The 144179-nt window shown below is 34.9% G+C and overlaps 4 protein-coding genes across 6 annotated transcripts; 2 read left to right on the forward strand and 2 right to left on the reverse strand.

Moving 5' to 3' along the window:
* Window positions 1-4812: 4812 nt before the first annotated feature.
* Window positions 4813-13572, forward strand: LOC121418798. Its single transcript, XM_041612941.1, has 7 exons — window positions 4813-5167; window positions 5591-5795; window positions 6762-7094; window positions 7332-7685; window positions 8926-9104; window positions 9574-9733; window positions 11363-13572. The coding sequence occupies exons 3-7, from the start codon at window positions 6800-6802 to the stop codon at window positions 11374-11376; spliced, it is 1002 nt and encodes a 333-aa protein (XP_041468875.1). The 5' UTR covers window positions 4813-5167; window positions 5591-5795; window positions 6762-6799; the 3' UTR covers window positions 11377-13572.
* A 948-nt stretch (window positions 13573-14520) lies between these two features.
* Window positions 14521-36142, reverse strand: LOC121418799. 3 transcript variants are annotated; one of them, XM_041612942.1, is made up of 3 exons: window positions 36021-36142; window positions 21378-21786; window positions 14521-19949 (listed from the first exon to the last, which is right to left on the reverse strand). In XM_041612942.1, the coding sequence occupies exons 2-3, from the start codon at window positions 21736-21738 to the stop codon at window positions 18823-18825; spliced, it is 1488 nt and encodes a 495-aa protein (XP_041468876.1). In that variant the 5' UTR covers window positions 21739-21786; window positions 36021-36142; the 3' UTR covers window positions 14521-18822. The 3 variants fall into 3 exon arrangements, with proteins under 3 accessions (XP_041468876.1, XP_041468878.1, XP_041468877.1); XM_041612944.1 differs by lacking the exon at window positions 36021-36142 and adding an exon at window positions 26732-27077; XM_041612943.1 differs by lacking the exon at window positions 36021-36142 and adding an exon at window positions 26620-26723.
* Window positions 36143-39335: 3193 nt separating this feature from the next.
* LOC121418800 (echinoderm microtubule-associated protein-like 6) lies at window positions 39336-83303 on the forward strand. Its single transcript, XM_041612945.1, has 35 exons — window positions 39336-39653; window positions 47657-47816; window positions 49517-49615; window positions 50117-50374; window positions 51163-51298; window positions 52076-52277; window positions 53375-53512; window positions 54180-54436; window positions 54900-55112; window positions 55801-55974; window positions 56361-56577; window positions 57314-57500; window positions 58259-58364; window positions 58998-59192; window positions 59694-59896; window positions 60216-60455; window positions 60821-61022; window positions 61380-61472; window positions 62079-62210; window positions 62808-63073; window positions 63498-63693; window positions 64226-64346; window positions 64652-64742; window positions 65068-65197; window positions 65849-66121; window positions 66403-66623; window positions 67163-67320; window positions 67590-67704; window positions 68791-68979; window positions 70413-70585; window positions 71831-71993; window positions 76829-76932; window positions 77223-77376; window positions 77770-77870; window positions 78846-83303. Exons 1-35 carry the CDS (start codon window positions 39457-39459, stop codon window positions 78868-78870), a joined length of 5889 nt encoding a protein of 1962 aa, XP_041468879.1. The 5' UTR covers window positions 39336-39456; the 3' UTR covers window positions 78871-83303.
* Window positions 83304-87079: 3776 nt separating this feature from the next.
* Window positions 87080-90931, reverse strand: LOC121418801 (testis-specific expressed protein 55-like). Its single transcript, XM_041612946.1, has 2 exons — window positions 90345-90931; window positions 87080-89573 (listed from the first exon to the last, which is right to left on the reverse strand). Exons 1-2 carry the CDS (start codon window positions 90816-90818, stop codon window positions 89430-89432), a joined length of 618 nt encoding a protein of 205 aa, XP_041468880.1. The 5' UTR covers window positions 90819-90931; the 3' UTR covers window positions 87080-89429.
* Between the last annotated feature and the right edge of the window lie 53248 nt (window positions 90932-144179).

The following is a 144179-nucleotide window of genomic DNA, read 5'->3' on the forward strand; positions in this document are numbered from 1 at the left end:
TATCTCATGTGGTCTTGATATATAATGCGAGCGCAAAGCGCGAGCTAAAATTCTTTGATATTTTATGTCCTTAGAACTGAAGATTCTGAGCATTTTTTATAATCATGAACAAAGGTAAGTGCGAAGTGCGAGTCAAAATGTTATTAGAGTAACGTGAAAAGGGACTCAATTAGGACTGTTTTTAGTGATTAATGAAGAGGATACAAGTATCCCCAATTAAATAATGAGAGTGCGAAGTGAAGCTCAAAATTTTTTACATTCCGACCTAAGAACTAGACAGTCTAAGCGCGTTATTCAAATAAAGAACGAGCCGTGTGTCTCAAACAATTAAATGCGAGCGCGAAGCACGAGCTCAATATTTTTTATATACAGACATGATAAAGGAACATTTTGACAAAATTTGGAAAGAATTTCCAGAGAGGATAGGTATCTCATAAATCAAACAATGCGAGCGCGCAGTGCGAGCTGAAAATTTTGATATAACAATTCGTGTAAATCAAACAAAATAATTGACGCTTGATGTGCGAGCTAAAATACTGTGTGCGAATTGATTTCAGAACTGGATATATTAAGTGTCATTTAATCCTCTTGAATGCGATTCATTACACAGGCAATGCGAGCGTGAAGCGCGAGCGCAAATTTTTATATAAGTCTATTTTCCAATTCTTAATTTCCCTCACCTTTTTCTTGTTTCCTTTCGGGATCGGGCCGGCCGTTACGAGTCTGTAAATGACACATCATGGGCATAATACACCTCTTTCTTACTTTTCCGTCTGTTTTTCGTATCAAGTTAAAGAATACACTTTTTTTCTGCAGGTTGTCAAAAAATAGGGGGGGGCCGGCTCGGCCCCCTCCTGGATCCGCGCCTGCCTTTAATTCTCTCCTTTATTTTGTCTTTCATAAATTTATTCATCTTCCCTTCCTTTCCTTCTCTTTCTGTTTCTATATTCATTTCAAAGAATGACGGAAGCCCTTTTTTCTTTTATGCTTTCGTTACTCCTTCTTCTCTTCTATCTGTTATTTTATATTTTTCCTTAATTTTCTTTCCTTCTCAATTCATCTCTTTTCTTTCTCTTCTTCATTCTTTCGTTCACCCTCCCTTCCAATTCTTTATATTTTTCACAAGTCTAACACTGAGCGTGGGCTTCTTTGTTGATATTTATTTGTTAATTGTCCCATATTTCATTTTGTAAAATCTGGTCACCCTGAGTATATGACTTTCACTGTCCAGCCCCAGACGCCTCCAGGCTAATCTACTAGACCCCCTAGCCTACACTAACAATACATTCATTGCAATATGCGGGACTAAATATTAAATTTATAATACTGCTAAAATTAAGCAGATAAGAACTGTTACTAATAATCTAGATCCCCATCATTTCGGCTAATAATAACATTGTCAAAGCGAAAGATCAATAGAAAGAACCGGTTTAACAAAGTAACTCATACATACCACGATTCCCATTGAAGTTTAACTCACTCTTTCTGCATGTTCAACATTCACAGCTCGCTCTTTCAGCATATTTTATCAACATTCACGTATCTTGCTTTGACAGATAGACTGTCTATTTTTGATAACATGATGGCGCGGCGCGCACCGCATTAATTGGGTGTGGCTGAGCTGTGGTCTTCTTTGATCTTTGATTTTATTTTTTTTTCCAATTTACTTTACCTGCACTGTTACAGCTATGAGTGTTTTACATCTTGGATATTCATGATCCCGTTCATGATAGCAAATGATTTTATCCCTTTCAAGATAGTTGTCAGATCCGACAACCAACGCTCCCTGCCTTGCATATGTAAGATCATTTTTTGGTGGGACTACTTTTTTTTTTAATTGATCCGCTCATTTTGCTCATTATTTCCAGGCTGATTCTCTATCTATTTGGGTTTTGGTTTCCTTTTCAGCCCCACAGCTTTTTATGAGGCGGTGGAACTACCACCTATTTTCATATGTATGTTGTGTATTTTTTTTTTATTTATGTTTTGAGGGGGCCGGGGCGGGTCATAAGTTCTTTCTTTCAAAAGCAGATTTTGAATTCTCTCTTTTTTGGCCACATCATGGGCACTTTAGTGGGCAATTATTATCAAATTGAGCAAATTACCCAATTTGGACGGATTTTAACCACTTGGGAGGGGGTCATTTTTCTTTCTTTCAGAAGCTGATTTTGAATTCTCTCTTTTTTGGTCACATCATGGGAACTTTACCTTTCATTTCATTTCATACATATATATATATATATATATATATATATAGGCATATACTTTTCAAAGCCTTGGCCTTGAGGATTTGAGTCTTGAAATTTCAAGGCATGCATTTGCAAGGCTTTTTCAAGGCATTTTATATTTTGTACTTTCATTTGTTTATATAAATAGTTACAAATGTTTTAATTGTTCTCATCTAATGACACGAATGGTCAATACTACAAGTCAGCAGTAGTGCCATCAATTTTAATTCAAGAATTATCATCACATAACTAAGTAACAAAGAAAACAGAAGTGATGAAAAATAACATCATTTATTGGTAATATGTTGTTTAAAAATGATGACATTGGCAAAATCAATAAAAATGATAATGATGAAGATTATAGTGATTTTATGACAGGAATAATTCTGACAGATCTTACTGCAATTTTGACAACAATTTTCATACTTAAAGAATAGCTACATGTAACTCTAAAGAATGATAACAAGGTTGATTTCTATTCCATTAGGATTCTGAAAAGATTTGGTAAACTTGAACACAACAGGCAAGACAGAGGAATGGGAAGAGAGATAGAGAGGAGAAGGGGGAGGCTGGTTTGGAAGAATATACTGCTAAATCAGTTAATATATTGATAGGCAGTACATCTAAGTTTTTTTTTTTTTTGGGGGGGGGGAGTGTATAGTGTCTCAGATTGACAAAACAGAGTAAAAAAAAGGTTACTTATTTTTAATCATATGGTTCGACAGTGAATTTCATTTCACTACAAAAACAAATATTTTGTTTGTTTCCTTGAAACTGCGGTTTCAAGGAAACAAACAAAATATTTGTTTTTGTGTCAGTGTGGTTTCATAGAAAACTCTATTTTATTGTTTTAAGAAATAATTAAGATTTAACCTCACCCAACTAATGGTGTGGGGTGTGCCCCGTTTATTTTATATCCTTTTGAATATAACTTTATTTTTTAGCATTCTTTATTCCGGCTTTTGAGGTAAAATTAATACAAGATACAAGAAAAGTGAATTGAAATTTAATATTGGTTGTAAGCAGAAAAAAAACATGAACACTGACAAGAGTCCTAAAAATGACTCATTTTCAGGTCAGCATTTGAAAATTTCAACTTGCGCTTTTCGCTCTATTGCCCCCCCCCCCGAAAAACTTCCTGTAGGAAAAAATGCACATTTTCCAAAATCGAAAATGCCATTTTTTTCCAAATCAAATGTGCCTTTTTTCAAAAATAAATACCTTTTTTATAGTAAAACATTTTAGATTAAAAAGATCACAAAATTTTGGATCATGCTCACATAAATTATTAAGTAAGGTACTCATTCTGTTCCAATTTTCCAAAAAAAAAATGCGTAGAATGTCCAGTTTTCAGGTTAGAATATCACAAATTTTTGAGCTCGCGCTTTGCGCTCGCATTATTTGATTTGTGAGTTTAATGTATCCTATTTATGAGTCACTAAATGCAGTCCAGAACAGCTTCCTTTTCTGGTCAGTAAAATTTCAGCTCGCGCTTCGCGTTCGCGTTAATTCTTTAGTAAAATGCACTTCTTTTTCATGATTACAAAAACAGCTTGGAATATTTGATTTTCATTTCTCATTACGCGAAATGTCCAGAAGCTTGAGCTCGTGATTCGTGCTGGCAACATCTCGCAAGGATACCCTTTTAACAGTGATTAGCGCCATAATTGACCGAAAATCGATTTTTTTCAACTTCAGCCTAAATCAAAATATCTGTCTATCAATAAATCACTTTAAAAAGGCTTTCATTTTGACTTATAGTATTTTTAGGCTTTGACATCCCCCCAAAAAAGTTCTGCCTCCCCTGTCCCAGGGGTAGTGGAGAAAGACATACGTTGATAATGGGCATGCCAGGATCAGATGACTGTGGTAATGATAATTGCAATGTAAATTGCCTAGAAAAATAATGTATTAAATGTACAAAGGTAACTATATTATTATTTTAATGTCTAAATCTATCGTGAAATTATTTTTGTTTTACATGTACAAGGGTCAAAATTTTCACTCGCTCCACCTTTAATACATTTTGCCCTGTGTGTCATGTCTGCTGCCTAAGCATTGTTGTCTCATTGTTCCATATACATGTACTGAAAGTTTGAAATGCCTAATTGGCCTTGAGGTTTTCAAGCCTTGGCCTTGGCCTTGGGTTTGCATGCCTTGGCCTCGGTCTTGGGTATTGAAGCCTTGGCCTTGGAGGTTTGAGAATATATATATAGTGGGCAATTATTATCAAGTTGAGCAAATTTGTTACCCAATTTGGACGGATTTTAAGCAACAGTGTGAACAGTATGTTGCCTAGTGATGGTTAATTAAAATTTGGCCTTTTTGCCCAACATTTTAAGAGTGTATTATTACTATTATTATCTTTATCATTTAGAATTAAGTAATCATGTCTCATCAATCTGTCAACTGGGAAGTCAGAGTGAGAATTGGGAGAGACCGAGAGAGACAGAGAGGGTGAAATTTACATTTTAAACTTCCTTTTGTATGACAACGGAGTTGCGCAAGGGAGTTGCTGCCCCATTGCTGCTAAGACATCCACCTGAACCAACTCTATTTTGATAGCACCTACTCTTAAACGCAATGAAATATGACCCTTGCTTTGAGCAAACAACGACGATGGTTGAGTGTGTTTCCATGTGAACTTGAACAGTTATACTTTGTAGACCGTTGGGAAAACCCAAACGCAGGTTGAGAAGTAATCGTAATGGTGGCTCGTGTACAAAAGAGACACTCATTGTGAAATATTAATATTCACGAATGATTGCAGCGCCAAAAATAAATCGAATTCCCTGCATGTACACGCACGCTGACGGTATATAAGGAACTTATGGGGGATACGCTCATCCTACATAAATAAATTTAGTATTTTGTTGTAATTTTATAACGGATGCTGACTTGAACAACCGATCACTTCAAAGGAACATTAATATTAACCGGTGAGTAAAAGAATGGCACGATGTGTGTACTTTGGTCACGGATTTCGTATGAGTAATTAACGGGCTGCAATGGCGCCGAATTGACCATATCATTATTGTGGACACAAAGTCAAAGTATCCTTCGGTGAATTTAATTTTTGATAAATTACTACTACACTTGACCTCTACGCGAGATGAAACTGCAAATGGCGACTTTTCGAACGAGAAAGACCTTGACCGATTTGCATAAAATAATTATGATATGAACAGATAGGCCTACACGAACATCAAAATGCTATGAATACAGTGATCAGGCATAAGATAATTCAGTATTTGCACAAACGTTCAATAGGATCTGACTAGTATTGTAGGCCTTATGTCAGTTATGTGCATTTTCATCTTTTATCTTATCACGTGATCTCATTCATGCTCTCATGTCTCTAGTCTCCAGCATCTCAGCAATATCGTCTTGTACACAAATCTCTGGATGAGTAATATTACGTGCCTGTGGGTATAGGATTCTGGATGAGAGTGGCGCCATTTTGTGATGGGCGTGCATGCACACAGTCGGCCGACAGAACATTCATCTGACAAGTGGTTTTCACGTGAAGTATCATACCTCCGGTCTCACACCAAGATCCCTTCATCGGTGGGCATAATTTGTTCTTGATTATTTCATTGCGAATTATATAATAATTGTCATTTACAATTCTTCACAACCTCACAGTGCATAAGAAAAGCAACTGGTTTACACTTGCAGAAAAGGGCATTATAAGTGTCTTGTCATCCGTCCTCTGGATATTGTTTGCTTGTCGATTTTTTTTCCTGGTATGGTGTATGGTGGTATACAGTATAGTAATCGATATGCCTATTTCACTTAAGTTAGCTTCAAAATGTTAACAGTTCCTTCAAACCGAGAGCTCAGGACCCAAACCCTCCTCTCGCCCCTGCACGCCCCCCCCCCGTGTTTCTCCGTCCAATCGATAGCTGCTTCCTACACTTTTCTCACAATTCATATTCAACCCCCTCCGCAAAAGTGCTCTTTTACACCCCAAATCACCTCCCGAGTGTATGCACCGTCTTTTGTTTTCTCCATGCATGGGCCCTTTCACACTCGAGATCGACCTATCTCTACTTTTTTAATACCGCAAATTTATTGCAGAAACCTATTTCCGTTTTGTCTTTGGGCCTATACTGATTCACATTCGAATTCGCGCTGGCAAGAAGAAGGGGGATGGGGTTCTTTTGAATGTCCTATATGACACTGTCTTTACAAAATCAGTATTTATAGGAGAGACTGACATGAATAAGGCTTGTATCAGAACTGATAATGAAGCTGAATCTGAATCCTCAAAATGTAATGGAGATAAGGTCGATCGAGCGCCAAGTGGACCTATTGATTAAAACTTTGCTGTGAAGACTGTAGCTTTATAATACATCAATGTAGAAATTCCGTGATCCTTTTGAGGGAAGGGACAGCACCTGAATAACCCCCCCGGCAACACTACACATGTAATTAGTAAAGTGGCTGGAAATGATTGGTTATACTATCGAGCATAATGTTTTGACCATGTTCAGTCTATCTCTTCAAACGTGATTTCTATCCGAAATGTAGGCTTCTATGTAGACTTACTGCACTTCAGAGTACATGAAATGCCAGCCAAGCCATCACCCGAAGACACCAAACTATTGTTCGATGTGGCCAAGAAGATAGAAGCTACCAACGATGGGCTCAGTGACTTCAGGAACGTTTGCCGCGATCAGAAACACATCAGGGCTTTTGACTACCAAAAGAAAAGGGCATTCGACATCATCCAAGAGCTCAAGAGGAAGATGATTGTACAACCGGGCAAGTTTGAGAAGTTTGTGGAGATACTTGAAATAATCGGAAGGGCAGATGTCATCAAGATGCTTCCAGGTTATGAAGACTATGAATCAATGAAAGGAGGTATGTTGGTGTTATAATAATTGATGTAGGTCTACTTGTCCCCTTTGCAATGAAAGGGTACTCTTTACATTATTATGTGTAAATTTTATCTATATCAGTTTTGCCGAAATATATATGTATACTTTAATAAGTTCTGTTTGATGAAGTGTTTGATATACATGTATAGCCCTACTCGAGTCGAACCCGAAATGAAAAACTGTACATCATCCTATCCTACCATGTTTTTTTAATTTGTAGTAAATAATAACCAAGATAATAAGGACACCATGATGTCTACACCGCAGAGGAATGAAACCAGCTTAGACGGCTCTTCACCATCTTCTGATTCTTCAAGTGGTACTGGTAGGGTGACAGATATAGAACTCTCCAACCTCTCGGATAACATCTCACCAGATCGTGTTCTTCGCCTTGGTATTTTCCTTGGTATACGTTTTCCAAAGATTGAAACGATAATGAAACAAGGAGGAACTCTTGATTTGCTAATCAATTGGAGAAAAAATGTACCAGAACGAGATCAACGGCAAGAACTTCACCAAGCATTGAAAGAGGCAAGCCTGGGTCATCTGGTGACTGCCTGTGTACATGGTCTAGGTGAGTACATTCTGGTGGACTGGAAGGATTATCTATTAGGGACCGGTACTCCTCTAATTTTATCAAAATTGTATAGTAATCCTGTTTGAAACATCATGATTTTGAATGGATTTATATTCTGGACGATTTAATGAAGTAATATGTACATACATGCCAACATTTCCTGTGTCATGATAATGCAAAAAAAAAGTGGAATTTTTTGCAAAAAAAATGTGGAATTTTTTCCTTTGCTTGACACCTGACCTTCGACTTAATTGCCAGTGGGGCTTTCTGATTCAGCAATGATATCTCTACTCTGTCTACTCTCCTTTAATATTCCACGTATCCAAACTAAGCCTATGTTCAATCAATACCGCCTCAATCGACAAAATGATACATCTGATCATATTATTTATGACTGAGGGGGTGTTTATTTTGATCATGAGAAAGAGACGCATATCTCACCAACAAAACGCGAGATGAAATTAATTTTTTAGTATACTGACCTGAAAACAGGAAAAAGGTACCCGTTTAGCATGTTTAGGACTGTTTGTAGTGACTCATGAGGAGGATATATATCTCACTAAACAGATAATGCGAGTGCAGAGAGCGAGCTGAAATTTATTTATATTCTGACCTGAAAGCTTGATATTCTAAGCATTTTTGGTACCAATGATTAAGATGGGTATCTAAAAGAACAATTGACGCGAGCTGAAGTTTTTATATTTCGATCTGAAAAAATGGACAGTTTAATGTACGTTTTTAATAAAGAACAAGATATATGTCCAATAAGCGATTATTGCAAATAATTCTATTCACCTATTTAATCATGAAAAGTATGGGTTTTTACTAAAGAAATTATGCGAGCGCGAAGCGCGTGCTGAAAATTTGTATATTCTAATAATTGGTGGGGCGAATTTGTATATTCTAATCATTGGTGGGGCGATCGACCCCTGCCCCCGCCCCCCGGGATCGAAGCCTCTGGCGGATGGTATATTTGTTTTATCAGTTATTATCTCAAGGTTGTTCGTGCCACGCAGGCGCCACTACAAAGGGGGGGGGGGGGGTATAAGAGCAATAAAATGGTTACTGTTGTTATATTTTTGGAAGATACATGATCTTGTGATTATAGGGTGCAATGAAAAGGAGAGCACTTTCTTCAAGGTCCTAGCTGCCATTTTTCTCTTTTTTCACCTTTATATTGTAAATATTGGTTATGTACCTATTGTTCTTGATTTTCCTTTAACAATTTACCTTAAAGGAGACGGAAACAATTCATCACCTGAAGATGAAGGTCCTCTCAGCAGATCTTCCATTATTTCAGAAAAGATGCTCAGTGGGTTAGCCGGAAGGATGGGGGAAGGATGGTCCCACTTCGGCATTCAACATCTAGGCATGTCAAAGATCGACATTGATCATTTTAAAAGCAAAGGATCATGCGTAAGTACTTTATAGTGTACGACAGGCTGAAAATAATATAATTTCAATAATTGGTTTAAACAAGCAAAAGAACTTAATGTTTCATCGAAATTGGATGAAGACTAAAGAATCTATGGAATTTTCAAATTTTGTATTATCAGTAATATCATGTTTTTGTCAAGTTTTTATTTTTCTAAAATATAAAGATATTAGGGGAAAAATGACACCTAGATATTTTCCAGCTTCTGATGACAAAGCAATGTGATGAAGGGGCATGATATACTCATTTGTTTGACATATAATTCGTCATGATAGCACAAGTATTTTTAAGATATAGTAAATTTTATGATGTTTGGCCAGTGTCAACTTTTCTTTCAATTTCCTGGGTGTATATAAACTTCTGACCTCAACTCTATGCTGTAGGTGATCATAATGATCTTCATCCGAACATTTCATATTTCATATATTTTTTTTCAAATTAAATATACAGATGGAGGACGAAATATTCTTCATGTTATATGAGTGGCGTCAACGTAATGGTAAAGATGCAACGATCGGGAAACTACTTGATTTAATCGAATCGAGTCCTTACTTCTCACCGGACACCAGTGACTTTATTCTAAAACAACTATCAATCGATGTACCCGAGGGTATGTAGTTGTTTTTCTTTTGCAGATCGAGGTATTTATTCACAATATCATAAATTTTAAATATAATCAATAAAAAATCAAAAGTCAATTTAAAATTTGTTTTCCAAATAATGTCCAAATTTGATTTTTTACGTCTTCGTAAACTTTCCAAATAAGCAAATCTACCAATGAAGACTTTGCATTATATTAAAGGTCAAGTCCACCTCAGAAAAATGTTGATTAGAATCAATAAAGAAAAATCAGACAAGCACAATGCTGAAGATTTCATCAAAATTGGATGTAAAATAAGAAAGTTATGACATTTCAAAGTTTCACTTATTTTTAACAAAATAGTTATATGAACGAGCCAGTTACATCCAAATGAGAGAGTTGACGATGTCACTCACTCACTATTTCTTTTGTTTTTTATTGTTTGAATTATACAATATTTCAATTTTTACGAATTTGACGATTAGGACCTCCTTGCCTGAAGCACAAAATGTTAAAATAATGGAATTCCACGTGTTCAGGGAGGAATGAAACTTCATTTCACATGACAATGACGAGACAATCAAAATATTTTATATTTCAAACAATAAAAAACAAAAGAAATAGTGAGTGAATGACATCATCCACTCTCTCATTTGGATGTAGCTGGCTCGTTCATATAACTTTTTTGGTGAAATGAAGCGAAACTTTGAACTGTCATAACTTTCTTATTTTACATCCGATTTTGATGAAATTTTCAGTGTTATGCTTGTTGAATTTTTCTCTTTTTATTCAAATCAAGTTTTTGTTGGGGTGGACTTCTCCTTTAAAGATTAAAACACATCAGAAATTGAATTTTTCAAATCATACCCTACACTATATATAAAAACGCTGTTTAAAATCTTAAGTGCATTGTTGAAGCCCATCAGTTTAACAACTACTGTTAAACTTTTAAAACAAGTTGTTTAAAAAGTCTAAACAGTTACTGAAAAGTTTAAACAACTTGTTGTTTTAGAGTGACAAGCTTAAACTTTTTTTTACTGTGTACAATTTAACATTATTCCATCTATAGAAATAATAATCTTGAAATACCAATTTCTATCTTCCAAAATAATCGAACATGTTTACAATGGAGTATGAAATGAAAAGATGTAAACTTCCTGACACATTTAAAACACGCCACTTACATAGATTTTAGATCAATTTTTAGAGGGTCAAATCTCATTCAAAAATTTTAAACTAAAATTTATAATCCTGTAATCAACTATGGAATACATCTTAAAAATAAAATTCTCATTAAAGGAAACTGACAGTGAAAAAAACCTCAGACCAAAACTATTCGTATCTTTTTGGTCATAATGCTGTGTAATTATCGTATGCCATTTTCAAAGTGCTTATTTTTTCTTCAAATATCAATAGCATCATAATTATTGTCATATTATAGAATACCGATTGAGCAATTAGAACATTGACAGTCAACCATCTCTGGTCAGGGAATTTCATCACATTTGAAATAAGTTTTGTTTAGCTTTTATTGGGCTGAGATGTAAAATAGACAACTGAACAAAATCTGTTCTGATTTCCCTAGTTGAAGAAAAGTCGATAAACAAAGAGAGGAAAAAAATTCATAAACTAAAATGTTTTATTCTTGATATCTAATAGATCTTCCTCAGTGAGGATTGCAAAGGATAGCGACCTACAGACAATGTTGGACCGACCAGAGACAAATATACCATGATGATCAATGAATGTTCAATAATTACAGGATTATTTATTGTGAAACCTTATCTGAACGTGACAGTGACTATTATTATTCGTAATTTGTTTTCAGATGTGCTGTATTTAATTGCAAAGTGAAACCAACATTCCATTTGTGATCAAATATATTATTTTGGAGAATGAAATCGTCTAGTTCATTCATCGGAAATCCATAATTCGGAATGATATAGGCCTATATTATTTTGCGTGTATTCAATTCCATTTTCAGTGAAAAATACCGGTACCACGCATTATCGAACATTGGAACGGGAACTTTTTAGTGCGTTCTCATTCTCTGTCCAATCTTGCCAATATGATTATGTATTTCATGTTTTATTAATTTAATTTCTATTTATATACAATTGTATAGGTGGATTTGTATTCATTATTGAGAAATATAATGCAGTTATTTAGTTGAATGTGAGAGTCATAATTGAAGTTGAACACCGGGTGTGAAGAGAAAGTTTTGACATATAAACTTGTCAATATTTAGTAAATTATGTAAGAGCATGCTTGGCTAGGGGGGGGGGGTAGAATTTTGAATTTCGTACAGCAATCTATGCTGACAGATGGTTGTCTCGCACACCGATCCCCATCCCAGAACCCCCCCCCCCCGAAATCGCCACGAGCGTTTTGTTCTGAACAAGTTTGGGATAATATTTTTGTGTAATAATTATATTTAAAAACATGACAAAGAAGTCGTTGCAAAAATCAACTGACGCATCTGTCGTGAATTCTGACGAAAATATATTTTTGTAGTCACCCACCGATGTAATAACACTTTCTATGAAATCACAAATTACCCCTCAGCCAAAATCAAACTGGGATATAGGTATAAACTGATCGAGTCATTTGAGGAGATTCCGTCGGGATGCTTATGTACCAAATGTTAATTTCAATTTGATACTCATTATTTTCAACTTTGTTTCCACATTGGTCTGGATTTTCGAGCAACTTAAAATTCCTTGAATAAACCGTTTTGTATAGGGAAGTATATTTAGGTGGCAATGTATATGTATTGCATGCATGCATGAATATGGTATAAATTTAACAAAAAGTGTTTGGTGGTTTTGAAAACTTTTATATTAGTCGAGTGTCGTGTAAAGCTATAGCATGACTATTCTCGAGTGCCCCATTTTCATTTGAAATGTGACTGTGCGATGTATATTTTAACTTTGTATATACATTTAAAAAAAAAACATATCAAATTGTAAAACTTTGACTTCTATATTTAATGCCATTTTAATGATTCGATATAATGATGCCAATAAAGTATATGTCTGTTAAAGTATTGTTAAACGTCCCAATCTATAAACTCGATCTACGTACATATTTGACATACTTTTTTTATTCTAATTGAGCTATATTGATCGATTTGGTAAATGTAAATCATATAGTGATGAATTTTTTAAAGTGTATCAATCAATCTGTGTTGTTTTGTGTTCCGTAGATCTCAGAATGTGATAAATTTGATCGAAAAGTCACAACGTGCGTTTATATGAACGAAATAAACTTGCGTTTTATATCTTCAAGAAAATTGTGAATGCACTATCGCGCCAAAATGTATTGGCACCCAGGTGAGGTTAGTGAATAAAAAGCTATAACGAGTGGGGTTAAGAAATCGAGAGACGATCATTTCACCGGCAATAAAAAAATGTTTCTCAAGCTCTGATTCAAGTCAGGATCGCTGGCGGTCAGTTTGTTTCGGATTTGATATTTTCATATATATTGCAAAGACAGAGAGGTGACCTATAATACATCATAATAGTCCAGCATCAAATATTATTTTAATGTGTTAAAATAATGGTGTTAGTACACGTTCCTTCTGTACTTAACACTATTGATTTTACTGTTTAAATATAAAGTCATATGTAATTAGCCAAGTATAATATATTTATGCTTATGTGTATCGTAGTAATTTGTCTCCGTTGATATGGACAATGAAATTATTTGCATGACTCCGAAATCGGTCAATAAATATAAAGTAAGTCGTCATTAGTCCATGCAAGTTGTATGTGTTATATTCACAAATGAAATCATTAAATGTTAGTCAATGTTCTGAAATTATTCTTACACAGAGTACTAACATTAAATATATACAGTACTAAACTAAACTGCCTTCTGTTGTTTTTTAATTAAAGTCTTTTAAACTACCTAATTTAGTCTCAAGCACAAGAGACATGGTGATATTTTTTATATAACCCGTTTAACAGAGAAGAGTAAAGGGGAATAAATTACATTCGACTGAGATGGTGGAAGAGAAAGTGTGTGTGTGTGTGTGTGAGAGGGGAGGGGGATAATTGGGGGAAATCATTGTTATGAAGCCTACAATGCTATTGATAATCAAACACCTGCTATACTAAAAAAGAAATGTACTGTAAGGATATGTTAGAAAGTTGACTTTTTAATATCAGGAAGAAAAGGGACAAACATAATTATTATATCAGAATACAAGGTGAATAAAACAAACGTAGGGACAAATTTTCGCCCATATGACATCAATTTGTCTCTCTACAGTTGTTTTGTTACATTTACCTTGTATTTTGCTTTATACTACCGCAATTGACACAATTTCTCACATTTATGAATATATACATTTACATACACTTTCCTTTTTGTTATGTTATTGCATGAAATCATATTTATTTCAAATTTTCATAAATGTAAGATGTGTATCCCTTATGTAAGTTGCATCAATGAATATCTAATGCATTAAATCAGTAGTAAATCCAATAACTTTTTCTTTGAGGAAAAAAATGAATAAACATAACTTCATGTAATAAATTACAGTGTGTGACTTCATTTGTTTGCTCATTTAACATTCACAATTACATGTACAGAAATAATGCAAATCTTTAAAATGTCGTAACCTTGTTATTCCTTCTCTGATTTTGATGAAATTTTCAGTGTTTTGTCTAATTCTTCTTTATCTGATCAAATAATATTTTCCGCCTGAAAGTACCCTATAAACCATGTCTTTTGTTACACAGATCTATTACTCAACACTAAAACGAATGTTTGCAATGAAATAAGGAAACAGTACAACGCTTCTTTCAGCAAAGGAAGGATGCAAAATAGTTTAATTTACCAAATTCATGATACATATGTATACAAGCTAAAGGGCGAGTCTCATAAAATTAAATGTTGAAATCACTGGAATAAAATGAATTGAATTCACATCAATACAGACATTTTGAGAAGGAAACTTTTCACTAGTAACAAGATTTAAAAAAAAAAGATTCTCAGAAACTTCAATAAAAGTTATTGATTATATACTTTGATTCATTAACATGCTACCTTTTAATGCTACATTTAAGAGCCTTAATTCCAATACAGAATCAGACAAATGGAAATACAAAATATCACAATTTATGTCTCAAGTATCGTCTCAGCCCCACATGGCCTGCAATTCTATAAAGACAAGATCATAAATAAACTGCACGCAGCATGGTGGTGTGAACAATCGTGGAAATGGTTTACGGCACACCATGTGTAAAATCTTGGAAAGGACTGAGATAAAGGTGAAAAGAGGTAGAAGTGAAATAAAGAGGTTAGAAAATAGAATATCTCAGAAAAAATGGGTGTAGTCCTTAAAATGAATGTAAACCAGGGGCCTGTTTCATGAAGGACTTACAACTGTAGTAGCTTTGCCATTATGGCAACTACCATGGTAACAGGGCTCATTAGCCAATCAGAATAAATGTTACCATGGTAGTTGCCATAATGGCAAAGTTACAACAGTTGTAATTCCTGTATGTAACAAGACCCAGGAGTGGAGAGCTTGGGTAGAAGGCTGGTTGAGATGGAGAGTCAGTGAGAGGAGTTGTAGAGCAGGAGGGAAGAATCAATTTTCGGGCAGGTTGACTGTCTATCCTCAAAAGAGCAAAGCATTGCATTGCTGGCCACCAAGATCAGATGCAGTGTGCAGCACATCCACGTTCTAGTCATGATAAAATGTCACAAAACCTTGAAAAGGTACTAGTACAAAGCTACAGGCCAAAAGGTGGTCGAGACTTGACAAAATGAATTGTGTTATTTCCCCCCCACAAAAAACCCCACAAAACATAAATGGTGCTGTCCATGCCATAATCATAATGAATGTCTTACAAATCCCTTATGTTATTGTTAAAGGAAAAGGATGTAAGAACTTCAACAAGGTGTATAAAATGTGCTTGTTTTAGTTTAAGGAACTTACAGCACTTTGTAAATCAATTGTATTTATTTACTAATAAAAGGTTGTAGTCTGATGTCATAGAGTTGACGAAATGTCTTCTTTACAAAGCAATATCAATCATGTATCTCACCCGATTCATTTGACCTTAGTTGACTTTTAACCTACATTAACCTTCAGGTCCCTATATTTGTATCATATTTTTGTTACAAAATTACATTGTTAGAAATCATCAATATCTAAAACTAATTTCTTACAGTAGCTTGCTTTTTTCCTCTAGTAAACAAGGTCAAAGACCAAAAGTTAAGTAAAACTAAGACGCTGCAGTGTCCTCATCAATATTTATAAGAAACAAATGAGAGGTGAAATAGGGTCAACAGTATCTTTCCTTTTTGCCAAGGGTGGATTCCTTGCTGGGAATTCTCATAACCAATGGAGTAAATTAAAATAGATGAGAGTTCTGTTTACCCAAGAAAAAGCATGAATCACTGTAATTTTCATGGGGGGGGGGAGCCTTGGTTAAAAGTAACAATTATAAATAGCACTTAATTTAAGAAATACACTGAAATTCATTGTATCAGATGATCTCAAGGTCTATTTTATCTTCATAAACAACACAGATAATTTGATTTTTTTTTTATCAGTTTCATATCAAGCTCATTTTCTGCCACCAAAAATGGATGTGAGCTACATAAACAGTGCAATTGGTAGCTTCCCCTGTCCTAACCCCCCCCAAAAAAAAAATTATTTAGAACATCTCTGATTATTTCATCACCTTGAATTCCATCACAACAAACATTAACAATATTTCACCTGTGCATTACCCTAAGTATTGTTCTCTAAAAAGACATATTGAAAATATAATTTAACAACACAATATTTCACCCAATCCAATGAAAGTATGACTTGAAAAATAATTCCATACCAGATCTGTTGTTTAATCAAATGACAGCTGCCAAGTAAGCTTCAATATTCTGTTCTCCATTTCGTAATTCTAGTGATCTCATTTTATCCTGTACATGACAAAAAGATAGCAATATATTCAGTGGACAGAATCTATTATTCTCTGGTTTTAATGGTGAGTCAAAGAATTGTGACTGGTAGTGTACATGATTATAACAGAACATACACAACAGGCTTGTCATTAACATCATTGTTTAACTCACAGCTTTACAAAGGTTACATGTATGGTATAGAAAAAGCAGTGAGTTGAATCCCTGGTAATAAAGAGTATAAAAATAACAATTGTACTGGTTTCATACTTTTCATGGAAAAGCCTCATGTTTCAAGGCATTTAAGATTTGTATGACATGGCATACACTTTAACCCAATGACCTGAATTTTGTACTCAGATTACTCAAACCATGGCCTAAATCTGCAGTTAACAAGATGGGTAGCAATAGTGGCATTAATCTGTAACAGCAGACATTTCATAATATCAGCACATTTGGCAATCAGGCTGTCAAAGCTGTCTTGAGCTGCTTACTACAATGGTTTTCTTCATATTTAAAGACATGACAAAAGGGTCAAAACGGAAAACAAGTAACGTGCTGTCAGTTCGATATTGATAATGTGGCATGGTGTTATTAATAGCCATCTTTGTCTTATGTAGCTTAAAAAGTAGGTTACGACAAGAGTTCTCTAGTAGTAGCCAACCAAGGATCAGTGAAACAAGAATTTAAAATACAGGCCAATCTCATAAAATTTTTGTAAAAAAAGAAAGAAAAAAACAACTCAAAAGCCAATAAAAGATAAATAGCACCAGAAGTCACTGACAAAAAAGTATTTAAAAAAATGTTTAAAAGCATCTCGATACCTTTTTTGTCTACTATAATACAGTTTTATATACATTTCTACATGAATACAACATGTAATATCTTCTTGCATTCTGCAAATGAGCCAGTGTACATTATGTGCCTAGTACATTTCTTCATAAATCTCATCTTCAATCTCCCATACATAATTCATATAATTCTGTTTGCATGATAACCAGGATATGAAGTTGCTCAATGAATATATCTCAATTAAATGCTTTTACAGCAAATTGTACATGGTTTGGATTGATTTTCTTAAATTCTGACTGAGAGAAGAGATATCAGTAATATGTCCGAGATCAATTTAGAACCGGCTGCAAAGGTGTCATATTCCAATCAGGGGGTAAGTCTCTGCTTTCAAACTGAAAAGTATGGGATTCAAATCCTGCCACGGAACCAATGTCTTGTAGCAATACATTTGAAGTTATTCATTCCTGACCTGCAAAGGGTAGGTGCATGAGAACATGTAAATCTGCATGACAATATAAAATTCTTTGATATGGGCAGGCTATGCAAAGTGAAAATCAGAGTAATACTTATGGGAGAACCAGGAATGTCTTTATAGCTGATACTATGTGAGTGCCATTCAAAAACCCATTATTCTTTTCAAGTTTTTAAATTAGGAGAGAAAGAGAAATTCACTAATATTTTGCTGCCTTACCATACAAAAATAATAATCAGTCAGTGACTGACATATGTAAACAATAGTTGTTACCATATTTCTAAATTTTGGTCCATCTAGGAACATGACAGAAATGCCAACATAAAACCATCCAAACAACCCTATCCTTTTTTATAATTCACTTGCAAGATGTACTTATGGCAACATTCTAATCACACAGAATCAAAGAAAACTGAGCCATGATAAATGTCTATGAAGCATCCACAAAGTCACTGGACTTGGATAGTCCTAGAAACAATCAATGGAGAACAAAAGCAATGGGAAGAATTCTTATAATTTGAATGTAGTAATAGATTATGCAAGGCAAGTAATCAAACACTAATTGAAAGCAATATATTTCATAACAGCCTACAAGAATGTTGTACCTATGTCCTTTCCAAGTGTAGTCATACTATGGATAGTACATATAGCATATATCCTAATAATAAAGAAGATTATGATTCTTAAAATATCAAAGTGAATGCATTTTTTACAGGTAAAATGTACATATACATCTAGGGTAAGAACAAGTGATTTCAAAATCTAGTGATTTCACTGATGCAACATTCCTGCATAATACTTGTATAATAAATTTACATTTTGCCATGTAATGATAAAGCTCATACATTACACAAGGCTGGTTACAATTGAGTACAACATACACTATGTCAAAACACTTGGCAATGTGGTTTATCTTAAGTTACTTTAAAATTGTGTTTTACTTCGCTAACTGAGTGTTCAGATTGACAGTTGGCACTGATTGTTGTGTGACAGCAGAGTTTACTGTTGAAACCATAGCTGTAGAGGCAATGCCAGTGACAGGAGGCAGTATGGAATTTAGCTCTGAAGCAGGTGCTGTAACTTTGTTGATTGCCAGGGAGTTGATACCAACCTGGGTTGCCTGTTGGTGAGCTTCAGTCTTAATGCCACACTCAAGTTTTTGGATTTTTTGAGAGACCATCTCCATTGCACCAGGTGTCATATAACCCTTGCTGAGTAGGTGCATAAGAGGCCTTACTTCGGATTTAGATTTTATCCCATTCAACATGTCTGTGTTAACCTCGCTGGGTCCAATACGAGGCATCTCCGGGTGAGAACGTACCCGGTCATATGCTGCTCGGGACGTAATGTGAAAGAGAAGCTCACAGGATCGCTGCTCGATTTTCTCAAGTTGTTTCTCCATGCGCTTCCGTCTCTTGCGGTTGTTTTCCTTCCTCCTCCTCCATAGACGCCTGCGATCAGCCAATTCTGCAGCCTCTGCTGTGAAGCTTGTTTGAAGGTGGGAGAAGGTCTGGTTGACACTTGCCAGGGTGGATAAAACCTCATTGTACATCTGATCAGTCCTGTCAAACAGCTGTTCTATGTAGGCGAGCTCATTCTGCCACACTACAACGCTGTTATCACTGGATGTCAGCAAGGTGCCCTTTTTGTGTAGCAGCTGCTGCCGTACACTGGCAATGCGGGTTGCCATGTTCTCCAGCTCTTTGGATGTGGCCTCGCATCGCTTCACATCTTCACTTTTACATTTGATTGGGACACTGCGGTAGCGTGCAACGTTCTGCGCAACTCCACTGTTTGGATTAATGAGCAAGTTGTGAACTCTGGTCTCCAGGTTTCCTATGTAGCTGTGGGTATCCCATCTCCACTTCTGTTGCTCTAACAGGTAGCCATGAAATTCCTTCTTGGAAGAAAATTTGTTGAAGTCACTGTTATAAAGTTGCATGGCTACATCATTGTAAAAAAGCTGGCGTTCACTCTGTGGATTCTGATGTAAAAACTCATTGGGGCACTTCTTCATCTGTGCCATTCTTTGGGAATTAGTATTATTAAGTTGTGTTGTGTTACCTACAGGGAGAGAGAAAAAGAAAGACTGGTTGTCAATATTAAATTGAAATGCTTACAATATTGTTCATAACAAAATAAATAAGAATATTAACCACACACAAAATAAAACAAAAGCTTAAATTTCACAATTGTTTTATTCAGTCATTCTTTGATGCATGGAATATCTTGATGGGAGTTTTTTTTTCATAATTCTGCTCAATAAAAATCACATCCTGCAATGAACTTCTTGCAGCATATGAATAATCACTATTTTCTTAGAGCTTTTTTTTGAAGGGTTTATTTACTAGGGCTGCTTGATATCATTTATTTGGGTATTTGATCTCCAGGTGTAATGCTAATCTGCTATCATCCTTAAAAACAAGAATGTTAAACCTATTTAGCTCAGGCATATTGGTGAATGGAATGTGACACATTAATGACCCTTTCCCTTGCATGCTCCCCTTTTTTTGATGGACATTAGCATTTCTGAGAGTTAATTTTCCTAAACATATTCAAATAACCATTAAAAAAAAACAATAACATGAGAGACATTTTACCACAATCATGCATCCAATATCACCTGCAAATTGAAGCTTCCATGTTTGGTAATAATTCAATTGTTTTCATAATATGTCAAATGATAATCTAGACATTTTGCATAAAACTGATTATTTTTCAATGTTGATCATAAGAATAACAGGTATTGTTCTCAGAATTGTGAAAATTATTTTACATTCCGTACTGTATGTATTCAATTCATGCACCATACCCCTGTATTAAAGAACTTTCTAGCGAAGCAAAGGGTGTACCGGGTAATCAATATCGATTTTCAAATTCAACATGATTCATGATTTCATCTTTCTATTTACATATGAAAATCAACATGAACACACCTCAATTTCAAATATATTGATGATACTTCAGTTCAGTATGAATTCAAATTTGGAATCCTTGCACTAAACATGCTGATGTGTACTGAATCACCTTGGTCCCTTGAAATGAGTGAACACGGAAGTTCAACAACTTCCATTGACTCTAATAAAGATGTACATTTGCTCCAGGGTTACCAATAATTCACACATGTTACCAGATGTTCTAAAACTCTCTAGTTCATCCAAAGTTCTTAACTGAATTTAATCAAATCTTCTGGTGAACCTTTGACCTTAGCAACATTCATGTGTCTTCAATGTTACACTTAATGGGTATACCAACATCACAGAATCGGACTTGTCTCCCATTTCAAGGTCTGGTTATCAATAAACCCTTTGCCATTTTTATCTACAGTATTGCAATGGTTGCTCTATGTAATCATCTTTCACTGACTGTATATTATTTTAGAAACTAAGAATTGTTTATTTTAAATCAAATAATGAATAAAACCTCTGAGGCCCCAATGCCACCCTTATACCACCAGAAAAATCAGCATTTCTTTTTCAACTATTAACATACCTTGCTGGTTGTGATGGGAAACACTCGGCATGGACGCACTGGGCATGGATACACTCGGCATAGACACACTAGGCATGGTAACACTGGGCATGGATGCATTGGGCATGGAGACGTTGGGCATGGAGACGTTGGGCACGGAGACACTGGGCAGTGATACGTTGGGCATGGTGGGTAGGCTAGGCACGTTCAGTGGAGGATAGGGCAAGCCGGTAGATATGATGTTTGGTTTGACCTCCTGCGTGGGAGGTTTATTACTGATCATGGGCTTGATGTCTGTCACTAGCCCTGTCTGGGGCAGGTTGATGGCAGGGTGTACCTGGTTGAGCAGGCAGTGGGAGAGGGGCTGGGGCAGCGTGGACATACCTCACTCCTCACACACCTTCTTCTAGTGGATCCTTGTCAAGTTACTCTGCAGTAAATTAAAAGATACAAACAAATGACATTTTACACATTTTTTGCAAGGCACTACAACTGATATTGAGACAGTTTATTAACTTCTCTGAGGGCTGAGATTTAAAATAGAAATAACCAGGGGGTGTTAAATAAATCAGATTATATGTAACACACAGCTGCTGTCCCTTCTTCTTGCTATCTCATTTTCAATCACTTTGAATGATTTTCAAAGTTGAAATCCAATTTGAAGATTAAACTTACAGGTATGTTAACAAATAATGCAAAGTTTATTTCCTGTCAAAAATGTATTAAGTTAGAATAAGTTCAGTCTGTGTAAAAACACCAGTTACATGTAAATGCAGTCATTTATGAATTGCAAGACGAAATGTTTTTGTAAATAACCTAAAAGCTTCAAGAAACACTGCAACTGATAGCTTAAAGCCCTGAAATTTGAAGCAAGTTTCTGAATTTAACAATAAACTGCAAGGAACCCCGGTGAGATGGGAGCAGTTTCAGAACAGATAAATAAGAAGAACAGGAACTTGTCCAGGCTGTACAATTCCAAATAATTATTTTTTTCCGCATGAACACTTACCCGAAGCACATACTTTCGGCAAAACTTAAGGGTAAAATCTTTGTTACAAACGGTCTGATTAGCAGACGAGGACTGTTTACTGGGTTGAGAAAGTTCCTGTTATTTTCTTTCACACTGCAAAAATACCCAACACCTTGGAAAAATCCAACTGAATGTTCTCGTAAGTTTGGCAAGTACTCACTAAGCAGCAGGTATTTTCTTTCAAGAACATCACAAATATTTTGCTTCCATTGGTAAAAAAAAATACCTGGTGTTTTCTGATCAACGCAGATTAGGGTGAATTCCCGGAGAGAGTACCTGGTGGGTGTTTTATAAAGCTGTTCATAAAGTTACGAATGACTTCACACATGACTGGAACCCGTTCTTACATGTAGGTCATAACTCAATTACATAGGGATATCACATAACACAAAAAAGGATCACCAGTTGTGCGTACAGCATTCGAATCTTACGAACAGCTTTATAAGACACCCACCTGGTATTCTCTAGCTTCTAGGCGATCTGAATATACCTTAAGACTCTTGAAACCATCCACAAAAGGATACAGTACAAAGCAGAGAAGGAAGGCAATGCGGTGAGTGGCAATGATTGGAACAATGACATTAGGAGGTATCAAAGGGATTAACATACTTTCAGTTGATCTTCTGCAGATTGATCATATATATATATATATATATTTTTCTTAAATCAATGGCCCACGTTAAAACAGGTGTTCATTGCACACATGCTGAATGCTATTATTTTTGACAATAATCATGTAGGTATTCAATTCAATTACTTGATGATAATCAGGATAACAAAATAAAATATTTCTTTAAAACCACACATTTCATGAGCATTGCATACATGTGTAAAATATTGCTTCTATTCATAATCACTAATCAGCCCTTAAATTTTGATGTTTTACGTCAACATCACTTTCTGTAGTGCACATTTCTTCATTAAAGCATATGTATAGTAACATATCAAAAAAATTAAAAGGGCACAACAGAGGCCACCAATGAGAGGGGCGTTGAGGCTAATCAAAAGAGCATCCATTGTCATGACCTTCAATAGCTTTGGATTAATTTTAAGGACCTGCTCTCATCATCAACATCATCAACATTTTTTTTGGCTATTTTTACGTAAGTTCCTTCCGTGTGGTACGGTTATTATTGGGATAGACCTCGTTAGACCAATGGCTTTCTGTCTTTCCCCTCACATCAGCTGTACAGTGGTGATTATTGTTCCTTACTAGCTGTATAGGATTATTTATCCTATATATTCTGGTTCTCTGTTCCAGTATGAGCATTTTATTTGTATTTTTATGTATTTTAAAAGAGATGTGAAATAAAGGACACTGAAACTATGATTGTCATCATCAAATGAATTTTTCTTTACCAACATGTGCATGTATACTGAATGCATAATAATAATATAAAAAGCGATTAAGCCTAATAAGCTCTAAATTGGTGATTTAAAAAAAAAATTATTCAATCTGTAGAAGTTCCAATGTTTAACATTTGAGATGTACAGGTACATTCTACATGTAACCTACATGTACATGTACCCAGTCGCCTCATTTTGAATGTTTGTGCGACTAGACAACTTACATGTCGTTTTCACCTATTAATCCTATTTCAATTTTAAAAATTTGTACAAAGAGGAAAAATTCCTTTTGTTCTTAAGTATCTACTCTTGAAGTGATGATGCACCTACATGTACATGTACAATGTAGTGCACATATACTGGTATCTGCAATGGAAGCACATCAGACGTAAATTTCCTATTATGGATCTGTTTTAACTTAAAGGTCAAGTCCACCTCAGAAAAATGTTGATTTGAATCAATAGAGAATAATCAGACAAGCACAATGCTGAAGATTTCATCAAAATCGGATGTAAAATAAGAAAGTTATGACATTTCAAAGTTTCGCTTATTTTTAACAAAATAGTTATATGAACAAGCCAGTTACATCCAAATGAGAGAGTTGATGATGTCACTCACAATTTCTTTTGTTTTTTATTGTTTGAATTATACAATATTTCAATTGTTACGAATTTGACGATTGGGACCTCCTTGCCTGAAGCACAAACTGTTAAAATAATGGAATTCCACGTTTTCAGGGAGGAATGAAACTTCATTTCACATGACAATGATGAGAAAATCAAAATATTTCATATTTCAAACAATAAAAAACAAAAGAAATAGTGAGTGAATGACATCATCGACTCTCTCATTTGGATGTAGCTGGCTCGTTCATATAACTGTTTTTGTGAAATGAAGCGAAACTTTGAAATGTCATAACTTTCTTATTTTACATCCGATTTTGATGAAATTTTCAGTGTTATGCTTGTTGAATTTTTCTCTTTTTATTCAAATCAAGTTTTTGTTGGGGTGGACTTGTCCTTTAAAAGTGTAACAGCAAACCAATTTACATATATATTTCCTCTTTTCAAACAAAGAGACTTACATGTACATGTATTGACTTGCAGTAAATTTAGAAATGATTACAAGAATATTGATTGATTTTATTTGTATAACTTGCAATATGCTGTAATTTTCATAAAATACTCCAAAATATGATGTGGTTTGTACAGTGGTACTACATGTCCAATACAGATCTGAACAATATTCACTGATAAAGAGAACTGTTGTGCTTGTTAATCTTTTCTATTTCCAACATTCTATTCAATCTTGTCAAAATGTGAAGTCTCTGACTTTTCTACGTAAAACATTGAATTAAAAAAAATCCCTATGGAATTCTACATTATCCCAGACATAATGCATGCAGCACCTACATTAATTATGAATAGCTGTGAACAGACTTACACGTACTACAAGACTAAAATGAAATCACAGCGGTGATTTTGTCCAGAGGATATACAGAGGCTTCTATTTTCAGCATTGCGTGGGGGGCTTGATAGGGGGTAGGGTCAAATTCTACTCCCAGACTCTGGCAAAAATGGCAGGGGTGCTATGTGCGAGGATTAAATTTCAAATGAATTCAAGCATACTGCTGTTTGAGTAGGAACATATCGGTTTGAATGAATTGCATTTGGGGAAAATGTTGCAGCACTTTGCACACATGCTATTTCCTGAGTGAGGTGCACGATTTAACAAGGGATGGATCTATAAATAGTGCAACTCGGTTCATGTAACGATTCAAAACTACAAACATGGACATGAATGTCAAACTGTACATTAATACCTAAAATTGCAGCAAGTATTGGCAATGAGTGTCAAACTTAAAATAAACATTTTAATACAGGTAGATTTTACATGCATATTTGAAATTGGGGTGTCCCTGTAAAACCTACCTTTGTTCAACTGCATACAGAATCACATAATTAGGAAAATTGAAATGATTGCAATTTACTACCTAATATCACTATCAAGTTTACATCACATACATATATGCCTATTCATTATAAAAACAAACTTAAATTTGAATTTTCTAATAGGAGTACAATCATATTTTACATTATAAAAAAGGAAAAAACAATATAATCAAAATCTCAAGCATAATGGTGTATCCTAGAAAATAAAGCAAAATTTCAAATTTTAATGGAATACAATCACAGCAATTGTATGTAAGTTTATGCCTTTCTCTTTCATTTGATCCAATTTTATAGGCCTTATGCATGTACTTGTATTGAGTTAAGATAATTTCAAGGTTATCAAACAGTAATGAGGCCTGTAGCATCTGAATGAACATCTAATCGTAAATAATTTTTTGCCCAATTAGTAACAACTCCAATATATCCAAGGAAATGAATAACAATTACATGTACATGTATATCAGGGGAAAATTACATGGGGATCAAGGGGATTTTGCCCCAGAAATACATGTATGCTCAAAGGAGCCTTGGAATATGGGGGGAAAAAAAAGGAAAATCCCATTCACTGCAAGTCAGCAATGTTACAGAATTAATAGTAATAGGCAGTAGCTACCCCCCCATAAAGTATTTTTAACCGGCAATTACTGTTCTGTATTTCTACGACCATGGTGTTGTGAAACACAGAGGTACACGTATTCATGGACTGCCAACCATATCAACATGATGCTAACAATCATTCATACATAAATTTACCCTAAAATAGCCTGGGGTAGAATCCACTAGATACATGTAGGACGAAGTGTGGATTTGGAGTTGAAAGTTGGTTGACAATCAATTACACAAGTCATTTAATCATATGTAGCTATCACAGCAATATCTAATGTACCACCAATGGAAAAAGTCCTTAGGAAAAACCATATACAAAAATACTCACGAAAAGCTTTAACACTGCATTATCCACAAAGCAAAGCTATGTTCCAAACTGAATTTATCTTCCTTTTTTCCCACAGCGTCCAAGCTGTAAGCTACAAACAATGCAGACTTACTTGCTGCTTGTTCTTGGCTGACAACAGACTTTGAATAAAGAGCTGTCTACTCAATCTGCTGCATATAAAATCCTGGTAGGGGTCTTTTTGTTGCCAGAGCCCAATCCCCCAGCAAGCAAAGGGCGAGTCACTGCATACTCATGAGGGCAAGAGGGCATTCTGTGGGGGGTAAGCTGGGGGGCCTTGAGTTTCCATTAGTTCCAAACAGGGAGGGGTCAAAGAGCAGCGTTGCTGAGGCAGCTTTAAAAAGGCTGTATGAAAGATTCAATCCATGTTTTCCCTTGGTGGGGAAGCATTCATAAACATCTATGAAAATATGTGATGCATGTTGCGTGGGAAGGAAGCAGAAATATATTTCATTATTTTTAGCTGGTCTTAAAAGGGATGGTCTGGGCTGAAAATATTTATATCTTAATACATAGGGTAGAATTCACTGAGCAAAATGCCAAAAATTTCATCAAAATCGGAAAACAAATAATAAAGTTATTGAAGTTTAAACTTTCGCAATATTTTGTGAAAACAGTCGTCATGAATATTCATTAGATGGGCTGATGATGTCACATCTCCACTTTCCGTTTTCTTATGTTATTACATAAAATCATAATTTTTCATTATTTCATACTTGTGTGAATATTATGTCTCCCAAATATCTAATGCACTAAATCAGTTGTCAATCCAATTTTTCTAGTTCTTGGAGGAAAAATTTGGATAAACCTAATTTCATATAGTACAATACAAAAGAACAAGTGGAGATGTGACATCATCAGCCCACCTAATGAATTCATGACGTCTGTTTTTACAAAATATCGCTAAACTTTAAAATTCAGTAACTTTGTTATTTGTTATCCTATTTTTATGACACTTTCAGCATTTTGCTCAAGGAATTCTACTCTATTTAATTTTAATTAACTATAAATACTTTCAGCCCGGACCATCCCTTTAAAGTAAATGCAGTTTAAAGAAAAGATGCAAAATGCAGATCTATGACACATGTACTTATATTTTAAGTGCAAAGTTGACTTATTAATCAGATCGACTACATGTATGTTCTCTCAATTAATGGTAAATTAATTTCATTGAAATTTGTTTAACACTGGAAAAAATGGTGAAAGGAAAAAAAATTGCATTTTTAAAGGGGAGGTTCACCCTGATGAAAAGTTCATTGTAAAAAAAAAGAAAATACCCTTTTTCTTTCTGTAGCAGGTGCAAAATGATATACTGTGAAAGTACAATAAAAAAAAAACATTGATTTTTTTTACCACAGAATATATACGAAAGCTGCTCACAGGCAAATTTCATCAGATTTTCTTCTTTAGTTCAGAAATATTTGGGGAAAGTTTTTAGACTGGGGGCCCATGTTCTCCTCCTCATGTGAGGGCTTTCATGTATGAAAACTGATGCAAAGTAATTAAAAAAACATACTGCTAAATTTTGAACCCCCCCAAAAAAAGTATGGTAGGGGGTCCTAAAGCTAAGCACCACTCATCGGGCATGCAGTTTTCATGTACATGTACATGTATGTGAAACTGTGACTGCAGAGTAACAAACGATTCATATTCAATTTTTTATACAGAGGCTGCAGTTAATCTCTAAATGTAGAGAAAATCCACATCTCTTTGGAATTTCGGAGTTGCATTCACTTTAATTTCATTTTTTCCTATAATACTAAAAAAAAACTATGAACTTATTCTAGTATTTGAGGCACAGGAAATACAATTTTTTGCATGACAAATCGAGTGCGTAGCTTTAGGACCCCTTCTACATCAGGCGGCAAAATTAAGTGGTGTTCGGAAAACACAGCAGGATTTTCGTATTTGTGAGTTTTGTGATATCTTCTTCTTGGTTTATGATCTTTAGAATGTTTGCCACAAATTAGTGAAAGACAATTTGTTCAAATATTAAAATTGGCACAGTGACTCAGTGACATACAAATATGAAATGGTCCATGATGTCCCTCACTCGCTATTCCTTTTGTTTTTTATTGTTTGAATTTTAATTACACAATATTTCATTTTTTACAGATTTTACAATAAGGGCCAACTTGACTGAACCATAATCTATTAGAATAATCAAATTCCACATATTCAGGGGGAATTAATCTTTGTTTCAATTGACAATGAGGAGAAAATTAGAATATTTGACATTTCATATAATAAAATACTAAAGAAATAGTGAGGGGATGATATCATCAGTCTCCTCATTTGCATACTGACTAGGATGTGCATATAACTGTTTTGTGAAAATAAGCGAAACTTTAAATTGTCATAACTTTCTTATTTTACATGCGATTTTGATGAATTTAGGCTTGTTTGATTTTTTCTATTTATTCAAATCAACATTTCAGTGGGTGGACTTTAATATCAAAACTTTCAAATGGCTTTTAAATGACTATTTATCAGGGGAAATAAAATGGTCACAGGCTAAATAATTGAATTACATTTAACACTGCTAGAGCATCATTTGATTTATAGGACAAGAAAGTTGTAAATACATTCTAGGAATCTAGAAGTAAATGGATATAGCAAATGTCTTCACCTAAATAAGAACTACATGTAAATACACAAGTATAGCAATCCTTACCCAGTATCCACACAAGAGCAGTAGGGTTAATAATACAGAAACCACAAGGTTGCAAACAGAAAAGAGGTATTCGAACCCGAAAATACTGTAATATGAACAGCAAATTTAAAAATAGCTTACCAATATAAATGCTGGAATTTTTATTATTGTCTATATTTTATCAGAAATCAAAATGTATAGCAGTGAGAAGGAAATGACTCGAGAATTAGCTCTATAGGCCCTACTATTTCTAAGGAAAAAAAAATCAAACTTTTTAATTATTCATACATGTACATGTTCTTGCAAAATAACAAAATTTCTTTTGATCCCATGCAGTGGGTACAAACTTAAAAAAATCTAATAACTACTGATATAGCTTTTTTCAAATGAAGACAACTAGCCAAGAGAATTGCAGACTAAATTCATAATTTTGCATGAATAAACATTGCATTATATCAATGCTGTGACTAAGTAAGAAATCTCAGGCTAATACGTTGAAAATAATTGTCATTGGTGGTGTAAAGAAAAGAAAGAAGAAAAAAGGTAAGGAGAGGAGAACAAAAAAGTAAAAATAAGTGCTAGAGAGGGTTCCTTTCATGTTACTTTGTTAGTATATAAAAATTTCTGCTTGTGCTTGCATTGATGGTTAATTAGATTACTCAAGAGTGTTCTTTATACAAAAATTGCTAATAAAATGTCATTTTTCAGATTAGTAATGTCATATCAAAATATTTGCATCATTTATTAAAGAAGATACCATCCTTTCAATAAAGTATATGTGTAAAATAAAATGTCCCATTTCAGAAATAACTGCTACTTGTACTAAACAAATCTTGCAGAACAGTGCAAGTCCCTAATATCACTGGTTGAAAATCAAGTTGCCTTTGATGGAGTTGCACTTGAGTAGTAACTTTTTTCGATATCCTCAATTCGATATCAATCCTGTTCATTATTCGGAGTGTCCGGTTTTCAGTTTGGAAGAAACATATTCATTTCATCAGGGAAAAAATACATGGGGGCGGCGGGTGAATTCACCCTGGAAATGCCTCTAGTGATTAAGTCGCCCTCAAAATCACCCAAAATCATGTTTTCGGGGGCGACATAAATAAAATCTGGAAGTCGCCCCTGAAATTATTGCTGAGCGATAACAAATCAGCAGCCCCATAGCGCAATATGCTCAAGCTCCAATTGCTCCAACTAAAAATCATCCGAACTCCATACTCAAAATCATGAACAAGCCTTGAAAATAGCTAGGATTCTACATGTAGGACAGTTTCGAATTGCCAAGTTGCGTCTTTTTTTCTGTACCATGCTTTTCCATACATGTATTATGAAAAAAAAATCCACGGTCAGGGAAACAGTTGCATGTACATGCATAGGGGACCATTTTGACTACCACCATGTGCAATATCTCCCCTACAGATATCACAATTCTGTGATAAAATCATTTGAAATACACAGGAGACAAATCCCAGAGTCTTGTAACCACATATTGGTGAGTTGTCATCCGTCTTTGCTTGTCAAAACGGAGCCCATTAACATCCAAAATAACTTGCCTTATTTGTGAATCACAAACTAAAAAATAATTTGTTTTATTTTCTAGGGGGTGAGGTAAATATCAGACATTATTACCTGAATGAGGCATTTTGGATACATGATATAAACACGTATTTTGTCTGTCTAACTAAACTCAACATAAACTACGTCACAATGGCTCGGTCAGGGATCAGCTGAATGACGAGTGACCATAATATTCGTACACCCCTCCTCCCCGAAAAGAGTAATTTTCCTACTGCACCTACGTACAATAATTAGCAGTCCATAATATCCCTATTCCGAGCTCATCAATACCCAGTGCATTTGTGGGTGCGTATAAAGAGATACGCTTCATAAGAATCCGCGCACCAAAAATATACGTCATAATAAAGACAACGCTGGATCCGAGCGCTTGTAAGTACGTCATAATGGTAAAGTGCAGAATTGACACTAGAGGCTTGACCAAGGTAAGTCCAACAATTTACATGTAGTTATATAATCTATCAATATGTTAATTTAATGTACCAGAAAGAGGTAACAGGTAATACATGTAATATTGACTGGCGTTACTTTCGGGAGATACCAAACATATTTCCCTCACTAGACCCATATTGCCCTCGTCTTCGACTCAGGGCAATTTTTCTTTTTTTTTTCATTTCATTTATTTGACCATTTAAAAACAAAGTCCATGAACATCATAAAATAAGTATAATTATACAAATCAATCATTGACAATTACCATTTAGAAAGAAGCTCACAGACTACATTGATAGTATTATTCATGAAACAACAGTCTATCCTGATATCAGTTTCATTTTTGGTTTTGATATTGGTGGCAAACATGATATGTGTATTAATTTCCTATTTTTATGTCTTAAATTCTATATTATGAGATGCAAGTTTCAAGAAATTGATTTAAACTTTCAGGCTTTCATAACCTTTGTCAAAGTAAAACAGAAAACAGAATACTATATAGCTGAAAAGAATGATAAGTTGGCACTGCATTTCAAGAAGTGGTCCTTTAATGTAGATTAATGCTTATCCCTCACAAAATTATTGTTTTCACCATATTCTGGAATCTGGATGCCTTTATGTATTTTTTATTTATTGATTAATTTATTTACCTATTTATTTATTCTTTATCTTTTTGCTACTGAGAGAATCGTGTTTGTCCTGTGTATGTGTCGTCTTGTCATCAGTTGTGTAGATATTTTGTGTAGATATCTTAAGTACAGTAGCTATGAAGTTTTGTTCTTATTGTATACATGTATATTATTTTGTTTTACAATAAAAACATAAATACAAAAAAAAAGATACAATTTAAAAATGGCCAGGATCCAAAAGAAGCAAAACTACTTATAAAGCTGGGCCCTTTAAAATACACGTAAAATATTATGAGTATAGTTTGTACACATACACACACACCCATACACAACCATCCTAATGTACATCCACGCATCAATCCATACACAGCAAACACACAGCTCGAGATCGTAGAGAAAATAGGAAAGGAAAGAGAGTGATACAAGCAAGAAAGATAAAAAAAATTTAAAAAAGCTGTAGAAGATGAAATAGATAAGTATCCTACTCAGCCATGGACAACATTTTACTAAATATAAGTTTCTTATACATACACTTGAATCGATTTATCGTAGTACTGGATCTTATATCGTAATTTAGATTATTCCATTCGCGTACCCCAACAGAAGATAAAGAATTATAGAGTAATGTTGAATGACAAAGAGGAATATGTAAGTTTTTGCTTTGACGAGTTGGATAATTATGAAATGCAGAATTTGGTTGGAACATATCAATAAAAACAGGCGGTAAAAGGTTTTTGTGAAATTTGAACATGAACATGGATGTATTAAGCTTTATTAAGTAAATTACAGGAATAATTTTCATTTTTAAAAACAGTGGCAAACTTGATGATAAATGATGACTATTTGTAATTAACCGAGTTATGTGTTTCTGTAACTTATAAATTTTGTCTAGTTTTGTTTTGTATGTATTTCCCCAGATAACATTGCAATAATTTAAATGTGGAAGGATTGTTGAATTATAAATTTTCATTAATATGTTCCTTGGAAGAATATTTTTTAATTTATACAAGATGCCAGTACTACGAGAAATTTTAGAACAGACATAATCAATGTGACATTTCCAATCAAGACACTCCTCGATGTGAATACCCAAGAAAAATATACTTTGCTTACGTTCAATAAAAATATTATCTATTTTAACAGATTCAATTGAATTAGGTATTTTCTTTTTCTTCTTATGAAAAATTACATATTTTGTCTTGTCATTATTTAAAAATAGCTTATTACATTTAAACCAAACATTCAATTTATTTAATTCTTCATTTAAAGGTAAATGCTAGTTTTGGTAACGATATCAAAATGAGTTCGTACAGAATCCAATGAAATGACCACTAAAGTGTCTGTTTGTATAAATAAAACGCATGTGCCAAAGGATTCTGGAAGAAATTGTGTAATTGCTGAGAAATCAGCAAATAAGCACGGGATTCGGGTAGGGCGTCGGGCCCGACGCCCTAAGCAATAATTATACATTGTCCCACGTGCGCTTATCTGTGTAGGGGATTTTCGGAGTGAACATTTTTTCAGCGTAGATTTCAAGATTTCACAAAGTCCAGTTAATGTAACTGTACCAGATCTAGATCCTCGATGATATACTGGCAATTAAGCCTTGTTTTAGAGACTTTCTCATGAAATCAGTGTTAACTGCAACTACTGGAATTTCTCTTTAAAAGGGAAACCAGTTGAACTACGTTCGAATGTGAGTGACAAACGACAGTGTCATCTGCAAATAATATGAGACTAGTTTGGGAAATATATTTGGTATCTCCCTCAAGGCCAGTCAATATTATATATCATCAAACAAAGCTCCATTGATATTTTACAAGGCTGGCGGGAGGCTCACGCACGCACACACATATTGGCGCATGTACTAGCTAGTCAGTCTGCGCTCTGTCTCTCTGCCAGAGCTCTGGGGGACAGTAAAAGACTCAATGATGGTGATTTTCTGTTTCAGATAGAGTAATACATTTCAGGTATATTATTATTCAAAACTGCCAAGAAAGTTTGATGATTTCTTCATTGCCATGTATATTTAAGTTATCAATGAATAAATTCTCACCAAATTTAGACTCCCCCATAGAAAAATGCACTTTTCATGGAGTTCTGCTTCTTCAAAGAACTTGAGTAAAAGTTAGGGTATGTGGGCCTACAGTATATATCAGATATGGCCGAGTAATTGTACTGGAATAGACAGAGTAGAAATTAAGATACTGAATTCATTTCTTTAACTTACATGTATAATCAAAGTCCAACTCACAGTCACACTCACACAAACACACACCCACATCCAAGATTCTAAGCATGAACAAAAATAACTCATAATTTTACAAAAATCATACATTAACAATAATAATTCATTAATATTGGTGGAGCATTGTGGCCCAGTGGATTAGTCTCTGGACTTTGAAACAGAGGGTCGTGGGTTCAAATCCCAGCCATGGCATAGTTCCCTGGAGCAAGAAATTTATCCACATTTTGCTGCAGGAATTCATTCCTTGAAATGCCGATCGCTGGAAAGGCTGCTTGAGCTACATGTACTAACAGCCGGGGTAATAATATCCAAGTCCTTTGGAAGCGCAGAGATGTTCATAGTGTGTTATGCGCTATACGAAGACTATTATTATTATTATCAATTGAACAGGTAGGCCTATTCTTTAAAATACAAAAAAAAGTAGCATTTGAAAAGAGCCCCCGAAAGGTAGAAACGGAGCCCCCGAAAAAAAAAAAAAATTCCCTGCATTTCATGCTTGGCATCAATTGCTGGTCAAATATCTAAAAGAAATTGCGCGATTTGCGTGCTGTCGCCAAGCAGAAGGCAAAGAAATCAAGATGGCGACGTAAACACGGCCGTAAGGCGTAAGCTCTTCCCATCTTTTCATAACAAATCTCTCGTTTTTTTAATGAATTCTTCTTTAAAAATGAAATCAATATTGCAGAAATGTTGGAAATGAAGTTGGACCCCATGTACATGTTTTAGGGCTAGATCTTTTAGAGGGAAAGTAGAATTCTCGGGGACGAAAGTTTCTGGTTTTGTACCCGTATGTGGGGAAATATATAGGTAGGAGTACCAGGCGTTGGTGGGGAGTGACCATACGTCATGTACGTACAGTACGGTATGACTTTCACTCCCCAAAAACGCCCCAGGCTAGGTACACGCCCGGGGGGGGCACTCAGTATACAATGCATAGTGGGTATGTGCCGCGGAGGGGACCCCCATTTTTACACTCAAATTTCCGTTCCAAGGCATAGCATTTTTGCCTTGTTGAGAAAAAGAAAACAGAAAGCCGCTCCAAGGCATAGCATTTTCTTCTTATCGAGAAAAAAGAGAGAAATCCGCTCCAAAGCTTCGCATATTTTTCGTTACGCCGCTCCAATCGCGTTGAACGAGCTGCAATTTTGGTGAAAAGCGGCCGCAGAGCTCCCCGGTGGAGGCCGCGCTAGCTGCATCATGCACGCATGACCGTTCCATAGGGAGGCATACGCGCTCACACGCTGGCAATCCGTTCCAAGGACCCCCGTTTTCACAAACATTTGTCGTTCCGTAGCCCGTTCCGAGGACCCTCCTTTTTACAATAAGCCCGCTCCAAGGCCCCAGTTTTTTGTCTCGCCCGCGGCACACCCCCACCACTTTTTTGGTCGAGTGCCCCCCCCTGGGGTACACGTGCACGTTTGACGTCACAATCACACTCACAGCATACGGTACATGGCATATCATCAATATCAACACAGAAAGTTTGACTTTGAGGATCCATTCATATCAAGTCAACATGGTCAACTGTGATGCAATGAATGCACGCATTCCTGACAGACGAACTTCCGAAGGCGATGACACTCTTTCAGACACTGCTTCTTCTCAGCAACAACGTGCACCGTAATGCCCTTGCCTATGCGCAAACGTACGGTACGGTACAGACTACAGTACAGGCACAGGCTAGGCATGCAGTGTTCAATCAACATGATCAAACTGCACGACCCACTCGTATACATTCACTACAAATGCTATTTCACTCATTTAGATTAAGAGAAAGTTTCATGCATATAATATTTTCTGAAAATTCGCACACGCAAATATCATCATACTAAATGACACTTACACAAAATCGGTAACTTCAGGATCACTACGCTTGATAAATCATCGATTTGTAGCCCCGAAAATGTCTAGCAGTATCACTTCACTTGGTCTTCGTCGCTTGATCGAGCGGATGATCGCCAGAGTAACTCTATCGCTGATTGGTTGTTGAAAAGTTCGCTGAGGTCAGATTGGACATCGTGACCTAGTTCAAGTCTTTAATAATTGATGTACAGTATATTAAAAATTATTTTTAACAAAAAATAGCAAGGGAATGACCTCAAAATCCCCTTCAAAATTATTTTATTCATAATAAAAGTGATGATTCTGATGTAAGTTTTGATTTATCCAGGAAGAAAGTCAATTTATGACAGAGAAAATAAATCTTTAAATCTAAATCTAAAAATAATTCTAAAATTTAACAGAATGTTTGTTTCTTCCGAAGGTGTACATGCATACTAAAACATGACATATTATTCTATCAAGGTATCTTCAGACAGCTAGATAAGCATGTAGATAGTCATTACTTCCTTCTTTTCCAAATCAAATATAATGAAGGGATAAAAAAGATACTTCATCATCATCATTAAATTGATGGTCCGGGTTGAAAATATTTATATCTTAATACATAGTAGAATTCACTGAGCAAAAAGTGCCAAAAATTTCATCAAAATCGGATAACAGATAAAGCTATTGAATTTTAAAGTTTAGCAATATTTTGTGAAAACAGTCGTCATGAATATTCCTCATGTGGGCTGATAATGTCACATCTCCACTTTCCGTTTTCTTATGTTATTACAAAAAACATATTTTTTCATCATTTCATATTTTTGAGAATATGTTTTTTTAACAAAAGAACACTAGATGTGACATCATCAGCCCACCTCATGAATATTCATGACAACTCATGTTTCCACAAAATATTGCTAAACTTTGAAATTCAATATCTTTGTTATTTGTTATCTGATTTTGATGAAATTTTTTGGCGTTTTGCTCAGTGAATTCTACTGTATTTATTAAGCTATAAATACTTTCGACCCGGACCATCCCTTTAAATCATCATCATCATCATCATCGTATTTATTGTTATTATTGTTAATTGATGTATATTTTTGGCGATGCCAGAAAAAATACATCAAATGGGTTCACTGTATAACACAACACAATGAATAGCAGAGTACAGCCTAGATTTGTGCCCCCAATGATGCTAGGGCCAGACTATTTGATCCTAGATCTAATAGTGATATTGCTGGGTTTCCATATAGTTGAGAATAATGGATCAAGCACAATTTTCGTAAGATGGGACGGTTTTGGTTCCATCCTTATGTTTTAGTGACAATTTTTTATTTTGAATGCCATACTCTGATTAAGATGATGATGATCCACATGCTTGCATCATTTATCTTATCAACTGTTAAAGGGGAAGTTCACCCTGACAAAAAGTTTATTATAGAAATAGCAGAAAAAATAATAAAGAATATTGTCGAAGGTTTGAGAAAAATTAATCAAATAATTAAAAAGTTATTAGAATTTCAATTACTTGATTTGTGACGTCATATGCGAGCAGCATTTCTACATAGCGAATGGTAAAAATCAATGAAATGTCATTTTCTCAGAAAATTGAAAATGGTTTTCACTGTACCTTTTTTATATCTATAGACAAATCATTTTACACCCGATCATGAATAGAAAACAAAATTAAGTCATCAGGAACCATACAAAATTTGAAATTCATGCATTTTATATCACATAACACATGGGGCAGCTGCTCGTTTATGACGTCACAATACCCAAAGTTTGAACTATAATAACTTTCTTACTCTTTGACGGATTTTCCTCAAATCTTCACAAATATTTTTTACTATTTTTTTTGTTATTTTTACAACAAAGTTTTCTTCAGGGTGAACTTCCCCTTTAAAAACATTCATTGGCGCAGGCTTGTTTTTATGGCTATATATTACTACACATTTGTCTTTTGTACAGTTGTTTTTGCATACGCCATCAAATTGGAATTCGACTCCTTAATCTGGCATAAAATTGATGAATAAATATATAAACAAATGACTAAATAAATAAACGAATAGATAATGAATAGATAAATAACCACAAAAACAAACAAACAATGAATAAATACATAAAATATCATATATCAACTACGTAATTTGAGTGTCAGAAAGTCATGCATTTTCTAAACTTGCCGCCGAGATACTTATCCATGCTTTGATTTTCTCCCAAATAGATTTTTCAAACTCATTGTTTTGTAACCTCCAACAAAAAGATTTTACAAAGCTTAAACAACGTCTACAGAACTCTGCTGCCCGTCTCCTAACCTATACACTAAAAAGTATGACTCCATCTCACCAATCCTTTAGTCCTTACATTAATTGGCTGCCTGTTAAAAGAATCACCTTCCCCACATATCTCTGCAGCATATCTCAAAATATAGCCTTCACGTCTCCGCTCATCATCTGATGCTCTATATTGCTCCAGACACCAAAAACAACACACAAATGGGTGGGGGGGGGGGGGGGGGGTGGCCGGGGGATGCATTCTCTGATATACGGGACCAAAGCTGTGGAACAAAAACATTTGAGTCCCCGTTGAAAATTTATTTGATCTCCCATTAACAGTTTAAAATCTATTCTTCGTTTTCTATTGTTGTTTTTATTTTTCTTGAAGCGCCATGATCACCGAAAGGTGGACCTGTGCCATTGACATGTGCGCTATATATAACTAGCCACCATTATTATTATACAAAATGAATTAATGAATGAAAGAAGGAATGAATAGTGAGTAAATAATTAAGACACTGAAAGGGCCCATTCCAAGGTCGTTGAAATTTCATTATAAAAAGAAGTCATATCAGGTGGATGCATGGGGATCAGAAAGTTATTCATTTTGCATCTAAAAACATTTACATGTAAATAAGCAGAAATTTTCAAAGGAATTGGAGAGCTGGACCCTCCCTTTTTAGATCCCTCAGGACGTATAGCCATTGCATGTGCGCTTCTAAATAGTGCCCCCCCCCCACAAAAAAAAATAAATAAAAAATTAAAATAAAAAAAATAAAAAGATAAAAAATAAATAATAAATAAACAAACAAAAAGCCCACCAAACACATATTAAGAGGAATCTATGATAAATGATAAAATGAAACAAACCAAATATTAATAGGAACATCAATTCCGCCTTGTAACTGTAATAGTTTTTAATTTCAGTTCACACGCTGGGGAAAACCCTAGGCTACAGATTGTATTGAGACTAGTCCATAGCACAGTGGTAGCATACTATAGCACAGTCCCTCTATGCGGTGCAGGTGCACGTATACTGCAGTCGCATACAGTAGACCTCCAGTGACATGTATAGAGCGCTAGCGCTGAAGTACAGTGAATTCAATCAGTCAGTGGTCGTAGAGAAAAGGTCAACTGCCGAGCCTATCTATTCTGCAGTTTCCACGGAAAATGGCGGGCAAAACTGCCCCTGGTTCATCCCTTAGACTAGAATGGGTCTATGGATATAGGGGACACCAATGTCGAAATAATCTCTACTACACCGCTTCCAAAGACGTGGTATATTTTGTGGCCGGAGTGGGAGTGGTTTACAATGCAAGAGAACACAGTCAGAAATTCTTCCTAGCACACGATGATGACATTGTCAGGTAGGCAAATGAATGTTTTTATAGGTGCAATGGGCAGTCTTAGTTTCACACCATCGCACGAATGAAAAAAAAAGTAATTTACAGACCTTACGTAAGACATGCTACATCTGTTTGACACCTAACTGAAGCTAAAATAAAGTTGAATTCTTAAAACATTGGCTAGAAGTAAACAAAATAATAAAAATAAATTCAACCTCTCAACTCAAGTTTTGTATTCAATTTGACATTTAATTTGAAACAAGTCAAGAGAGAAGGCACAAATTTACATTTTGTGTGTCACTTGATTTTTGCAACATACATGTATGATCTAGACCTAATACAAGACGGGAATAATCATTTCTTGGGATTTAACAATTAATGGCACTATAGGCCCTATATATCATCTCCATTCATTGGTGAGTGTAGATCTAGACAAGAATAAATCTAGATCCATTATATCAGTGGAACCAACATCGTTCAGCAGAACAACCAATGTACAGACTTCAGAGACTGAAGCTTTTGGTGTAATGTACATGTAATACACGCTGCAAACGGAAGTGTTTTTATGTGTTGCACTGTGCCAGTGTCAGTGGTTTCGTCGAGCGTGTAACTGTAAAGGACAAAATTGCATGCCTGATTTTTTTTATCCAAAAATACATGAATGATGAAGTCATTAAAAGATGGGCTAAATTATCAATATCACAACAATGTTTTGGTTGATTAATTCTCAACAGTAGATCTGTATGAAATGATCCATGCTAAAAAAAACATGATTTTGTTTCTTTAGATTAAAAAGAACAAAATACACCAAAATATAAAGAGAATTCTTATAATTCAAATCTTAAATCGATTATGATGGCTGGCTGGGGGGTTGACCTAAAAAGTTACAGCATGCATTTTGTTTACACATGATAAAAACAATGACAATTTTGATGTTTGAAAAGATTGTCATACTCTAATTTATGGTTAATATTCTAAAGATTATTACGATCAAAAAGCAATATTAGGTTTATGTCTACTCATTAAAACCAAAATTCTAGGGTGTTTTCCAAATACATACGTACATCTTGATTTCGCTTCTGGAATTGGAAGGGGTCCTAAAGCTACACACTTGATTTATCAAAGCAAAGAAATTCTATTTCCTGTGCCTACATTTCTAAAATGTGTTGATATTAGTGTAGGAAAGTAAGCTGATAAATAACTCCTAAACTGCAGAGATATGTGCAGCTTTTCTCCACATTTTTTTTATCTTCTACAACCTAGAGCTGTAGAAAAAATGAATAGGAATTTTCCCCATAAGAACATTTAAGGATCCAGCTAATATCCCCTCTGGTGATGCCTTTAAAGCCTTCTTGAATGGAATGTAGTAAATGCCATGAAGGAATGTTTTTACTCACATACACCTGCACTACAAGAACATAGCTTTTTTATGAAATGATAATGAAAAGTCCTTCACACACGCAACCAATGCGTTTATCTTCACGATCTTTAAAGGTCGATTCCACCCCAGAAAATCTTTTTTTTTTATTTGAAGCAATAGAGTTAAAAAAGATGAGAAAAATTTCATCGAAATGGGATGTAATAAGAAAGTTATGACATTTCTAAGTTTTGCTTATATTTCACAAAACAATTGTAACTCAATGACATGCAAATAAGTGAGTCAATGATGTCCCTCACTCACTCTTCTATTTGTTTTGTCATATCGTTTGCAGATTTAACTAAAGGGCCAACTTGGCTGAACCATAAAATGTTAAAATAATTGAAATTTTAAATATAAGTGCCACTTTAACGTATATGGGAAATGAATTAGGCCTGTGATACCTGATGTCATACTATTCAAGGGGGAGGGGAACAATAGATCATCCCACATTTCCACTTGAACAATAGATTCACAACACAAATCAACACCCATGGTCAGAAGTCAGGTTGAAAGACCTATAACAAAATTATGGATGCGAGTTAATGGGCTAGCAGCATTTGCAGCAGTCTCGGTGCGCGCGTGCAATGAACAAAATCGTATGGATCCAAAATTGCATGTTTGATGACGTCATTGAAAAATGGGCTGAATGAAAGATATCAAACAACCATTCAAATCACAAGGATCTATCTAGGTGTCATATAAAGGAATATGATGGTGATAAATGTGATTTTAGATAATGAATATATTTGTCCTTATATTTTGTGTACAGTTATCACATATTTTCACTCACAGATCTGCCATATTCATAAAACACCAAGAATACAGAAAAACTCCATTTTCTAACCATTCATGGTGTTCCATGTTTGCTTTTCTTGTTATCACTCCCTTCTATCGCTGTTACATAAACTGGGTTCCAAAAAAAATTATCAAACTTCACAAGCGCACTATACAGTAGTCAAAATGAACCAATTTTTTACACAGGCCAGCTTCAGTAATCTGTACTATTATAGTTAAAAGATTAGAGAGGCTGAAGCCCCTCAAATCAATTGCTTCCAGAATCCAAAGTCACAAAATGGCAAAAGGAAGACTAAGTGAAATGGGATTAAACAAACTTTAATACATCTTATAAAAGTTCACAGTTTGACCATCGGCATGTTTAATTGACTGCCTCAATTACTAAGAAGTTTACTGGAAGTTAAATTTACATTTTTAAACACACCTTTTGCAGTAAGAAAAGGCATAATGCATGAATGGACTCAGTCATGTCAATAGCAGTCAAGCAAAGAATGACCATGTGGTTGAGACTGAAACAAGACTTCTGGGCCTTTGGATTTCGGAACCAATTGATTTGAGGGACTACAGCCTCTTTATTATAAAACTAATCTCTTAGTTATTAATATTTGCTTAATAAACATTATTGAAACTAGCCTGTGTAAAAATTTTGTTCATTTTGACTGAGCGGAATGTGTGTAGTGGTTGTGAAGTTTGATTTGTTACATTTGGAACCCAGTTTATACTACAATCAAAGCCTCTATAGGTTTTGATAAATGTCATTTATTCCAGTTATGCTTGTGTATGTTGGACACTTGGACATGTAATGCATTCCAATCTTACTTGGCATTTGAATCCTTCTTCAGCCATAAATTCTTTGAAAATTTTTTATTTGAATTTTTCATAGAAATTCAGTGATTGCATTGCAGAATGCTTACAGTGTGTACAAGCAAAGATTATTTTTTAATTTTTGTTAGCCTTTATCTATGCTTGAAACTTTTTTTATTGCAGAATTGGTAAAAAGAAGTTGAATATTTTTCTGTCAAAGTATAAAATACATGTACATACTGTAAATTGAATAAATATTTGTTTTATTTGTCTTGGTAGCCACTTCCATTTTAAAACTACTCTGCCAACTGCCTCAGAATAACAGACATGTAATTGTTACCCATCTCCAATTGATTTAAATTCTAAGTACCATACCAAAATATACACATAGCAAGCACAAGCAGGCAGAAGGTCCCATTTTTACAAGTATATCATTGGTATGACTTGCTTGGCGGGAAATAAACCCACAACCTTTCATTAATGAGGTGGGCACGGTGTGGGCACTGTCCCACTAACCACCATGCCTGGTAAAATATGTTTGTATTTTATAACGTCCTCCCGAAACAGTACATTTATGAGAAAACATTTTTTTTTCTAAATAATTTTTTTTTACCTGTTTTTTTGTTGTTGTTGTAATCTTACATGTAGATTCTCTTCTGATGCATAATGGTGTAACTTTAAATGTGTCTATTCTCAATGTGTTTTCTAGTATGATGAACATTCAGGATTTACAATACAATTAATTGTATACAAAGCATATGAATGAACCTTTGCACATTGACTGAACTATATGTAGTGTGTAATCTGAGACTGAGGTTTGTAACATTTCATTAGCCTCATTTGGGGGAATTGTTGTGGTTTATGATTATGAAAAAAAGATCAAAAGAAAGTTTGATTGATATGATTGAATCTAAAATATGTCCTGTAAAAGCTTTGGTTTGTTTTTGTACAGATTAGATTTGTTTAGAGACTGAAAATGAAAGAATAATGTCTAAAAAATATTTGGCTTGTCAGCATTCTGTATAATCTCTATTGTGATATTTTATGATCATTGGAATTTTATTCTACTTTCTATTGAATGTTGCTGTCTGATTACTGAAAAGTGAATTACTTGATAAATTCTAGATTTGACCATCAAGCATGCATAAGGTGATCATCTTTCATTGATCTCTCAAGTTAAAGAGTATTGGATCCATTGTATTTTAGTGTGGGCCCTGTGCGATGATCACAGTAATATTTTTTTATGTTGATTGGGACCTGGTGCACTAATGAGAAATAAATGAAAGATCTAAAAAAAATCACTATTCATTCATGATATTAAATGTTTCACAAAATATATTTGAATTTAAACGTTTATACTGATGAAATTGAACATTAGAAAGAGGATTTATGTGCAGAATTTTTCAATTTCTTTCACTTGGTTGGATTTATCTGCCTCTAACATTATGATACTGTATCATCCATTTGGATGCAGGTTGCCATATTTGTTTGAGATGGCAAGCACTAAGCAGTAAGGCAGTATGCCTCGATAACACTATAAGCTACATGTACAGTTGAGGCCAAAAGTTTACATACACCTATGGAATTCAGTGAAATTTGTTCGCTTGCCAAACATTGTAAAATTGACTATATCTGCTATCATGAGGATTTTGGTATCAAATCACATGGTTGGGATGCCGTTGGGATTTCAGGTGGAATTTTCTTTGGAGAAAAAAAATGTATTCTATTATAATATTTTAAAACATTGTTTCATAGACATTTTTTATGTCATTTTCTATCATGGTATGTCACCACTGAACAAAAGAGTTTAATCTGAAATGTTGTGTTGAGAAGTAACTAGCACTAATATGAAATGTTTTTGTCAAGTTTATATTTTTAGTTTGTCTGAAATATGAAGATGTTTTAGGAAAAAAATGACCCCTAAATATTTTTCAGCTCCTGATGACAAAGCAATGTACATGTAATACAGGGGCATGACAATGACATACATGTACTCATTTGTTTGATATAGCAAATTCGTCATGAAAGCTCTTAATTTCATAAGATACTTAAATTTTATGATGTTTGGCAAGTGTCAACTTTTCTTTGAATTTCCTGGGTGTATGTAAACGTCTGGCCTCAACTGTATTGTATATTTGTAGCTCCATCTCACAGACAAACCTCATGCCATTTTTACATGTAGATTTTTTGTTTGTTGATGTACCGTAATCAAATCAATACCAATTGACTCCCATTCTTTTTTTTTATACAAAAATGATATTATTTTGAATAAAAAAATGATAAATAGTTGTATCTTTAACAAAAGTATTACAATGCATTTAATACTGTCTGAAGAAATAGTATCGAGTATACTGTACTTGAATGTATGGAAGTAGCACATTAGAGTCTGATCTTAATTTAGCATGATAGAACATGGTGAGAATAGAGTACTGCACTTACAATAGCCAATACCCCTAGGTGAGTCAGGTCTTTACGTCAAATATTCAGTTGAGAATTGTCCAATTTGACAAGTCACATGAATCATTTCATAGTACAAAGGTGATTTCTGTTTAACCCATAAAGATTAAATTTAGGTAGAAAATTAAATGTGGAACTGATGGATAGGCTGGTCTTGTACGAGATGTCACAGTGCAATATAGAATAAATATTAAATCTATGAAGTTTTATAGTTTAAATAATACATGTAGCTTCATCTTCAGGTACATGTACTAGTACTGTGAGTTTTCAGAATCTCAATTTGTATATCCTTGATTTCTCAGTCGAAATGATTCTTTATCAAAGCCAATCTAAAGTTTTTTGTAATTTCACCCAAAACTTCCTCATTTGATAAAGTAATGGGAATTGTACAGATGTAATAATAAAAAAACAGGACATGAAGGATAAACGATAAAAGTGTGTTTTGTTTGGAAAAAATTGTTATTTTTATGGGACATTTATTGTGATTGGGTTTCCAATCAAAATTAAAGATAGCTGCATATTATTTTTCAAAATTATTTTATTCAATTATTATAAAACCATGTGTCAAGCATGGAATGGGCCTACAATTTCCAGATGTACATGTAATATTTGCCTGTATATATCTAATACCTGATCACTAGATTTACGTAGAATTTATTTCTTTATTTTAATTACTTACTGGAAGAATTTATGCAAGTGCTCATACAATCTAGGCTTCTTTGTTTTAAAGAAAATCAAATTATTACTTAATTTGCCAAAATTCCAAATTCAAAGTTTTGCAAAGAATCAATGGCTGAAAAAGTGGGCCTGCACTTTTGCAATCGTTTGGAATTTCCTACTAGAATGTTCTTCAACATCGACCCATTACCAACCCATTGCAGTATTGCTATGAATTTACCCCAATCACGAGACTGTATACCTGCCTAATTATATACTTTGGGCATTTGGTCTTGTTCTAAACATCTAGAACCAGGCCAATCATACTTCTAATGAAAAAATTTGTGGCCTTTGAGATGTTTAATTTACCATATCTTGATCCCCATGAATCAATTCCCACAAAATGGGGTGTGTTGTTTGTGGATTTTTTTCATCATGCTCTCCTGCATTCTGTTATAAAAGATTCTGAATTTTTATATTATGCTTTGGTACCAGTACTCCATTGATAATGGGTATACAGTGCGTATCAATAAAAAGTTTACACTTTAAAAAAGTTTTAGGAACTGAAAAATATACAGCATGGGGACTCAAGCATTTTGGACTCTTGTTCATCCCCTCAAATCTCTGTCTCACGCAATTATCACAGCCAATCCCCATATACATTGTACACAATGTCTGTGATCTCGCTCAGATTCACAGAAAATCTCACGCATAGCTGGTCTTTGAACTTGGCATCTCTGTTGGGATATTATTTTTCACATATTCTTGGGTTTGGGTCTCATCTATCAAATAAAAGTAAAAATTTTGACAGAATGTTACACTTACATGTAAGAGAGCACTGTCCATTTTTGTACAGCTCACAGAAATCTGTTTTTGCAGAAATGCTCATTTTCAGGCTGTGTCAAAGAAAAAAAAGCGAAAACAATCACCGTGCAGTACATTTCTCATTAATTTCTTTTGCATTTTTAGCAATTGAAATAAACAGATAAATACATTTTGTAACAATTTTGTCACCCAAATTAACATTTTAACCCCAGTTTCAGCACAACCTTTGCCTTTTTTGTGCCAGCTGGATCTGCGGGCATAACTTAATTTATCTACAGCATTCTTTAACATAAGTTTTTATCATTTAAAGTGGTACCACATTTCATATTTCATTTAATACTTGTTTCTCCACACTTATTCCAAACTTGACAATGATTAACAAAACAAAAATCAAGCCTACATGTACATGTAAGCCATTTCATGTGATATTGTGAATCACATCTGTGTGTAAAATAGATATCATCATGATAGCCCTTGTGTGAGGATAGGGGGCATAATGGTGCTCTATGAAGTATTTTGGGCAAAGAGACAAGTTAAAAAGTTAAATGATATCTTCAAAATAATCTTCCTAGCTAAAGTCCATGTGTTCTTCATGATTAATGACAATGTTTACTTTTATTCATATAACCATTCAGTAACCATTTCCAAGTTCTGCGCTAATAATTTTTCATGAACTTTTCAAAAGCAATTGGTGCTCACTCAAGCGGAAAGATTTTTTTACAGTTATATCGTCATTTCATTAAAGAGATCTGTACCATTGTTAAAATGTGGAAGAAGCTTCAGGATATTACAAATATATTATTTTACAGGATTATTTCTAAGTGTTAACTTTTTTATATGCACTTTATAATATTACAGAGACACAACATTTGCTCCTGCAACAACTTTAAAAAATTGACAAACAAAAAAAAGTTTTTGCTCCAAACTCAAGGTGACTTTCATAAAAGAATTATGGTAAAATTATGATATTTAACATACATGTACCTACCTGGTTTGAAATTTATTTACTACTCTTGTGATTAGAAATTAATTAGATCATTATCCTATCCTTTCCTTTTTTTACCAGTTTGGCCATCCATCCTGAGCGGTCACTCATTGCTACTGGTCAGTTTGGGAAGGATCCCTACATATGTGTTTGGGATTCAAACAATGTACAGACTGTGTCCATTCTCAAGGACGGTCATACACATGGTATCGGCTCTCTCGCATTCAGCCCTGATGGCTCGGTAAGCATCATTTACAAATTTCTTATTATTTTTTAAAAATTGTAAAAATTGTCTCAAATTTCACCTTTTTGGACAGTTGATTTCATAGGATTGACAATACAGACATTAAATTGCCGTCATTAATGATTTGCCATTACGTGCTCTAAATTACAGGTCCCTTTAGATCCATGTACTTTTATTGCAGATGTCACATTCCTCTATTTCTTTTCTTCAATATTTTTCCAATATTTTATTTAACCAACCAATTCTATAAATGTCTCTTTCTAGATCAAATACTGATAATTCAAAATTAGGTGAATATTTTCATTTCTTTCTAGTTTGAATGATAATGAATTTGCATGACTATGTGAATGTTTTTTCATTAGAATCTACATAGTTATCAATATAAGAGTGTTTGTCAGCTTGAGAGATCATGTAGCTGAAAATCCATATCATAATCTCATTCACATTTCTATTTGTCATTTAGTTCTCTATACAGAGCCTGTTTCATGGTCCTTGGCACATTTGTATTCATAAGGTCTAAGGTCATGCACACTTTTTGATCATTGGTTGAATTCATTCTGTATTTGCCGCCATATGTACTCTGTATTTACCCATAGGGGAAAGGGTATTCTTGCCTGTAGCTATATTACCTGCATGAATACAGAATCCATAGCTACAGAAGTTTCTTCAGAAATATTGACAAATATCTTACACTAGTTAGTAATCATCAAACCAACGTAATTTCAGATTATTACCAGAATTTCACTAACATGTTTGATGTAGGATACATTGCTTTTAATAAAAAAATGTTATATATTTTCCTGTTGTATTCAAGATGAGAGACTTAGGTTTTGAAAATGTTAAAATCACACAAGTTACTTTCAGACAAACATAGCCAATTGATTCAATCTGAATCCAATTATTGTGTTGGTGTCGGGGTTGGTGTTATTAAGTACATAGTGTGCGGTCGGTCAGAGCTCCTGGATCAGATTCATAGAAAGCTTTCAGTCCTGGGGCTATAACGCAACCTATTACAGCTCCTAATGGTGATTTGTCCAGTGGGAAAGGAGTTGTATTTTTGATGGAAATGGTTGTGGCAGGACCTGAAGCGTTTGGAGGCCCTTACGGAGGAACTGAGACTAGACAATAAACAGGAAACAGTATACTACCCGTGCTATGCATAGTCACTTTCTCAGCCCTTACCCTTTTCTCTCTAGCCAGGTTACATGTGGTTTATTGAAATTATTTTATTGGATAGGTCAATGAAAAAAAGCTTTTCTGAATATCTGAAATGTTTTGAAGAATCGTTGTGAGACATGAATCACATGTAAATTGTAAAATCAAAAGAAAAATATAAATATTTTGGTTTATTAATTGATTTAGATTACTTTTGAATTTATTTTGTGTTCATGAATGAATTTCATTTGTTATTCATTCAGCCATTATTAGGAATGAATGGAGACTTTATTTAACTTCTCAATCATTGGAATGAATTTAAATGAAAGATTATCAAATGGTAAGTGCTATTGTGGAGATATTTTGATTGTTGTTCATCAGACCTGGGAGAATTCTTAATAAAATTGAATGCTTACATTTAATTTTTATCCATTGTTTTTTGTACCATTCATTTGCCAATCAATAGAAAATGATGCCAAAATGACATTGTGTTGGATATTTGCACAAATTGTTTATGTTCACCTTTTTTTTTCTTTTTATAGAGAATTGTGTCTGTTGGTCTGGATCCTAACAACATTATGAATGTATGGGACTGGAAGAAAGGCAAGATCTTATCAACTGTAAAAGGTCATTCAGCCAGGGTAAGTACATGTAGGAAGTTTTAAATATGGAAAGTCTCAGATGAAAAGAACAGTAGAATTTATTGAATTATTTGATTATCCACTGAAAATCATGAAAGATGCATGTAGTTGGCCAATCCATGTCTACTCTACCAGTGCTCAACCCCAGATCTCCTCTGATCGTCATTAAATTCACATTCAAAATGTTTTCCAATACCTCACAGAGAACCCTATATTTTTTGTAACGGTCAATTGTAGACCTGATTTGGGCATGTACAGATACCACAAGAGCTTGTTCCCTTTTGGACAATTTACTGAAAGGGTCTTTGCAATCTACTATGGCTTTAATACTAAGAGTAATTTCTACTTTGGGTAGTCCAGAATTGGAAAAAAATTTCAAAAGGTTATGGAATTAAAGAACTGCAATTTACATTGTCCGTTATTATTATTATTTTTTTTAGAGAGAGAGAATCCATATTTTATCATCACCAATCTTTGTTTATGTTTATTTAAAAAAAATAGATATTTGATTGCCAGTTCAACCCACATAAAGAAGGTACCCTGGTGAGCTGTGGCATGAAGCACATCAAGTTCTGGACTCTCTGTGGGAATGCTCTGACGGCTAAGAAAGGTGTATTTGGCAAGGTGGGAGACATCCAGACTATGCTGTGTCTAGGGTTTGCACCTAATGATGACATCACCTATGCAGGAACCCTCAGTGGGGATATCTATGTATGGAACGGGACCAACTTACAGAGAGTTATACAGGATGCTCATAGGGTGAGGCTTCATTCATTCGAAATTGTTTGTAACTCTGTTTATCAATCCATCAAACACAGTTTCATTTTGGCTATTAATATTTTCCATAGTGTACAAATGATATTTGCCTTGGTTGATATAAAAGATAAGACATACACGGGTTGAATAAACTAATCGGACTTGGCAAGCTCTTCTTATAGCGTGTGTATAAGAATGAATGTGGTACTACCTTGTATCCATCAATTGGTTTTACAATGGTAAATAATGTCTTGCTTGATAAACTCGTATGAATAAGATAGATATATTCATGTATAATAGATTCCTGAATAGACAAATAAATGAATGAATAATTGATAAATAAATAGAAATAGATTAATTGATTTATCAATGAAGGAAGGAAGTAAGTTAGAATAAATATGTAAGTAAGGTTTAGGGTAAGGCACGTAAAAGGTAAGGTAGTAAGTAAGTAAATATGAAGATAAGAAGTAAGAAAGTAAGTATTATAGTAAGTAATAAGTAAGTAAATGTAAGCAAGTAAGTAGTAAGGAATGAGAAGGTAAGGTAGTAATTTAAATAACTTAAAAGGTAGTGTTTTGAAAAGGTAAGCTAGGAAATAAGTAAGTCGGTAAGAATGTAAGTAAAGTAAGTATGGTAAAATTAGGTTTATGGATTTGAACCACGGTCTTTAAACATATTCAAATACTGTTGTGAAGGCTTTTCAAATTCGTTATTGAGTGAGCGGTGATTGCATAACTTGGTTGCAGAATTGTTTATTTTTTTGTCTGTTTGGTCTCAATATCTTCACACAGGGTAGCATCTATACAATGGATACTGCTGAAGGAGGCTACGTGACTGGAGGAAAAGACGGATGCCTCTGCCTATGGGATCCAGATTTCAGACATATCACTAAGATAGACCTACATAAGACCAACCAAGGATACCCAGGTAATATACCCTAGTATCATCTACATAGAGCATTTTAGCCATACATTAAAAAGGCATATTTTGGTCTGCATCAATTGCCTTTGCAGTATCAGAGCATATCCCTAGAATGACTGAAATCCGACAAATATCCCATAGGCACCTGTTCAAAATTTACCATTGAGTATGAGACCATATTCAACAGTTTAGTTCGCATGCGCAAAAGCGTGAAATATGCAACGCATACAACAATGAAAGCAATGTGATGCGCACCATAGATCACAATTACGCTCAATGACGTCATAATAAACTACATGTAAGTCGCATGTCAATGACCAAAATTAATCCTTAAGTGATGATGCTATAATGTGAAAAGTGATATGACTTGTTAAATCAAATTTCTCTCTCTCTTTTAATATCTAGGAATTGTATGCCAGGGGAAGGGAGGGGGAGAGATGGAAGGGATTGTGTGAAAGGAGGGGGAAAAGATGGATAAAAAGAAGGAAGGTGAAAGAGGGAGGGACAGAAGTAGTGAGGGGAGGAGATAGGAAAGGGGAGAAGAGGGAGGAAGAAAATATTTAAAATCTTTATCATAGACCCTTCTCTTTTAAGTGCCTTTTACTCAGTTTGAATATAGATTATTTGAAATTTATACAAAAATGGCTGTGCTGAGCTTTGATTTTTAATGATAAGGTATTATACCAAGAAAAGATGTAATTTCATATGCCAGGACTAGAATAGAAAATATAATATAGTGCATTTCTTCCCCCCACCAAACAAAAATGATATTGCGTTTTACAGGTCTTTCTATCCGTAGTGTTCACTGGCTTGGTGAACACATCTTAGTTGGTACACATGATAGTGAGATCCTTGAGGTGTTTGTACGAGAGAGAGATAAACCTAAGGTGTTGGTTCAAGGTCATGCTGAGGGAGAGCTCTGGGCACTCACAGTACATCCAAAGAAACCAATCTTTGCCACTGGCAGTGATGATCAAAGTGTAAGGTGAGTCATTGGTAATTTTTATGTTAAATACAATAATGTTGAAAGGCCCTATATAGAAAAACTAGCATTGATACCAATATAGGTAGGCTGTGTTTGGTATACAAAGATATATCCATCATTATAATCAGTATTATTTTTATTTGTATTGTCATCATCATCATCTTCCTCATGAACATGATGATCATCATAATCATCATCATCTTTAACATAAACATCATCATCGCCATCATTAACTTCACAATGCCTGTCACCACCTCCAGAGTTGGCAGTCACCATCAAAATTGTCTTCATTTACTCCTCCATCTTAACCTTAATGTTCAATAAATCAGTGTTTTATATTTGCTTTTAACATTACTAAAAAGTCTACCCTGTCCTTTTATCACTGTGTTTGTGTATGATACTTCGTTTATAAAAAATGAGTTTCACATAAACTATTTTAGGTTACAGATAAAGGCTCCATGTCTATTTATAGTAATGATTAACTAATTATCCATTTCATTGAAGTAACATTCTAGATTTATGTGGGTATGCTGTACATTTTATGAGGTGGATATTCTCAGTTGTTATTGAATTAGTTGATTCTATTCAAGGGCATAACACCAGTGTGCACCTGACAAGAGGTTAAATTTAATTTCATTGATATAATAATTTTCTCAATATGCATTAATATTGATGAGTGTAAACATTGTCTAGGCATATTATTACTTGTCAATGCAGCATAATTTATTTCATGTCATATTATTCTGATTATTATATTTTAGATTCAATTGAATAGATATTCATTTATTTATCTATTATTAGTATTATTATTATCATTATAATATTATTTTTATTATTACTATTATTATTATTAGTAGTAGTGGTGGTGGTGGTGGTGGTGTTGGTGATGTTGTCATTGTTATTATTTCATTAATTTTTTGGGGGTGTTAAAGTGATAGTTCATATTCAGGATTGTCTACCATGTTCATTCAAATAAGTTTGAATATTATACCTCCAACTTATGGAGCAGTTTGTTGTAAAGAGCATTAGAAATAAAGTTATAACAATCGTAGATTCATAAAATGCTAAAGGTGAGCACATTACCTTGTTTTGAACAGGATATGGAACAGTGAAGATAAGACGTTACTGAAGAAGACAGAGATGGAGCATAATGTAAGATCAGTAGCTTTCAACCATGATGGCAGCCATCTTGCCGTTGGCATGTCAGATGGATCTTTCACAGTACTCAAAGCAAAGTGAGTGATGCAATGGACCCCTCCTTCAATCAATCCCAAGTCTGCATTCACAGACTTTGAAGTAATGATAATAATAGGCATTTATATAGCGCCATCTATCTAGAAATATTCTATTCCGAGGCGCGTAACATTTCACTCATTGCTACAATATTTATACAGTGGAACCTATATCTGCAGTGAAAAATTATTATAGTAATATTACACAGTTCTTTTATAGACCACATCACATTATGACATAACTCCTCTATGTGCTTCCAAAGGACTTGGATAGTATAGCCCAGAAATTGCATAGCCTTAACTAATATCATTGTATCCAGATGCTGAAATAAAAGTACCGTAGCCTCAAGAAAATATTCTTTTTGACAACACAAATTAAGAAGTTGAATGAGATGTACTACATAGTCAGTATGAATACACAGTTGTTTAAACAATGGAATCGTAGTTTTAAAGATATTATTTAATTTTCCCTGTCATATTCATTATTTGTGTGATTTCTTTAAACCTCTTACAATATTAATGAAAAACTGATTATATAAATCAACCGAGCTTATAAGGAGAAAGATACACATTTGTATACTCTTCCGTTCTGACCATGAATGTCGTCATTTTGGTAGTGTTTTATGCTGATTACAATGAAGCATTTTACATTTCCACCATTATTACACAGAGATCTTTCAGAAATCATCCACATCAAGGATCGCAAGGAGGTCCTTCACGAGATGAAGTATTCCCCCGAGGGTCACTACCTTGCTGTGGGTTCTAATGATAACTTTGTAGATGTGTATGCTGTAGAGCAACGCTACAAGAAGGTTGGCCAGTGTTCTGGTAGCAGTAGTTTCATCACTCATCTGGATTGGTCAGAGGATAGTCAGTACCTTCAGACTAACAGTGGAGCTGCAGAGAGACTCATCTATAAGATGCCTGGTGAGGAAAACAATCCTGTTGACTGATTTCAGGGGGCTGTTTTGCAAATAGTTAGATGTGATTGAAAGATTGCACATAGATTTCTCGTCATATGACATCACAGCATTGGTCAGATCATACCATAGCTGTACACCACTATGAAGAAGAAATTAGATTACATGTTAAGAGAAGCTTTAATGTTATGCTTAAACTATGAGCCAATCTACTTTATCACCAAACTGTTATGCTTAGAGCTATAGATAATAATAGGCAAAGTGGTAGTTACTTAGGCCTTCCATCTTTTTTTTTCTGTCCCTCAATCTTAGTCAAACCATTTTACAAAAACAAATTCCAGATATAGACTACCTACATCTGACTTTTAAAGTCTTTTTTTAACATTACATGTTTCACTGATTCTCAAGTTTGTTGGTATGATAGAGAAAAAATTCACTTATTGTACGATTTTGACATCTTCGTGTGGTAGGTGGGAAGCATGTAACTAATCGAGATGAGATCAAACAGATCCACTGGTACTCCTGGACCTCTGTCCTTGGGGCGGAAGCCAATGGTATCTGGCCTAAGTACTCCGACACCAATGATGTCAATGCTGTAGATGCAAACTATGCTGGACAGGTGATGGTGACGGGAGATGATTTTGGCCTTGTCAAACTCTTCAGATTCCCTACATTGAAACGAGGTGAGTTTTCAATGTTTCAGCGCTGGGCTCCAAATAGATGTGTGTTTAGAAATGATGAATATTAATGATGAGAATGATAATTGTGCTAACATTGATGGTACCTGATAACAATGAAGATGAGGATTACCAGTAAGATTGTGAAGATTATAATGATGTTGATTATTAAGATGATGGTGGTGATGATGATTGTGATGATGATGATGATGATGATGAAGGTGTTGATGATGGTGATGATAAGATGATGATGATGGTGATGATGATAGTGTTGATGATGGTGTTGATGATGATGATGGTGATGATAAGATGATAATGATGGTGATGATGATAGTGTTGATGATGATGATGTTTGATTTTGCTTTTCATGAGACCAATCGAAATCATTATTCATGCTTTTGATTAATTCTGTAAAATAATTGAACTGTGTATCTGTCCGACCACCATATTTCTCCATCTTTACTTTCACTTCAGGAACACCCAAGCATCGATAAATTAAAAGCTTTACAACTTTCCATATGAAGTAGAAAACAGACAAATTACTTCAGGATGGTCCCACACATACATGTAGGGGTTTAGACACACACATTTATCATTCTAGTAGACTTTGCAAATTTTTTTTTTTCAAACATAAAAGGTGCTTCATGTTGTAATAGCTTGTTTAATCAACTTATCTCCATCCTTGTTTATCTAGGTGCCAAGTTTAGGAAGTATGTTGGTCATTCTGCCCATGTGACCAATGTGCGATTCACCCATGATAGGAGGTATGTAGTGTCTGTAGGAGGTGGTGATCATGCTGTCTTTCTATGGAGGTATAACCCTGAGGGTGTTCAGCCTGATGAAGACCTTGGTACAGGCCATGATACAGGTTAGTGAAAAATCATCTTGAATTACTCTGAATTACCTTGAAGGCCACACCTATCCTTCTTAGCTAGTTATGTACCTGTACAATAGTAGGATTTTACAGGGTTAAAGATGGTTCCTTGGGACCAACTTTATATAAACTTCAGTATTGGGTTTTAATAAAGGATTTTTTGATGGTCTTTACGTACAAATGTAGGAAAGTCTTTAACTCTTATTAAACTGATTCAAGAAAAGTCTTCACTGTAATGACATGCTAAACTTGTTTTTCCATTTTTGTTATCAATGTGCTTCAATTCAATTTTACGATTTTAGATTGATTAATATATCTTGTATTGAATTTTATGTATATGATATACATGCATATGTATTTACATTTATATCTTGGAACAGGATATATGGATTCAAACAGTGAGGACAGCGATTCAGACATGTCTGATATTGGTGATCTCGACTCTGACATCGAGAAGGAGAAGGAGATAGACTACGAGAGGGCTGTTTACAAGGAAGACCTGGACCAACTCAAGAGACAGAACAAGACCAATAATTCTACGGGAGAGAAGAGACGAGATGGCCCGAATAGAGGAATGAGGCTAGACTTTGTTCATGGGTGAGTAGCATGTGGCATTGTTTTCCTCTGTAGCTTCTGTAACATTTTGAATGTCAATGGTGTGCAAAAAATACCAAGTATTTCACTGAAGTCCAAAATAGCCCCACCAACTTGTGTTATTGTTTTAATATTGGGTAAGTGGTAGTTGCTGTTTTTGTTTTTGAATCTATTGAAATAGTATGGGTGATGTTAGAACTCTATGTCAAAAGATCATTTTTGTAGCCAATATGGCATTGCTTACTTACTATTTTATACCCAACCTCGGTGGCAGAGCCATAATTAAAATTTGTGATGTAAATATACCTCTTTAACTCAAGGGTGCCATCCCCCACCCCTTTTGAAAGTGAGGATGTGCCCCCCCCACCCTTGGAAAATCGTGGATCCGCCCCTGCCCAACCTAATGAGATATATAAAAAGATCCAGACAAGAAAATAGATTTTTGAGTTAACACCTCCATAATTATGCTCTTATCATATTTGAGTTTTATGTTGGAAAGTGTAAAATCTGCATCAACAAGGTTACAGTTATTTGACTATGTTTTGAATAAATCAGAACCTTGATAAATACATCTTCAGAATAGTACTCCATGCCTGTGATAATGTGCACACCAGTACATTATCGTGATAACCTACAGAGCCCTTTGAAGACTGAAGAAGAATGATGTAAATATGGAATCATTTATTGACAAAATTTATGCCAATCATCGCCCATATGAAACTTTGTGCTTTCTTCACAGCTATCGAGGGTATGATTGTCGTAACAACCTGTTCTACACTCAAGCAGGAGAGGTTGTATTTCATGTTGCAGCAGCTGGTATTGTCTATAATCGTGAGACACACTCCCAACGATTCTTTCTCGGACATACTGATGACATTCTATGCTTATGTATTCATCCACGCAAAGATTATGTAGCAACTGGACAGGTAGGAATACTTCATTTAGGATTATTAAAGAATATGAATTGAATATTTGATCGGAAGAGAATTAATCAACTTGCCTGAGCCAGACCTGCGATGTGGTTAGAGTAGCCTTTATTTTTTAATTGAAATCATATTCTGACAGAATTTGATACAATTTCAGTAGCAGCTGTAAGTCAGGAATATATAATAAGGGATGGATGAAAAAAAATGTTTTGCTCTGTATTTTACAGGGTATATGATGATACATGATTTCTATCTTGACTGGTCAAAATGTTGCTAAAATATTAGTCTCAATATGATCAAGTCTTTTATTAAAGAATAATAATAAAATATAAAGAAATTGAGAAGCCATCAAACTCTTACTGATCATGATGTCATGGTGGGTAGTAAATCCCATTCCTCTTTGTTTACTATAAGTGGACTAAAATCTACACTCAAGTTATTTGTTGTATATTTCACACCTCCTGTAATCTACAAGCATGTCAATATTCCACATACTTGTGTAAATTTCAGGAAAGCATGACCTGTGTATGTAATTTGCATCCTGTCCATCAAATTGTGACATTGAAATGACTTTCTAGTTTTGAAACTAATTTTTTTTTTTTGGGGGGGGTGGTATGGGGTAATTTACCCCATATTTAATGTTTGTAGCATAGGGGTTCAAATACTATTTTCTCAACAAAACAGTGTTTATGCAATGGAAATAGTACAATATTAGTAGATGTGCATCTCTATTTTTACTTCTATTTACTAACTCATAGGTTGGCAGAGATCCATCTATCTATATTTGGGATTGTGAAACACTGAAACCACTTGCTCTCTTAATGGGACAGCACAAGAGAGGAGTTTGTGCTCTGGACTTTTCAGGTATTTATCCTTAATCTCTGAATGAAATATTTAAATAATTCCAAGTTACAATATTGATCTGGGTTTCTATGCCTCTACTGAAAGACAGTATGCTCATAGCATTTATTAACTTAATTCTGGTGTATATAGGAAACCACATACCATTCATTCACCAAGTAAACATCGATTCATTTCTTTGGTTAATAGATTCCTCAAAATGAAGGATAGGATTACATGAATACCAAGTTAATGTCAATTAATTATTTGAGTTATTTTTCATGTATATGAGAAAGATTAAACTTATCATTTCAGAGGGTATGGACTAAAATCATCGTTTAGGTCGGACAAAAGCCCAGGTTAACTCTAAAGATGGGTTCCAATTGTTTTACAATTTTGTGTAAAGGAATTATCTTAGACAGGAGTTTTGACTTTTTATTGCATTAATTAGAGCGATATTTTCAGTCATTATAAAGTAATGAATTTCATTACATCTGTATCACATTTTTATTGATCAAGGATTTTGTGCATTCTCAAAGTCTCAAATGATGAGAATGACAAACCTGAATCTGTTTCAATTGTGATGACTTACATGTAACATTAATATTGAGCTATAAACCAAAATGACGTACATCTTTGTTTCTGTAAAACTCTTAGCTGACGGTAAGAAGCTAGCCAGTGTGGGTCTCGATGACAATCATTGCATCGTGGTATGGGACTGGAAGAAAGGTGAAAAGCTAGCCACAACGAGAGGACACAAAGACAAGATCTTTGTCATCAAGTGGAATGCTCATGATAATGATAAGCTGGTCACCGTTGGAATGAAACACATCAAATTCTGGACTCTAGCTGGTATGTGAAAGATCTGAGCTCCATAATACAATGTTTATAATCATATGGCTGTTTTTGTGCTTGATTTTATTAAATTTTTATGAAATGTTAATTCAATTATCTGTTCCATTATTGAACTTTGTGTTGCAAGCCTGTGCTTCTTCATTTCTATCATGGTGAAGATTTTTTATAGCCGTATCTAAAGTATGTAGGTGAAGTGTAACTGCATTCATGTCACAAGAAGAAGTATAGATATTTATATGATTCATTTTTATGCCACTCTGTAACTCAGTGAAATGAGCATTGAATCAACGGCTGAACGTTCGTATAATATATATAACATACACTTACACATTTGCAAGGATTTCAGAAGTAAAATCTCATGAAGATTAAGGAAAAAGGGAATTAGTAATAGCTGTGGTTAAACTCAGCTTGATAATCAATATATTTTGTGTTATTTAATAAAGTAATTCTGCAATATGATAGTTAATAATCTATCAACCCTCTTTTGTTTTCTATTAGGTGGTGGCTTCACCTCAAAGCGTGGTACCTTTGGTAATGTTGAAAAGCCTGACACCATGATGTGTGTTTGCTATGGGAGATCACCCGAGATGACATACTCTGGAGGTGCTAATGGTAGGATATACCACTGGCAGGGTACCACTCTACAAAGGGCAGTCAAAGCACATGATGGCCCCTGCTTTGCCATGCATTCCTTGGACAAGGTAATTTGTTTTATTGGAGTACAAAATTTTACTGTTGACTGTTTTATCAGGAATTACATGAGCAAAGAAAATGATCGTGCATGTTGTATACATATAGATTAATGAATCTGTACCACAAAAGAATATAAAAATCCAAAAACAATGTATGAAACAAGAAATGAAAGTTTTCTTAATTATCCTGCATGTTAATGAACAAAGATTATGATTAGGTGTCTTGTTTAAGCTCTAAAATGACTTAAGAGATACTTGGTAGGACTGTTTTGTCACTATAAACCACTGGGAACTCAATATTCATTGCACTCTCTTTGCGTTTCTCCAGGGCTTTGTGACAGGTGGAAAGGATGGTATGATTGCGCTATGGGATGAGGCCTTTGAACAGTGTCTCAAGACCTACGCTGTCAAGAAGTCTAGCCTGTCTCACGATTCTCATGGTACGCTGACTAGTGACATGCCAGCCATACGGTCAGTAGTGCTTGGACATGGACACATTCTAGCAGGGACCAAAAACAGTGAGATTCTACAGATTGAGAAGAGTGGACCTATCAAACTACTCGTCCAGGTACGATATCAGTTTCCATTTAAATAGTTTTAAGGTTATTTATCAGATTGGGTGAGTGTTGTTATCGAATTGAGGAAATGGAGCATAGACTGTGAGGTACAAAAAATGTTTTTGTTCTTTGTGAAATTATGACATTCTGTTGCCCATTGGAGATTGTACTCCTATTCAGCGATGTGAAAAAAATCTTTGAAATGGTTGGAATTTTAGTCGCTGAGCTTCCTGTCAGTGTCTATCAATATGCTTACAAGATATTGCCAACATAAATTTGTAAATTGTCTTGAAAAACAATTCAGATCTCTAGTATATTCAAAACTTCACACTCTAGCAATGCTTTCTATTGTCTCGTAAACCTTGTGTTTGATTAGGGTCACATGGAGAGTGAGGTATGGGGTTTGGCCGCTCACCCATCCAAGGATATCATATCGACGGTCAGTGATGACCAGACGTTACGTCTATGGGACATTGGAGAAGCCAACAAGCTTCTGAATGTTAGGAAGCTAAAGACTGGTGCGAGGTGTTGTGATTTCTCTCCAGATGGCAAGGGATTGGCTGTAGGATACAAAGATGGTGAGTTGCCATAGATGAATTTGAATTTTCTTGGGGGGGTTCCAACCTTGGTAAAAAAAAAAATGATTTATATGAATGGAGAACAATAGTCCATAGAACATAGAATTATGAAATAGATTACAGGATTTGCGGTTGATACAACAATTAGTTCTGGAAAAGACTCGAGTTGGTCATACTGAAGACTGGAATCCATCCAATGTGATCAGAATCCTGTAACCATTTTTCTCATTGTGTTCTGTTGTTTAAATTAACAATTGTCAGTATTTTATTTCTATTTTCATTCAGGAAAAAGTAATATCTGATGTAATTGTTAAAATACCACATACTAAATCACTCTTTTGTTGTGATATTTTGTAGGTAGTTTTGCTGTACTGGACAGTGAAACTCTTAATGATATTGCTGGATTCCATCACAGAAAAGAAGAAATATCTGACATCAAATTCTCACCTAGTAAGTATGCCATAAGGTGGTTCATTTGATTTCTTGTGTCTGAAATACAGTCTTCATCTATTAATTTGATTATGAATTAATCACTTAAGTGTTTTTCATGAAATTAAAGTCACAGATTAGACAGTTAGTTTGAGATCACAGTCCTAGATGATTCAGCTACCAAGTTGTTCTATGAAACAAGAAGTAATGCTTGAAATTGTATGTTTGTTTTGAAAATCCAACCAGTGCTTTTAATAGAGGGAGAGAATCCATAAAATAAAGGTGAAATGAAATTACATTCAAAGATATCTGAGTTGTAAGTTTGTTTAGGAGGTCCACCAAGTGATTTTAACGAGGGGGGGGTACAGAGTTATGACTTTCTTTAGATTTGATTTTGGGAAGTCACTTGCAAGCTGCTGAGCCATATGCTGTATATCATAAATTTACTGAATTATGTTTTTCTATAGCCATTAATGATGGATTCATCTTATAGAAGCTTATGCAAATCAATGTTTCTTATTACATTGTATTAATGCACATGTGAAAATATCTGAATGATGTTTATTCCTTTTTTATGATCTTCTATTTTTTTATTTACTCATAATTGCCACTTTTTTTTTTGCTTAGATCCTGGTAAATACTTAGCTGTAGCATCCCACGACAACTATGTGGACATCTACAATGTAATGAACAGCAAGAGGGTTGGTACATGTAAAGGATCTTCAAGTTATATCACACATACAGACTGGGATGGTTCAGGTAGGTCTGATATTTATAGCCATCAATTATGGGCGCGTTGTGGTCTAGTGCTTCTGACTCTCGCCTTTCAAACAGAGGGTAGTGGGTTCGAATACTAGCCATGGCGTGTTTTCCTTCAGCAATAAATTTATTGAGGTAAATGGTTACCGGCAGGAAGTAAATCTCAAAGAGCTGTACGCACCAGAATCGGTAGACTAGCTTAGCCGGGGTAATATAGGAGCGCCTTGAGCACCTAGCAAGGTGGATATGTGCACTATACAAATCCTATATTATTTATTTGTTATGCATTGATGTAGGGGAAAGTTAAGTGTAGATTTGCATATTAATTACTTCATTTCATAGAAATAAAGCACAAGTTTATTATCCAGAGATGGTGTGAACTGCTCTCCCTTGTCTCCGACTGTCCTTTTTTTGCAAAGTCAGAAGATACTGTGACCTTTTATTGTACAAATTACTGATGTGAATTGATCAAGATTGCTTGAGGATTGTTTGGTTTTATAGGTTCCGTGTTCCATCTAGTACCATCTTTCAAGGTAAAAATGACAGAGAGTATATATGCTCTTCATTATTAATTAATTGATTATGTTCATTCTGTAGGGAAGCTTGTTATGTCTAATTCCGGTGCCAAGGAGCAGCTGTTTTTTGAAGCCCCACGAGGCAAGAGGCACGCTATACGTAACATGGAGATAGAACGTCTTAACTGGGCATCTTGGACCTGCGTCCTGGGACACACCTGTACTGGTATCTGGCCGGCTAAGAGTGATGTGACCGATGTGAATGCTGGATGCTTGTCACATGACCGTATGACCTTTGCAACGGGAGATGACTTTGGATATGTTAAACTGTTCCAGTGGCCTGTTGTGGTAAGTTATCTGTCAAAGGATCTTCATGACAAGGCGATCATTAAAAAAACTTAAGAGTGGTTGACTTTGCTTTGTGTTTTTAAAGGCATTGAAGACATATATATGGTCCAACATTATCAACTCAACAATCATATGTGTTGAACGCATATTGTAAATGCTGTACTTATTGTACTTGCATTATATCAATGATTTTCACATGAATGTATCAGTTGATGAATGCTAAGAGTTCTTTTGTAATCATTCAAGATTATAAATCATGTGTTTAAAAAAGTAATGCAACGTTTTAAATGAGCACCTTTATGAAATGATTTGTTTCAAACTTCTTCTTTGTAAATAGTATTTGTCGCCTATTTTATTTCACCTTTTTATGATTGTATTTCACTTTTACAATTCAAACTCCATATTGTATTGATATCATAACCAGGGGAAGAATGCAAAGTTCAAGAAGTACGTCGGACATAGTGCCCATGTGACCAATGTGAGGTGGTCACATGATGATCGGAAGCTGATATCTGTTGGTGGTGCCGATACCTCTGTCATGGTTTGGTCTCGAGAGGGCGTTGGTGAAAGTAACGCATGTGGAGACAGCGATGATTCCGACACAGACTCTGAAGAAGAAGGTGATTTTGTATAATTCATTCAGTGCACAAGATATTGGTACTTTAATTATTATGAATGTTGCTGTAATGGTAGCCTAAGATTTTCTTTTAAAATGTTGATTTGACACTTATTCTTAACACTCATATATCTACCGTATGAGATGAAGGCCACTCCCATTGACTATTATTTACATTCTCATATTTTTTTCTTGTTCTGGGTGGTGTTTCGTGTTTGTTGTCAACAGTCTTGAGACCAATGCTTCTCAGCCAATCAATATCAATGATTTTACTGAAATTGTTAGAGCTGACAATGAAGTTAGTACTGACGTTCATATAACTTTCGTTAACCCCCTAAATGCTACTGAAGAAGTGTGCAATTTACGAATGGAACAAATTAATGTACTTCAGTTTTTTTCTGTAACTTGCAGCATGAAGTTTGATGGATGCAACAATTTTTCTATTGAATGGACATTCCCATTCACTTTGAATGTTATGATAGCATCGTTATGTTTCTAGCTCTCTTTACACTATTTTTTTTTTCTATTCTGCACAGGTTATGACAGTGATGTTCAACGTGAGAAGGACATGGATTATTCAGCTAAGACGTACACGAGTCCAAGGAGAGAAATGGCTGGAGTCAAGCCTCATCTACAAGATGTAGAGAATGATGATATGTAAGTATAACTTAAAGGAGAAGATGAATCTGGGAAGGTTGTATAATGAAGCATTAGTTTATATGATTATGCATGAACCAAGGAACAACTAGAATACTTGGGGTGTGAATTTTATGTAACACTTGATTGATTTGTGCTGCATTTTCTTGAAATTTCTTGGTATTTTTTTTCCAAATTTAGTGCCAAAGTTATTTAGTTTAAGTAAGAATGTTTGACTGTATCTTGAAATATTTCTTTAGTGGATCTGTTGACAATCCCTTTAGTACAGATAAGTAATTGTTTGTTTTATTTTAATTTCATGACAGGCCTAGTGTAAGCAGGGCAGCAGCCAGGCCTCCTAAAGTTAGGAAGAGTGATGTAGATACAGGCAAGAGGAAAAGGCCTGGCAAAGTCGAGGTAAGTAAGGCTGTCTCTAAGTAATTCATTCTTTGCCAATGGTAGCACATTTTAAGTATTGTTAATGAATTCTTCTTAAGAGATTGACTACTCATCGCTTTAACAATATGAATTATATTGATCAGATATTTTCTTGAAATTTGAGAAGTAAAGTTTGAAATTTGAATTGTACTGACTTAAACTGAACCGTAGACTGTTGAAATGATCTGTAATTCAAATGTAAGATATGAAATTATGTTGTGAAATATATGCTGTACTACCCTAGAATACTCAAAGTAATATGGTAGTTACTGTTTTAACTCTTAAACTTGTTTACATATTTCAGGAGTTAGTACTTCAGCACATCCATGGCTATCGAGGCTTTGATTGTAGAAACAACCTCCATTACCTCAATGATGGTGCTGATATCGTCTATCATGCAGCTGGAGCTGGCATCGTCCAAAACCTTGAAAAGGGTAAGCTTCCTATGCTTACATACTGCCCTACTTTCACAATAGGAAGCAAATAACACAAATATAATTCCCTGTAAAAGAGCAAAAAAAATTGACTGTCATTTACATAGATGCCAATGCAATAGTATGATTGTTAATCTATCATGTCTCATTGAAGCATTTGGTTTTTTTCTGTGAAATAAAGGAATTCAAGTAGGAATCAATTTGTAAAAGGGAAAACAATTACACTTGTTTCTCAAGTTAATTTGGAGCAGCAAGGAATTCTTGTTTGTTGTTTCTATAGTGTGTAGTTTACTCATCCTGTTTGTTTTGAGGATCATGTGTGTGGGTGCACCATTTAGATTTAGTAAGGTTTTGGAACAGTAATTATGATCATTAAATGCATACAAAACGTTTTCTGCAATAAATTAATTTTCTTTTAGAAAATGATGTATTGTAAAACAAAGACTTGATTAAAACTTCATTAGTTTAGGTTTTTATTATGATTGATTACTCTTTAAATAAAGATATCTTGTGAATGCAGGGTAACCTTGATTTGTTTTCATAGTGATTAGAAAAAAGTTTGCAGTTCAGTTTAGGGATCGATGTCACTTATATTCTGATTGATCTCATTCCTTTGACATCCAAACTTGACCTCTGATCTTTGACCTACAGGAAACCAGAGCTTTTACCTTGAGCATACAGATGACATCATATGCCTGACTGTCAACCAGCACCCCAAGTATCCCAACGTGGTTGCGACGGGTCAGATAGGTGAAACACCAGCGGTCAATGTATGGAATGCAGAAACAAAGGAAACGCTGTCCATCATACGAGGGTTCCACACCAAAGGTGTCTGTTCGGTCAACTTCAGTGCATCGGGGAAGCTACTTCTGACCGTTGGCATTGACAAGAACCATTCATTTGCAGTCTGGAGGTGGCAAGATGGTAAATGCAATTTACATTTAATCTTAGAGTAATTTCAAAACTAATAATAACTAATAGTAATCCTCTGTTTTGAGTATCTTACAAAATGAGACAAAGCAGTATATAATATGTGTTTTCTGTTAAAATGGCAATGTATGTCTGAACTGGATATCATCTACTCTATATGAGAATAATCTATATGTATAATCTATGATATGGAATGTCAGACTGCATCTTGATAGAGTGCCATAAAGAATATAACTAATATATCATTAATGGTTACTTCTTGTTGACCCTGATAGGTACTAGGATTGCCAGTGGCGTTGGACACACAAAGAGAATCTTTGTTGCCGAATTCAGACCAGACTCTGATTCTCAGTTTGTGACTGTTGGTGTAAAGCATGTCAAGTTCTGGACTGTAGCAGGTAGTCAACTCCTGGGCAAGAGAGGATTACTCAAGAGATCTGCTACCAATTCACAGGAATCAAAGATGCAAACCATGCTTTCAATAGCGTTCGGAGCAGTAAGTGGGTCATTTGTGATGATACTCATTCTGCTTTTCCTCAGAACTGTTATATCCTAGTACCTTTTCGCTGGGCATTCAGTAATGGGGATTCTGGGCCATCCTTACCTTGTTCTCATTTGTGGTCCAGAGTCTAATGAAGACACTTTTTCATCCATCATTCGTCATCCTTTGAAAGGCTTAATCCAGAAATATTTCTGCTGTTCATCTTATTACTTATTTGTTTGTATGTTTTTTGCTAATTCTTTTTCTCCTCTCTATTAACTTCCTTACTTGATAATGTATATGCTCCTTGTGATTTTATTTTAATTTTGGTTTTATTATTTTTTTTAGATTAGTGCTCATTTCGAATGCTAAGACTTTGTAGAACATTGTATTTTCAATTAGTTAATTCTGGTAGATTTATATTTTTCTCCCCTGTTATAATGATAAACATTACTTTCTTTGAAAAAATGGAGTGATGCGCAACTACACATTTCATTGGAAAAGAAATATATCTGTATGTATCATTATGTATGTGTATTTTCTTCATGCAATAGAATGATACAACATACACAGGATCTATGTGTGGTGATGTGTATGTATGGAAGGGTCATATGCTAACTAAAGTAGTTACCAGAGCTCATCAGGATGCAGTATTCACCCTCTACACAACTCTCAAAGATGGACTTATAGTCTCGGGAGGCAAGGAGAAGGCGTAAGTCAGCAATTTTTTTTAGAAGGAAAATGTAAAGTTGTCCATACCTTTTGGCTTCATCAAGACTATGGGGCATGTTTTACTGGGTTGATTATTGGGTGGGCAAACCATTTTGCTTGCTATTATTTGCTTCCACCATTGTGGGTATTGCACTTCTTTATAAGTTAAAAATTAAAAAAGTTAAATAAAGTAGAAAACATTGTATTTGAAATGCAATTTTAGCCTTGATAATTGTAAAGAAGTCTGTGTTTTTGTGTTTTCCTACATAGTGGACGTAGCGGAAATGCAGTTAAGTTATGGGACCAAGACATGAAGAAATGTAGAAATTTTCAACTGAGTACAGGAAACAAGATGGATGTTGTTAAGAGTGTCTGTCGGGCAAAGGTATGTTCGTACATGAAACTATCTCTCTTTTGCAGATGAGTTGTACACTATTTGTTTTTCATACATGCACTTTATGATTCATATGAAAATTAAAAGCCAACAATAAATGAAGAAACCATATCAGAAAAACAACTATTTCATCCAAAATTAGTTAATGTGTCCCAGCTTATGCTAAAAGTTTTTTATTGATTGAATGGTTCTTTTAACTTGATTAGTATTGAATAAAGTTATAAATCATGTTAAATACATTTAAAAATCTTCACTTCTTTCAGATCCCATTGAACAATAATTCTGAATTCTTGAGAATTAACTTCTGAACAAATGGCACAAAGAAAAGAATGGAATAGAAAATGAATATAATTCTGAACAGAAATCAGAACCCATTTTACTTAGCTTCAAGTTGAAATTCCATTCAGCTTCTTCTTTCTAATCCTTCTATTTCTGCATAGGGGCAGTGCCATAAAATAAGCATATCTGACCTCTATTGTCTAGATTTGTTCTACATTGTCTAGCCATGATAATTCCAGAGTATTACAACATTTCAAATGAACTTGGTAAACTATTCAACCAGGCATGGTTGCTCAGTGGTAGAGCGCCTGACTCATGAAAGGAGGTCATGGATTCAATTCCCTGCCAAGTTATACCAAAGACTTATAAAAATGGAACCTTCTGCCTTCTTGCTATGTTATCAGCATTTAGATTGGAGAAGGGTAATAATAACATATTATGTTATGCAGGGTCTGCTGGTAGAGCAGTTTCCCAACTGAAGTGGCTACTCTGGTTAAATAAAAGTTACTATTATTATTATTATAATTATTAACAGAGAAGAATTTTGGGAATTTCCCACATAGAGGAGTCTGACATATAATTAATAGAATTGCACAAAGACAGAACAATGGTGATCGGTGAAATCAACCCTGATGGTAGCAAAGCAAGAACAAGAGAATGACCTGTATTTCATTAGCTACATGTACCTTAAAAGCTAGGCTGGTGTGTGCATGTTCTATCAATTCATGTACAGGCTTAAGTAATCTGCAGTATTTGGTATAAAATATGAAAGCCGAAATATATAATTTCTCTTGATAGGGAAAGATCTTGCTGGGCACTAAGGAGAGTGAGATATTTGAGATTGATGAAAAGAAAGGAACCGTAACCAATGTAAGTCAAGGTCATGGTGAAGGAGAACTATGGGGTTTAGCATCTCATCCAACCAAGGAAGTATTTGCATCAGCTAGTGATGATACTACTATCAGGATATGGGATGTTCCTAATAAGGTAAGACGACCGATTAAAAGGGATCCAGACATTTCTTTACCCCCTATTTTTTTTTACATTTTTTTTGTCTCGCCTGAACGAAGTTTAGCAGAGACCTAGTAATCACCTTTACTGTTGGTCTATTTGAAAATGTTCAAGTTTTTGTTCAATTTAATCCCACTTCTTTATTTTTGCATCAATTGTGTTCATACTTGGTACAAATGATTTTACGTTTATTTCTCCTTTTGTCGTCCTGTTTTGTTTTTTTTTATTCTATTATTTTTTCGTTTTGTCTTGTTCTGTGAGTTATCCTGTTCTTTTTAATCTATTCAGTAAATCTCCGTAGGCAAATAGCAACCATTGCGTCTCTCTCTCTCTCCCTCTCTCCTCTATTCTCTTCCTTTAGGGGGATTCACATTATACAAGCTATGCTTTTTAGTGAATCCCCCATTTCCACAGATACTTTTTTTTCTATCCTAACTATATATTATTTGTCTATAAAATATTTTGTATTATATTTTTATATGTTAGTTATCACTTTTATTAATGTATTGTAAATATTTGTTATAATCTATGAAGATGATTTGTATCAATATTTGTTATTTCTGTTGGAAATAAAACTGAATCTGAATCTGAATCTGAAAATGATTCTTTGATCATACCACATATGACCTTATGAGAGTGATGGGGTAAAAGGTCATTTAGGGGTCAAATCATATAAGGTCATGTTCATCCTTTTTTGAAGTTTTTGTTAAACTTGCTCTCATTTCTTTATATTTGCAACAATTTCATGATTCTTAGGTAATACCATGTGTGTTGTCGAGGAAGGTGGGGTCAAAGGTCAAGTTTTTGTTCAACTTGGTCTCATTTCTTTATTTCTGCATCAATTATGTTCACACTTGGTACATATGATCCTTGGGTAATGCCACATATGTGCTGTTGAGGATGAAGGGGTCAACGATCAAGTTTTTTGTTCAAATTGCTCTTATTTCTTTATCTCTGCATCAATTACGTTCACACTTGGTACAAATGATCCTTGGGTAATACCACATGTGTGTTCATGAGGATGATGGGATCAAAGGGCATGTAGGGGTCAAAAGATCATGCTGCATATTTCATTGATCGCAGAATCAGCGAGACTTGTGGTTCATGAACCACCTTGTCTTTTTCTTCCTCTTCCTCCTCCGTCTCCTCCTCCCCTCATTCTACCCTTCCTCTCCCACTCTCACTTTCACACACAACTCTTGTTCTTAAAACATTTTCATTTGCACGTTGATAGCCCTTTGTGGTTTCCGAGTGATATATTGGTACATAGCATCGAAACATTCTTCCAAAAGACGGTTATTTTTTTTTTATTCCTGAACTTCTATTTTTAAGAAAGGTAAAGAAAACATGCAGTTGGGGCTGTAACAAGGTAAATTTGATATATATTTACCTCTTTTTTGCTCTTATAGAAAATGTTGAACAAGGCGGTGATTGGTACTCCAGCCAGGTCAATAGCATACAGTCCTGATGGTGAGAAGCTAGCAGTTGGTCTGAAGAATGGAGAGTTTGTCATCTTGACTGTAGCTACCCTTGAGATGTGGGGAAGGAAGAGGGACAGGAGTAAAGCTATTCAAGACATCAAGTAAGTACAATATGTCAAACATCCTTTTTGATAGGAAAGGTAGTTATTTAGGGGGATGGAACCGGCAATATGACCCTTTGCAACAAGTTACTCCTATTTCTGTAAGTTTCATTTGAATAAAATCCATTTAAATATGGTTAGATTTTTTTAAATTATCCTATTTCAGATATTGGAATGGTAAAAAGAGTTTATGAAAATTTGTGTGAATACTCCATGTTAGACATTGTAGAATTATCTTTTTCGAATGGATTTACGTTGATGTGTGTCCATTAAGTATAACACTTCTTTCATTAAATGCAGTTGTGTCAGGAGAAACTTTGTAGTACATGAACGGCCAATGCCATCTGTTATTGGTATATAAATGAATGAACTATTCAATTAACCTGTCTCATTTACATATATAAAGCTAAAATGTCCTGGATAGAGCATCAGGTTAAGCAAGGATGATTTTGATTGTATAATTTACAATATTTATTTTTAGCCAGACCCTGAAGTTCTTATTGGTTTTATTTCACCACTTGAGTGGTACACATAGACTAGGTGGTTTGGTAATGTAGTAAGGAGAGAGAGGTTACACTATTGCTATTGGAATGAAATCCTGTGGGAGACCCAACAAAACCTGAGGGCTGTTTCATAAAGCTGTTCATCAGTGAAGCTTGAATTTGCAAATGAGTCTATGCTTGAGTGGTGACCCTTTCTTGTGCTAAAGTCCCTTTTTATCTGCTTGGCACCGAAACATCTTGCGTAAAGATGTGCGTAGCATTACAAACAGCTTTATGAAATGCCACTTTTTATGAAAATGATAGTCCATGTTTTATTGTTTAAAATACAAATCTGAATTAAAAATGCTCCAAAAATTATTTTTGCTCAATTGATCGTGGGCTCGGCAGCCACAGTGCAGCGCCAGATCGACGAGGCGCTATCCCCTTAAATGTTGAATGGCAGGGGAGTAGCAACTCCCATATTTTTACGTCTTTTGGTCTGTTGCGGCCAGGGTTTGAACCCCTACCTCCCGGTTGTGAGATGGACACCTTACAAACTGAGCCAACACACTGGTTTTTTAATACTGTAATAGTGATAAATAAACATGATGATGATAATAGTATCAAATACCAAACAGTGGTATAAAAGGTCTTTGAATGCTATACATGATGATGATAACGAAATATCATGCCATGATCAGATACAACTGACTTTATTGTTATTCTTTAAATTATGTCACAATTTCCATATTTCTTTGCATAGGTTTAGCCCAGACTCTAAATACCTTGCTGTAGCATCAGATGATGGCAGTGTCGACTTTTACGACATCAGCGCAGGGTCTGCACTGTCGAGGGCAGGCTTCTGTAAAGGCATCTCTAGCTTTGTAATACAACTTGACTTCTCAGCAAATAGCAAGTATATACAGGTAGGATGCATAGATATTACATAAAAACAATATTCTAAATGAGAATTCAAACTTGGTAATAAAATAGCTTGCGTGAAAAGAGAAAAAAAACAAGGATTAAAAACATGTTGATTGTTTGGAAGAACTTATCAAAGAATAAGACGGTGATTTGCTGTATAAAAAATGAGATCACAAAGACACTTAGGGGGTTTTGCAAGGATATATTTGCGATCAATCGCAAATATTCTGTTGCAATTTTACAATTGATTGATCACTTTTAACTATAGCCAATCAGATTACACTCATTGTTTCATGGAGCAGATTAGCAATCAATCGCAAATTTGCAATCAATTGCACGGCATGTGCTTGATTTTGGGAACGAAAATAGACTTGCAATTTATCGCAAGTTTCTTGCAGCGCCCCATTAGTGAGTAGATTTGGAATTTGTGGTTTTCTAATCAAACTGATTTGATAAATGCCAGTTGTGGTAATGATCTGAAATGAGTTCGAACAGAATCTTATAAAATGTTTCCAAATAGTTTATATGTATGAATAAAAAATGTGCCGAATGATGATGAAATAAGCATGGCATTTCACCTGACTGTCTGGGTTTTTATTCCAAACAATAATACAGTGTCCCACATGTGCTTACTTGTGATGGTGATCTCCTTGTATGGTCACTTTTTAGCTTAGATTTCATGATATCACTGAGTTGTATTTATATAATAAACCAAATCTAGATCTACTATGATGTGATGACAATTGACCTTGATTTTACAGACTGTCTCATGAAATCAGGATTTACTGCAATCTCTTTCCTTTACCTTAAAAGCAAAGCTTATTTAATAAAAAAATGGAGAAAGATCAATTAATCTCAAATCATAATGTTTAATATGATATTTACTGTACTATGAAAGAACTCTTTTCACGGTTAATGGAGGATAACTTTTTCATATGAGTCAGTAAATTGGATGTAAAATGTTGAATCCTACTTCGTCTGAGATTTCAGGTGTTATGCAAAGCGGGTGTTAATACAAAACTAGGTCATGCACATGCCTCACTTAGAAAATTTAATGTTTAAAGGATAAGTCCACCCCAACAAAAACTTGTTTTGTATAAAAAGAGAAAAATTCAACAAGCACAACACCGAAAATTTCATCAAAATCGGATGTAAAATAAGAAAGTTATGGCATTTTAAAGTTTCGCTTATTTTCAACAAAATAGTTATATGAACGAGCCAGTTACATCCGAATGAGAGAGTTGATGACATCACTCACTCACTATTTCTTTTGTATTTTATTATATGAAATATGAAATATTTTGATTTTCTCGTCATTGTCATGTGAAATGAAGTTTCATTCCTCCCTAAACACGTGGAATTCCATTATTTTAACATTTTGTGCTTCAGGCAAGGATGTCCTAATTGTCAAATTCGTAAAAATTGAAATATTGTATAATTCAAACAATAAAAAACAAAAGAAATAGTGAGTGAGTGACATCATCGACTCTCTCATTTGGATGTAACTGGCTCGTTCATATAACTATTTTGTTGAAAATAAGCGAAACTTTGAAATGTCATAACTTTCTTATTTTACATCCGATTTTGATGAAATTTTCAGCATTGTGCTTGTCTGATTTTTCTCTATTGATTCAAATCAACATTTTTCTGAGGTGGACTTGACCTTTAAAGAAACTATAGATTTTGAATGGGTAATATTTTCAATTATTCTTTTAAATATAGAACACTAATGAACTCGCTTGTGACTCACAAATGAAAGCCTTTATATATAAGGCAACTTATATATGACACGTACCTCAGTTTATTTTGTATGTTATCCTTTTTATAAGAATTTCTTGTGCCTTGAAACCTTGAACCATATTTTTTTATACCCAGCACACATAGTGAGATTTAATTATAGCAAATGACATCATGAAATCCTCCAACAGCATCATTATATGTGGAAAAAACATGACGTTACAAATAGTCATTGCTTATAGTAAAAATTCTTTCAGTCATTTTTCTCTGCCCATTGGACCCATATTAAATGTTATCATCAACAAAAAAAGAAGAAATCATAATAATGATAAATTGGTGCTTATATAGCACATAATTAAAACTGCTCTAGCTTATTAATATAATTAATATATATTTATCGTTATTTTCAGTCTAAGGAAATTAGATTCTTCATTCTTTATTAGATCCCTTGTTTCTTACTTGAGTCAGCAGCAACCACTTTGGAAGAATTATGCATTTCTAGGGGTTTATAAGTTTTATAAATTTGGCATAGTCCATGTAGTGCCATTCTGACTATTCATCAGATTGATACTGCATGCAAACTATGGAAACTCATTCATTCTTTATCATATCTGTCATGAAATATGATGATGGTGTCAGAGATGTAAATGAAGATATTAATGACACTAAAGATTATGGAAAGGAGGGGGAGGAGGATGATGCACCTGCCTGTGGTAGTGGAGGTGATGATGATGAGTCTTGAAAATGGTGATCAGATAGATTTAAAAGATAATTATATTTAAGCCTGAGTCGAATCGATTTTAAAATCGGTGTTCGATCGATGTCATCGAACACCGGTGCAGATTTTGCAAAATCGGTGCATCGAAAAAAAAAAAAAAATACGTCGGCCGGCCGATTCGTTTGGTTTACACAATCAATCATCAAAATATCAGTAATGTCCAACTTTACTACTACTTACTTGATTTCTATTGCCCCCAAAATGAAACCGAATGAGTAATTATGATGCTATTCACCATTAATTTGAAGTTTATTTCGATCATAGTTCGAGTCTTACTCGTCTGCTCGTGCCGAGATAATTTATGCACGATGAATTCATGAATGGAAGTCATGGCCATCGATCGTGCATGCGCAGTACTGTTCTTTAATCAAACCAGAAAATGGCCGGAAATTGACGCGATCAACGTAAAATAAATCTTGCTTTCATGAACAATATTAAAATCATGACCATAGAACATTATTTAATCGTAATATTTAACAATAATTTGCATATGATAATCATTAATATGAATTTAGAGCTTGATGTGAAACGTTTGTATTTCGTTTCAATTTTCAATGGCGGACATCTCATGACGATCGACTTGACTTCTTGAGTCGAGCTAGTGCACTTGTCTAAAAAAAATAATCATCACGTCAGGATTGATTCTCGAACATTGTCTACATGCAAAAACTCTGTTCAAGTTCGTAATATCACCATATAATATCATTTTACATGACAAAACAGAGAAAATTGCGTTTGATATTTTTTCCCATCAATTTGAAGCTAGTTTGTGCCCAACTTTGGGCTCTGATTTCATGAATGGGAAAATATGTCATACGTCATCAAACACGCATGCGCATTGTGCTTATTTTCTCGGAGCTTGGAGGAGACGTCCAGAGATGGAACAATAGAAATAATCCCAGTATTATTTCTTCCATATGAACATAACATACTTTGCTGACATCGTCAATATTCTTAGTATGACCATAAAATCTTGTTAAATCGTAATAATTTAGATGAATTTAGGGCTCGATTCGAAACATTCGTATTTATTTTGATCGCATGCTCAATTGCGTCTAAAAAACTGGATTGTCATTATCAGGATTAATTCTCGAACATCGTCATAACTCATATTCCACAATCTTTCCTCACAATCGTTATATCAGCATTGAATAGCAATTCAAATGACCATCCAGAGAAAATTACGTATTTATTCCCATAAATTTATTTGGAGCTCATTTTGGATCCAACTACACAATCTCAGGCAAGTTACAGCGCTCTCCGTTGATTGCAATTGTTTGCTGGCGCTGACGTCAAGCACGCCTGTCGTTTCGGGAGAGTGAGTGTACGGAGCTGCGGACGGGGCTGGTGAATGGACTGCGAATGCTAGTTGACCGAAAATCATTCGGATCGACTCTGCGTGATTCATGTCTTTATTATTGTTTCATTTTAAACTTATATGTTGTCATCTGCAAATATCATTGTTGAAGATATTTTGGGAAGAATTCTGCTTTGGTCCCCGGCCTTTTTTGTGTGTTTTGTGATCATGGAAAATACAAACGAACTTTGCTCTGTCATCTGCTTGTGCAACGCTCACCCGGCCAACGCCAGCGCATACCGTCAGTGCGTAGTGCATATGCAAAGCGCATCGCATCGACGCAAAAACAAGACTAAATTTTCCCCGCCTTCAATATTCGATGCATCGATGTTCGATCGAATTAGAGCTGTCGAACACCGGTTTTCAAAATAATCGATATGACTCAGGCTTAATTATATTATATTGGATGGCGCAGAATGGAATACCAGAGAAAGTCCAAGAGTTAGGGCAAATATTCCACAAATTGTAGATGAGTGGAATTTGGCCCTTCTATTTCTGGTATTCCATGAAATAATGCCTTCCGATATAATTATTATTATCTACCCCCCTTCCCCCCAAAAAGGAGAAAATTTTAATTGAGCAAACCATGTCACTTACCACAATCAGTTAATATGGCCTCACTTCATAATTTGATGATAGAAATGCGACTTACATGTAGTTGATTATGACGTCATTAAGTTTTACTTTACGTATTGTATTTTTCACACATTTGCATAAGACTGTATAATACTTATAAATTGAACAGCAAGTTTTGTACAGTAACCTACGGGATATTCATTGGATATGGTCCTTACTTCAATACGCTCTCGTATTGAATAGGCAATTAATGCAGAGGAAAGTATGTGTTTTTGACGCGTCGCTAAAACATTCTTTATAGATAAAAATATATTTTCTATACTTGATATTTTCTTCTTTATTGAATAACTATTATTTTCTTTGATCTCTCTCATTTTTGTGTGCACCAGATTGGTACTGGAACCTATCAACGCTTAATCTACACTGTGCCAAGTGGGAAACCTGTTACAGAGAGCTCAGATATCCAGAATATCACATGGGCTACATGGACCAGGTATGGTGTTTGTGAAAGTTCATCAGAATTAGATTTTAAAATACTTCATGAATAAAACTGATAAAAAATAAGGTTGGGATCTTGTTCAGGGAAACGATTAAGTCTTATTTTTTTTGTATGGTCCAGACTATTTTTGCTACTTCTTGTAGAAAACTAGAGTCTCGCATTGAGCCTGGTAAAAATTTTTATGGAACTTTTTGCAACTTACAGCAGCTTAGTAGACCAGAGTTGAGAATAAGGACCTGTTGTATGTTCTTATGTTGTGTTTTAATCACATTCTTCATTGACAGTGTCATTGGTCAAGAGGTTGTTGGTGTTTGGCCAAGGAATGCAGATAAGGCGGATGTTAACTGTGCTATAGTCAGTGGTCAAGGCAATGCAATAGCAACAGGAGACGATTTTGGCTTTGTAAAACTCTTCAATTTCCCGTGCTCAGAGAAATATGTAAGTGTATAATCTATTCTTCATTTTATATTCTTTTAGAAAAAGAGTAAAGCTCAATCAGATATGAATGAAGGTACAAACGAATAAGTAGAGTCCACTTGAATTTTATTTGAAATATCCATTTATAAGAATAAGTGTTATATTTGATACTGAGCTTGTGGGGAATAAAGAAGATATGGATCTGTATTTTCATTCTTTCAGACAGTCATTTCAAAAGTCAATGAGTAACTGATTACATGTTACAATATTTAATATATTTACTGTGACATATCGTTGAACTTGTTAGATAAAAATAATTGGATAACTATTTGAAAAGGTTGTATGATTTATACTAATGTATTTAGATTATCATGATAATGTTTATTATGAGTTCATTTCAATTTGACATTCCAGGCATCTCACAAGAAGTATGTTGGTCATTCTGCACATGTTACTAATGTAAAGTTCATCTATGATGACAGGCATCTAGTTAGCACTGGAGGTGATGATTGCTGGTAAGTACTTCTCAGTTCAATAGGCATCAATCTATGGATTCCTACTTTTCAAATTTAGTGGTTGCCATAGAAACTACCGATTGTTTTTTTTTGTAAATAACAAGAATCCATTGTAGTTGATTTTCTTAATGCAAATAGTATCCTAGATAGTTTGAATATCTTACTAGTGAGAATCAAATTGATTTATCCCTTTCCTCCTACCTGTTTGACTTTCTTATGAAGCAAGGTATTGGTATGTGTATACTAAATTTAAAAAGTAAATCAGCAAACTTAACGAGCTTTGTTCTGAGTGTTGCGTCATGGTAGCGTTGTTTATAATGTTTTTTTTTTTTACCGGTATATGAACAAAAGATGTCATAATCATCATATTTAGCAATATATGCTTTGACTTAGTAATGATTAAAGAAAAAAGATACCGAGAATGAACAAACATATACACTGGGACGTCAAGGATATATTGAGAACATAGTGTGATGCATTGATGATTATTTTTTATAGGTAATAATAATTATCTTATTTCATTGTAATTTGTTATTGTTTCTTTTGAAAGTTTTAAAATTCTCAAAATGACGCTGAATAGAAAAACACCTTGGAATATAAGATTATACATTTTTATGTTCCCAATGTATCAGGAATTTTTCATGAAAAATATAGTGGATGGTTTTCTCTGACAACTGTTATAAGCTACTGAAATCATTGCATTTCATTGGCTCAGAGCAAACCTAGTCAAAATAAGTTGAAATAACTAATTCTTTCATGAAACACTCCCCAGATATATTATTGTTGTAGAAACATATATTTCATGGAAAGGTATGGCATCAATATTTCATCATAGGCCATAATTTTGTACACTTCATCTTGATGGGTATTACCATGTATTAAATAGGAGGAATATTTTTATTTTTAATATATATATTTTAAGAGGAGAAGCTTATATTTACTTGTTTTATTTTTTATTCTTTTCTTTTTCTCCAGCTTGTTTGTTTGGAAATGTAGGTGAGATTAGATCATAAGCCTTGAGAACCACTCTTCAATGCAGGGTTTCAGACAATTCAACGAATATCTTTAATGATGCATTTAAAAAAGGATATTTTTCTGTATTGGAGGAGCCATCAACAGTTCAGTGTCCTTCAAATAATCACGTTCTCAAAGTGCGGAATCTTTAATGTTGGTTCAGATTTTGTTTTTCCTATTGTATATGGTGTACAGTTCTGTCACAATTATGTTTATAGTCAATTGTTGTATTTTGTGCCAAAAGCATTGTCAAAATCATTCTCAACTTCAGCAAGTTTTGGATGGAGGTAGATAAATCAAATCGAAAATATTTGTACTATGTTACCTCATGATTTTTAATAGCATGATATGATAGGTATGTTCTCAACCACCCCCCTCAATCCGAGTTTGAATGGTTATTTATGATTTCATAATTTTACATTGTGTGAGTAATAATCAATGTATCCTTTGTAAACATGTTTTGTTGGTTGAAATGATTCCCCAATTGTTAATGTGAATATGACTTACAGGATATTACATTAATTTAGGATATGGCTCAGGTCATAATGAAAAAAAGTTGCATTGTTTCAAAATTATTTAAGCTCAGTCACTGAGTTACTGAGCAGCTGACAAGATTTAAAAAAAAAAGAGAAGATTTCTTATGCGTCCACCCTCTTTCTTTCACCCCAAGGGCGAGTTTCATAGATTTATGGTATCTTTGCCATCCAAGGTTACAACTATGGTAACAGAGATAATTAACCAATCATAATCAAGGTTTCTATGGTAGATAATTACTTTACCCTTCAAAGGTTTTATTTAATAGGACTACGCCCCTTTGTGAAATCATATTAGAAAATGATTTTACAATGTCTTCCAACAAACACTTGAATGTATGCTATCTATTTCTTGTTCATGAGGATGAATCAGATTTTTTCAACCAATCTTATCTTGAAATCGAACAATGTCGATTGATGGAGATATATACAAGAATTATTCCATGATACATTATCTCTCTTTTTCATAGCATTTGATGTATTGCAGACTTTGTACAAGATTGTAGATATGGATGTCTATATGCCTTCATGCAGAGTTTTTATCATTCATTAAATCTGCCAAGATTCTGGTTCATAACATTTGAAGCATTTGTTATGGTGTCAACACATGTTCTTTATGTTATCTGTACAACATTCATAATAGGGATTATGGTATTTTTAGGTTAAAAAGTAAGACTGAAATATATGGAGAAGAATTTAAACAGAAAATATATTTTGTGCCTTACAAATTCAATGATGGTTTATATTATGAAGTGTAGAGTTGTAGAAACATGACCTAAGAGATAATCAGTGATTGTCCTGCTAAAAAACCCACAATATGTTAGGATATTCTGTAAAGAGTCCTTAATAGTAATTTTGGCTTCAAAATCAGTATTTATAGAATTTCCCAACTTGAAAGAGTCAGAGTGACTTATATTTACCTCTTTCGAAATGTGATGCTGTCAAAGCATCACTATGCATTGTTATTCTGCTGATAGTGAAAGGTATATCTTCTATCTCATACGTCATGCTTTTGTGATGCTCTAACTTCAAGCTATATTTCTTTCAGAAATTCTCCTAAATTGATTCAATTCAATCTTTCATACTGTATATACAAATCTCAAATTCATTTTTGCCATTTAACTTATTGTTGGTTTAGAGCTACGTATGTGAATATTGTTATGAGCATGTGTGAATGTAGCTTTGTATTTAATAATGATTATCCAGTTAATTAGGATTACAATTGTCCCTTATGAAGATAACTTGCCCTCTCACAGAAGTTAGTCTATTAGGACCACATGTAAATCTGACCTGAATGATTCCCTAAATTATATTTCTAATTTTAGTTAATCCAATATCGGAGACGTACGATATGAGATATCCTTGTAACTTAAGAAGATTCGGAAATTGCATAGATTACGGTATCCTCAAATTGCCCAGAATTAAAACTCTTAACAGGCATTTTTCATTTCATGTGAATTGACAATCAGATTTTTGTTTTAAAAAAGTACTGCTTGTTTCTCATTTCACAATATACTTGAATGTATTCTGGTTTCAATGTTGGTTCTTTTCATTTTTCATCTGTTTATGTCTTTCATAGACCAAACCAAATTGATAAAGGCACATAAGTATTTCATATTGAACAAATTATGTGTAGTTCTTTTGAATGTTAAAAAGAAAAAAATAAATGGGAATATCAGTTCTAAGAATGAACTTTACAACTGAATAGTTGAATAGAATGACAGTTTTGTCATTAAGTGCTTTTTAAATTCAAATTATATTGCCATTCTTATTCAGTCATGTAAAGTATACATTAAAAAATAATTCTTCTAATTCTTTATTTCTACTAATTCTTGTCTCAATTTTTATTTTCAATTCCGATTCAAATTTACTTTTGTTGAATTATGATATATTTTGTGGGACACTGCAAAAGAGAATGATATTGATGTGGATATAGGCATATTATGAATGTCCAAGAGACTGTTTCATAAATCTGTCTGTAAGCTATATATAACTTTATATGCAACTGGTGACCCTTTCTTGTGCTTTGTTCTCCTGTCCTATCATATGGTCAATGAATTTCATAATGTAATGAATCTGATTTGGCATGCAAGAAGAGGTCACCAGTCGTGCATAACACCATGAATAACTTCCAAGCAGCTTTATAGAACACCACCCAGATATGAAAATGTTGTGAAGTAGTAAGAATACTGGATTACTGTGGTATGCAAGCACTACCGGACGTGTATTTGATCATCTCAGAAATACACTTGGAATGTATACACTAGGTGTGTAATCTACACACTGAAATGTACACCAATCAATGAGAGAAAATGCTACCTTATTTGCACTGACTGCCAATTTGTGTTGCAGTTTTTAGCCGAAAAAAATATATATATTGGCCAAAAGGCGATGACAATGCTTTTGGGCTGGAAAAGGATCCCATTCTGGCTCTTTTTCACAGCATGGTTTCATAGCATGTATTTTGTTGAATGACACCTCATCCCAATCTCTGGTACCAGTCAGACAGTGTACATTGTTTATGAAAATTATAGTTAATTGCTCTTGTATGGATTTGATTAATATTTTGAACAGAATGTCTGCATTTGTATCACATTTTTCATCACATTTTAGGTATTTTAGGTAAGTTGTAGTTTCCAACAAAGTCTAAGCCAAGCAAAGGCATACATACCTTTAAAGCAATGAAAACAGACGATCTATGAAATATGAAAAAATTGAAGCTTTCAAGGGTTTTTATTGAACTTAAGAGAATCATGTTCACCCATATAAGGTATCACTACATGAAACTATTTTTTTTTAGCAATGCTGGATCCAAAGTGCACTTATGAAATGTTGTGTTAATCTGAGCATTTCATATTTGGTCTAAAAAGTATTGTAAGCATAAAAATAGAATGTCATGAAAGAATGTGGTGAGAGCTTCTGACATTTTGGACTGCATAAATAATTCTTTATTTTGTGACTCGGATCCTAGGCAAAAATGTTGCAATATCCTATCCTTCATATGCTTTGTTCGTTTGTGGATAAACAATATGCTCTCATTTTCAATTCATCTTTATTTCACAAGCCGATTAAAAGGCTCTTAAAAACAACATAAATACAGTATTTTATGTGCGCGATCATTTTTGCTACTGAATCATTCTTTTGCGACAAAAAATGAACAGTGCTTTGCTTTTGGTAGATGGTGCGCAATTGTTGTGTTGAGTACAGCATCCTGGCTGACCTTTTACATATCCAGTCCACCTCAGTCAAACTACTCCAATATTGCAGTATTTTGAGGTTTATATGAACTAGGGTTTTGCCTAGGTGCATCATTAATACTACCATAATATTGCAGTATTGGCGTTTATGAGGAGATTAATAGGTTCAACTTTAAATGTGTGTTTGTTTTTTCTCCCCAGTAAAATGTTTTCTCTTGGAGCTCTATGGGCTGCTTGAAAATATTCTTTTATACTTTTGTTTTTATTTTAATTTTTTGTATTGTTTTACATAGTTTCCTGGATAGAACTGTCTTGAAAATTTGACATTGTAATGCCTTTTTATTTGCAGTTCAGGGTGTCTCTGGATATCTGAAGTACAACTGCTGAAGTGAATAGTTTCACTTTGGTCTTTTTTTATTTTTATACTTTCTTACATCTTGTAAATTTTGAATAATGTAGATACATTTTATATTTCAATTATACTGGCATGAAAGTATTACATATACATGTAATTAGATAGTATTAGTAGAAGTACTTATGTATTGTGCTGCATATAGATTAGAATTTTTTTTTTCTACTAGGTCATTTCCATACGCATTCTAACTGAAATGAACTTTTGTTGCAATTGTCAGCATTCCTCAGAAGGTAAAATATTGATGTTCTGAACACGCATTTGATGAAGCTTATGTTGTAAAAATGTGAGAAAAAAAGAAAAATTACAAAGGTTGTAATGTCAATATGAAAATATGAAGAAGGTGTATCACATCATGATGGCACTAGATTTCTGAACCCTTGTAATTGAACACTATTTGATCTTGGTTTTGATACACTTTTTCATAAATCTTTTATATCCCAAGTTTTCTCTCGTACAGGGCCCAATATCGTGCTGTTATGAAATAGAGATCACTATGTACTGTATGTCAGTTTCATTAAATTCTGGACAACTTAACAATTCTATAATGGTTAAGATACACATTGTCTTGCGATCAACACCCAAAGTGTTAATTTCATTCAGTTTTTTAAACAATATTGCATAAAATGTCATGTTGCATATATTTCCAAGACTAGATGTATATTGAAGCAATTTATTGATTTTAAATGGTGTCATGAGTACAATCTGGACTTAATCGTTAAGTCATATTAAATAACTTTTCATAAAAATATGGTGTCTCTTTGGCATTTTTTTCATCTTTGAATGGGGAAAAGGTGTTGCTATTATTAAAACTAATTTTATTGTTAGCTGAAATTTGGTTCACTTATGTGAATTTTTAAGGACAACTTGACCCCAACAACAGAAAAAATAGTAACATTCTTTGTAAAATACAAAGTCATTGCATTTTAAGATTTCCCTATCAAAACATACCCATGTCATATTCACATGTGTAATATTCAAATTTGGGACCCAATGGGGTTGCACAATAATGTGGTTCTCCAAGATGAAAATGATATGAATTGAACAGATAAATAAAAAAAAATCAAACAACACACTGAAACTTTGATCAAAAATTGGACAAAGAATAACGAAGTTATGACATTCTAAAGATTTGCATTATTTCGGTGAAAATATTCTATACATGCGTTCAGACTATTCAGTGAGCAAATTGATGTATCCCCACTTGTTCTTTTGTTTTTGATTTTATGAAATTATGTTCATTCAGTTTTGTCCTCCAGGAAATATAAAAATTGGATTTACAACTGATTTGATACATTTGATATTCATTGCTGCAACCTATTTTATTACAAGGGAAACATCATATACACATGTATGAAAATATGAAATGAAATTATGATTTATGTAATAACATAAGAAAAGGAAAGTGAGTACCTAACATCAGTTCACCTAATGAATATTCAAGACAAAGTGTATATGATTGTTAGAACAAAATTTGGTTAAACTTTAAAATCTAATAATTGTTACTTGTTATGAGAGTTTTATGAAATGAATGAAATTTTATGCATTTTGCTCTGAATTTTGCTATATTTACTTCATAGATTATGTTCATCCTGGAGTACCCCTTTATTTTATGGATTTCACTTTTAATAGACTTGTCAAAACAAAACTTTTACAAAATCAAAATAAACTAATGATAATTTTATAATTTCCATAAGGAATTTAACCATGTCGAATGTTACATTATTGGATGAAAATTTTAACATTTTATATGATAAAATATAAAGAAATAGTATTTCACCATTGACTTTCTAATTTGAAACCCTCCTTATTTGTGAAAGCAAGCAAAACTTAAAAAAGGTCTATCATATAGATATTTTGTATTTGATTGTAGCAAAATTTTCAGTGTTTGTTAATTTTTTCTGCCTTTATTCAATAGAGTCTGCTGTTAGGGTGTCACCAAAGCAAATACCATAAAACCATGTAAGGTTCAGTCAGTGGTCGTGATAGGGATGAATTAAACACAAATATCAGTTGTGATAACAAAATACGAGTTTAAACTCGTTAGTTCCAGGTATTTTCTGATCAAGAAAATACCAGGTAACTTTAAGTTTTAGCTGTGAAAGCAAATTTTATGTAATATTTCTGAAAGAAAATACCTGCTAAATAGTGGGTACTTGTAAAAATTACGAGAACTTTCGCGGGGATTTTTCCAAGGTCGCTGGTATTTTGGCAGTGTGATTATGGGAACTTTTAACAAAGCATAAAGTTGGATGCGGGCACCGTGGGTGGCTGCTGAGGTAGCGATTTTGAATACTTTGCATGCTCCTAACTTCAGGAACATATCCCGAAGGGTATCTTTTGGGGTGATGTGAATGCAAGAATAATTATCAGATATTATTTTAGCCTGAAAAAATAGTGTAATGAGGACTTATGTGATTTAGGCGGCTTCAAGCCACCTGGAGAGACCAAACCTAAGAGAAGAATTCTTAATACTGGTAGTACTATTATCTCAACATCCTAGATATCTTGGTGAATAAGTGAGTGCTTGGCTCATGAAATTACTTTTGGTAAACTCAGTTGAATAGGAAAAACCATCTTAGCAAGAGTTCACGGATATTATTAAGTCCAAAACATCCTTTCAAAGTTTGGGGTAGAAGGGCTGGTATGAAAGCATGTTGGGAATGATAATTTACACGATATTGTCGTCCTCATGAGTAGTCAATATATGGATTCTATCGCCTTCACCAAAGGTTATTTATACTTGCCTATCAAACAAGGTAAACTGCCATTTAGAGTCTAATTTCCGTTCAGTCTCAATGGTCTAATTGCCATTTAGCCCTTTCACCATTTGGTATACTCTCCAGTAAGGCTATACCTATTTCATCTAATATCCACTTCGTCTTGAATCACATTAGATTAACTATGAATCCAATTTTATTTGATGAAGAGCAAAATAAAAAGTAGACAAAATAAATGGAATGTTAGTCCAGCTGGGATTTAGACTAAACTTAGACCAAGTGAGTATTAGAATAAGGGTTTTACCAAATGGTAATTGTAACAAATATGTATTATGCCATGTTAATTGGACTGCGATGTTTAGATGATATGCTGGTAGAACAAATGGATGCAAACCTACAACAATGCAAACTGCAACCACACGCACAACTTGACATTTACACATACTCATACTAAAACTTGAAAGCAATACTCAAAATCTTTTCACCATAAGTTTTTATGTATTTATTCTTTTTATATCTGCTTCAGCTTTTTTCCTTCAAGCCATAAGAATAATAGCAATGATTGAATCACTTTTTTAAATAAATGTAAAACTGCATAAGCATGAATATACGTACCAATACTCAAACTCCTTAGAAGTAAATATAAAAAATATATAAAACGAAAGCAGAATTATATTAAATGGCACCCTCGTTTATAGCAAGAATTTAACATTTCAGTTTATTAAAAACAGAAGGAAATTTGGCATGTATGCCACCAAGTTACCAAAAAAAAAGAATCAACCACCCACCTTCCGAGCCATGATCCTATAACTATTACAATCCATTTACCAATATTTTCTTCAAAGTTTTATTCAAATAAAAAAAAATTATCATGGAAAATTAAGGTTCCTTGAATCTGAGTGAAAAGTCACAGCATATTTAAGTTTGGACTGCTCCGTGAGAGAGCAAATCAACCTGAATGCAAAATAAATGATGCAAATTACACAGTGATGATATAAGTTCGCTTTTGGCGCATACATTTGTAATTCCGAAGCTTCGGTATTCCGAAGGCTCATATTTCCAAAGGTTCATAATTCCAAAGGTTTGTTAGTCCGAAAACGAAATGATTGACGAACCTTATTTCGTTTTCGGACTAACAAACTTTCGGAACAACGAACCTTATTTCGTTTTGGGGTTAACGAACCTTCAGAACAACGAACCTTATTTCGTTTTCAGATTAACGAACCTTCTTAACATCAAACCTTATTTCGTTTTCGGATTATCGATCCTTCGGAATAACGAACCTTCGAAATAGCGCCACAAAGGAACCCTTTTACGTTTTTGGATTAACGAGGTATAGGCAATTTATGTGTTTCGGAATTACGAAGTGTAACCGCTTTTAGTTATATAATTTACATTAACATAGTCCAGCTACAGATGTATTTCAGTGATCTGTCCAAGAATCAGAGTAAAACACGGCCAGACTCCTGCTGAATGTGTTGTTGCACTTAACATTACTTACCAAAATGTCACAATCTACACTTTACAGACGCCTGTTATACCGTTACAATCTACATGTAATATAAGTTATTGTTACAGCAGAATAACACTCATATTGATGTCACTATGTAATCAATGATTCATGAGAAAACACATATATAGAATATAACATGCAAATATAATAACATACAATATAGCATGAACAAGCAACATGTACATGATCTTTGGTACTAGCTATTTCTTTAATTGTGACTTGAGAGATTTTGTTTTCATACATTGTAACTTCTTCACTTTGAAGCATGAGTCCATCTGAACTGCAAGTTAATTTGAATAAATCTGTAGATTACATGATCAACAATGGGGAATGTCAGTAAGGATTATTTAAGTAATTTATCATATTTCAAACCTTTCTTTTCTTCGCAAAACAGTCATTTACATGTACACAATGTGTAGATATACATGTATGCAAACAAGAGAGTCTATGGTGTCACACTACTTCTTTTGTATATAAAATACATCTGTATATCATATACATGTATAAATGTGATTTCAAATGTTCTTTGGGTTCAGAAATAGTTGGTGTGAGTCTGAGATATCATTGGCTCCTCATATACGATTGTTTTCTTTTCATTCAAAATGAATTGGCTGTTAAAGGTGTGTAGATAGATACCTTCTCCTACATGAAGATGAAACATGAGAAATGTATCTGTCAAAAGAGGATAGTTTTCAATCTATATTTTTACTAGCGTTAAACTACATGTTGAATGTATGGAAGTGCATGATATTGCCTAACACTCAATTAATTCAATCATGTCAAATATAAATTACATGTAACATGTTACAATATTTCTTAAAATTCATCAAAATTCCTGCATGATTCCACACATACACGTTCATTTATCTCCAGAAAATAAAGATTGTAAATTTTTGCCAATGTCAAGTGTCTCTGTAGACTATCACTTTCTAATTTCACCCCTCTTCCCATACTAGTATGCAAAATTTTAATGACTTAAAAATTGTATTGCATTACCACATGTGTGTTTTCTATGTTAAAAGTTGTACAATTAAAACAAAATAACAAAAGTTCTACAATGCAAAGAAAATAAACCATTAGCTATTTTGACAATATTTTCATATTTTTAGAAAAAACAAGGACGTTTTTTTCTCCTCAGCGTAAATGCGCAAGTTCAGTATACGATGTTTGTCGCTTATACAATCGCTCACTACATCATGTTTATGTATGTATCTGTTCATAACTATTGTACTATACTAATGCCATAATTCTTTTTTTTAATCATTTCATCTGATTTTATTTGCTTGTTTACATAGCACCATTTTTCACTCCATAATAGGAGTATTGTATACTGGCTATTTTGGGGGTTGTTTATGCTTAAGCATAAATTTTCACAATTTGCATCCACTAAGCTTAAGCAATCTGCTGATAATAATTTATCCAAATCTATGCATATTTTCACACACTGGTAATATTAAAAAGACCACCTAACATATATAAGAACTAACAAATTTTAGAAGGTATGTAGACTGCACATCATTCAAAAACAATACTGTTTTACATGCAACTTCCTCTTCATTCAGTGAATTGAAACTGATTTTAAAACTATTCTCTACAATCTCTAGCAAACTGAATATTACCATCTACATGTACAATAATTTTTGTATGGTATGTCTGAACCGAGCAGCCTTTGTGTGGTAACTATGACCCTCCCCGGTGTGCAATCCCTATCAATTCATACAGCATTGGGCCAACAGAACTGCCATTAATTAAACACATGTATGCACAACTGAGATTTGAATCTTTAGCCATAATGGCTTTGATGCTTTTGAAGTGTACAATAGACACTGCCCCACTGTTTTTTAATGTCATTTCTATAATGAAGAGGAAATTATTTTAATACATTATTTCAGTTTTTCCCTCATCTTGAGAATGATTAAGTTAAAACAAGACACTGATTTTTTTTAATCATTTGCAATGAAACGGACAATTACAGCATTTTAATTTATTTGTCTTGGCATATGCCAAAAGCAATAAACTGAATGGTTGCCAGCCAAGTTGTAAGGGCTTTCATATAATGAAACTCTCCAAAGTTAATCTCCATGATATCAGAAGTACAGCATTTTCCTTCAAATATCAGCATTTCATGATCTAACTCTTCTATCGAGGCAAGATGATTCTGGAGGTAAAGTCAGACTGATGGTGAATGACTAGATGCTGCTGATATGACAGCTTCAAGCTGAGCATCTCTCTCTCTCTTCATTTTCTGCAATTCAGACAGCATGTGGTTGAGTGGATCAGAGGGTCTGTGGTACACAATTTCAGCTGTCAGTTTCTGTAAGATAGACAACAATTCAAAGCATTGAAATTGAGGAAATATGAGCACAAACCAAACGTTTATACTTCTGAAAACAATTACAAGATAATAGACTTAATCGTTCAAATATCATCAAAAGGATTTGTACAGTATATCTATAAAAAAAATGAATATGATTATGGATTCCATTGTTTAGTTTTCCTATTAACATTTACATAATGAATAAACAGACCAGATTGTAATGTCTAAGTCTCCTGTTCACCCCCACCCCATTGGGGGTAAAGTTTAAGGTTGGCTTCATATATATGTACCTGACCTCTCATTAAAAGAAGCTTTCAAAATAAAGCGGGTGGGATAATTGCCACTGTGAATGATTGCAGAAATTAACTTGCTATGACGATGCCTATTTCTACATCTAATTGTCTTATGCCATATGCATCCCACTTGCACATTTCTTACAAATTGTATTGTTTGTATAGTAGTAGCATTTTGGCAGCCAAGTACAATTTGAAATGAATGAAAACAATCAACCCCATTCAGAAGTCTTCCATTCTGCAATTCAGAACGCAGCCCAATTGCAAGCCTATGACAAACGCATATGCATTTATGAATACTAGGTCATGAATATTTATGAGAAACCACCAGTCATTCTGCTTGGCTTCACTTAGTCTTTTCCTACGACTAACAAACTCAAAGCTTTCTTTCCCTTATTATCTTCTACTTGTCTTTAGATGAATAAATCCAGTTTTTATTATTGTACTAATTAATAAAACCCCCCTTTTTTACTACCTGAAACATCTGCATAACTTTATGTTTCTCCATGTAGTTTACTGCTCTCATGTATGGATCTTCTGGTGGGGCAATGTATTCAATATCATCTCCTAAATCACACGGAAGTTGATCTAATCTATCGCTCAGGGTGTCTTGCTGTATTGCTTCATTAAAATCTTCACCTTCTTCTCTATCATTTAAACTATCTGGCAACGGTGTTTCTGATACAGCTTTCAATACAGAACGTTCAACTTCTTGAAGAGTGCTAGCTGAAAGGCCGGCTTCTGGTGCTGTTGAAGGACGTGCATCCTCGCTTATCGTCGGAGGAGTTTCGGCGGGCTCATCGACGATGTCCCCGCTTCTGTCACCATCGTTCGGCGGCTCAGTTTCATTCGCGGATTTGACATCTTGGTCCCCTGAATCTTTCTCAGAATCCTCTTGGGCAATGCTTCCTTCTGTCAATAATACAGGTTGATCTTCTGAATCTGCCATTGTGAATAAATACGTCACAACGAGTTAAAACTGAAAATCTATTTGAATTTTGTAATCAATCACCTGTTCTTCAAAACTAGTTTGTGTACACCATGCCCAGGATACGACCTCGGTTAACCCTTACAGGCGGTTTCATTATATGGGGGTATTATTAATTACTGTCAATATATGAATATTTTCAATTTAAATAGAAAACTTACATCAACATATTTTTGGCACCGTAATATTTTATTCATCACCTTTATACAATGTTAAATTGTTTTTTGTGTCATTTGGAATGTTCGATATTTTATATGAAATTATCAACGATTTTATTGGGACCCCATATGTATAATGGATGCGTCCTTCACTTTTGCAAACAGGGTAGAGGTGCTCGGCACGTATTCAAAACCGCACTATGATAGAAGCAATTAACAGACAGTAATCATAATGTCACATTTCGTGTGTTTTCTTTGCAAACAGTTATTCATGAAATTAAACATCACCTCATATTCTATATTGGCTGTACTATTTCGAGAGGCAGAATTAGATTTCCGATGTTTCATTTCTTTTCGATTGAAACATGGCAGAAAACTGAATACATGAAATAGCAGAGAAAGGTTATAATAACTTTTACCATATACCATATAGGAAATGTTGGGGAAATGGAAATGATCACTAGGCTACAAACCTGATTTTCAAAAAAAAAAGTGATTTTGCAGAAAGCAATAACGGAATAATTCTGTAAATTAATAAAGCAGGAATTTTCTGCAATTTAACAGAACAGGGCCCGTTGCAGAAAGAGTTGAAATCAATCGTAACTCTAAAAATCAAGTGCAACTTGATTTTCAACCAATCAACAGCGCGCATTTGGGACTTGCGATTGATTTCTTGGCTTGCGTTTAAACGCAATTCTTTCTGCAACGGGCCCATGGGGCCCGTTGCAGAAAGTTAAAAGGGGGAAAATGGTGTTTTATTTAAGAAAATCTGTAAGGTTCCATACATACACCAAATACAAATTTCCTGTAATTTTACATGATATAATGTAAGATTACGCAATCTGGTAAGATTACAGGTGTTCTCGAGACTCTGCTGCAGGAACTTCTTTTATTCTAAGGATAAATTTTCTAACAGTGTATCTATGATCCGAATGCACTGCAGCATACAAATGGAGGGCGAAGAGGGGGGGGGGGGCCTTTGGGCCATGGATTCCCCCTAAATTTTTAACGATCAAAAAGATATGAGAGAGAAAAGGAAAGTGAGAAGGATGAACAATGACATGTAAATGTCAAAATCAATCACAAAATCAGATTTTTGTTATATTTTTGCTCACTTGCCCAACCGGGGGGGGGGGGGGCACTTACATATCAATTTGTTGTGTACAAAAAACGCTCCTTTTATAAGGCATAGAAATGGGACGTTTAACGCACAGTCACTAATACGCGCCGCTGTCTTCGCATCGTGCAGGCAGTCTACGTGTATAGTGGCGGGCTGCTACATTGCGGTGCAGGGGTGTTCAACTTACATATCGTGAGCGCACTCAGCTGCGTGTTTTCACTTCTTCTCCTTTCTCTCCTTTTCTTGTCATTTTTCCTCGCATTACTTGTTTTCATAAATTTCCCTCTCACTTTCCTTGTTTTCTCACTCCCTTCAGTTTTGTAACTCTTCTTGATCACTTGCATTCATTGGCACACCCCCCGGTCAAAAATGGTACGGTCCTATCCAACATACACTCAAGTCGTCGCTGTACGAATAAATGAAAACGTGCAAAATTCTTCACGCGCTGCGTTGCCTAGCTATGCGTGTGTACTGTGTACACACAATGCCATCGGCTGAACCCGCCAAACTATAGTGACCAATAAATATTATTGCAAAAGCTTATGCAAATGTGAAGTGACAGAGGTTTTTTTTATCCAATCAAAATCATTCTTAGGTATTCGCAATCTACAGCATTTTCTGCAAAATGTCTTTTTTTGATAGGGTCTATTGTGACGTATATATTTTTTTACAACAATGTGAAGTCGCACCAAACGTTTCGTTTCCCGCACTTGCCCATTGGCTCATGTACAAATGGATTTCCAAAATCATCAAGAAAGGTTCCAAAAACCTCAAAAGTGACAGAACTTAATTTGACTAAAATTAAATGAAAATCATATCATGTTCAAGGTGAGAATCTGCTCTATTCTATTCTGTTTTGATAGATCACCTTGTTGACGCGTTTGGGAGATATCTTAGCAAATCCCTCAAAAACGGCGTATTTTCTATTATTCTCCATAGGGAAATAATTTAACATGCTACGCACTGCAAAAAAGGAGCGCAAACAAATTGATATGCATTGATACCATGTGGATACCATGCGCGACCCCCCAAAAAAAAACATGTAAAAAGGATGTATTTTTCAAGATAGGGCTCGTTACGTACGTAACGTGATAAGGGTGTCATAAACACAAAAATAATGAAAAAGGGATATCTATTTCGCTTGCAAAGCTACGTGTTTAGGGTCAAATTTGCGAGGATGATAAAACGAAATTAAAATGTTCTATAAATGTTGTAATGTGAAATTGGCTACCCCTATTGGGTTGCATCAGGCTATTTAAATTTGCTGTAGATTGGTGAACAATGGCTATTGTTCAAAGTGTATTCATGTATGCATTAAAGCATCCCTGGATATACTTGGCTGGGTTGATCTCGAGACCAATCAAGAGTCATTGGGGGTAGCAATAAATGTACCCCAAATAGGTAAAGGAGGCTTTCTTTTCAAGCCAACTGGAGCACAAATTTGGCGGGAAGAGGGCAGAAGAGATTGAGATTTTGAAGAAGAAGGTTGTCTTCCCGTGTCAGTTTGAGTCAAAGTACAAGTGAGTTAATGATTATTGTTATTATACTACTGTATACTTGTAAACTTTGTATGGTCATGTATTTTACTCTTACTAAATAATCATTGATGCCTACGGGATTACTTTATATGAATTTTTAATAAGTACACTGACATATTTTATGCCTCTGAAGTCCTATGACTTTACAAATACAGATTTACCACAGGGAATATATGATATTGATTTGTTGGCATGCACGAACATAAGTTAAGCTGTTACTGGTTGATTTTTATATGTTTTTACATCAATATGCGACTGTAACCCACTTACCGTCAGATCTGTTTCATGATGTTGATTGTAGTTTGTTTTATTTTCTCTTTAGCTCAACACACATGCAATGGTTTACTCGAGGATGTTTGCATACACTGTAATTACCAGAGGAATTGAGAGGTGTGGGCAGTGAGTTATTTTAATTGGATCGTATTGTAATAAAACCTGTCTTTTTATCATGTAATATTCAGGAATTGTTTTTGCATTTTTATCCAAACTGCAGTTTAGTTATGGATGAAGTATATTTTTTCAACCCTCATGTGTGAAGCAGGAATAAAGAAATGTCATATTGAGACTTATAATCATCATATTGTATAAACTATTTATTGAAATAATTGTAAATTATCACATGGAATAAATGTTGTACATGGGTCATAATGATGTTATTTTATCAATATGTATTTACAATGTATTTTTTTTTAATTATCTATGTCTCTGCAGCGAGGCTGTTTTTCTTGGAATAAAATATCTGTACCACCGCAAACTAGTCTGGACTTGGCTTTCTTTCATAACGTATGTCCTTTTTCCCCAACAATGCGTGTTTAGAGTCCGATTTGCGCGAGGTGTGCAGGTAGGGCCCGGGGGGCCACTTCCATTCACGAGTGGATACCATGCGCGACCATGGGGTCTCGAAAAGCACCCTAAACACGTAATTTCCATATTCTGAAAATGCACCCCATAACAAGTATTGGCGAGTGAAACCTTGCCCTTAATAAGAATTGGAAACAAAACGATACTATTGGCAAATATTCCCTGAAATGAACCCCTAAACAAGTACAGGAATGTTTTATTGTTACGGGTCTTTCGGTCGTCGGCTTAACCTTATTTGGTTTAGTACGACCCCACCTTCTACACCTCGCGCAAATCGGACTCTAAACACGAAGTGTTGGGGCAAAAAGTACATCCTTTATAAAACATTTTAATTTTGTTTTATCATCCCCTCAAATTCGACCCTAAACACGTAATTTTCCTAGCGAAATAGATACCCTTTTTTCATTATTTTTGTGTTTTTGACACCCTTATCACGTTACGTACGTAACGTGCCCTATCGTGAAAAAGACATCCTTTTTACGTGTTTTTTTGGTCGCGCATGGTATCCACTCGTCAATGTAAGTGGCCCCTCCGGGAGGTAGGGCCATACTAAACCAAATGGTGTGTATCACTAGCGTACCTACGGGGGGGGGGCAGTCTGCCCCCCTGACGAGTCACAACCCATGCAAACGACGTATCCCTGCCCCCCTGACGAGCATGAAACACCAGTTTTTGCCCCCCCCCCCCCCGACGAGCTTGGATACCTTTATTGCCCCCCTGACGAGCTTGAAGATCTTTTTTTTTTGCTTGTCACTTTTTTTTTCTGGTACAATATCCTTTATTCATGATTGAAGACCTTTTTTATTGCTTGTCAAATTTTTTGGCGGGCGGTTTTGTCCCCCCCGCCCCTGTTGAAAATCCTAGGTACGCCACAGGTGTGTATAAGTAAAACCGCGGCGACGACCGATGGACCCGTGACATAACAAATACTTATTTAGGGGTTCATTTCAGGGAATACTTGCCAAGAGTATCGTTTTGTTTCCAATACCTTTTGCGGGTAGGGTTTCACATGCCAATACTTAGGGTTAGAGCCTTCCTAATCACTGGTATTTGACAGTAGCCTTAACAATAGTCAAATGTGCCAAAGGCAGACAATAAAACAGATTTCCAAACTTTATCCCTAATGTACTATTCTAGTCACCTGGTCTATACAATGCCTTTTGTTCTTAGAATTTGAATACTCTACCGGTAAAGCTTACGTAACATCTACATTTGAAAATGATAGTGCTTATCCTAATGAAAAATCACAAAGGTCATTTGAGAAAAGTTGATCATGAACCAACCGTGAACTGGCTTATGTCACGGACGTAAGTCGTCGGTTTTACCTTTACCTTCATCATTGGGTTTAGTACGGCCCCACCTCCCACACCTCAGTCAAGCCCCCCCCCCCTCAAAAAAAGAAGAAAAGATCTACCACAAAGAAAAATAAAACAATATGTATGCCATATATGCGTATATGATATTGAATAATGTAGCATTTCTTTCGTGTCTAACCAGTTATTTTCTAATCTTGATGATCATGACATGCTTCAGGAGGTCTTGTTTTGATGTATTAAATGTATTGATTTAATGTATTAAAATAATTCTATGTTTTGTTTACGTTGACAAACAGAACAAAACAAGAAATTTCTTTTGTCGGTTGCTAATCTCCTCGCACACAGGCCCCGGGACACAGACATGAAACTCACTAGATTGTCTTCTCGTGTACCATATGTAGGTTCAAAATGTGAATTTCACCGGTGCCCCCAAAATATCTCCACCATAATCAGGGGTGGATCCAAGGGAAGGCAAGCCGGCCCCAGCCCCCTATTTTTGGGCAACAATGCAGGGTTTTTTAACTTGATAAAAAGCATAAAAACATAAAGAAAAATGCCCCTGTTTAATTTACGACGCTGAAATCCCACTCAAGGGGTTTAATTTTTCCATTTTTTTTCTTGGGGAGGGCCATACACTAATCCCTCTTAGGATGCACTTTTGGGGCGAGTTACGGGGCCTCCGCTCCCCTTCAAAAATTCCTGGATCCGCCCCTGTATTACAATGTTTCAAGTTTCATGTTACTTGTTAGAATCATCTTCTCGCTCGGTCGAAACGCTTGCTCTCATAAAAGTTTTCTAGGATGCTGCCACATACCGCCATCCACATTGCTATCGTAGTTTGCACATTATATTGATAATGATAATCGTTTTCACACACTCCTTCACCTGATCGGTTGCTTCGCTAACTCGTCTTGCCCGCCCCCCCCCCCACATTTCGAAAATTCCTAGGCTAAGGAAAGACCCAGTGGAGTTTTAATATCACAAAAAACAATCGGGAGGCCAAATATTGTCCGAACCTTTTTTTTTACATTGTATAGTTTTTCCGATACGTCATGTCAGACTTGCGATGTCATCTAGTTTTATTCACACAGGCCCAATCTTTCATTCTATCTGACAATTCGTCATCGTCTTTTGACAAGTGTGCACAGTGCAACAAGCGGTGGATCCAGGATTTCATTAATGTCAAGAGGCAGATATTGTTGCAGTTCGATTGTTTTGTATAAGCAAGATATACATCGTCGGAAAGACATAAGTGACGCCCCTCCCCAAAGACAAGTAAGAAACAAAGATGTTACAAAAGTGGGAGGAATGCATTATTTTCTCTGCTACAATTACCTTAACGGGAGGGGGGGGGGGTCGGGGGCCAGGGAGAAGAGTCTTTGGTATGACTCGGTTCTTGAGTAACTGTTCTCCGGAACGAATCGGTCAATGATGTCAGTGTGTCAAGGTCTAATACCCTCATTGGACCCTCACTTAAAATTGTTATTATGTTAGTGCATATCTCGCTCAAAAAAAAAGCTCACGCAGCTTTTTCTTAAATTGATGAATGTGGATAATTTAGATATACAAGACAAATTCCTGTTTTTTACCCTTAGTTTCTCCCATTCCTTCATATTTTCCTCATTTTCTTCCCCTTTCTTCTCCTTTTCATCGATTTTCAGCTCCTGAAAAAAATCATAATGTGCGGTTGCCCCTTCCTCACGTAGCACCACCCTTGCGACGCATCACAGTTTTTGTGTTATTCTGTTTTAGATTTTTCTAGAGTATGGTAGCCATGGCCGCCTAAATATTAGTTCGAATGAAGTTTACTTTAGTATACCTTTTAGTGATCCCGACATTATTATTGTATCAACATAAGGAACATAAAAAGAGATAATCTTAGATTTAATTTATATTTCTTATAGACATGATTGATGCGGTATAGGGGGTACAGATCGGTAAATCATGTAAATACACTATAATCATGTAATTACAATGTATTTACAATCTTTCCAACGCACTCCCTTTATATACTCCAACAGCATTTTACCATGCTGACGATAGTCTGTCGTTTATATCCTGGGTTCATTGACTTCCATTTCGTGTTCACAGTCAGACAGTATCGCTTTCTTCCAGTTATGAAGTCTCTGTTTTCGGTTCCAGTGAGAGAAGATGGCGACAATGTTTGTCGCAATTACACTGAATATGACAAGATATATTCTTTAATGACTTCGGCACTTCAGGATGCTGCAACGCGGCAAAGTCTTTAATTTGCTGTTAATGACCGTTCCGCTTTTGAGTGACCGTTATGCAAGAGTGAGTCTGTATCATACTGGGAGAAGCGGTCACTTTCCCTTTTTGTCACGTTTTTGGCCAGTCATAATTATGTGTTATTACCAATATGACTACAGCAGATCAAGGTTAACATGAACATGGTGTAAGTTGCCTTTAATAAGGAAGCGACATGTTATTGCAACGAAGCAGCTGCAGCCTGCATGAAAGAAAATGTATATCAGTGTCAGGTATCCATTTAATTCTTTTTAGACAATAACGCCTGATTAGAGTGCTGAAAGATGTTTGTTGTAATGCCCTTGATAGCATATTGTTGCAATTGTTGTTCTAACTGTTGCTATTGTCGTTAATGGTGGTAGTGATGGCAGCGATGGTGGTGGTGATGATGACGATGATGATGATGGTAGTGATGATAATGATGATGATGATACTGAAGTTAATTGATTACGAGGATATGTGATAACGATGGTTGTCATGGGCATCGATCGGGGGGGGGGGGGGTGCCTGTATTATCATCCCCAATAATTTACGGTAGAACATTATAATAATTATGATGAATCATGTGACCATCATGATCAATTTCATAATGACCATCAAATTTTTCTTGTAATTTTTTTTTATATTTGTTGTTTTTGAATAAAACAATTTCTTTCGGAAACTGTAAAAAAAACCCGCAGATATATGTAGAAAGGAAAAAAAAAACAGGATGGAATAGAATAATACCTTTGTGTGTGACAAACACTTATCAAAGTTTACTCCTCCCGCAACGAAACACATGGGTATGCCCCGTTTAATGTTACCACCGTCTTAAACATCACTTATTTTTTGTTAAAGTATTCTTTTTTTTTCTGGTCAATGAACATCGGCAATACGTCTGATGTGGAAGACTGCACGGCAGCCTCTGTGCCACCTTCCTCATCTTAGACGTATCGCCGACGATTTGGGTAACAACAGCATAAACGCAAAGACAAAAGCTGCAACTTCCACCAAGATTATATGCTACACCTCGGGGTTTTATCCTGTGTCTTATATTTCTAGAAATCTTTTAAAATATGAGCCGTTATCTACTGAAAATAATGAAATAAAAACATTAAAATGATATAAGATAATTTTGATTGGCGCATATATTTGTTTTTTTTTATCAGAATGCCTTCAAACACAATCAACAACAACATAATCCTCATGGAAAACAATTTTAGAAGTGATAATGTATTGATAAAGTCTTCAGCCACACGTCTTCCATATAATCTCGGGACAATCACATCCAAGCAAAGATACTTCTGGTACCTGACAGTATATAGCGCTTCATGAGTTTTTATAATACCGCCATCTCTTGGATCATTGTGAATAGGAGTATCACATGATGCTTAATCCGAAGTTCTGATTGATAACGATTGATGGTGATTGAAGAGGATAATGATGGTGGGCTTGGTGGCGGTTGTGGTCGTGTTGGTGATGTTGGTGTCGATGGTGATGGTGGTGATGATGATGATAAAAATGTTGAAGATGGTGGTGGTAATGGTGATAACGATGATGATGTTGAAGTTGGTGATGATAATGATGACGTGATGATGATGATGGTGGTGTTGGTGGTGGTGATGATGATGAAGATGACGTTGAAGATTATGGTGATGATATGGTAGTAATGGGTATGATATTATCTACTAGAATGATGCTGGTGTTGCCGCATGGTGGTGGTGGTGACGGCAGCGATGATTGTTGAGGTAATCATGACGATGACGACGATCATGATAACGATGACGCTGACGATAAAGATGATGATTGTGATGAGGACTTTAATATTGATCAAGATAATTACTGCAGTACTTTGACTCTTATTCTAAAGTTTTATGATATTCTTATTGAGAGGTTTTACACAACTCAATCAGCTTTCTCTCCTACACACAGTTACCTAAAAGTAAGGTTTAATTGCTAATGATATTGAATCAATGACAAAATATTTCCTTTTATAGGACATACTTGTATATATCATTAATATGTTTATTGTTTTGACTGAAACCTTTTAATGAACGCATTTTATGGTTATGTATGTAGCCCTGGCATTTATAACAATGCTAGTCCAATGACTTCTTTAATATATATGAAATGTCACATTACATATCTTATGTGTATGAACGATAAAAAAATATGGTTGTGTTTTATGTAGGTAAAAATATGATTCGAAAACTTTCATGACATATAACTGTGTTTTATGTCAATAAAAATATTGTGTTTTTTATAAATAAAAATATGTGTCTAAAATTGTGAAGTTCTCGTTTTATTTACATATCTTCGGGACGATGTATTTTGGTGTGATTGTTTTTCTATTGATTTTTCTGATCAATAAAGTAATATGGTAATTAGGTTCACAACCCAGTAAGAATGATCATATCCATCTTTTATTGAATGTCATGTTGTGAAACACATTTATGATAGTTAGGAAACCCAAATATGAAAGCTATTATTAAGGAAACCAAAAAGCCTGATTTACAGAATATTTCAAAATTTAAAAAGATTTTCGCTTATATTGATGATAAATTCCTGACATATTTGTTTCTTTTGCTTAAATATTGCACTTATATTTGTAAATTTTAGATAAAATCACCAACTTTTGACGGCTAATAAAGCATATTTGACTTCTAATAAGGATATTGAATATTGTATTGCCAGGAAAAGTAATAAACTTACAAGCCATTTTCGGAAATGAAGATTTAAGTTGTAAGATATTCTATCATTATTAATTTCTGTAACTGAAGAATATCTTGAAATGCCTTCTGAGGGTGGGATTTTGGTTAAACCAAAAATAAAGGGTATTTCGTCCACGAAAAATATTGACAAGCAAAAAAAAAAGGGGGGGGGGTGCACACTTCTGTTAAAACGGCTTTTTTACGTGACAAATTTTAATTGTGCCTCTCAAGGGGGGGGCACGGGCCGGCTGTGCCCCCTTGGATCTGCCAGTTGGTTTATGATTAACGGATCTCAAAATTACCAACAGATCGGATCGGATTACTATTTACTCATACAGGCCTGTACAGGGGGATGTATCAGCCGAATAGTAATAAATTGATAGAAAGATTTTTTTTGTGAAGAAGCATGTCAAATTTTCTCAAAATATAAATATCTGATAATTGGGACTTTCCTTTCAGATCCGTGACCCTTCAGAAACCACAAATGATTAATTATTCTATTAAAAACGTCATTTGACCCATTACAAAGCATCAATCCTGGAAACAACGGTCAGATAAAGCTAGTAAAACTGCAAACATTGCCATTGCTAATTAGTAGGCCTAGTTTGAAACGATTTTTATGTCTGAGCGTGAGTTTGATCATGGTTACGTCACCCATTGCACATGCGCAATTTGAGACATGAGCGACGACCTGAGATGACCTTCCCTGGGGCTATATCTATTTGTCTTTAATCGATTATAGAGACTGGGTCATTTCTGGTCTCAGAAAATCGACCATCTGTGTCCATGCTTGGCTCGTCTGCGCAATATTGCGGGGAGGGGTGGTGTTCCATAATCAGTAATTACTCAAAAGATAAATCGGCAATGAAGAGGGCATATCCATGGCGTGCATGCTGCTCTATAATTGTCAAGAACAAAAAATGGGAAGAAACGGAGATAATTGGATTACTGCCGCCTCCAGCATATCTCTTCATTGTTGATGCCAAAATGAGGAGAGAATATAAGGATGATATTGCAGGTAGTTTGTGACAATTCCTAATTACTCTCGACATTCAGATTAGGCACTGCTTGCCCCGATGAGCGGTCAGTGTAGGATCAAACAGGAAAATAAAGCTTGCATTTTTATGACGTATAATTACTTACCGCAGAAGGGTCAAGGAGAATGTGCAATAAAAAACACTTCAGATGTCAACAAAGAGAATTCCTTTTTCCTTCTCTTTCGAAATTCTATACATCTTAGGTCACAAAACGATGACTATCGGTGTTTATTCAATTAGGAATTATATGATAAGTTTTTGAAAGAGTTCAAGTACAAGTTGGTGGTATTACGAACTTCAGATTGTTTTGAGGTGATTATTGTTTGGAGTTATCTGAATAGAATCATTGAACTAGATCAGAAGTGAGTACTGAACCCCAGACCAGGAACAAAAATGAGGGAATATGTTTGGCCTTGTCACGAAATTAGGTCATAGAAGGACAAAGCAGTATATACTAGTTTTAGTCTGGAACAGAATATTGAGCAACATAACAATCTAGATTATCAGACACGTTTTTAAACATGTCAAGGACATAGAGTCAATCCTTATCTCAGTGGTATACTCTTCTATCCATTAATATCTTCAATTCTTATTCCTACTATTTTATCATTTTTATTTAAAGGCCTTCTAAAACTTAAACATGAAGTTTACTTTGTTCTTCTTCTTTGAATTGTATGCGTGATTATCATGAATTACTCATCATTTTCAATATCATTATCACTATTCTTACTATTTTCATTTCTGTTATCATCATTACTAGTATTATTATTACTACTATTACTACTACTACTACTACTACTACTACTACTACTACTACTACTACTACTACTACTACTACTACTACTACTACTACTACTACTACTACTACTACTACTACTACTACTACTACTACGACTACTACTACTATTTTCATTATTATTATCATTGTTATTATTATTATTATTGCTATTATTATCATTATTATTATTAGTCGTAGTAGTAGTAGCATTACTGTTTTTTCATTTATCATCTTATTATCATTATTATTTACTCATCAATCTTGGTCATTATCTTGGCTCCCTTTCTGTGTGGTCTTCCTTTTTCATTTTCTTTGTCTTTTACACTTGTAAGAGCATTTAAATATCCTCTGATAGATAAATAAATCGTAACAACATTCAAAGTGGGAGGAGTAGGTCATGAAATCATTCATTTCATCTTTATGCTTCATCAGGGGCGGATCCAGGATTTTCCAAAGGGTGGGGGGTGGATTTTTGTTTAGCAACAATTTGACAAAGCAAGAAAAAAGTTTTCACTACAAAATGGAGGTCATTTTGTTCCAGGATAAAATGACAAGCAAACAAAAACAAAGGTCCTCACTTGCTTTTGCAAGTCTTCACATGTTCCCTATAGAATTTGTTTTTTCTCTCTTAAAGGGGAGGGGTGCATGGGCCGTATATGTTCCTACCTGGATTCAGCAGTGTACTTTATCTAGCATTCGAGTATACGTTCATTCTATATTTTGTATTTCAGAAGAGTGATCAGATGTCAGGGATTTTATTATTTCTCTACTGCTTTTTTAATAGTTTGAAAAAAGACAATTTACCTCTATTATTTAAGATTATCAACTTCGATAAACTATAGCAAACAATTAATTAACATAATGGTCGACCAAATGTGATTTATTCGATACGTATTGCAATAATTGTAAATGTGCAAAAATCACAATCCGAAATTCAAATCCAATGGTTACTCATATCAGACACATTATTTACTCAAAATTCATATAAATTTGATTAGAGAAAAATAATTTAAGTTCTTTTTAACTATGATTAAGTTGGCAGCGGAAAAGTTTAAAAAAAGCAAAATAAAAAGAAAAAATAAAAGAAGAAAATGGAGGAGATGAAGAAGGAGCAGACGAAGAAGAAAAAAAAGGATGAGAAGAAGAAGACGGATAGGGACTAGGTCTTCTGTGATTTATAACTACCAAGACAACGACTTCGACGACGACGACGATGATGCTGATAACGGGGATGATGATAATGATTATGATTATCTAACAGAGGTTTAAGAGAAGGGAGAATACATTGTTTTCTTTTGAGGAAGGCGATAGAATAGCTGTGCCATCTGTATTTATCGTTGCGTTTCAAATCAGAAATATTTGATGAGATGGATCCATTTTCCATCTTCATTTCCAGTATTGCGTTTTAATTTTCTCCCCAAGGGATTCTTATAGATATGAGTTTCCAAATGATCAAGGGCAGTCATCATAACCCTCTGTCTTTTTACCACCGATGAGAAAACAAAATTCAATGGTCGAAAAGGTGCTCTTTATTATTGTGGGTTTGGAGACTTTGAATTTCCAGCTTCTTTATTTAAGTGACACAACATCAAAATTCGATTTCAACATCTCATCGGAGACAGGGGCCTAAGAATTTTTTGTTAGAGGGGGCGTTGTTTGTTAAGAAAAATGACAAAAAGGGGGCAAGGTTTTCACTCCCAAATTAAGGAGACTTTGGTTAAACCCCTCCCCAGAAAGGTCACGTGACTCTCGTATATGCGTTAATTTGCAAACAAGCCTAATGATATACATTATAGCATTTCCAGGGAGTGCTACCCCCCCCCCCCCCAGAAAATACCATTGACATTTATAAAAAGGTAACCAAAAATATTTATATGAACTGCATAGCAATGAACATTCATGACTTTGATAAGCACATTGCATACACCTCGTAAGAACAACCTCACAGGCTTAGGGTAGTCTTCATCTTGTAAATGGATAAAAAACGAATATTTTTGTAATTCAACCTCTCCACAAAGTCGTGTTTAGAATGAAAATAAGTTACTATGCATGAGGCAAGATGTATGAATTTCATATATGCGTAACGGAAGGGGCGAAAACTTGGGTGCGAATAAATCGTTATGCATGTGGCAGAAGAAAACTGCCGATAAAGATTGATTGATTGATATGGGCAATATGATTATCAATAGACCTAGAAGATAGACTGGCGCAGGCAGATTTAGCGTCCACTTGGATAATAAAGATGTAATCACGAAAAACCAATTTATTTGGCTGCCAGGCTCATGGTCAAAGATACAAAGCAAATTGGACAACGTGTTTTTGTCTGGCTAGCCACAAGGGTACTCCCTTATAGGTCATGAATAGTGAATTATACATGTTCAAGTACAAATATCGGTGTACAATTATCCAAGCAATGAAGTTAGTTTTTTGTTTACCGGTGGATTATGAGTGCAGGGTTAAGAGAAGAAAGGAGGGGGTAAAAAAGAAAAGAGTATATAAATCGTAAACATGGTAAATGCAAGGACGCACAGACGCCGATATTCCATTTGTGAAGGACAATTATGTAGAAAAATCTTCTTTCTTTAATTATTCTCTCTTTCTACAGAACCCCCTCCCACTCTCACCTTTCCCCTTCGATTTCTCCATCTTTTCATCCACGTTCTCCCTCCATTTTCTTGTCGTCTCTTCTAAATTTTATTCTCACAATTTTCTTGTGTAATGTACTCTTCCACCTCTCTGTCTTATTCTTTCTCTCTCTCTCTCATTATCTTTCTTTGTCACCTGTTCAATCTCATTGTATTCCCCAAAGTTGTCACCCCCACTTCTCATCACTTTCTTTTGACCTGTCTTTCCCATCTTTACACATACCCACATCATTAATGTTATTCATCTTGATTCTGGGACACCATCAAATAAAACTTTCTTCCTACCATACCTTCTTTTACTTGCAGTTCTGCATCTAATTCTACATATTGAATTACCATTTTTTTTTTTATAAACAGCATCTTACCCAATTCATTTTCATCCTCTTTGATTTCTGATATAAGACAATGCTGCAAATTCTGGGGGTTTTTTTTCGCTTTATCGTAAAAAAATGTGTTAATTACATGATCAAATCAGAATTTAAATGAATGTATAATTACATGCAATGGATTTTTAATGTTGAAAGATTAAGTTTTATCACAATTTGTCAAAAGATAAATGTTACAAATTTCTCTCTTTTTTTGGCCAAATGAGGATAAAAAAAGAGATGAAAGGGGGATGGACAAACATATTCAAAGTATTTAAAATATACCCATGATCCAAGACTGAAATAGTATTGTGTTATCAATCTTTCGTATCAAGTCCGTTTGTTTTTATTTTTCTATTGTGTATAGGTTGATGAATTGAGTAACTCCCCTGTGCCTGATAGATCATGACACCATCATATTATAACGTATACCTCTGCGTTTATTGTACCCTAAGTCATTGATCATTCCATCGCAAGGGGTTTCTCCAAGTTGTAAAAGTCTCTTCACTCTTGATATGTCTTATTTTCATAAACGAAACTAATTTATTCATTTAATATACGTAAAAAAATTAAGTAGATAAAAGGAACTAATATTCCCGCTGATATTCTCATCATTCCCATATAAACACATAGAAAATAATGATAGCTCACTGTATGTTTCCATACAAAATAAATGTGCTATATTCTTATCAATAACACGTTGTTTGAATACAATTTATTGAGTATTTTTTTTAGATATCTATTTTTACGTTTAAAAAAATCATCAGAATTTCAAATCTTTAAGCTGCAAGTTAGTGTTTGCATATATATTTTTCAATTGTATTTATTTCTATCTTTTTAATCATAATATTATCTAAATTTGCAGGTATAATCAGGGGCGTCGATCCATTTTTCAGATGGGGGGGGGGGCAAAATCATTATAACGTTCCAAAGGCGCTGGATCGTATAAGACACCCACACATACACACACACACACCCTCACATATATATATATATACATGTATATATGACTCATGAGACACAGACACGTATCTCACCAACAAATTAATGCGAGCGCGAAGCGCGAGCTGATTTTTTTTAGTATACTGACAGGAAAAGCGTGCCTGTTTAGAACTGTTTGTAGTAACTCATGAGGAGGATACATTTGTCACTACACAGATAGTACGAGTGCCGAGAGTGAGCTAAAATTTCTTTATATTCTGACCTGAAAGCTTGATATTCTAAGCATTTTTTGTACCAATGATTAAGATTGGTATCTAAAAGAAGAAGAGATGCGAGCTTCAAATTTTGATTTTTCGATCTGAAAAAAATGACAGTTTAATGGACGTTTTTGATTAAGAACAAGATATATATCCAAGAAAAGATGATTGCAAATCGAAGCAGGAGTTCTTTTGAGGCTTTAAAGTGAAAACGGGACATTTGCATTCACCTATTTAATCAAAAGTATGGGTTTTTGCTACAGAAATGATGCGAGCGCGAAGCGCGAGCTGAAAATTTTTATATTTCAAACAGAAAAGCGGGCATTTTGAGCACGATTTTAAATAAAGAACGAGTTGTGTATCTCATTCTCGCTTGCTGAACATTACAATCTTTTTTTTGGCCATATCCGGAATTATTTGGGGGCAAAATGATATGTTTGCCCCCCAAAATATTTTCATGGGTGGGGCGATCGCCCCCCATGCCCCCCCCCCCCAGGATTGACGCCTCTGGTAGTAAGATATCAAGATTGTGATATAAATATATAGTCTATTGAAACAAGCTCTAAATTAATAAGAACTATAAAAAATATCTGTTGTGTTCTTATACATTACTCACTGCACGACACATCTTTACATGCCCCTTGGAAGCGGTGGTCCTGAAGCACCCCAAGATTTTCCCTTGGGGTGGTGCGTGTATTATTTTTCAAAGGCAGCACCCCCTGGAATTCTGGTAGATATGTGTCAAATTGGAGAAATGTATTGAAAATGACCAACATTTAGTGTTGTAATCCCCATCTTTGTTTTGCTTGCACTTTTTTTTTTGGGGGGGGACCGATACGGAACGGCCTGCATTTTGTAGTGATTTTTTTTGCTGGTGAAATTTACTTCAGCACCCCGAGCAAAAAAAAAAAAACGTTCCCATGGCCCTGCATTTTTATAAAGTAATAAACTATGAAACCTCATACTTCTGTGAAATAAAATTCAGATGTGTCTTATATCACCGCTCAGTTAACAACAATTACCATTTACTAAATTATAAAACATAATTAATTAATCAAGTAATATATGATCGACTGAATAGACAACATCGATGAAGATCTCCCAACAAGAATCGGCTTAATTGTGACAAGGTTGAACTAATGTATGATATAAGTTCAAGTCAAAGTCAATATCAAGACGCGTGTTTGTTTATTCCGTATATCTTCAATGAAAGCTCTCATATTTTCTCAATAAAACTTGAGAAATTGCCTCAGTCAAGTTTGGAGACATCAAGTTCGACACCTTATTAATTCCACGCTAATAATTCATGGCGTAATCTAACACCGTCAGCCCCTTCGGTAATAGACGGCCTACTGTTGTGAGTTCTGAAATAATAATGATGATGATTCTTCGAAATGATAATAATAGCGATGTTTCTATGCGAGCTGTCTATGATTTATCCATGTTTGGAGAGGCGATGTCACAACCGTAACTGTGCTTGAATATTAATGGCAAAGTATAACTGTGGTGAACTAACTGGTAAGCCTTCGGCGTTCTGCTACCGAGAATGCCACGTTATTATGGTTTGAGCTAACATACCGGTATAGCTCTCAGAGTAATGATATTCTTCATGTATAGAAATCCCTGGGTAAATAATATCTAACATTCACAATAAACTGAAATTCATTTACATTCGGATTCAACCAAATAAAAATGTTCGGACTTTTTTTAATGCTAAGAGATAAGCCTAATTATACATTGATATCTTTCCAATACATTACCGGAAATGCCAGATAGTTTAATCATATTATTTGTATTGATGTAATTTGATTTGCGTTTCTTCTCAAGCACTGTATCTTGATTCGTAATTATGAAACAGAGAGCTAAATTTACAACTTTTGACGGGCTGCTTGACGACTTGATAGTTGCATTTTCAGCAAATATATGCACATTCAAGGTGAATATCTCTGAATGAAGATTCTAAGTTTTAAAGTTATTTTTGGCTTCTCCTGTTCATAGTTACGAAAGGTGCCTAGAATGTCCAGTTTCCAGGTCGAAATATCACAAATTTTTAGCTCGCGCTTCGCGCTATATACATGTGTCCGCTCATGTGCGTGTGTGTGGGGTGAGGGTGAGTGTGCGGGTGTATTTTTTTTCTATAGTAAGAATCACTGGGAGAGAGAGAAGGGGGGAGGTACCTCCACACACCCACATCCCTCATTACAACTCCACATATTTATTTACATACCAGGGAATATAAATAAGGGATGCACAAATAATGAGTAACGTGATGGATTATGCCGGCTAAGACGCCTGCCAAGTGTTTAACGGATCGCGAGGTTCAGAACCCGCCAATGGGATATTCGTATCCTGCAGTAAAATCATTATAAAAAGCCAACTGAATTTACCTAGTGATATATTTTCCTTTCAACTTTCAATGAAACCACCAACAAAACAAAACAAAAACAAAAGGACTATTATCATCATCTCAGCTAAGCAAGTTCCAATCAAATATATAAATTTTTTGAATATATATATGTACATGTATAAATGTATATATATATATATATATATATATATATAGAGAGAGAGAGAGAGAGAGAGAGAGACTGATCGAACTGTGACTAGGTAATACCTTATGGTTTCCCGATCTTGATTACCGTATACCACATCATCGACTATGATCAAAATGATTAGTTGCTTACTTTTTTTCAGCATTCATAAGGCATGCTTGAACACTCCGTCAAGCCTCTACTCCCCTCCCCAAGAGCAACCCTTCGCCCGATGATCTAACTTCGTGCCACTTTGAGCAGACGATATCGCAATAATTATGACGCCAGAAACCACAACTGGAAATTTATCATTTTGGAAGCACGCGCAAAATAGTCACCTCCCCCAACCACAATAAATTGAAGAGAGGCGTTTGGATGAGTATATGCTCAGGAGTCGGGTTGATCTGGTAATGATGAAAGAATAGCGCAAGTATGGCCATTTTGAAATCAAATATTAAAGGAAAAGAAAGAAATATCTAAACATCTTACAGAAAATATTGCACAGTGGATAAAGACACGACCGAGATTTTAAAGACTATAAAGAAACTGTAGTTTTCCAAAGAAAGAAAGCAGGAAAATCATAGGGTTACAGAAATCAACAAACAAATGAAAAAAAAGCAGCTCCATCGAAATGAATGGAGAAGAGTTTTTTTTTAATCGACAGCCCTTTTGAAGGTTTACTATATTACAGTGAAAAGGATACTTTTGTTATAATGAAAAAAAATAAGAGATGGTATATTAGGGATTCGAAGGAGGAACAGGAAAGGGGAAGAACGAGAAGATGATGATTAAAAAGATGGAGATGTACAAGAAGAACAAAGAGTGGGTATAAGGAGGTAACAAAAGTAGAAGACAAAAATACAAAACACGCCAAAAATTGTAAGATGACAGACAAGAAAATAATGAAGAGAAACGCAGAAAATATAATATATGCGAGATATTAAAGGGAGTATGGAACTGATTCAATTTTTTTATATGGTTGCCGCCCCCTTTTAAAAGAAGCCCCTGCAGTATTTCATTTTAATGAGGTTGTGTTCTCACATTTCTACACCACGCGTGAGTGAATGATGAGGTATTCATAGGACTTCCACGCCTGAATCAATTCCAATACGTTATGAATTAACGATCTTTGCTTGAGTAAGAATGTATCTTCATGACCGTGCCTTTCTCAGCCAAAATACCCATTTGCAGGGACTAAAGAAATAAACCTTCTCATATCCAGTTTAAACGTGAAGTTCAACCAGACAAAACGTTTACTGTAAAAATAGCAGAAAAATAAAGGTTTGAGAAAAAATCCATCAAAATGTTATTAGAATTTTTATTCATTTCATTTGTGACGTCATGTGCAAGCAGTTTCCTATATCGTATGGTAAAAATCAGTAAATTTCCGCAGAAAATTGAAAATGTTTTTTACTCTACCTTCAGTATATGAATAGATAAATCATTTCACATCCAAAGAAAACAAAAAAAAGTCATCACGAACCATCAAAAATATTGAAATTTATGCATTTTTTATTACATAACATATGGGACAGCTGCTCGTTTATGACGTCACAATTAAAAAACTGACAATACTGGTAACTTTCTTAATCTTTGGAAATTAAACAAGCCAAAAAAAAAGAAAAAAGATTCGATATATACAAAATCGAGGCGATTGATGCTATTTGCTTTCCAAGGGTGCTGCTTTATAGTTAATAACATACGCAGCACCCCCAAAGTAATTATCGGAGGTGTCTAGTCAGCACCCCAGCACCCCTGCTTCACAGGGCCATGCAGGCTGTCATTATTAAATCCTGATGGTCATGAATTTACTATTAAAACTGAATATAATAAATATCGGAACAAATAAAACAAACTTTGAAAACACTCTTAATTTGCTCTCATTGTTTACAGTGATATATAAGACATAACATATTGTGTTAGCTTGTACAATATTAATGCAATACGTGTAAATCATCATTGTCAAAATGATAACTGAAATGAGCTCAAATGACACCAAGACAAAAAAGTGCATAAATGTATCATCAAAATTTGTTTTTCTTTTCACGTTGAGAATTATCGCACAAGTAAAAATTTCAAAAGTGGGAAAGGGTGAATGTTCTGGGATTTTTTTTTTCTAAAAAGACTATAATTTAGTATAGTTTACAATCGATTCTACCGTTTAGTAATCTTAGTAAATATGTTTTTTTAATGTGTTTTTTTGTATTATGTTTTTTTATTTTGGAGAGAAATTAAACATTACTTTAAAAAAGTAAATGAATATTGTAGAGTCATTTTCATTTATCTGCAACAAAAGATAGAGTGCGCTGTTTGCATTCGATATTCTTCACCGGCGTATCATCTGACATGTCTGACACATTAGTCAAAATTTCAGCTTTTGGGTTATGTCCAATTGTCTTCAACTCTAGCAATTTTAGGGAACGTATAATAGTGACAACTTACATTTACGGGATTAAAACAAATTCTTAAAGATAAATGCAAGTTGTAGCAACGATTTCAAATTGATTTCAGACAGAACCCACTCAAAATGATGTCCACCCAAAATATGTGCCAAAGGATGATTATGAAAAAATAGTGTATATACTGAGAAATTAGCAAAACAAACATAAAACTCTAGAACGATGTCGGGTCTTTTCGAGGTTGGTCATATTCAGCTTAGAATTCGCGATTTTACAGAGTTAAGATAAATGTAACTTTACAGATTAAGATCTACGGTCATAGTGGCGATAATAATCTTTGTTTTACAAACATTTTCATACTTCCATTTACTAATTTATATCTATCTATACCAAAACTGTAGTATATTCGATTCTATCCATTCAGCTATCATTTTGACCAATACATACTTTTTCAGTAATTGTAAGAAAGTACTAGTTTGGATATCAATCGGATTAAATTATTAAAGGTCTAGTCACTTCAATTTTCTGTAAGACCATTGTCCATATGACCTAGTTGAGAGTTAATTGATTCAAATCAATCGTAACTTTGAAAATTTCAATTGAGGTATCTGAAAATTTGATTCTAATTGGCCTAAATTGTGCATACGGTGATGTATCAATCTATTTAAAATCTCGTATGGTAGATTCGGTAAAACCGATGAAATAAAACATGTTTAGCTGCATCATCGACTACTACTATAGCAGCTTGGCGCGTGGATGTGATGATGATATAAGCACGCCGTGAGCAATTACATGAATTAGGGAACAAAGCAAAGAACGGCGGGTGAAAGGCGTACAGCTTGAGTTGCCTGTCATTTTTCATCAGGCGAAATTCGCGCCAAATTCTAAACGCGAGTTGTGCAGACGACAGATGAGATGACTAGAAATGAAAACGCACGCGTAATCAATGACCTTATGAAATAAAGTAAAGTCTACTGTATAACTTGTTTTTGACACCGTATGTAGGCATTCTTGAAAATTTTAAACTTCTTGACATTGACAGACTACAATATGATTTCAATTCAACTTCACGGTGACGTTTTCAACTTTTAGCTCCGTGGTGCATGCATTTTTGTTTCTTTTTATCTTCTCATCACAGAACCCTACTCACGACCATTGTTAAGTGCCTTTAATATGTTTACCATCCCATCAAATCTTCCAGAGCGAAGGATGAGAGCTATTTCGTTATGGTTCGGTTGATATGACCTGGAAATGCGTCTGAAATTTCACGGAGGCGTCCCTATTATATTCTGCCTAAATCATACTAACCAAGCTACATTATCACAGTACGAAATTTGTACGACATAACCAAGGCCCCATCTTACAAAGAGTTGCGATTGATACAATCAAACACAGCTATCGACGGCCAGCAGCATCAACATCTAAAATGCAAGTTTGTCCAAAATACTTTCTAGATTACGATGTTTATATATATTCATACATTCATCATTCTCTCGGAAGGTCAGCGTGATTCTTTTTGTTTAAGCAGGAGATTGTGCAAATTTCTTGTAGAAAACAAATTATTGTATGGATGGATTTCCATACAGTTTAGATTGATTGGATCAATCGTAATTCTTTGTAAGACGGGGCCCTGCAGAACGTTTCATCAATATTTTCATCCGACAAGTTGTCAGATCTGACATCTTTCCTTGATTCTGATTGGCTGAGAGGCACTGTTCCTATGGTAACTGTCGGATAAACTGGTACTTGTCGGATAAAATGTCTGACAAGTCCTTTCATGAAACGCCCCCCTGTTCTACATATTTAAGGAAATATAGGTAATTACGCAAAGCAACTTTTGTACTAGACAGCAATATCATGCATCCATATATTGTTATCACGTCAATTTTTGCGTCATAAGCCAATCGACACTAATTGTACCAGTGGTCATAAAACATTTAACCTTTCATTTTTTCCTTTTTGCTCTTAAACTATTTTTTTTATTATAGAGGCACAAAAAAGTAAAGGCACAGATATTGCTATACAATTAAATCTGAAATTGACCTGATACATTTTCGTGTCATGCATCTTCAAGTCTAGAATGTAAAGAACATGATTACCTCAATATCAATATGATATCATGGCCTCACCACTCATCTATATTTTTCTATTTGGGATACAATCATTAACACATGGAGTTATTCAAGTTTAAAGAATAACGATAAACACTGAGATCATTGATATTACTCGATTCCATTAAGTGGTTACTACTAAACAAAATATTTTTTTAAAATATTCAAAAAATCTACATGTACATTGCAAACACTCTGGTGTTGATTTAACACCAGCCCGGCATCTATATATGTCCACACCAGAGAAATGTTAAACAACACCAGTTTCGTTCTGGTCTAACACCAAATAGTATTAAAACAGCATCGGCTTGATTCCAAACCGGTGTTCTTTCAATACTTCTCTCGTGTGGACATATATAGATTCCGGGCTGGTGTTAAATCAACACCAGAGTTTTTGCAGTGTACATTATCATTTTATATCAAATTTACTAAAATAATCATCCTTATAGTTATCATTATGTTTGTTATTATTATTATATTACTATTATCATTTTCATTATTACTATGAATAAAAATAATATTGACATAATAATTCTTGTTATTATCATTATCGTTATTACTACAAATTAATCATGAAGGTAGAATCACACAACTACACGAAAAGAAGCTCCAAAGTATCATACATCACTCATTTATACAGTATGATACACTGCAGTAGACGTTTTGTCCTTTTGGTCTGATTTCCATAACCACGTGCGTTGGCGGGAAACAGCAATGTTTTTTTTCATCGAATCTTCGATTAATAAACAACACCAACAACCACAAACTCACATAAAACTGTAATTTTTAACGGTATAATAACTGATGAATGAAAAGAAAAGGGGCGTTAAAACGAGGAATACTTTAACATCTTCTGTAGATTTGATGATAGAAGGAGCGTTTGAGTCTGCTGGGTACGGTGTCAATGAACTTGCAATTTAATAGAGCGACACGCGTGATGCTATCAATAATATGGGATGCACCTGTGCGTTTCAGACTATTGTGTTGACTCAAGTGGGTCAACGGTATGTCTTGTTGCAAAATCTTTAAAAGAGCACACATAATCTTGTTATGAGTGGTATTTTCCTCATTTGTGTGTATCGCCGTAAGGTATTACACCAGCTATCTTATGTTAAAGACTGTCGAATTGTGCTTGATTTTCTTTTCAATTTGATCTAGTTTGGCATCTCTCTTTTATTAATGTTGGTGTGTTTATCGTCTACCACCATGAACCTTGATAAAGCATTTGAACTTTAGAATGAAATAAACTGGTAGGAAAGCTTGAGGTGTGACTGGAAATTAAAGACAACATGCAAACTAGCTCGATTGTTCTTAGAAATATTTTTTATGTTTATATTGCAAACGTGGACATATTAATTTTCTGTACAGAAAATGATTAGGCCTATTTATATTATCATGAATAGGATAAACACAGAAATGAGTGGCAGTGATTGTGTTTCTGTGAATTCCAGTAAAAAAAGGACTTGACTACGAAGTGTTCCAAGGGACTAGTATTGTTGGTCATTCTTTCTTTTATGAATTATTTGTCGGTGTCCTTCATCATGATTTAATGCATCACTTTTTTTTTTACAATAGTCGTAACATTATCCCCTGGTCATGCGAACAATTCCTAACGCAACTTTTCAGCGAAATTCTTATTTTGACAGATACATAAAATAAGAAATTGTGAATGTGATCTGTGTCAATATTCCGCCATTCATATTCCTTTATTTTCACATAATTTTTTAAAGAATAACCCTTCATTCATAGACAAAACAATTATACTAATAGTGATGGAAAGAGTAATCATAACTAACACATTTATCATCACCGTCATCATTTCCACTAAAATAAATTATCATTATTCTAGTCATTTTCAAGATGAAAACTCATCTATCTTGATTATCTATAATGTTATTACCATTATCTTTGTTGTTGTTATTGTTATATTCAAAATTACAATCATAATTACGACTTTATTATCTTTCCGCTGTGCGAAACTTGCTATGATTTAACAGAGTCAGTTAAAAAATCTGTCTGGGGATATGACCAATATATCTATACTTATCAGATTAGATATATGTTATACAGTATATATAAAATAATTATATATAATAATAAACAAATGAATAAATAGTTAAATATAAGGAAGTAAGTAAATACAAAAAAAAAATTGAAGGTCAAATCCACCTCAGAAAAATGTTGATTTGAATCAATTGAGAAAAATCAGACAAGCACAAAATGCTGAAAATTTCATCAAAATCGGATGTAAAATAAAAAAGTTATGACATTTCAAAGTTTCGCTTATTTTTAACAAAATAGTTATATGAACGAGCCAGTTACATCCAAATGAGAGAGTCGATGATGTCACTATTTCTTTTGCTTTTTATTGTTTGAATTATACAATATTTCAATTTTTACGAATCTGACGATTAGGACCCCCTTGTCTGAAGCACAAATTGTTAAAATAATGGAATTCCACGTGTTCAGGGAGGAATGAAACTTCATTTCACATGTCAATGACGAGAAAATCAAAATATCTCACATTTCATATCTTAAAATACAGAAGAAATAGTGAGTGATGTCATCAGTTCCTCATTTGCATACCGACCGAGATGTGCATATTTTTGTGAAATGAAGCGAAACTTTTAAATGCCATAACTTTCTTATTTTACATCCGATTTTGATGAAATTTTCTCTTTTTATTCAAAATAAGTTTTTGTTGGGGTGGACTTGTCCTTTGAATACACTTCGCCGTCCTCCAACAATGTGATTCGGTGGGATAGATCACGGATAGGTATGATAAAACATAAACTTAATACAACAGTGATGATCTCTTACTTAACTCTTGAATCCATACTTATAACATTATATCCCCGTGTTGACGTAAGCGACGAAGCCTTATACGGGGAATATCTGTGAAACCATTGATAGGTACTTCAACTTCAAATATGGTTTTGGTTGTTTGAAGTCCACCATAACACACTTTTGCCTCTGAAATGTTAATTAAGTATCAAAATTTCGATCTGGAAAACCTGCAATGTAAATAGCTGTATGAGAGTTGAATAATAACAACAATGATTAATATGTAGAATTGCAAATCATTGTAAAGAGAGTAACGAGGCTAAATCTTTGAGAGAGCTGAGTTTAAGGTATGTGCACTGTTTAAAAAATGTTTGTCATTTTTTAATCGAAATTGGTCATTTTAGTAATCTATCGCTATTAAAACCAAACGTAAGAAGCTTGTGATTGTCTTCCGCTGCACTATGTGCATAAAAATTGCAGGTATTTGTGCTCTAAACAAATGAGATAATTATAATAACTGTAATTCCTTGCACAACATTTTAGTATGGGCACCAAGCCTCCATCTTAAATCTGTGAATTCCTTGAGGAACTTCTGTCAATAGACCATCGCTCCTCATCCAATCAGACAACGCTTGGGGTCCAGGAGCCATTGACCTTTAGTGAAGTGCATGTCCAAGGGGTCAATGTGCTAAGAGCATAATATTGGTTGGCCGGAGCTTGTCGGATGACCACTGTTATTGTTGGTGGCTTGTTGGGCTGGCGTGATTTGATAGTAGCTCATTTACTCGCCGATCGTTGCTCTCAAACTCTATACCTCAAACTCATCCATTTATTCATTAATGGGCGGTACGAAGAGCGAGAGCTCAAGGTGTCCGATTTCGACTGTTACCATCTAGAAGGTGCATAGTTACCCTATCTGTAGTGCTTCACATGCCCAATGGTGCCATCATCATTTAATATTCAGTACTAGAGTTGTGCGTTATTAAAAGAAAACAAAAATATGCATTCGAAAAGTTCATTCATCTTTTTTTTTATTCGGGAATCTTGATATCTCTCTTTGTTAGAGGAAAAGTACGCAAAAAATGTCAAATCAGGGAGTTTGGAGCTACCTCCAACTCCATGGTCAAATGATTCAGCCATAACCCCACTATCATGAATGATTTTTTCTGATCATCAGCGTGCATTATAGTTAGTGATGAAGTGATCCTCTCAGGACTCTATTAACAACATCTTTCAGGATTTTAAAATGGCAAGATTTATCATTTTATTTCATTCTGATCTAATTTTTCAGTTATCATGTTTACATAATAAGAAAATTAACGTATATAAGCAAATATGAAATGGTTTGTAATATAAAAGACGAAATGAGAATAAATGTAAATTGAAATCCTTCGAAATATCGAACCTGATTTTTTTTTCGGAATAACGAACCTTTTGATTAACGAATTTTCTAACGAATGAACCGTCGGACGATCGAACCTCCGGATTGACAAACCTTTTGACCAAATCCTTCGGAATGTCGAACCTGATTTCCTTTTCGGAATAACGAACCGTTAGATTGATTACCCTTCTGTTGAACGAAACTTCTAACTAATAAACTATCTTGATACAAAAAAAAAACATGTGGAGGTGCCGTGGCCGAGTGGCCATAAGGCGGTCTACGTAGAAAGTCCGGGGTTCAAACCCGGCCGCGGCACTTAGTATGTCCGTGAGCAAGGCATTTAATCTACAATGTTCAAATCCTGCTTTCAAATAAATGGAAATGCTATTTGCATTATTGGTAACAAGGTGTGCACTTGTTTAAAAATAATAGCATAATGCTGAAAAAAGACTAAATATCAGATGTAAAATTGGAACCGTATGACATTATTTTAAAGTTTTGCTTAATTCAACAAAACAGTGACATGAAAATGAGAGGGATCAGAATACCGCACTCACTCTTTCTTTTAAGATATTTGTATATTTGATTTAAGAGACGTCCTTGATCAACAGATGCAGGAGTCGGGGAACTGCATGCTGCAGGGGCTCTTTTTTTCAGTACTTAAATGCACACTGTTATCTGCAGCAGAGTCTCGAGAACGTGCACATGTAATTTTTCTGCACCGTGTATTAAACCCTACATATACATTTGTGTAAATTACAGAAAATTGGTATTTGGTGTATGTGACCTTTCAAATTTATTGTAATTAAACTGTTTTCCCTTTTTTTTAAACAGACCTGTTCTGTAAAATTGTGGAAAAAATCTTTCGTGTTATAACAATTTACAGAATGATTTTATTTCTTTCTGTATTTTTTTTTCTTCTGTAAAATCCCTGTTTTTTTTAACAGTGTGTCTATAAAAACGTGAAATGACCATTACATCCAATAGTGATTTTACGCGTGTTCAGCCTCCGCAACTCCAACCCCCCCCCCCCCCCTTCCGGCCTATAGCAACCGATTAACTTGGGAATCGCGGCCTGAAAAAGAATTCAACGTCTCTATTATCGAGTTTATTAAATTGTAATGGATACGAAAGAAAAAAAAATGTGTGCGGGTTGGTTTGTGGGTGTGTGTGTGTAACGCCTCTGGTTTCATCATCTAAATACCGCCCTTTCGCTACACATACTGCTTTGTAAAACTAAGCCTAACCTGAATATTCTATGGTAAAACACAAAACAGTAATGTTAAGATTTGTTTCATTATTAGGCCTATGCTTATTTGAGTAATAAATGCATCCAAATCAACTTATTGATTTAGATTTAAGACCTCCGAGTTCTACTCCACTCGTTATATACATTGATGACGCAGATGATGACATCATTTATTTATTCAAATATTTTAAAACTATTTTTCACCAATGATAACTATAAAAAAAGATAAACACGAGCCTATACAGTGCGTATCAAAAAAGTTTACACTTAGAAAAAAATCCTGTAGAATTATACATTTGTAATATCCTGAAGATTTTTTCACATTTTAACATTGGTGCAGATCCATTTAAGCAAATGACGACATAAATGTCGAAAACTATTTCCGCTTGAGTGAGCACCACTTACTTTTGAAACGTTAGTGAAAAATGATTTGCGCAGAACATTTAAATAGTTATGCGAATAAAAGTAGACCTTAATCATGAAGAACATGTGGAATTTAGCTAGTAAAATTGATTTGAAGATATTTAACCTTTTAAAACTTGTTTCCTTGCCCAAAACACTTCGAAGAGTGCATTGCGCCCCACCCCACTCCCCTACACACCTAGGCCATTGTGACGATATTTGCTTTACACTGAGCTGTGATTTACATGAAATGGCTTAGGCTTGATTTTCATTTTTAACAATTATCAAGCTTTGAAAAAGTGTGGAGAAGCAAGTATTAAATGAAATAATGAAATGTAAACCCACTTTAAATGATAAAAACTTAGTAAAAATTTGCTGGAGATGTCTGATATAAACTTTCGTTCTGATTCAGTTATGTCCTCAGATCCAGCTGGCACCAAAAGGGTAAAGGTTGTGCTTACTAAGTGTTGAAATTTCAATTTGGGTGGAAAAATTGTTACAAAATGCTTGAATGTATCCGTTTTATTTCGATTGACTAAAACTGAAAGGAAAATGTATGAGAAATGTTTCGCACGATAAGTTTGATTTCGCCCTTCCCCCTTGACACAGTGTGAAAACGAGCATTTCTGTGCAAACAGATTTCTGCGAGCTTTACAAAAATGGACAGTGCTCACACAAGTGTAACATTCTGTCAAAACTTTACTCTCATTGGATAAATGAGACCCAAGCCCAAGATTTTATGTAAAAAATTATCCACATGTTGTATATCTTTTAATTCCCAGGGCTTTTTCAAAGTTTAAACTCTTTTTTTTGATACGCACTGTATTATAATGCATCAAGAATTGGATATGATAGGATACTAACGAATTTAGGAGTGTGTTTGAACTTCTATTTTGTATTGATATTTTCCTCTTTCCTTCCTTTTTCAGTCAACAAATAAGACGGTTTTTTCATAACATTCGACTTTGTAAGTATATAATCTGGGTATAAACTTAATCAAACGATAGTTTAAATGGCATTGACAAGATGCACGCGTGGCCGAGCGCAACGGGGGTGGGCAACTGTCCCCAGAAGTTTTCAAATATTACATTTTTACTGAAAATTTTCTTAAATATGCACGAAATCCTTCAATTTGCAAAAGCGACTGACTGACAATCTCGGTCGCTTCGCTCCCTTACTTTCGATTTCATTTTTTGAAAAAAAGTTTACGCGTCCCGTCCCCCAGAAAACTTTATGCGTACGGCCATGGATGAACGTTTGTGATTAATGATTGGCATTCATACTCATTCTCAATTAAAACAGCTGACATTGAACTCGTTACATTCTCATTTTTTATATTCTTAGTTTGCAAGTAATTGAGTATCTTAAGATGGTCCAAGATGATCAAGTATTGACAGCTGGTTCAAACTGTCTTACAGACGGTAATCACTTCACTTCCTTCATCTGGACTTTTATAATTGTTTTTGAAGTGAAGACTTCTCCTAAAATTCGATTTAGTTTAGCTAAGCTTTTTTGTGTCGAATCAGCGCTTTTGGCAAGCGATTTTTTTCTCCGAAACCAACAAGTAATCAAAATTCAATCAAGCAGCGGCAACACGAAATAATCATCATCAGTTTAAAATCTTTGTTCGAGCACAACGACTTGTAGTGCTAGTTCGATTACTTTACAGAAGTCATGGAAGTTGCGCACAAAAATCAGAGTTGGTTTGTGGACTTCAGAATGATAGTTTCATTAACAAAACGAAATATATGGAAGAAGAAGAATGCAAAACGAAAAGGCACTGGAAACTAATTACTGACAGAAGGTCGTTTCAATTTCATCATGTCTTCGTCATTTGCCGATACAAAAGCAACGTGGTCTGCCTAAGTCATTGACAAGCAGACTTGGCGGCAAGCCCTTTCGTCCTATGAATCTTGGTGTATTGAATTATCTCAAATCAAACTTAACGACAGCCTTACGCTTGTTAAATTGACCCGAACCTTAACCTTGTCTCTCGTCTTTGAATTACTTTAGCGAAGATTATTTTCGGGTAATCCTGCTTATTCCATTTACATCTAATTTCACACACACACAAAAAAAGTTATTTTACGATGGGACACGTACACTTTCAAAGTCTCTTTTCCTTATTGGTGCGTCAACTCCTTAACTTTCTCGGGTTTCTGTTCTATAGTTTACATTCCTTCGCTTCTTTTCATTATTTTGATGTCCTTAAATTGCTGTTCTTTTTCATATAGCATATTCTTCATACTCCTTATGTTCCCTCCCTCTACTTCGTCTTTACTTTTTAAAATTCTTTCTTCTTCTTTTACTTTCTATTTCATTCTTCTTTATTACGCTCATAAAGAGGCAAATTTTCACCCCTCATTTTACCCATGATATTAAAATAAAATTTTCCAAAAAACGAATTGTAACAAACGCTTTTGACGTGACAGGCAGAAGTTCATTTGACCAGTGATGAAAAAACCTAGATCGACAAGTTTATCAGATAATTTTCATAAGATTAAATTAGTTACAATAAAAAAGATGAAGTTTTATGATTTGAAAATTATGTTCATATATGTTCTGAAAAATAGAAAATAGATATGATAATGAGAGGTAAACGAAAGGAAAATGTGAGCAAATGGAATTCAGTATATATCAGTTAGTGTATTTTTATTCAAATAAAAAAAGACAGTACTGGTTTGAAAAAAAAATCAAGTAGTTTTAATGAGAAAAGGGGGAGCAAAAATAATTGAATATCTTAAGTGGCACCCTCGGCAACAATGAAATAAAAAAAATAGTCAAATGTGCCTTGATCGAGTGGATGACTCGACATGTATACAGGTTTGTGGGTTAGTTCCCCGTAACACAAAATAAATTGTACGCATAGATTATAAGCGATGCTATGTCAGGTCTTCCTATAACATGGTTACAGATTTGAGTACACAAGCTCGGATTGCATATCCAAACTTACTTATTGAATCCATGTCTACCTCAGATGAATAAGTAACGAATGTGATAGAGGGGAGAAGAGGGGGGGGGGTAATCTTTCATCTCGCCTTTAGTCTATTTCTCCAAGGATCTTTCCTTGACATCTCGATATTAAAAGCTCAACACGTTCACCTGTTTCCTCATGTGATGACACTACCGTACTTGATGATGTTAAGAATGGTCTACCAGATTACTCTGCTCAATATTAAGAGACGAAAGACCTTAAAAAACCATCACGAGTTAAGATGAATACCCGACCGCCGCTCGCTCTTATTCGCACAATGAAAGACCCCTTTCCAGCTGTTAACGAGGACCGATGATAATGGTATTATGGAGGGGATGAAGAAAAGGAGAGGCAGTTATAGATGTGGAGCGGCACGTGTCCACAAAGCAATGGTCATGATTTGACCAGGGATGGTTTTTCATTCATGATTTGAGATCCAGTAATCAGAAGACAGCAACTTCAGACTTGATCTGACAGGCGAGCCACGCGCCAAGTGCCCTTACTTAACCTTCGACGCGTGGGCGCAATTCCACAAGATTTTGACCCCACCCGATCTCTCACTCACGCTCTTCCTAAAACATCCCTCACTCTCTCCTCCTTCATTCTCTCTTCTCTCTCATTGCGAGTCATTCTTTCTTGTGAATCAATATAGCCTCGTTCAGACATAGGCAGTTTCGGTCGGAGGAAGCCCAGTCAGTATGGTCGGAGCATTGGCGGCGGAAGCCAAAAATTTTAGGGGGGACCCCAAAATTTTTTTGACAACCCCCCCCACCAAAAAAAAGGTTATCAACCAAAAATTTTAGGGGGGACGCAGGAAACAAAATTGATAAGCCAAAAAAAAAGGTAATCAACCAAAATTTCAGGGAGGGACCACCAAAATTAAAAAAAAGGTTATTAACAAAAATTTGTTTTGGGGGGATCGTCCCCCCACCTCAGATTATGGGGGACACGTCCCCCAGCTTCCGCCGCCTATGGGTCGGAGGAAAGGTCGCAATAGTGCCCACCTGGATAGAGGTCGTAATAAGGTACTCCGACCTTCCTCCGATCAAGATACTCCGAGATTTCCAAGAGTTTCTCGCTATCACGACCAGCCGCTGGAGTAAATTGCCCGTGCGGACTGCAGCCGGAGTATCTATAGCTGCTCTCGAGTATAATCATCAATTGAAACCTAGCATTTAGAACACTTTATGAATCCTCAAAATGTACATCTGTAACATCGTTAAATTACTGAACGGAATACTCAGTATGCATACTACATGTAGGCTGTAAAAGAATACGACGCAATGATCACTGCCCTGTATAATACCTACATGGTGTAACGCAAAAGGCTACATAATAGATTATTAAAGAGAATAGAGTCAAATCATTCTACATGCTGCTTCTATCATTGGGCGGGGGGGGGGGGGGCAGGGGACGATCGCCATGAAAATATTGGAGAAGCGGCCAACATATCGATTTGCCCTGCCCAATCATTTTGACAAAATGAAAAAGTTATGTATCCATTGCAAAATAGTGTATGAAAAAAAAAATCTGAAAGCGCTATAAAACCATTAAAAATACTATTAAACATATAAATTTTGCATTTTCTGTGTACTTCACATGCAAAATTTTGGATTGTAATATGACGCGCAGAGCGCGCTGAAAATTGTGATTGTCTTTACCAAAGGTCTTTACCCCCTCTCGCCATTCGAAACATGGACGGACATTCCTGACTCTAAAATATGTTTTAAATAAATTTAGCCTCAATCAGGGATTTGAAAAAAAATATCTTAAAGAATGACAAATTTTGGACAGCTTTTGACAAAATACGGAGAGGTTTAGAGTTCAATTTGTATGGTATTAGTATTGCTATATTCGTGGTGGATGAAGTATTTATATTGATTTGAAAAAAAAAGTTACAAGGTAGTCTAAGAGATCATTGATTTCCTATACTCGCACTTTCAGAAAGCATTAATGTATGTTATGGACACTGAAACTTAAACATATTAAAGATAATACCATACCCTATTGTTATTCAATTTCATGTTTAACTTTCTACCAGCTCTCTCTAACTAAAAAAAAAATGGAATTTTAGAAACATGGATATTTGTAGTGTTACGATATACTGCAACAAATAACAATTAAATAATATGAAATTTGATTTCCCTTTCTTTTAATACAGGAAATACAAGTATACTAGCCAACAAAATTAAAACAAAATATCTTACAACAATCTCTTGAAGTATCCGATGTACAATCCAGGGTTATAGTTCACAGTTATGATAGTCCAGTATAATCCAAATAAGATCCAAGTTGGTTGGCGAAAATTCACAATGATGGCGATGATGAAGCTGATGTTGAAACACGATGAATAACAATCGAGTCACTGTAGCGAGTTGAAATGTCCGTGAAGACGATGTTGATGATGATTAACAGTCAAATTCAGCAATCCATGGGTTGAAGAGTGTTCATTAAACAGGTTGATGAGGTTGATGATCTCGATGAGAACTGAGAATTCCTCTCTCAAAATAACTGCAAACAGTTCATTGATGGTGGGCAAATAATTCCACAGAATATAAATATTCCAGGTGGAAATAAACTGCTCTGACATAAAGTCTGGCGTGAAACTCTGAGTTCTGATCTGATGAAGTGATCTGGTATGATCAAGTGATCTCATATGGTGTGATGATATCCTTGTAGAAACTGTAGCTTATATATGCACATTTCAACTATTCTAGATCATTCTAGTATTCACTATTCTAGAGGCTTCTATATAGTATTCACTATTATGGAAGGTTCTAGTATTGTCTTTAAAAAACATTCTCCTTTCAGGAGCCGTCAAATTCCAGAAGACTCTTGAATGACCTCATTGAAATTAACATGTGTCAACAAAATAGCTAAGCCTATTCATTTCCACTACCAATACAATTCTATTGTAAAGTAATTTCTATTCAGAAATAACAATAATCCTTGGCCTTTAAATAGGCAGAGGCCTGCTTAACAAAAGCTTTTACAAACATGTTTTGGAATGTTCTTGATCATTCTAAGCTACTTTAAGGGGGAAATTACTAAATAAATGAATGTAATTGCTTTTACAATTCTTCTTATATATTACAGTAGTGAGTGCAATAAGTTGAGTGATTTATTACATTTGGTTTGGTTGTGTACAAAGGTCAATAAGTTTAAGAAGATGTCCAGTTCAATTCATTTTGAAGCCTCAGCATATTGTTTACGAGTTAAGAAAAGAAAAAGAAACAGAAATTAATTCAATATTGAATTATACATTATTTTCTACTTACAAATGTCACAAGATAACATTAGTTACAATAAAAAAGATGAAGTCTTATGATTCGAAAATTATGTTTATAAATGTTCTGGAAAATAGATATAATAAAGAGAGAGGTAAACGAAAGGAAAATGTTTATTATCGTAATACATAATACAGTTTCCTAAAATAATCCATAAAAATAACGGATTGATGAACTTTAATATTATTAATTTCGTGAGGTCACATGCGAGTAGCCCCCACTCACTATGTCATTTTAGGTGCATCCGACAAATTTCCATTTTTGATAGTTGATTATGCATAATTTATTTTCATAAAAGCCTGTATGAAATTTTATTGAATGTAAAATTAAGATCATCTTCAATCTTTAGTAATTTTGGTATTTGATGGTATTCATAATTATTTGGAGACGTGAGGGGAGGGAACTGTTCACATGTGACGTCAAAAAATCAATACTTTGAAAGCGACTCTATTGCGAACTGTTGTTTTTATACCTTCCTCTGTATCATAATATACTCTATTTTGTTTTCCATTCTATTCCTAGCTTTCTTATACATAAGGTAAGACATCATGTAATTTCACGCTTTGCTTCTTTAAGTTTTCTCTTTTCAAATATTACTCTTGTTTTTAAATTCAAATTGTCATGCAAAATTATGTTCTTTTTTTATGCTAGATTTGATGTAATGTACCGAGTTGTAGGGCCAAAGTGATAAGTTTTAATTGAAAAATACTTGATTGATGGCTGCGCTTCTTTGCATACCCCTTTTAAAAACTACTGGCTACGCCACTGGAGTCGTGTCAACGATTCCCTCATTGCAGCCGATGACATGAATATTTCACACTGTAAATGCACAACGAGTACTTTATTGATACTTTGAAGGCTTTATCAGATAAAATTTGTAATATTCCGATCTAAAAACTAGACATTCTAAGCATTTTTTTTGTGTAAATTGAATGCGAACCTTACTTAATAATTTATGCAAGCACAATCCAAAATTTGTTGATTTTGAAACCTAAAATTTTGCTCTGTATGCCATGCTTGGCCCCTCAAAATTTTTGGCTCATCATGCCATTGATACCATAGCCCATTTGGAAATGACGAAATTGAAGTTTGTGTTCAAGTTTACCGAATCTTTTCAGAATATCATTAAGACTTAAAACATTCTTGTTGGTCAAAGAAAATAATAGAAGGAAAACCTAATGGAATAGAAATCAACCTTGTTATCATTCTTTAGAGTAAGCTATTTTTAGAGTATGAAAATTGTTGTCAAAATTGTAGTCAGATCTGTCAGAATTATTCCTGTCATAAAATCACTATAATCAGTGGCGTACCGTGGGTCACGGCATTGGGGGGCACCAGCAAAAACTTGGAATTGCCTAGTGAGCGCGCAAAGCGCTCCCAGTTGCCAGGTATTCTGAACTAATAGAGATATTTTTATAAGGACAGTGCCAATAAACGGACATGTATCTCACTAGTCAAATAATGCGAGCGCGAAGCGCGAGCTTAAAATTTTTGATATTCAAACCTAAAAAGGGACATTACAATCAATCTTTTGTAATCATGATATGTACCTGTCTCGTTAAATAATGCGAGCGCGAAGCGCGAACTGAAATTTTTGTAGATATTGACCCCAAACAGGAAGATTTTAAGGACTATATTTTAGGAATCTTTTATCTATTAAGATTATACACATCTCACCATAGACATCTAATGGGAGTGCCAATAAGCGCTTGCTGATTTTGTTAGAATTACATCTAAACATGCACATAAAGCACTTGTAATCATGATTAACAATTAACATACCCATCTCACTAATCAAATTTTGCGAGCGTGAAGCGCGAGCTGAAAATTTAGGAAATTCAGACCTGAAGAGGGGCATTTTAAGGCTTGTTTGTAGGAATTCAAGAAGGACTTACATAGTTCACTAACCAAATGATGCGAGCGCGAAGCGCGAGCTGAAAATTTTTGATATTCAGATCAAAAAACAGAAAAAGGAACAATTTAAGGACTCATTCTAGGAATTGATGGAGAGCAGACATCTTTCACCAATCCACTACTTCGAACGTAAGCACGGACAGGAAATGTTTTATATTAAGACCTTAAAATGGGACAATCACTTACAGTATTCGTGAAAAAGAAGCATACTTTTGTACATGTAAAAGAATAACTCGAAGTGCGAGGAAATATATTTGGTAGTTTGGTGTATATTGACTTGAAAACGGGAGGTTTTAGTATAACAGGATTATATATCTCGGTAAACAGACAATGGGAGCACCAGGAACAATGAAGACATATGCCCTGAGCAAATTATGTTTCATTTATATGAAAAAAAATGTTTCTTATGTAATGTAACATAACATAATTATAACATTATAATGAACATTGTCTTCTTTCCCACTACGTTTCTCTTCCTTTCTCCCTCTTTTCCTCCTTTTTTTAGTCAGCCGATGGGGGGGGGGGCACGTGCCCCCATGCCCCCCTGTAGTTACGCCACTGACTATAATCCTAATCGTAATTATTATCATTATTATTGATATTGTCATTATCCTTATTAGTCATGATTACGTCATATTACCAATAAATAATATTAATTTTCATCACTTCTCTTTGTTACATAATTATGTGATGATAATTGCAATTGATGGCACTGCTAAGTACACATACTGCTTCTGCTGCTGCTGACTGGTAGTATTTAGTGTCATTAGATGTACAGAACAATTGAAACATTTATAATTACTTGTATAAAACAAATGAAAAGTACAAAATACAAAATGCCTTGAAAATGCCTTGAAAAAGCCTTGAAAATGCCTTGAAAATGCCTTGAAATTTCAAGGCTCAAAATCCTCAAGGCCAAGGCCAAGGCCCTCTCAAGGCCAAGGCCTGAATGTTCAAGGCCAAGGCTTTGAAAAAATAGGCCTTAAGGCGCCTTAAAGGGGAAGTTCACCCTGAAGAAAACTTTGTTGTAAAAATAGCAGAAAAAATAGTAAAAAATATTGGTGAAGGTTTGAAGAAAATCCGTTAAAGAGTAAGAAAGTTATTATAGTTCAAAGTTTTGGATTTGTGACGTCATAAACGAGCAGCTGCCCCATGTGTTATGTAATATAAAATGCATGAATTTCAAATTGTGTATGGTTCCTGATGACTTAATTTTGTTTTCTTTTCATGATCGGGTGTGAAACGATTTGTCTATTGATATACAAAAGTTACAGTGAAAACCATTTTCAATTTTCTAAGAAAATGACATTTCATTGATTTTTTACCATTCGCTATGTAGGAATGCTGCTCGCATATGACGTCACAAATCAAATAATTGAAATTCTAATAACTTTTTAATTACTCGATGAATTTTTCTCAAACCTTCGGCAATATTTTTTATTATTTTTTCTGCTATTTTTACAATAAACTTTTTGTCAGGGTAAACTTCCCCTTTAAGGCCAAGGCCGAGCATCAAGGCACTACAACACTGATATATATATATATATATATATATATATATATATATATATATATATATATATATATATATATATATATATATATATATATGTGTGTATATAATATTCATTTATACTATTCTTTCTTTGAGGGACGGGGGCTTGGTCGTTTTTTAGTGGGTTTCAGATCCTAAAGATCCCTCTAGAACAGCACCTGCTTGACATTTCCGTCGATTGCAAAGTAAGAAAATACAACTTCCGTAATAGCATAAAGCATTCATTATTTCTGTATTTAAAAAAGATACGAGGTAGCAAACACTTTATTGATGTTAAAAGATCTAATGTTGCTTTCCACAGAGGGGGAGTGCGTTAAATTGTTTACGGGGTATACGGGACCTTCATGATAGACTTCACTCCTCATCCGGGAGACTTGGCAAATCTCAGCCAAACTCCTGTACCTCGATCATAATGATCTAAAATTCATATTAAATTTAAATATTTTTGTTTGAATCTGTCAATACATTTTGTGTATACATTCACAATATTAAGCATTTCACAAAACTACGTAATATAATTCTTTTTTTTAAAGAATCCAATAATGGCAATTAATATAGCCTTCGAAGTATCAGTTACGTATTCGTTGTGCTTAATCATGAATGAATTAATGAATTGTCAGACAGATGAATTAAGGACTATTCATAGATAAACAAGTTGAACGCAGTCTCGACAGTATTACACGACTCAATACAGTAGCAGTTACGACTTTGACAACAGTTTAGATGAATACTTAAAAAAAACGCCATTTATAAATTAGGATAATGAAATGCTTTATGACCTTTGACTTGTATGATGTGACCTGCATACTCGTGCAAAATTAGCATTGATACTTAATATGTCAAAGTTTCACGCTATTTAGAGCAATTTAATTCCAAAGTAGTGATGACATTTTGTGTAGAGCGAAACAACAAATGAATAGATATGAATTAATATTACAAATCGGTCCCGCTGCACTTATGGATGCGAAGAGGATGTAGGACGGAAGCAAATCACGCCAATCCGTAGAAAACGCTTCAGAAAGCTGTTCGTAAGTTAAGAGCGACTTTAAGAACGACTGGTTATCCTTTCCTACGCATATATCGCCTACGATAGCTCAGTCGGTAGAGCAGGGGTTTCGGATTCCGGTGACCCGGGTTCCATTCCCAAGTAGTGCGCTAGTGCTTTTTGGTATGGCATTTATCCTCATTACCAGGTTCCTCGGAGAGGACCTGAAACCCTTGGTCCCCTGGTTGCTTGCCCACAGACATTCGTGCTTTCTTAGCAGTCAGGTAAAAAAAAACCTCGGTATGTATACCATTTACCAAAAGAAAGGATCACCAGTCGTTCTTATCTTACGAACAGCTTTATGAAACACCCACCTGGGGAGCGTTTCATGAAAGGACTTGTCAGACGTTTTATCCGACAAGCCCCGTTTTATCCGACAGTTACTATAGTAACAGTGCTTCTCAACCAATCAGAATCCAGGAAAGTTGTCAGATCTGACAACTTGTCGGACGTAAATATTGATGAAACGCCCCCCTGGTCCCACTGGCTGATGGACGCAAAACGTATTCATAACGGATACAGGGTACGAGCGAAATTTCATGCTTTGGCAGCAAGGACCGAAACTAACGAAGTGTAAATGTTTGTGAGGGTGTGTGTGTGTTGGTAGATGTGTGGATGTGTGTATGTGGGGCCGTGGCAAAGAGAGTTTGAAGGCGCCTGACAGCATACATGACAGTTCGCTGTCCGATTCGTCGCTAATGCCCTTCTGCAATATTGCAGATTGCGTTCAAAAGCGAGGGAGGGTACGGGTGCGAGGGTGTGGGGTAAGTGTGTATGGGTGCTTTTGTGTATGTGCCCTCATAAGATTTGCGGGATGCTTGTAAATTTACAAGGTGGAACCGATCTCATGTCAGAGTTTGGGCGGGAACGCTGATACTACAGAAGTTGATTCGGTTTTCTGATCCTTGGTCTAAAACCACTTATCTAGAAGGGCTAACAACATTGGGGTTAAACCCAATTATCTCACTTCTCATTCGGTCTACATGCCACTTGATCTAAATTGATCACTTGGCCTAGTCGTCCCTTGGTATAATTTTAATTTTGTTTAAATTGCCATTTCGTCTCATGAATTTCGTTGCCACTTGGTCTTATTGCATTTGGTCCAATAAAACCAGTTCGTTCACTGTTAAAAAACCCGTGATTTTACAGAAAATAAACAGAAGATTTTGCAGAAAGCAATAACAGAATCATTCTGTAAATTCATAAAACAGGAATTTTTCTGCAATTTAACATAACAGGTCTGTTAAAAAAAGGGGAAAAGGGTGTTTTATTCAAGGAAATTTGTAAGATTCCATACACCAAATACCAAATTCCTGTAAGATTACGCAATTCAATAAGATTACAGATGATCTCGAGACTCTGCTGCAGGAACTTCTTTTATTTTAAGGATAAATTTTCTAACAGTGCGTTTAATTGTCGATGAGTCTAATACTTGTTGTTCTTATACCGGTTCACCTACCCCCTCCCCAAGCCTATTATTCATTTGGTCTATATTATATTGGTCTAATGTGCAGTTAGTCTAATTTCCAATTCGCCCAAATACCACTATGTCTTATCATCATTTATTCTATTTTCCACTTGGGCAAATGACCTGTTGGGCTACTCCCATTATGCCTTCACATCCACAGTTTACAATCATGATTTAACGGCTTGGTAACTTTTAGAAACCCACAAAACTTAATTCCTATTTACATTTTGTGTACCTACCTTCCGCCCAGAATCGTCAGTAATGGTGCAATTTAATGATTATAGAAATGCTTTAACACGTTTTCGAGATGCGTATCCACACATCTTCGTTATTTTCCGCACAATAATGTTATGCTAATGAATCTCGTCATTCGGCCATTAAAAGGTCCCCAACTTATCGTTAACACTATACTTAGAATTTTGCATGTGGTGATGATGACAATGATGACGGTTTAAGAGGTATTGTGCCCACCACCAGCCCTACCCTTAATGGCGGCAGGCATTAATATGGCGTATTAAATTATTCATGACCATAATCTTAATTTTAGATCAAATAAATCACAATGAAGGATTTATGTTAGTCGAAATGAAAAATAGACTAAGTGTGATTTAGATCAAGAGACCATTAGTCCATAATACAATTAGACTAAATAATAAGTAGCCTAACTGGTTATTAGACCAAGTGACAGATAGACTAAATGAAAGTTAGACTATTGTGGATAGGTAGACCATATGAAATTGGGTGAGCCCAAATTGATATTAGACCAACTGGCATGTAGACGAAGTGATTGTTAGACTATCTGGAAATTAGACGAAGTGAAATTCAGCTGAAGTGGAAATTAGCCGAAGTAGAAATTAGACCAAGTGGTGTTAGACCAACTGGGAATTACACTAAATGATTTTAGCCCAACTGGTCATTAGATGAATTGGATATTTGACCAAGTGAGAATTACATGGAATGGAGTTGGACCATGTGAAGTTGAACGAACTGAGAATTCGATCAAGTGGTAATTGACCAACCGATGAAAAAGGCCCGGTCACACCGCGAGAACTTTGCTGGAGCGTTCCTGGAGCGGTGAAAAAAATCATCACCGCTCGTTACCGTTCAGCACCGTTTAACAGTAGTTGGCCCCCTTTAAGGCAACGCAGAGTACATCGCTGAGGGTCCCTCCTACCGATCCGAAAGTTTTGAGCTGCACAAAATATTGCGAGCGGTGAGGAACGGGCAATTTTGCGCTCTGGCAAAGTTCACCACCGCTCCAACAATGCCAAGTCAAAGTATGGCACCGCTAGACGCAAGTTCGTGGACGCTTGAGTCCGCTAGGCCAATGCAGAAATCTTGATTGCTGGACCGTGCACCGCTGCTTTGCAAGCTTTGCCAGAGCGGTGATTAAAATGACTTGGTGGAGCGGTTGTAAGCGTTTTACGAACGGGTATGGAATTGCTGGAACGACGTCGGGCGTTGAAGCAGCGATCCATTGCGGTGATGAACTTTGGCTTGGCATTGGTATAGAGGTGTGGGATCGGGACCAGATTTTGGCTATAAATACGGGGAGAAATTGACCAGGAGCCCATTTACAATCTATCAGAACTTTTATCAAACCGATCCGTTCTGCTCTGTAGTCAAAAGCGGTGTGCCGCTAAACCAACTTTAGACCCCCGCCGAGACAACGCCTGCAAGGGCAGAACGCCGCTCTATCAACGGTCGCTACCGCTCGCTATCGATAAACCAACAGTAAAGTAACGACGGCTTCAGCGGTGCACCGCTAAGGCAACGCCTGTGTTTTCGATTTTCTTCCCATTTCGTAAAAAGGTGACGAGCGTTGTCAAACTTCGGCCCCCTCTATCTACCGTTCGAAGAATGCGCCGTTGCAACGGTGTATTCCAACGCGTTGGTTCGTGCCGCAGGTGCACATCACATCATCATTCTGTACGTCGCGGAACTAAACGTTAAATAAGATTTTAGCGCAGCATGATTATAACTATGCTTGTGATTTGCTTGAAGAACAGCAGACCTAAATATATCTTATATTTGTATATTAGTTTTGTTAACAACCAATGGTAAGAAAAGGTATGTGTTTATTTGTCATAGCAACGGAATCGTGCCTCATTAACACATTAACAACAACAGTCATCATTATTTTAGTGATGCATGATAATGAGAAAAAAAATCTTAAAAGTTTATTTGTCATTATATTAATTTCATTTCAATTTAAATTTTAGCCTATATTACTTTTGAATTCTACCTGAGAGAGAGAGATGGGGTAGGGGGGTGGGGACGGGGGGCATGACATTGATTTTAAATACATACGTCATCTAATATTATCATTATCATATAATTATATATGTGTTTTTTTTACTTTTGGACTCCTGCCATTTATAAGATTGAAAAAAAAGCTTTCTACAGGTGTTCCAATTTCCATTTATTTTTCTCAATAATAATTTGCAATGCTTGTGTAGTTGATCTATTTTTGTATATACATGTTTATTTCAACTGTACATATTTTGATGTTTTTGAATGGAAAAGAATGAATGAATTGAATTGAATGATAAAATGACAACGCATATCAATAATAATAACAGTAATAATTTTATTACATTTGAATGGATTTTCACTTGTTAGACAAATAATGTCTCCATTAAAAATAGGATAGAATAAAGCATATTTTAATCAAAGCAAGTTTATGATTAAGCGTCTTATGAATGGATTGTTTAAATTGCAGACAAAAAAATAAATAGAAATCATTACGCAATGTAAAGTTAATAAATTATTATGTAGTATCAAATAATTATATGTCGAATTGGCAGTTGACACAAAATGGAATATAAAATGCCAACTGCTGGCTCTAAATATGCCTCAAATCTATGGAGTCCTTTGAGGGACGGATCTTAATTTATATTCATTCGGGAAATTTTTATTAGTTTTATCACTACCGAGTTGAATGTGAAATATTTTTCAACCGTGTCTCTGTAGAATCGTCTTTTCAAAAGCCCCCTTTTCCGTTTTTCATGTTTGTGATTTGAAACATGATTTATTCTGCAGATTGAATCGTCTTTTCAATCATGATTCTAGGGTAAAAAGGGGCGCATAAACGCACCCCGTGTCCCATAACATCAGCATATACGATTCAATCACTGTCACGATACTCAACCCAATCATCACCCCGTCAAATCCTGCCAAGAACATGCCCCTTAATAATCATAATTTCTTTATTGAGTTCGACGAAGTTAATCTGTATGTTTACCTTAGTAAGATTGCGGACTGGGTGACCATCCAGGGCTCGATGACCGCTGATAATGGTCAACTTTAGATGGCATTGACTATGGCACGCATATAAGGAATCAATTAAATATATATTTCACTTAAAAAATATATCTTTCTCTTCCACTAAACCATTTCACTTAAAGAAATTTATATTTCACTTTTAAAAATATATTCCACTTTATAAAAAAATATATTTCACTTTAAAAAATATGTTTCACTTTTAAAAAAAAAAGTATTTCACTTTTCCCCAAAAAAAATATGTTTCACTTTTCAAAAAAAATATATTTCACTTTTCAAAAAAAAAGATATTTCATTTTTCAAAGAAATATATTTCACTCTTCTAAAAGATATATTTCACTTTTCAAAAAGAAAATATTTCACTTTTCAAAAAGAAAATATTTCACTTTTCTAAAAAAAATATATTTCACTTTTCCCAAAAAAATATATTTCACTTTCCAAAAAAATATATTTCACTTTTCAAAGAAATATATTTCACTCTTCAAAGAAATATATTTCACTCTTCTAAAAGATATATTTCACTTTCCCAAAAAATATATTTCACTTTTCCAAAAAAATATATTTCACTTTTGAAAAAATAATGTTTCGCTTTTAAAAAAAAAATCATTTCACTTGATACATTTTAATTTTGAGAGAAAAATCCTTTCACTTTTGTTGGATAAAGCATGCGGCTGCCGTATTAGACCGTAACTATCCTCACGGCAATGTCCATTCCTCTCGCTACGAAAAACATTTCACTCGTGTTGCAAATTCATTTCACTCAATTGCAAAAAAATACGTTCCTCTTTTTTCTCGGCCTGTAGGCGGCGCGCACCATTGTTGGCGGGATGAGGAGAAGATACATGATATATCTATCTATCTCTCTCTCTCTCTGCCTAACATATATCCATCTGTTTAAATATGTCTATCCTTCTATCTATCTATCTATTTATCTATCTAATATCTATTTATTTCGTTTAATATGTCTGTATATCTGTGTATTTATCATTCAATCTTTATATCTAACTATCTATCTATTTATCTATCTTATGTCTATCTGTTCAGAATACATATGTCTACTTTTTATCTTTAAATCTAATAACTATTGATCTGTCTAAATAGTTATGTCTGTTTATTTGTTTGTTTATCTATTTAATATCTATCTATCTATCAAATTTGTTTAATATGTTATTCTATCTGTCTACCTATATCAATAAATATATCGATCTATTTTCTCTCTCTCTCTCTCTCTCTATCTATCTTTCTGTCTATCTATCTATCTATCTGTCTGTCTATCTGTGTATGTACCTATGTATCTACCTGTCTCTGAATCTATGTGTATATCAAATGTGATATCACCGCTGGGAATCATCGTATTTTTTTCATCAATCATTATCAGTATCAGCCTCCTCATCGTATTTTTTTATCGTCAATGTCTATCTGTCCGATACCTATCTATCTGTTTATATCTATCTACCTATCCATCTGTCTATCTATCTATCTATTAATCAGGGGCCGCGGAACGGTTTTCAAAGCGGGGGGGGGGGGGGTGACCATGCAAAAAATCACAATCATACGGTCATTTTTACGGTTTTGGAAAAAAGTAAAGGGGGCTGCCCCCCCAGCTTCCGCGGCCCCTGTTAATATCTATCTATCTTCTATTATCTATCCATCTATCATTTATCTCTCCATCTATCTATCTATCTTTCTTATATGTATCTGTTTGAATATGTATGTCTGTTTGTCTATTTATCTTTCATACTTATATCCACTCCTTTGTTTAAATAATTATGTATGTTTATCTCTGTATCTACGACAGACCAATTAATTCGTCCGCACGACGAATTAAAATCTAATTTCACTTGTTACATTTTAAATCTGAGATCAAACAAATCCTTTCACTTTTGTTGGATAACACATACGGCTGCAGTATTAGACCGTAAGTAAATTTCGCTCTTCACGTAAATATCCCCATTCCTCTCGCTACGAAAAACATTTCACTCATGTTGCAAATTCATTTCACTCAATTGCAAAAAATACGTTCCTCTTTTTTCTCGGCCTGTAGGCGGCGCACACCATTGTTTGTGGGACGAGGACAATACACCACGAGGTGGGCCCATAAACACAAATCGTAAAGTTTGAATTTATCGCTGATTATACACAGCTGCCAGGGCAATCAGCTGTTGCATTCGGCCCTACGATCAATCGCTAACCTTAGTACGGCCGGTCTGGCTATAACGTTTTGTAGGCATGAGGCATGAATGCTTTTTACATACACTATCTACGGAGCTGAATGGTCAAGGTATAAGTGTTGAAATTTCCCTTTTCTCCATTCTGTCTGTCTTTTACTTCAAATTTGACATATGATGGTCATAATGATTGATGAAATGAAGCTTACAAAAAGCTACATTTCACTGGTCAACTCACTTGTACCTGCACTGCAAAACCAAATTCTCTCCATTTTGTCCGAGACGTGATGAGGGGGGTCACCATCTTTAGAACAGACATAAAAAGTGAGTATTCGGGACTGAAGATGGATGATGACGTCATCGCTCAGCCCGAAAAGGTTGGTGTTAGCCATAGAGATACTTATATAACGCGCAATTAGTGTACATCTCTGTGGTGTTAGCCGAGAATGTCCATGATGTCATTACCCAACTTCAGTCCCGTATACTCACTTTTTATGTCTGTTCTAAGGATGGTGACCCCCCATTCATGTCTCATACAAAATGGAGAGAATTTGGTTTTGCAGTGCAGGTACAAGCGAGTTGACCGGTGAAATGTAGCTTTTTGTAAGCTTCATTTCATCAATCATTATGACCATCGTATGTCAATGAAGTAAAAGACAGACGGAAGGGAGAAAAGGGAAATTTCAACACTTATACCTTGACCATTCAGCTCCGTAGATAGTGTATGTATGAAGTATTCATGCCTATAGCCAGACCGTGCTAAGGTTAAAGATTGATCGTAGGGCCGAATGCAACAGCTGATTGCCCTGGCTATTGTGCATAATCAGCGATAAATTCAAACTTTACAATTTGTGTTTATGGGCCCACCTCGTGGTGTATTGTCCTCGTCCCACCAACAATGGTGTGCGCTAGTCTGCTATGCAAACTCTGAATGGCTCGTGAGGTGGGATCTGCTACTGGTTTGCTTCGCAAACCAGCCTGAAAGGGTGAGCGAAGCGAGCCATTTCAGAGCCTCAGTAGACCTAGTCTGCTATGCAGACTCGTTGAATCAGCTGAGGTACACACACTGCAGATGTGGGTCTACATTTGTAGACTAGGTGTGCGCCGCCTACAGGCCGAGAAAAAAGAGGAACGTATTTTTTGCAATTGAGTGAAATGAATTTGCAACATGAGTGAAATGTTTTTCGTAGCGAGAGGAATGGGGATATTTACGTGAAGAACGAAATTTACTTACGGTCTAAGTACTGCAGCCGTATGTGTTATCCAACAAAAGTGAAAGGATTTGTTTTATCTCAGATTTAAAATGTAACAAGTGAAATTAGATTTTAATTCGTCGTACGGACGAATTAGGTGGTCTGTCGTAGATGCAGAGATAAACAAACATAATTATTTAAACAAATGAGTGGATATAAGTATGAAAGATAAATAGACAAAAACAGACATACATATTCAAACAGAGATACATATAAGAAAGATAGATAAATAGATAGATTGATGGAGAGATAAATGATAGGTGGATAGATAATAGAAGATAGATAGATAGATATTAACAGGGGCCGCGGAAGCTGGGGGGGGGGGGCAGCCCCCTTTACTTTTTTCCAAAACCGTAAAAATGACCGTATGATTGTGATTTTTTGCATGGTCAGCCCCCCCCCCCCCGCTTTGAAAACCGTTCCGCGGCCCCTGATTAATAGATAGATAGATAGACAGATGGATAGGTAGATAGATATAAACAGATAGATAGGTATCGGACAGATAGACATTGACGATAAAAAAAATACGATGAGGAGGCTGATACTGATAATGATTGATGAAAAAAATACGATGATTCCCAGCGGTGATAATGATATCATATTTGATATACACATAGATTCAGAGACAGGTAGATACATAGGTACATACACAGATAGACAGACAGATAGATAAATAGATAGATAGAAAGATAGATAGATAGATAGATAGAGAGAGAGAGAGAGAGAGAGAGAGAAAATAGATCGATATATTTATTGATAGGTAGATAGATAGAATAACATATTAAACAAATTTGATAGATAGATATTAAATAGTTAAACAAACAAATAAACAGACATAACTATTTAGACAGATCAATAGTTATTAGATTGAAAGATAAAAAGTAGACATACGGATAGACATATGTATTCTGAACAGATAGACATAAGATAGATAGGTAGATAAATAGATAGATAGATATAAAGATTGAATGATAAATACACAGATATACAGACATATTAAACGAAATAAATAGATATTAGATAGATAGAAGGATAGACATATTTAAACAGATAGATATATATTAGGCAGAGAGAGAGATAGATAGATAGATATATCATGTACCTTCTCCTCGTCCCGCCAACAATGGTGCGCGCCGCCTACAGGCCGAGAAAAAAGAGGAACGTATTTTTTTGCAATTGAGTGAAATGAATTTGCAACACGAGTGAAATGTTTTTCGTAGCGAGAGGAATGGATATTTCCGTGAGGATAGTTACGGTCTAATACGGCAGCCGCATGTGTTATCCAACAAAACTGAAAGGATTTGTTTTCTCTCAAAATTAAAATGTATCAAGTGAAATGATTTTTTTTTTTGAAAAGTGAAACATTTTTTTTTCAAAAGTGAAATATATTTTTTTGGAAAAGTGAAATATATTTTTTTGGAAAGTGAAATATATCTTGTAGAAGAGTGAAATATATTTCTTTGAAGAGTGAAATATATTTCTTTGGAAAGTGAAATATATTTTTTTGGAAAGTGAAATATATTTTTTGGGAAAAGTGAAATATATTTTTTTTAGAAAAGTGAAATATTTTCTTTTTGAAAAGTGAAATATATCTTTTAGAAGAGTGAAATATATTTCTTTGAAAAGTGAAATATCTTTTTTTTTGAAAAGTGAAATATATTTTTTTGAAAAGTGAAACATATTTTTTGGGGAAAAGTGAAATACTTTTTTTTTTAAAGTGAAACATATTTTTTAAAGTGAAATATATTTTTTTGATAAAGTGGAATATATTTTTGAAAGTGAAATATAAATTTCTTTAAGTGAAATGGTTTAGTGGAAGAGAAAGATATATTTTTTAAGTGAAATATATATTTAATTGATTCCTTATATGCGTGCCATAATTGACCCCGTCGTTGTTCTTAGCGCTTGACCCAATCTCTTGCGGTCTGCGGCCAAAACCTTGGGAGCACTGCTTGATTTACACGCATTTCAACTGTACTGCCTCTAGTCTGCTCCAGGGTTCGACCAAGCTCGAAGCAAGTTAAGGAGGCATATTCTCGGAAATCGGTTAGGTGTGAAACTTTTGAAGGCATTTTGCACGTGAAAGACGCAGCAATGACAGCTTTATAATATTCACCTCAATCAAGATCAATCTTGGGCTATATACATTTTGTTTCGACGTAAATACATGCATTTTGAGTTTTCTAATGTAATGGCGAATTTGGGGTTTGAATTGGAAGACCTACCAGCTGTCTTCATAAGATAATGATTTACATCTCTTGAATTCCGTTTTAAAGGAAGTGGACGTAAACCTATTGCCCGCGCTGCCCGGTAATGGTGTCTTTACTCCGCCACGGCGAGAAAGGGGGCAGCACGTGGTGTGTGTACACCCTGGGGGCTGTTTGGGCTTTTTACCAAATCTCTCATAACACGGTTTCTTATCATGCGCTCTTTGCCCCTAGGTATGCTGCTACTTAAAGATGCAAAGGGTCGAGTTCTCGATGACCAACGATGACCACTCATGTCATTTAATTCCTAAAGAGGGAGGGGTAGAGGTAAAAGAAGAGGTAAAAAAAGAAGAGGAAATGAAAGAGAGAGAAAGAGAGAGAGAGAGAAATGGGGGGGGTAAAGGGATGAGGGGAGTTGGTTCTTGGAGTATGCTCCGTGCAGCCGTAATTATGTCTACAATAAAATTATGCGAGAGAGATTAAGGTACGGAAAAGACGCAGGCGAGGACTTTTTTGTCATCCGATACATATTAGAATAGAAGAACTGATTTAAACTAATTATGAATCTTGGCAATGAAGTTGGTTGGTTGTGTCTCATGTGTACCAACAAAACTCGATAACTCAATCAAGGAGAGGAAGACGTGTTCCCCCTCTGGAATGGCAATGACTTAACGTCCATATTGCTAGTTAAAGCATGTGAGAGGCATTATGAATATTAGAATGGGATCGGGTAATCACTCCCTAGCTGCCCTATATGTGTTTAAATGGAGTTGGTGGTTTTGAATTTATGCATTTTAAGTGCTTATCCTAAAGCAGTGTTCTGTCTATTCTATCTTCTCATTGTTTTCATTGATCTTAATTTGGGCAGCTACTACCAAGAATGATATTCTCGTTTGTCATTTCATATTTATGGGTCTTTGAATATCTACCTCTCTTACGTCCTATCCATCCCCATTTCACTTCCTCTACCCCACGAATGACAGAAAATTTGTACAATAAGCTTGCTATTAGAAAAAACGTAACATAAATAAACAAGACAAAAATAATATCCACCTCTTTAAGTCAATGACACATTCTTCGTGTCAAATGCAATGCATCTAACATGACCATTCCAGACGCGTTATTTATATTTCTACAAAAATTGAAAAGAGGGGTTAAAACAGGCAGAGCGTCTGGAGTAATCAGCTTTCTAAATTGACCATCGGCAAAGTTTAAAGCCTTCCTGAATTTGACCGTCGCCTTGGTCAAGCTCCTGACCAAGATGAGAATAATTCCTGAGGCAGTCCAGCCAGGAATGACGTCCGATGATGTTTTTTTTATTCTTCCTTTCCTTCTAAGGAAAACTTTATCTTATATGGCCATGACGATATACAGATGGCCAATTCATACATAACTTGTTATTCCAGATCTGGACCCTCGAATTTAAGTCAAATTGAAATTCTGTCTTATGATAAATTTTCCAAGGTCGGGGGTTTGGGGAGGTTCTGTGTTCGGATTTTCATAAGAAATGTTTTTCCTGATCGGCAATAATTCTTTCAAATACGTCTACAATTGACCAAAAAAGAAAGGCATTGTGGATAAATGTACGCAAAATAAAAACGATGTAGAAGACATTTTTCTTTCATCAATTTGTATTGGGGAGTGTGTGTGTGTGTGTGTGTGTATGTGTTGTGTGGATGAGGGTGTGTATGTGTGAGAGACAGACACACAGTGAGATTAGAGAGAGTAAAACAAATCATCTAAACTTTACGAAACGCTCAATGTCTGATTCCAGACAAGAATATGACGGCCTCTGCATCTGATTCACGATTTCAGCACAATTATTGCAGAGATTAATTTCCCCGTTGACAATAATTTTTGCCTCAGGTCTGACACTAACCAATTACATCTCCAGTATATGATTTGGAAGAAATGCCCACCGGCAAAGGCAGATTTTCCCCCCTTCCTCGTTGCCTTTTCTCATATCACTTATTGAAACAACTTGTACCAATATTGTTTATTTAGTGCAAAGAGCATTTTGTAGCCTGTTCCTCTGTGATTGGTCACAGTTAAGTGTAGTTACATCGATTTCATCAGTGTTGTCGTCTAGGTTTGTTTTTAATTAACACGCTCAAGGGATGCAACTCCTCACTAATCTTAGCCACAAAACTTCAATCTGATATACAGGGTATTTCAAAAGCAGACAATTCTGCATTTCGATTAGAAAATTATGAACGAATTTCAAATTATTTCAAATTATTCTTGTGAATAAATATTTTCATGGTGATATGACTTACGGATATAGAGGGTTTTTTTTTTCCATTGAAAGGGTATATAGGAGTAATCTAATTGAATTATATCGAAATAAATACACATTTCGATGAAAAAAATGGTGTCATTATTTCATATATAGACAATAAATATCTATTCAAAATCTAAATATTTCATAAAAATCAACTGAAAAAAATTAAACCGTGAAGTATGCACACGTATATACACACACACACTCCCTCACACTGCATGTTGAAGACATTGCAATGGTGAATACATTTCGATGAAGCATATATTTCATGGTCAATAAATATTTAAAATCCAAATAGTTTATCAACATCAAGTGTTTTGCTATCTGAGGATTGCTGCTTTTTCAACAAGTACTATGGCCTAGTTTTGTTGCTATTTCGTAACACGATAATATAATTTATACTATTATATAATATCGCCCTGTTAATCCCTTTCTCTTGTCATACCCTGAACAAGTGAGTACTTTAGTAGATTATTGCGACAAATGTCATGCTTCCTGCGACACTTTACCAATTAATTCCCTCATCTTGTTATATCCTTGGGGTCAAATGAATTAACCTTGAACCAGGGATGCTGTGGGCGCAAATGCACAGAAAGCAATAATGGACAATACCATTCGAATAGAAATCACAATTGAAACTTGTTTTCTTCTTGAATTTTCAATTCATTTTTTCCACGTTACTAGGTAGTAATGCATATTGATCGCTAATGCCCCTAGAAGTTAGAACTTCTGGTGCTTCAAATGCCTCGTGATAGAGTTTCAGGCCCGGCTTCAGGAATACAAATAGATGTATGGCAGAACCAAGGCTATGAAACACACATATACATGTATATCATGTAATGGCAACAATCATAATGGTCATGTTATCCTGCATTGTCTTAATCTATATAGGCATTCTAGTGAATGTCCGACAAACTACTACAAACTTTTTGTAATCACGTTCCCATGCACAATACATGTATTTAACTTTCATGATGGAAATAGTTGTTTGAGATTTAAAAAAAATATCGTGATGAAGCGAGCACTTCAAATGATTACCGCTTTATACATCTGATC

Source organism: Lytechinus variegatus, chromosome 7 (assembly GCF_018143015.1).
Source record: "Lytechinus variegatus isolate NC3 chromosome 7, Lvar_3.0, whole genome shotgun sequence".
NCBI classification, from domain to species: domain Eukaryota; kingdom Metazoa; phylum Echinodermata; class Echinoidea; order Temnopleuroida; family Toxopneustidae; genus Lytechinus; species Lytechinus variegatus.

What these genes read in the sequence shown, in the direction of transcription:
- LOC121418798 (XM_041612941.1), top strand. Translation starts at nt 6,800, where the DNA reads ATGCCAGCCAAGCCATCACCCGAAGACACCAAACTATTGTTCGATGTG. An exon ending in CTATGAATCAATGAAAGGAG is followed by an intron (nt 7,095 to 7,331) that starts GTATGTTGGTGT and finishes TTTAATTTGTAG; the next exon opens with TAAATAATAACCAAGATAAT. An exon ending in TGCCTGTGTACATGGTCTAG is followed by an intron (nt 7,686 to 8,925) that starts GTGAGTACATTC and finishes TTTACCTTAAAG; the next exon opens with GAGACGGAAACAATTCATCA.
- LOC121418801 (XM_041612946.1), bottom strand. Translation starts at nt 90,818, where the DNA reads ATGGCAGATTCAGAAGATCAACCTGTATTATTGACAGAAGGAAGCATT. An exon ending in AAGTTATGCAGATGTTTCAG is followed by an intron (nt 89,574 to 90,344) that starts GTAGTAAAAAAG and finishes TCTATCTTACAG; the next exon opens with AAACTGACAGCTGAAATTGT.
- LOC121418800 (XM_041612945.1), top strand. Translation starts at nt 39,457, where the DNA reads ATGGCGGGCAAAACTGCCCCTGGTTCATCCCTTAGACTAGAATGGGTC. An exon ending in GACCAACCAAGGATACCCAG is followed by an intron (nt 51,299 to 52,075) that starts GTAATATACCCT and finishes TGCGTTTTACAG; the next exon opens with GTCTTTCTATCCGTAGTGTT. An exon ending in AAAGCTATTCAAGACATCAA is followed by an intron (nt 70,586 to 71,830) that starts GTAAGTACAATA and finishes TTCTTTGCATAG; the next exon opens with GTTTAGCCCAGACTCTAAAT.
- LOC121418799 (XM_041612942.1), bottom strand. Translation starts at nt 21,738, where the DNA reads ATGTCCACGCTGCCCCAGCCCCTCTCCCACTGCCTGCTCAACCAGGTA. An exon ending in TTCCCATCACAACCAGCAAG is followed by an intron (nt 19,950 to 21,377) that starts GTATGTTAATAG and finishes CTCTCCCTGTAG; the next exon opens with GTAACACAACACAACTTAAT.